Source organism: Gobius niger, assembly GCF_951799975.1.
Source record: "Gobius niger genome assembly, chromosome: 11".
NCBI lineage: Eukaryota > Metazoa > Chordata > Actinopteri > Gobiiformes > Gobiidae > Gobius > Gobius niger.
In genome coordinates this window covers 2,220,534-2,363,817 of record NC_136862.1, presented here as the reverse complement: position 1 = coordinate 2,363,817, position 143,284 = coordinate 2,220,534, and the positions used below count along the sequence as shown (strand labels likewise).

At 41.1% G+C, this 143,284-nt stretch overlaps 9 protein-coding genes across 13 annotated transcripts; 1 reads left to right on the top strand and 8 right to left on the bottom strand.

Annotated features, from left to right (window-relative positions):
* Positions 1–23,192: 23,192 nt before the first annotated feature.
* Positions 23,193–51,880, bottom strand: LOC306969894 (uncharacterized protein). Of its 4 annotated transcripts, XR_013793357.1 has the most exons (3): positions 51,764–51,856; positions 46,106–46,309; positions 43,393–43,520 (listed from the first exon to the last, which is right to left on the bottom strand). XR_013793357.1 is itself a non-coding variant. In XM_079565677.1 (2 exons), the coding sequence occupies exons 1-2, from the start codon at positions 51,792–51,794 to the stop codon at positions 23,247–23,249; spliced, it is 1,128 nt and encodes a 375-aa protein (XP_079421803.1). In that variant the 5' UTR covers positions 51,795–51,880; the 3' UTR covers positions 23,193–23,246. The 4 variants fall into 4 exon arrangements, 3 of the variants coding, with proteins under 3 accessions (XP_079421803.1, XP_079421802.1, XP_079421801.1); XM_079565677.1 differs by lacking the exons at positions 43,393–43,520; positions 46,106–46,309 and adding an exon at positions 23,193–24,343 and having other exon boundaries at positions 51,764–51,880; XM_079565676.1 differs by lacking the exons at positions 43,393–43,520; positions 46,106–46,309; positions 51,764–51,856 and adding exons at positions 23,193–24,343; positions 30,460–30,530.
* LOC306970643 (uncharacterized protein) lies at positions 31,880–35,444 on the bottom strand (the record flags this gene model as incomplete). Its single annotated transcript, XM_079566672.1, has 3 exons — positions 31,880–33,021; positions 34,707–34,744; positions 35,407–35,444. The coding sequence occupies 3 exons, from the start codon at positions 35,442–35,444 to the stop codon at positions 31,880–31,882; spliced, it is 1,218 nt and encodes a 405-aa protein (XP_079422798.1).
* LOC306970642 (uncharacterized protein) lies at positions 36,875–39,595 on the top strand (the record flags this gene model as incomplete). Its single annotated transcript, XM_079566671.1, has 2 exons — positions 36,875–36,923; positions 38,232–39,595. The coding sequence occupies 2 exons, from the start codon at positions 36,875–36,877 to the stop codon at positions 39,593–39,595; spliced, it is 1,413 nt and encodes a 470-aa protein (XP_079422797.1).
* Positions 51,881–60,260: 8,380 nt separating the features above from the next.
* On the bottom strand, positions 60,261–81,720 carry LOC306969893 (uncharacterized protein). 2 transcript variants are annotated; one of them, XM_079565673.1, is made up of 3 exons: positions 81,624–81,720; positions 65,529–65,732; positions 60,261–61,200 (listed from the first exon to the last, which is right to left on the bottom strand). In XM_079565673.1, exons 1-3 carry the CDS (start codon positions 81,652–81,654, stop codon positions 60,269–60,271), a joined length of 1,167 nt encoding a protein of 388 aa, XP_079421799.1. In that variant the 5' UTR covers positions 81,655–81,720; the 3' UTR covers positions 60,261–60,268. The 2 variants fall into 2 exon arrangements, with proteins under 2 accessions (XP_079421799.1, XP_079421800.1); XM_079565674.1 differs by lacking the exons at positions 65,529–65,732; positions 81,624–81,720 and adding an exon at positions 78,599–78,724 and having other exon boundaries at positions 60,261–61,392.
* On the bottom strand, positions 76,313–89,110 carry LOC306969874 (uncharacterized protein). Its single transcript, XM_079565650.1, has 3 exons — positions 88,989–89,110; positions 87,591–88,232; positions 76,313–77,132 (listed from the first exon to the last, which is right to left on the bottom strand). The coding sequence occupies exons 1-3, from the start codon at positions 89,017–89,019 to the stop codon at positions 76,318–76,320; spliced, it is 1,488 nt and encodes a 495-aa protein (XP_079421776.1). The 5' UTR covers positions 89,020–89,110; the 3' UTR covers positions 76,313–76,317.
* A 532-nt stretch (positions 89,111–89,642) lies between these two features.
* Positions 89,643–103,150, bottom strand: LOC306970641 (uncharacterized protein; the record flags this gene model as incomplete). Its single annotated transcript, XM_079566670.1, has 3 exons — positions 102,995–103,150; positions 90,781–91,122; positions 89,643–89,653 (listed from the first exon to the last, which is right to left on the bottom strand). The coding sequence occupies exons 1-3, from the start codon at positions 103,053–103,055 to the stop codon at positions 89,643–89,645; spliced, it is 414 nt and encodes a 137-aa protein (XP_079422796.1). The 5' UTR covers positions 103,056–103,150.
* Positions 103,151–110,584: 7,434 nt separating this feature from the next.
* On the bottom strand, positions 110,585–120,748 carry LOC306970639 (uncharacterized protein; the record flags this gene model as incomplete). The annotated part of the gene is made up of 5 exons (XM_079566654.1): positions 110,585–111,294; positions 113,121–114,164; positions 115,218–116,396; positions 117,190–117,227; positions 120,708–120,748. 5 exons carry the CDS (start codon positions 120,746–120,748, stop codon positions 110,585–110,587), a joined length of 3,012 nt encoding a protein of 1,003 aa, XP_079422780.1.
* Positions 120,749–123,422: 2,674 nt separating this feature from the next.
* On the bottom strand, positions 123,423–127,052 carry LOC306970638 (uncharacterized protein). The gene is made up of 4 exons (XM_079566653.1): positions 126,891–127,052; positions 125,344–125,381; positions 124,995–125,024; positions 123,423–124,847 (listed from the first exon to the last, which is right to left on the bottom strand). The coding sequence occupies exons 1-4, from the start codon at positions 126,950–126,952 to the stop codon at positions 123,562–123,564; spliced, it is 1,416 nt and encodes a 471-aa protein (XP_079422779.1). The 5' UTR covers positions 126,953–127,052; the 3' UTR covers positions 123,423–123,561.
* An 8,691-nt stretch (positions 127,053–135,743) lies between these two features.
* On the bottom strand, positions 135,744–142,002 carry LOC306970637 (uncharacterized protein; the record flags this gene model as incomplete). Its single annotated transcript, XM_079566652.1, has 4 exons — positions 141,953–142,002; positions 138,752–138,789; positions 137,857–138,355; positions 135,744–136,467 (listed from the first exon to the last, which is right to left on the bottom strand). Exons 1-4 carry the CDS (start codon positions 141,985–141,987, stop codon positions 135,744–135,746), a joined length of 1,296 nt encoding a protein of 431 aa, XP_079422778.1. The 5' UTR covers positions 141,988–142,002.
* Positions 142,003–143,284: the final 1,282 nt, after the last annotated feature.

The following is a 143,284-nucleotide window of genomic DNA, read 5'->3' as shown; positions in this document are numbered from 1 at the left end:
GTTGCACAATCACAAGCTAAAGAACGATGGCCATTATACTCCACCTTGTTTCAAACGAAGACACGCAGATTAGCAAAGTTGGGTTCTGAAACACCCGTGCGTGCCTTACAATAGCGATAACTTTTAGGCGGTTGCGTTTGGGGAATACAACAACATTGCGCGACGACGACTTACCTTACCCGTCCACTCAGTGCGTTCTCTATCGTATATTCCGGGAGATAAGAGAAACTCCGCTCCGAACAGCGGCAGGACCCTGGTGCCTCACCGTCTCCAGCCCACGCTAGCGGCTACAGCCGCGCCCACGCTAGGCTAGCGGCCTACCTAGCATCGAAGCCTGAATGAAGCTAACAGTGCACTTCAACTTCTAACCTCGCATACGCCAACAGCCTCAAAAACACGGGTCGCCAAATATCATAAAACACGTCTAAACCTTGGCCCCGGACAAATGAGGCTTAGTGACTAGTCCATTGAAATCTTAAAGACATGTATGTAAAAAAAAAAAAATCGTACAACTTGCACTCGTAACTCCAGCATTTACACAGGCATTGTAAAACTTACCGTTCTCCTTTGCCTTGTTGCAGCAGTTGACAACACGACTGTAACTGAAAAAAAAAGTGATAGACTATTAAATTAAATGCTGTTCTTGTTCGGGACCAGACATTTCGACAAAAAAATAAAAACTCAACTCAAAATATCCATAATGTTTCTGTGAACAAATGTTAATTACTAACTAAGACTTCGTGTCGGTATCTCTGTCTAAATTTTCCAAAAAACATTGAATATGAGCAAAGAAATCTTACCGTAGCGACAAGAAAAATGGCGACTGCAGAAAACAGTTTGCGCCTTCACGAGGCTTGGGTCTCCTCCTCCACGGAAATGAAGGGTGTGGTCAAGTTTAACACTAGCAGTGCAAGACCCGTTTAACAATGAAAATCAACACCAACACTCACACTACAAGTGTCACTTTTAATAAATTAAGTGTTTAATTAACTCTAGATAGTGCAAAATACAACCTACACCGGAAAATTAACACCGGCAGATTTGCTGTGTAGACACAGCTTTGTCACTGGCCGCAACAGCTCAGAGGTTTTGGTCCTGACTTTGACTTGACGGACGAGACCTTTTCTGTCGGGAAAAGTCTCTACCACTCTTCCAAGTGGCCATGAGTTTCTGGGTGAACTCTCATCCACGATCATCACTATATCTCCCACGTGAAGATTTCTTCCAGTTGTGGACCACCTCTGGCGTTCCTGTAGCTGTGTGAGGTATTCTTTACACCAGCGCTTCCAGAAGATATCTGCCAGGTACTGGACTTGTTTCCATCTTCTCCTGGCATATTGTTCCTCCTTATTGAAAACACCAGGGGGCAACAATGGTTTAGTTTTGAGCAAAAGCAAGTGATTAGGCGTTAGGGCCTCCAAATCATGCAAATCTGAAGAAGCTCTTGTAATAGGTCTGCTGTTAATGACCGCTTCTGCTTCACATAACAGCGTATGTAAGCCTTCTTCTTCCAAAACTTGCTCTTTCAATGTCACATTCAGTATCTTTCTTACAGAGCGTATCAGTCGTTCCCAGCAGCCACCATGGTGCGAGCCTGCTGGTGGGTTGAAATGCCATGCAACCCCCTTTTGTTGCAGATTTTTTGCAATTTGGCTGCTGTTCCATTGCTGAATAGCTTGCTTCAACTCCGCATCCGCTGCTTTCAGATTGGTGCCATTGTCAGAGTACATCTCCTTCACTTGTCCTCGTCTTGCAGCAAACCTCCTTATTGCATTAAGACATGCATCCGTGTCCAACGAAGATGCAACTTCCAGGTGGACAGCTCTCACAGCAAGACATGTGAAGATGACTCCATATCTTTTTACTTGAGCTCTTCCTCTTCGCACCAGGAAAGGACCAAAGTAATCCATCCCAACTCTGGTAAAAGGCGGATCGTCAGGTAGCAGCCTACATTCAGGTAAGTCAGCCATTAATTGTTTCCCAGTAGAGCCATGGAGCCTTCTGCAGACAATGCATTTTGAGAGCAACTTCCGGATAGCTCCACCAGCTCCAGAAATCCAAAACTTCTCTCTTAATTTAGCCAACATGTGATTTCTGCCTGCATGAGCTGTAACTTCATGAACGTTTCTCAACACAAGAGAGGCAACATGTGACTGCTTCGGTAGAATAACTGGCTGCTTGAGTTCAGCTGGCATGGCTGATCGACTCAATCTTCCACCCACTCTCATCACTCCGTCTTGAAACACTGGACTTAATTTGTGTAGTGGGCTACTTCTCTTGACTCTGTTGTGTTCCTTTAATGTCATTATGTCCTCTTGAAAGTACTGCATTTGGAAATATTTCACAATTTCTGTTTCAGCTTCATCCAAATCAGCATAAGTCAAATCAACTCCTTTGAATTTTGATTTCACATCCATCATTTTGTGATCATTATTTGAAGTCAACATTTCCTTTCTTTTCATCCTCAGCTCCATCAACAGCGTTTTCAGCTTGAGAAACCAAGCAACAGCTCGCTTCAACTTGATCCAGGAAGAAAAATGAAGCATTAACTTGCCTGTCGCATTGCTGAGTTGTACCTGAACCGCGTGTATTTGAGCCACTCTCTTCACCTCCAGGTCTTCACAAACCAAAACTGTGGGATCTGGATTCGTGGGCCACAGATCAGGTGACTGGAGAATAAAGTTCGGTCCAGACAGCCAATTTTCACTCTGCAGGAAGGTCTCTGCCGTGAGCCCTCTGGAGGCACAATCTGCAGGGTTAGAGATGGAATTCACATACCTCCACTGACACGGTTGTGAGTGCTGCAGAATGGCTGTAACACGGTTTGCCACAAAGGTTTTGAATCTTGACGTTTCACTGTTCAAGTACTTAATGACTGCTGTACTGTCAGACCAAAATACTGAGTCTTTTAGCTCCAACTCCAGCTCCTTTCTCAACAGCGTGTCCATCTTCACTGCAACTGTAGCAGCTGTGAGCTCCAACCTTGGGATAGTGGGCGTTTTCAGAGGTGCGACTCTGGCTCTGGCCATCAGCAGAGTGGACTGTGCATCACCAGTGTCATTGTGCAGCACCAGGTAGCTTGTCGTGCCATAAGCATCTTCACTCGCATCAGCAAAATGGTGAAGCTGTGCAGAGACTGGTTTACCAAAGTGCTTAGTTTTGATGCATCTGGCCACTCCAAATCCTTCCAGCAGCTTGAGGCCAGAAAGCCACTTTTTCCAACTTTTGATGATGTTATCTGGTAGCTCTTCATCCCAGGAATATTTCAGACGACATAACTCCTGAAGAAGTCTCTTCGCTGGTAAAATGACAGGAGCGAGCAAACCCAGTGGATCAAAAATGGAACTAACCAGGGAAAGCAATCCTCTTCTGGTGTGCGGACGCTCTTTGAGATTGATTTTGAACTTGAACTGATCCATTTCAGCACACCACTGTATTCCCAGAGCTCTCTCCACTGGTAGGTAATCTTTGTCCAAATCCAAATCTTGAAATCCAGTAGCTCGTTCATTTACTGGTATTGTATTGAGCAGTGTTCGGCTGTTACTGGACCACTTTGTCAGCTTGAAGCCTCCTTTTGCTAGCATTTCCGTCAGAGCAGCAGCAAGTAAAACAGCACTGTCTTCATCCTTGACAGACTTAATACAGTCATCCACATAAAAGTTCTTGAAGACTGTTTTTGTTGCTTCTTGGCCGAACTCAGCTCCAAAATCAGTTGCACATTTTTGCATTGCGAAAGTAGCTACACTTGGTGATGACGTAGCTCCAAAAATGTGTACCAACATCTTGTGATCCACCAGCTCTTTACTGTAATCGCCATGAGGCCACCAGAGAAATCTGAGGAGGTCTGTATCACCATCACTCACTCGTACTTGATAAAACATGGCCTCCACATCAGCCATCATGGCAACAATCTCCTGACGAAATCTCAAAAGCACTCCAACTAATGAGCTTGTCAGATCTGGTCCTTGCAGTAGTTCTTGATTCAGAGATGTTCCTTGAAAACTGGCTCCAGAATCAAAGACAACGCGCAGCTTTTGTTTAACAGGATGTCTGACTCCGTGATGAGGTAAGTACCATTTTCGACCAGCAGATGTTGCATTTTCAGCGTTTGTTATCTCCTCTGCATAGCCTTTCTCCAAAATGTTGTCCATAAATGCCACATATTCCTTGTAGTAGCTGTCATCTTTGGAAAATCTTCTCTTTAGATTCAGTGCACGTTGCTCTGCTACTGATCTATTTTTTGGCATTTGCAGAAATTCATTTTTGATTGGGAGACAAACACTGTAATGTCCATTTTTCAGTTCTGCAGATCGAGACACCATGGAAATAAACTGATGGTCATCCTTTGACATCTCAAGCTCCTCAGTTTGTCCAGCATCAGGAAAGTCCTGTTTAAACTGAAGCTGCCACAACTCATCCAACCTGGCAACTGAAATCCTGTTTACAGTCACTTTAGTCCATGCATCATCCTGTTTGGTCTCTCCTCCACCTCGCAGCGGCCCGTTTATTGTCCAGCCTAGTATTGTCCTCACAGCGTATGGTCCGTTATCCACACTTTTTACCACTTGAAGTGGTTCCATAGCTTTGGGTACATTTGCTCCGATGAGCAATCCAATGTTGGCTTGGATAACAGGGATTTTCACTTCTTTCAGGTGGGACCAATTATTCACATCTTCTTGGCGAGGGATGTTCTCTTTGCTTACTGGAATCGACCTTTGTGAGTAAACTTCAGACAACTGGATGAAGTGCTCACTATCCAAACTGCTGATTTCCAGTCCGTTCACAATACAAGTGTTCACAACAGATTCTCTTCCCATTGTCCTGAGCAAAATACTTGTGTTATGTCCATTCATATTCAGTTCATTTATCAGTGACTCTGTGGCAAAAGTAGCTGTGCTTCCTGGATCCAGAAATGCATAGGTATTTACTACTTTAGTCCCTTTCACAGCTTTCACACACACCGGTACAATAGAGAGTGTGCAGTCTTCTTTACCGGCCCCTGTGTGACGATGAGTCTCCATAGTCTGTACCAGAGCACTTGACACCGTTTGCTGCTCATGGTTTTCATTTGTAGATTCTTTTGGTTTAAAATTCATGTGCAGCAAAGTTGGGTGTGGTCCTGAACACTCTTGACAAGTTGCCTTTTCTTTACAGCTATTGCCCATATGTCCGTGTTTCAAACAAGCAAAACATAAACCTCTGCGTCTCAAAAAGTCAATTTTTTCTTTGTGCGACTTGGCTTTGAGCTTCCTACAGACAGCAAGACTGTGATGCTCTCCTTTACAGTAAGCACAAGGTTTAGCGTTTGCATCCACAGGTATGTATGACACTTTCTGATTTTGTGATGTATCATCTTTGTTTTCCACCAAGGAAGAAACAACTGCTGTGCTGAAGACTTTCTTGGACTTTGGTGGATCTTGGACCCTTGATTTTGATCTTTGGTGGAAGGGTACAAAGTCACTATTTGTTTCTTTTATGCTTCCATAAAGTGGATGTACCATGTATTTGGCTTGTTTTGTAATAAAATCGACAAAATCCTTAAATTTGACTCTTCTTTTTGTTCTTTCTTGTAAGTCACATGCACATTTCCTCCAAGTTTCTTTAAGTTTGTAAGGAACTTTGCTTACCAGCAACTTGATGTTTGTAGTGTTGTCCAAATCTTCCAGGTAAGTGATATCTGACATGGCATTGAAGCATCCAGTGAGAAACAGCGCAAAAGAGTGTAGTGCAGCGCCATCTTCTGACCTAATTGTTGGCCAGTCCATTATTTCTTTCATATAGGCATCTGCAATTTTAAAATCGTCTCCAAAAAACTCTTTTAGCAAAGTCTTTGCCTTAGTATATCCAGCGGTCGGCTCCATATGAATGCAGCTTTTTACCAGTTCATGTGGTTGACCACTGGTGTATTGCAAAAGAAACTGCAATCGGTCGCATGCATCACTTGTGCGGCCCTCAATGCTGTGTTCAATAGATCTGATGAAGGTCTGAAATTGAAGTGGGTCACCGCTAAACGTTGAAATTTTTATTTCAGGAAGTAGAGTAGCCTTGTGATTTTTCACCAAATAGTCAGTAACACTGGCCTGTTGATTTATGGCTTTGCACAAGCTGTCAAAGGCTGGCCCGTCAGCTAGTTCCAGGTTGAGGGCTGTTGAGGCTCTTGGTGGCATGACTGTTGGCAGTAGTGTCTTGTTTCTAGGATTGGGTGCTGATGAAACATTAGGTGCTGGCCAAACATGCCGAGATGAAAATTGGGATACAGGTGGTAGTTCTCTGTGCATGTTGTTCATTTCTGATCCAGCAGATGGCAGCGGCTGTTGCCTTTCCAATGGTTGCGCCTCTGAATAATCAATGTCCAATACATCTCCATCAGCATCGTTGTTCACACCACCATCACCATCCTCATTATCACCGCCATCACTGCTAAAGTCAGAACGAGCCTGGACGCACTGTGAGCTGTATTTTTGCAACACCTCCATTTTAGCCTCCGACTCAGCCAATGCGGTTTGAATGTCATGCATTTCTTTCTTTGCTTTAATTTCCGCCTCAAGTCGTTTTTGATGCGTCTCGAACTCCACGGCTCTCAGCTTTTCTTGTGCCATTACTTCAGCTTGTTCTTTTTCGATAGCCAGCTTTTCCTGTAGCGCAGCAGCTTTAACTTGTAATGACGCGCGTTCCAGCTCTGCCTTTATCCTGATGGAAGATGTTGAACTACGGCTTCCATGAGATGAGCCCGAACGCCGACTTTGCGCTCCGCTCCTTGTTGACTTATTGTCCACTTGGTCAGCGCGTAAAGATCTGACCTCGACCACGGGCGCTGGTGCAGGTGCCTCTGCGCCAAGCACACCCACCGCCGCTTGCTCAGTTTGTGCCGTAGGTTTCAAAACATTCTTCATCCAGTTCTCACATTTCCAAAAATAGTCATTTATGTGCTTGTTTTTAGGGTCAAACCACGTATTTTGATCCTCCACATAATCCTCTTCGGACATATAGTTCTTAAGCCCCGCATTTATTTCACAGAACTCTTGATGCAAACTGTGATAATCCACACGTACTTTGTTTTTGACAACATCTGCATTTTCATCCGTTTTCATTAATTCATCAAGGTGATTAATCATTCTTGATATTTGAGACAACTTTTGTTTGCGTGCTTTTAGGTACCTTGTTTTGTAGTCCTCCATAGCCCGCTCGGTTAACTTTATTGTCCGTTTTTCTCCAATTTGCTCCAGATCTTCCGACATTTTGATCGTTCTTTTTCCACAATAATAATCCACAAATTAGGAAGGAACGAATAATCCACAGAAATGTCCAGAATATCCACGAAAACGGCTTTTATCCAAGGTATTCACTCGTGCGTAATAGCCGCGCCACGGCGTGGTCCAGGTTAGCAGCAGCAAACAAAGAGAGGCTAGTGCTTCGGCGTTTTCGTCTTCAATCACCGTTTTGGCACAAAAGTTCATGATCCACTTGTACTCATCTGATTGTCGGGTATTTCCACTGTCCAGTAGTCCATTTGGAGCAAGTTTTTAGACTAAATGTAGGTTCTAAAATTATATGAAGCCAGCATGACTCGCTGCGCCCTTAGCATGTCGTAAAGTAATCCAGTAATCCAAAACGTCGTCAATAATAAAATCCATGGAGTCAAGAAGTGCAGTTAAAAACTCTTTAGTGAGAAAAAACATACATTACATGACAGACTGACAGGGGATTACAAAAAAGGGGTAGCAGTGGTCTAAAAACTGTTTGGCTCCATTCTGTGCCATCCCCACCAATGCGACACTGTGCGGCGTCATGATATAGCGACACCTATAGCCTAACCAAACAAAATATGAAAAAAAATCAATTACCAAATACCAAAATGAAGAAAAGTAAATAAACCAAAATAACCATAAAGTTACCAAACAAAATAATTATGTCTTAAACTCATTGAAACTATTTACAGAACAAAACATAATTTAGGCTCCTACAGTTGGTATGAAGTAGGCCTATGCATGAAGTCTTTTTGTTGTTTTTTTGTTTTTTTGTTTTTGTGCATGAAGTCATTATGGCTTACATTGTTAGGAATGACGTAGTCTGCAACCTACAGAGGAAAAAACAAAACAAACAAAGCACAACAAAACCTAAACTCAATCAATGAGTCCGGTGTGTTTTAAAAATTCAAACATATGTGATATTACTCTATGATCTGACGTTTTAGATCAAATGTCTTTTAAGATAAACCTTTCCATACCCCACTGTCCTCAGTTTTCCTTTTCATTTAACTTTTACTCGCTGTCCTTTACCAAATCTTAAGCTATTGCTTCATTTCTGTGGGACCTGCTCATTTTTAATGGGAAGAGACAAGGGCGTAGGTTTGGTGTTACTATTGGTGGGGACACTTTACCCCCCCTCAAAAAAAAATCAAAAATTTAAATGAATAAAAAAGCTTTTTTTCACTAAGATAATGCCTCTAGACTTGTCAAACATCGGCACATAGGCATATCAATATGACTCTTTCGTGTAGTTTTGTTTTTATTAGTGAAAATCAGTCTCTAAACTCCCCGTGTTCTGATCGTTGTTGAGTGAAACATCCGACATAAATAAACTAGAAACATCGCGTGTTTCCGTCGGACACGTAAATGCGTCTCACGTAAGGCTTCATAAAGAGACAGAAGCTCCGTTGTAACCCGAAAATATGCATTTCTCCGCGAATATTTGACCGATCAACGCGAAACAAAAAGGGTTGTGATGGCGATCGTCCTCCCCCAGGCCTAAAGTGCCACATCTGAGTCAAGTCTTTGTGAAAGATCACACAATGTGAAGGAAGTTGGTGGGGACAACTTAGCCATCCTGAAATATTGATGGGGACATGTCCACACCAGTCCTTCAGGAAGTTACGCCCTTGGGAAGAGATAACGGACAGGAAGGATAGCCTCTGGCTGACTGTCCAGGCGGAAAGCACGTGGGGTCACTGTGCATAGAGCCCATTAAGACATCAATTTATAAGAGGCCTAATTTTTGTTGCGCGATTGCTGTGTCACCAATTAACCACAGAGCTGTTAAACAAATAGAATAGAGATTTTTTTTTATTTTTTTTGCTGCTTCACTGTGCAATTGCAAGGCCGGGTAGCAGCACCCCCTTGCAGGCTGGTGGCCCTCAAGCCAGCAGCCCTTCTGTGCTCCTCCAGAATGGACCTATGGCCAGTCCGCCCCTGGGTCATTATGACGCAAGATTGATTCAATAAAAAATAAAACGTGTAGTTCTATTCTCAATACTTCAACAGCATTGAGTTGTTCAAAGGTTACCAGTTAAAAAGCTTTTAAACAAATACTGAGTCACAAATAGCCTAAATCTATTGTTAACACCAAGATGCAGGAAATTTAACAGTTTTTTTTTCTTTTTCATCACTTTTCCTTGTGTTTTTGTCGCTCTTTTGTTGCTTTTGTTTTTTTGTTTTTTTTTACTTTTTGCTCCATTTTCATCCTCGTTTTGTCACTTATTTCCCCCCAGAATCATTTAGATTTGGGTAATGCCAAAACTGGAGAACATTTTTCTCGGTTCAGGTTCTTCTCCTAATTAGAATGACATAGCAGTATTTCTCCAGGCAAAATGAATATATTTTTATAAAATAAGCCTTCATTGTTTATGGAAAAAGACATAATTTGATTAATGTCAGAAAAGTAGTAACGAAAAGCCAGAGTAAATGTAATATTTCTTTGCATCAGACGTTCAAACAGAGCGCTACCCGGAAGTAGCGTGATGACATCATCACCTAGCAAACTGAGGTTTCCATGGTGACCATAGTGTTTTGATGCGTTCATGTTAAATAGAACTTCTGGTCTCTATCTGTTCGGTGGTGCGATGGCCGAGCGGATAGCGCAGGTCCCTCGACCTCATGTCGCATCACCGGGGACGGCGCTGCCCATAGCCATGTCTACTACACGGAGGTCAACATGGCGTGTCGCTCGCTAGACACGTTGTGGTGCCTCCGTGGAGGAAGCAGGTCGTCTCTTTTCTTTAGCGGCCTGTTTTGTGGAAAACACGCCGACTCTAAGGTCTCGGGTTCGAGCCCGGGAAGGGGTCATTATGACACGAGATTGATTCAATAAAAAATAGAACATGTAGTTCTATTCTCAACTACTTCAACAGCATTAAGTTGTTCAAAGGTTACCAGTTAAAACGCTTTTAAACAAATACTGAGTCACAAATAGCCTAAATCTATTGTTAACATCAGGATGCAAGAAATTCAACATTTTTTTAAAAACAAAACAAAAAAAACATTGAATCGAGTTTGAAATTCACAGGCAGAAAAAGACCTCAAACCTCTTGTGGATGGCGACTTGTTGAGCACTAGATGGTATGAAGTATGCATGAAGTCTGTTTGTTTTTTTGTTTTTGTGCATGAAGTCATTATGGCTTACATTGTTAGGAATGACGTAGTCTGCAACCTACAGAGGAAAAAACAAAACAAACAAAGCACAACAAAACCTAAACTCAATCAATGAGTCCGGTGTGTTTTAAAAATTCAAACATATGTGATATTACTCTATGATCTGACGTTTTAGATCAAATGTCTTTTAAGATAAACCTTTCCATACCCCACTGTCCTCAGTTTTCCTTTTCATTTCACTTTTACTCGCTGTCCTTTACCAAATCTTAAGCTATTGCTTCATTTCTGTGGGACCTGCTCATTTTTAATGGGAAGAGACAAGGGCGTAGGTTTGGTGTTACTATTGGTGGGGACACTTTACCCCCCCTCAAAAAAAAATCAAAAATTTAAATGAATAAAAAAGCTTTTTTTCACTAAGATAATGCCTCTAGACTTGTCAAACATCGGCACATAGGCATATTAATATGACTCTTTCGTGTAGTTTTGTTTTTATTAGTGAAAATCAGTCTCTAAACTCCCCGTGTTCTGATCGTTGTTGAGTGAAACATCCGACATAAATAAACTAGAAACATCGCGTGTTTCCGTCGGACACGTAAATGCGTCTCACGTAAGGCTTCATAAAGAGACAAGCTCCGTTATAACCTGAAAATATGCATTTCTCCGCGAATATTTGACCGATCAACGCGAAACAAAAAGGGTTGTGATGGCGATCGTCCTCTCCCAAGCCTAAAGTGCCACATCTGAGTCAAGTCTTTGTGAAAGATCACACAATGTGAAGGAAGTTGGTGGGGACAACTTAGCCATCCTGAAATATTGATGGGGACATGTCCACACCAGTCCTTCAGGAAGTTACGCCCTTGGGAAGAGATAACGGACAGGAAGGATAGCCTCTGGCTGACTGTCCAGGCGGAAAGCACGTGGGGTCACTGTGCATAGAGCCCATTTAGACATCAATTTATAATAGGCCTAATTTTTGTTGCGCGATTGCTGTGTCACCAATTAACCACAGAGCTGTTAAACAAATAGAATAGATTTTTTTTTTTTCTTGCTGCTTCACTGTGCAATTGCAAGGCCGGGTAGCAGCACCCCCTTGCAGGCTGGTGGCCCTCAAGCCAGCAGCCCTTCTGTGCTCCTCCAGAATGGACCTATGGCCAGTCCGCCCCTGGGTCATTATGACGCAAGATTGATTCAATAAAAAATAAAACGTGTAGTTCTATTCTCAATACTTCAACAGCATTGAGTTGTTCAAAGGTTACCAGTTAAAAAGCTTTTAAACAAATACTGAGTCACAAATAGCCTAAATCTATTGTTAACACCAAGATGCAGGAAATTTAACAGTTTTTTTTTCTTTTTCATCACTTTTCATTGTGTTTTTGTCGCTCTTTTGTTGCTTTTGTTTTTTTTGTTTTTTTTTTACTTTTTGCTCCATTTTCATCCTCGTTTTGTCACTTATTTCCCCCCAGAATCATTTAGATTTGGGTAATGCCAAAACTGGAGAACATTTTTCTCGGTTCAGGTTCTTCTCTTAATTAGAATGACATAGCAGTATTTCTCCAGGCAAAATGAATATATTTTTATAAAATAAGCCTTCATTGTTTATGGAAAAAGACATAATTTGATTAATGTCAGAAAAGTAGTAACGAAAAGCCAGAGTAAATGTAATATTTCTTTGCATCAGACGTTCAAACAGAGCGCTACCCGGAAGTAGCGTGATGACATCATCACCTAGCAAACTGAGGTTTCCATGGTGACCATAGTGTTTTGATGCGTTCATGTTAAATAGAACTTCTAGTCTCTATTTGTTCGGTGGTGCGATGGCCGAGCGGATAGCGCAGGTCCCTCGACCTCATGTCGCATCACCGGGGACGGCGCTGCCCATAGCCATGTCTACTACACGGAGGTCAACATGGCGTGTCGCTCGCTAGACACGTTGTGGTGCCTCCGTGGAGGAAGCAGGTCGTCTCTTTTCTTTAGCGGCCTGTTTTGTGGAAAACACGCCGACTCTAAGGTCTCGGGTTCGAGCCCGGGAAGAGGTCATTATGACACGAGATTGATTCAATAAAAAATAGAACATGTAGTTCTATTCTCAACTACTTCAACAGCATTAAGTTGTTCAAAGGTTACCAGTTAAAACGCTTTTAAACAAATACTGAGTCACAAATAGCCTAAATCTATTGTTAACATCAGGATGCAAGAATCAACATTTTTTTTAAAACAAAAAAACAACAACATTGAATCGAGTTTGAAATTCACAGGCAGAAAAAGACCTCAAACCTCTTGTGGATGGCGACTTGTTGAGCACTAGATGGTATGAAGTATGCATGAAGTCTGTTTGTTGTTGTTTTTTTGTTTTTGTGCATGAAGTCATTATGGCTTACATTGTTAGGAATGACGTAGTCTGCAACCTACAGAGGAAAAAACAAAACAAACAAAGCACAACAAAACCTAAACTCAATCAATGAGTCCGGTGTGTTTTAAAAATTCAAACATATGTGATATTACTCTATGATCTGACGTTTTAGATCAAATGTCTTTTAAGATAAACCTTTCCACACCCCACTGTCCTCAGTTTTCCTTTTCATTTAACTTTTACTCGCTGTCCTTTACCAAATCTTAAGCTATTGCTTCATTTCTGTGGGACCTGCCAATTTTTAATGGGAAGAGACAAGGGCGTAGGTTTGGTGTTACTATTGGTGGGGACACTTTACCCCCCCCCCCCCTAAAAAAAAACTCAAAATTTAAATGAATAAAAAAGCTTTTTTTCACTAAGATAATGCCTCTAGACTTGTCAAACATCGGCACATAGGCATATTAATATGACTCTTTCGTGTAGTTTTGTTTTTATTAGTGAAAATCAGTCTCTAAACTCCCCGTGTTCTGATCGTTGTTGAGTGAAACATCCGACATAAATAAACTAGAAACATCGCGTGTTTCCGTCGGACACGTAAATGCGTCTCACGTAAGGCTTCATAAAGAGACAAGCTCCGTTGTAACCCGAAAATATGCATTTCTCCGCGAATATTTGACCGATCAACGCGAAACAAAAAGTGTTGTGATGGCGATCGTCCTCTCCCAAGCCTAAAGTGCCACATCTGAGTCAAGTCTTTGTGAAAGATCACACAATGTGAAGGAAGTTGGTGGGGACAACTTAGCCATCCTGAAATATTGATGGGGACATGTCCACACCAGTCCTTCAGGAAGTTACGCCCTTGGGAAGAGATAACGGACAGGAAGGATAGCCTCTGGCTGACTGTCCAGGCGGAAAGCACGCGGGGTCACTGTGCATAGAGCCCATTTAGACATCAATTTATAAGAGGCCTAATTTTTGTTGCGCGATTGCTGTGTCACCAATTAACCACAGAGCTGTTAAACAAATAGAATAGAGATTTTTTTTTTTTTTTTGGCTGCTTCACTGTGCAATTGCAAGGCCGGGTAGCAGCACCCCCTTGCAGGCTGGTGGCCCTCAAGCCAGCAGCCCTTCTGTGCTCCTCCAGAATGGACCTATGGCCAGTCCGCCCCTGGGTCATTATGACGCAAGATTGATTCAATAAAAAATAAAATGTGTAGTTCTATTCTCAATACTTCAACAGCATTGAGTTGTTCAAAGGTTACCAGTTAAAACGCTTTTAAACAAATACTGAGTCACAAATAGCCTAAATCTATTGTTAACACCAAGATGCAGGAAATTTAACAGTTTTTTTTTCTTTTTCATCACTTTTCATTGTGTTTTTGTCGCTCTTTTGTTGCTTTTTTTTTTATTTTATTTTTTTTACTTTTTGCTCCATTTTCATCCTCGTTTTGTCACTTATTTCCCCCCAGAATCATTTAGATTTGGGTAATGCCAAAACTGGAGAACATTTTTCTCGGTTCAGGTTCTTCTCTTAATTAGAATGACATAGCAGTATTTCTCCAGGCAAAATGAATATATTTTTTTATAAAATAAGCCTTCATTGTTTATGGAAAAAGACATAATTTGATTAATGTCAGAAAAGTAGTAACGAAAAGCCAGAGTAAATGTAATATTTCTTTGCATCAGACGTTCAAACAGAGCGCTACCCGGAAGTAGCGTAATGACATCATCACCTAGCAAACTGAGGTTTCCATGGTGACCATAGTGTTTTGATGCGTTCATGTTAAATAGAACTTCTGGTCTCTATTTGTTCGGTGGTGCGATGGCCGAGCGGATAGCGCAGGTCCCTCGACCTCATGTCGCACCACCGGGGACGGCGCTGCCCATAGCCATGTCTACTACACGGAGGTCAACATGGCGTGTCGCTCGCTAGACACGTTGTGGAGCCTCCGTGGAGGAAGCAGGTCGTCTCTTTTCTTTAGCGGCCTGTTTTGTGGAAAACACGCCGACTCTAAGGTCTCGGGTTCGAGCCCGGGAAGGGGTCATTATGACACGAGATTGATTCAATAAAAAATAGAACATGTAGTTCTATTCTCAACTACTTCAACAGCATTAAGTTGTTCAAAGGTTACCAGTTAAAACGCTTTTAAACAAATACTGAGTCACAAATAGCCTAAATCTATTGTTAACATCAGGATGCAAGAAATTCAACATTTTTTTAAAAACAAAACAAAAAAAACATTGAATCGAGTTTGAAATTCACAGGCAGAAAAAGACCTCAAACCTCTTGTGGATGGCGACTTGTTGAGCACTAGATGGTATGAAGTATGCATGAAGTCTTTTTGTTTTTGTGCATGAAGTCATTATGGCTTACATTGTTAGGAATGACGTAGTCTGCAACCTACAGAGGAAAAAACAAAACAAACAAAGCACAACAAAACCTAAACTCAATCAATGAGTCCGGTGTGTTTTAAAAATTCAAACATATGTGATATTACTCTATGATCTGACGTTTTAGATCAAATGTCTTTTAAGATAAACCTTTCCACACCCCACTGTCCTCAGTTTTCCTTTTCATTTCACTTTTACTCGCTGTCCTTTACCAAATCTTAAGCTATTGCTTCATTTCTGTGGGACCTGCTAATTTTTAATGGGAAGAGACAAGGGCGTAGGTTTGGTGTTACTATTGGTGGGGACACTTTACCCCCCCTCAAAAAAAAATCAAAAATTTAAATGAATAAAAAAGCTTTTTTTCACTAAGATAATGCCTCTAGACTTGTCAAACATCGGCACATAGGCATATTAATATGACTCTTTCGTGTAGTTTTGTTTTTATTAGTGAAAATCAGTCTCTAAACTCCCCGTGTTCTGATCGTTGTTGAGTGAAACATCCGACATAAATAAACTAGAAACATGGCGTGTTTCCGTCGGACACGTAAATGCGTCTCATGTAAGGCTTCATAAAGAGACAAGCTCCGTTGTAACCCGAAAATATGCATTTCTCCGCGAATATTTGACCGATCAACGCGAAACAAAAAGTGTTGTGATGGCGATCGTCCTCTCCCAAGACTAAAGTGCCACATCTGAGTCAAGTCTTAGTGAAAGATCACACAATGTGAAGGAAGTTGGAGGGGACAACTTAGCCATCCTGAAATATTGATGGGGACATGTCCACACAGTCCTTCAGGAAGTTACGCCCTTGGGAAGAGATAACGGACAGGAAGGATAGCCTCTGGCTGACTGTCCAGGCGGAAAGCACGCGGGGTCACTGTGCATAGAGCCCATTTAGACATCAATTTATAATAGGCCTAATTTTTGTTGCGCGATTGCTGTGTCACCAATTAACCACAGAGCTGTTAAACAAATAGAATAGAGATTTTTTTTTTTTTTTTGGCTGCTTCACTGTGCAATTGCAAGGCCGGGTAGCAGCACCCCCTTGCAGGCTGGTGGCCCTCAAGCCAGCAGCCCTTCTGTGCTCCTCCAGAATGGACCTATGGCCAGTCCGCCCCTGGGTCATTATGACGCAAGATTGATTCAATAAAAAATAAAACGTGTAGTTCTATTCTCAATACTTCAACAGCATTGAGTTGTTCAAAGGTTACCAGTTAAAACGCTTTTAAACAAATACTGAGTCACAAATAGCCTAAATCTATTGTTAACACCAAGATGCAGGAAATTTAACAGTTTTTTTTTCTTTTTCATCACTTTTCATTGTGTTTTTGTCGCTCTTTTGTTGCTTTTTTTTTTATTTTATTTTTTTAACTTTTTGCTCCATTTTCATCCTCGTTTTGTCACTTATTTCCCCCCAGAATCATTTAGATTTGGGTAATGCCAAAACTGGAGAACATTTTTCTCGGTTCAGGTTCTTCTCTTAATTAGAATGACATAGCAGTATTTCTCCAGGCAAAATGAATATATTTTTTTATAAAATAAGCCTTCATTGTTTATGGAAAAAGACATAATTTGATTAATGTCAGAAAAGTAGTAACGAAAAACCAGAGTAAATGTAATATTTCTTTGCATCAGACGTTCAAACAGAGCGCTACCCGGAAGTAGCGTGATGACATCATCACCTAGCAAACTGAGGTTTCCATGGTGACCATAGTGTTTTGATGCGTTCATGTTAAATAGAACTTCTGGTCTCTATTTGTTCGGTGGTGCGATGGCCGAGCGGATAGCGCAGGTCCCTCGACCTCATGTCGCATCACCGGGGACGGCGCTGCCCATAGCCATGTCTACTACACGGAGGTCAACATGGCGTGTCGCTCGCTAGACACGCTGTGGTGCCTCCGTGGAGGAAGCAGGTCGTCTCTTTTCTTTAGCGGCCTGTTTTGTGGAAAACGCGCCGACTCTAAGGTCTCGGGTTCGAGCCCGGGAAGGGGTCATTATGACACGAGATTGATTCAATAAAAAATAGAACATGTAGTTCTATTCTCAACTACTTCAACAGCATTAAGTTGTTCAAAGGTTACCAGTTAAAACGCTTTTAAACAAATACTGAGTCACAAATAGCCTAAATCTATTGTTAACATCAGGATGCAAGAAATTCAACATTTTTTTAAAAACAAAACAAAAAAAACATTGAATCGAGTTTGAAATTCACAGGCAGAAAAAGACCTCAAACCTCTTGTGGATGGCGACTTGTTGAGCACTAGATGGTATGACGTATGCATGAAGTCTGTTTGTTTTTGTGCATGAAGTCATTATGGCTTACATTGTTAGGAATGACGTAGTCTGCAACCTACAGAGGAAAAAACAAAACAAACAAAGCACAACAAAACCTAAACTCAATCAATGAGTCCGGTGTGTTTTAAAAATTCAAACATATGTGACATTACTCTATGATCTGACGTTTTAGATCAAATGTCTTTTAAGATAAACCTTTCCACACCCCACTGTCCTCAGTTTTCCTTTTCATTTAACTTTTACTCGCTGTCCTTTACCAAATCTTAAGCTATTGCTTCATTTCTGTGGGACCTGCTAATTTTTAATGGGAAGAGACAAGGGCGTAGGTTTGGTGTTACTATTGGTGGGGACACTTTACCCCCCCTCAAAAAAAAATCAAAAATTTAAATGAATAAAAAAGCTTTTTTTCACTAAGATAATGCCTCTAGACTTGTCAAACATCGGCACATAGGCATATTAATATGACTCTTTCGTGTAGTTTTGTTTTTATTAGTGAAAATCAGTCTCTAAACTCCCCGTGTTCTGATCGTTGTTGAGTGAAACATCCGACATAAATAAACTAGAAACATCGCGTGTTTCCGTCGGACACGTAAATGCGTCTCACGTAAGGCTTCATAAAGAGACAAGCTCCGTTGTAACCCGAAAATATGCATTTCTCCGCGAATATTTGACCGATCAACGCGAAACAAAAAGTGTTGTGATGGCGATCGTCCTCCCCCAAGCCTAAAGTGCCACATCTGAGTCAAGTCTTTGTGAAAGATCACACAATGTGAAGGAAGTTGGTGGGGACAACTTGGCCATCCTGAAATATTGATGGGGACATGTCCACACCAGTCCTTCAGGAAGTTACGCCCTTGGGAAGAGATAACGGACAGGAAGGATAGCCTCTGGCTGACTGTCCAGGCGGAAAGCACGTGGGGTCACTGTGCATAGAGCCCATTAAGACATCAATTTATAATAGGCCTAATTTTTGTTGCGCGATTGCTGTGTCACCAATTAACCACAGAGCTGCTAAACAAATAGAATAGAGATTTTTTTTTTTTTTTTTGCTGCTTCACTGTGCAATTGCAAGGCCGGGTAGCAGCACCCCCTTGCAGGCTGGTGGCCCTCAAGCCAGCAGCCCTTCTGTGCTCCTCCAGAATGGACCTATGGCCAGTCCGCCCCTGGGTCATTATGACGCAAGATTGATTCAATAAAAAATAAAACGTGTAGTTCTATTCTCAATACTTCAACAGCATTGAGTTGTTCAACGGTTACCAGTTAAAAAGCTTTTAAACAAATACTGAGTCACAAATAGCCTAAATCTATTGTTAACACCAAGATGCAGGAAATTTAACAGTTTTTTTTTCTTTTTCATCACTTTTCATTGTGTTTTTGTCGCTCTTTTGTTGCTTTTGTTTTTTTGTTTTTTTTTACTTTTTGCTCCATTTTCATCCTCGTTTTGTCACTTATTTCCCCCCAGAATCATTTAGATTTGGGTAATGCCAAAACTGGAGAACATTTTTCTCGGTTCAGGTTCTTCTCTTAATTAGAATGACATAGCAGTATTTCTCCAGGCAAAATGAATATATTTTTATAAAATAAGCCTTCATTGTTTATGGAAAAAGACATAATTTGATTAATGTCAGAAAAGTAGTAATGAAAAACCAGAGTAAATGTAATATTTCTTTGCATCAGACGTTCAAACAGAGCGCTACCCGGAAGTAGCGTGATGACATCATCACCTAGCAAACTGAGGTTTCCATGGTGACCATAGTGTTTTGATGCGTTCATGTTAAATAGAACTTCTGGTCTCTATTTGTTCGGTGGTGCGATGGCCGAGCGGATAGCGCAGGTCCCTCGACCTCATGTCGCATCACCGGGGACGGCGCTGCCCATAGCCATGTCTACTACACGGAGGTCAACATGGCGTGTCGCTCGCTAGACACGCTGTGGAGCCTCCGTGGAGGAAGCAGGTCGTCTCTTTTCTTTAGCGGCCTGTTTTGTGGAAAACACGCCGACTCTAAGGTCTCGGGTTCGAGCCCGGGAAGGGGTCATTATGACGCGAGATTGATTCAATAAAAAATAGAACATGTAGTTCTATTCTCAACTACTTCAACAGCATTAAGTTGTTCAAAGGTTACCAGTTAAAACGCTTTTAAACAAATACTGAGTCACAAATAGCCTAAATCTATTGTTAACATCAGGATGCAAGAAATTCAACATTTTTTTAAAAACAAAACAAAAAAAACATTGAATCGAGTTTGAAATTCACAGGCAGAAAAAGACCTCAAACCTCTTGTGGATGGCGACTTGTTGAGCACTAGATGGTATGAAGTATGCATGAAGTCTGTTTGTTGTTGTTTTTTTGTTTTTGTGCATGAAGTCATTATGGCTTACATTGTTAGGAATGACGTAGTCTGCAACCTACAGAGGAAAAAACAAAACAAACAAAGCACAACAAAACCTAAACTCAATCAATGAGTCCGGTGTGTTTTAAAAATTCAAACATATGTGATATTACTCTATGATCTGACGTTTTAGATCAAATGTCTTTTAAGATAAACCTTTCCATACCCCACTGTCCTCAGTTTTCCTTTTCATTTCACTTTTACTCGCTGTCCTTTACCAAATCTTAAGCTATTGCTTCATTTCTGTGGGACCTGCTAATTTTTAATGGGAAGAGACAAGGGCGTAGGTTTGGTGTTACTATTGGTGGGGACACTTTACCCCCCTCAAAAAAAAATCAAAAATTTAAATGAATAAAAAAGCTTTTTTTCACTAAGATAATGCCTCTAGACTTGTCAAACATCGGCACATAGGCATATTAATATGACTCTTTCGTGTAGTTTTGTTTTTATTAGTGAAAATCAGTCTCTAAACTCCCCGTGTTCTGATCGTTGTTGAGTGAAACATCCGACATAAATAAACTAGAAACATCGCGTGTTTCCGTCGGACACGTAAATGCGTCTCACGTCAGGCTTCATAAAGAGACAAGCTCCGTTGTAACCCGAAAATATGCATTTCTCCGCGAATATTTGACCAATCAACGCGAAACAAAAAGTGTTGTGATGGCGATCGTCCTCCCCCAAGCCTAAAGTGCCACATCTGAGTCAAGTCTTTGTGAAAGATCACACAATGTGAAGGAAGTTGGTGGGGACAACTTAGCCATCCTGAAATATTGATGGGGACATGTCCACACCAGTCCTTCAGGAAGTTACGCCCTTGTCCAGGCGTGATCCTCCGTGTGTGAGTTTGACTGCTGAGTTTGGGCGTCACAGGAGGATTTAACGGCGTCGTTCAGCTCCTGATGCAGCGACACAGACCATGATTATCAAGACAAACAAAGTACATAAATCAGAACTCAAACCCACTACTTTTCACATATTCTCCAAAAAACACAAAATGGGAAAGCCCATAATAACAACAAGATAATTAAAATACTGCATCATTAAATGTCTGCCCAAATTATGGCATTTCTTATATTTTCATGGTACTAGCAGAACCATTTGTTCCTGAGAACACTAATTATTATTTTTTTCTTCTTCTTCTTGGTTTTTTACCCACATCTCTCTGGGTCCCAGTCTTTGGGGAGGCGGTGAAACCTGTACCGCCTCTCACAGACGCACGCGCTCCTCACCTGAGGCGCGTGTTCCAAACACTGCACTTGGAGCCACAAGTTTAACTTCCTCTGGTTGTTTGTACAACCGCGGACAGCGCAGCATGTCCCGGATCTGCGAAATCTTTAAAAATCCTCCTCAAATGTTACTAAACACCTCTGTGGGAAATCAAACCCCATGAACCAAACCCACCCCGCCATGGCCCGGGGCAACTTCTGGTGTCACACCGGAAATTGTACCCATAATCATTTCACATCAGCATCTTAACCTCTTAACTCCCGCCTGAACCGAGAGGATCTTTTTCCTCACGTCATCAGATTTTTTTTTTCTTCATTTTTTTGTTCATTCGTCCATTTTATATCACATTTTTTGTTATTTTTAGTCAATTTTTTGTAATTTTTTTGTCACATTTTTGTATTTTTTTTGGTCAATTTTTTTTATCAAATTTTGGGCATTTTTTGTCACATTTTTGTCATTTTTTCGTCAATTTTTTGTCAATTTCTTATGACATTTTTGTGACTTTTTTGCCACTTTTTCATCCATTTTTCGTTTTTTTTTTGTCAATGTTTTTTCACTGTTTTGTCACATTTCCATCGTTGTTTTCGTCTCAGTTTTGTTGCTATTTTCACATCTTTTTTCCAGAAGCTTTTGGACTGGGGTAAAGCCAAACTGGAGAAAAAGTGCTCGGTTCAGGTGGGAGTTAAGAGGTTAAAATACACTGGAGTAGGACTTGGCTGGTAACCGAGTGCATTTTCTCCTGTTCAGCTTTACCCAAATCTAAAAGCTTCTCGGCTGCCTGTGGCTTACAGCCTGAGGCCAGAGTGACGCCAGAGTGATTTGAAAGCTAAGTCCGACAAACGTTTTGACTTTTTGTTGCATTGTCACCGCGTTTGTCACATTTTTGTCTCTTTTTTGTTGCTTTGCTCATCGCTTTTTAGAAGTGTTTTTGTCGCATTTTTGTCTTTGATGCTTTTTCTTTTGAAGGAGCTTTTAGATTTGGGTAAAGCCAAACTGGAGAAAATGTGCTCGATTAAGGCGGGGTTAAGTTTACTCCATCAACACGTCCTCAGGCGGAGCCACTTTCGCTTTATGTGGGAAAACAGTTGAAAAAGAAAGATTTTCATTCTCCTTTCACGGCCAAGAGATTCATAAATTCATCATAAAAACTCTGCAGAGCAAAACTGCACCATAAAAATATATCAAATAAATATATACAATAATATACAAAACACTAGAGTTTGTATAAGTTCAACATTATGCTTTTACCTCTTCAGCAGGAAGAGTAGCCACATGTTGTACTCAAGTAAAAGTAGTTATTATTATCCAGGTAGATGATTCAAAAACATAAAGCAAAACATCTGGTTCATACGGGTCATGAGTATCTTCAACCTCTTACCACCCGCTTAAACCAAATGCATTCTGTCCTCTTTGGCCATTATATAGGCCTGTGTAACACCTCACCACCTTTTCTATGTTTTTTTTTTCTTTCTTTTTTTTTTCCATTTTTGTTGAGATTTTGTCACATTTTTGTTGAATTTTTGTCACGTTTGTTGCGTTTACATCCTTGTTTTCTTTTCATTTTTTGTGGCTATTTTTGTGTGCTTTTTTCCAAAGAAGCTTTTTGATTAGGGTAAAGCCAAACTGTTGCCTTCACGGGTCATTTAGACCCGCTGTCATGTTCCGGGCATTTGGATGCAAGGTGACACAAGGGGGCGCCCTTCCAACCTTCTCAGTGTAAATGTGAGTTGACTTTCTTCAGAGTGAGACTTAAAGGTCAGACCCCATGAGTGACAGTAACATGACGCTAAATACAGAGAGCTCTTTGTTTCCAGTAAAAAGGCTGAGGCCTCATTGCTCTTCAGTCACAGACTGAGAAGTGAAGAAGGAAGTCATGGAGCTTCTACTTTAGACAGAACTTCAGACTTCTGCTGCAGGTAAGAGTCATGTCATATTCTGAAACTCAAATATGTAGTAAAAACATAATATATGGAAAATTATTATTACAACTACAAAAAGAAAAATAGTTGAAAATCATGTATCTAATCTAATAAATTTACTCTCATTCTAAAAAAAAAAACCTCAAACAAACCCTAACCATTTGTAAGGCAACACGAGGGTTAAGAGGTTAACTGTTTGATTTACTTGAAGACTGAAGGCAGAGGTAACTGTGATATTTAAGTCATAATAAGAAGTAATTGAGGAATAAAGAAAAGACTCAGATGTGTTTTCAAAGCAGCCACTCCTTTAATCACGTTCCTCCGTGTGGGTCTCCATGTGTCGATGTAAGTAGCGCTTATCTGTATATCCTTTCCCACAAACAGAACATCTGAACGGCTTCTCGCCCGTGTGAACTCTCATGTGTATTTTTAAATTGGCGTTTTGTGGGAAACGCTTGGCGCAGACTGAGCAGCTGACGGGTTTCTCGCCCGTGTGGGTCCTCATGTGAGCGGCCATGTTGGATTTCTGGGTGAAATCCTTGGCACAAACGGAACACGTGAACGGCTTCTCCTTCGTGTGAGTCTTCGTGTGTTCCTTCAGGACTCTCCGACACTTGAAGCTCTTCGGACACAGAGCGCAGAGAAACGGCCTCTCCTCGGTGTGGGTTCTCATGTGTCGACTTAAAGCGTGATTAACTGTGAACCGTTTAGAACACACCGAGCATGAGAACGGCTTCTCGCCTCTGTGCAGTTTCATGTGTGTTCTCAAGTGAGCTCTTTGTATAAAATCCTTGGTACAAAGCGAACATTTGAAGGGTCTCTCTCCCGTGTGAGTCCTCATGTGTATTTTTAGAAGACGAGTTTCTGTGAAAGGTTTTGCACAGATTAGACATTTGGGCGCGTGAGTCAGCTGGTGGATCTTTAACCTGGCGCTGTGAGGAAACACTTTCCCACAGTCTGAACATTTGTGATCTTTGCTCTGTGGAGTCCCGTCTGGATTATCTTCCATCTGTCTCTTACTCCTGACAGACGTCTTTGAGGGAGGGTTGAATTCCCAGCTCGACTCTGAATCAGAGCTGCGACATTCTTCTCCACTTCCAGACTCCGCCCTGTTCTCCTCAGGGTGAGTCTGTGGAGTCCAGTCTGCAGAGTCGTCAGTGTCAGAAGAACTCTCTCCATGTTCTTCACTCTCTGGATGTTTGTCTGAACCTGCTCCATCAGCGTCCTCTCTGGTCTCCTCTTTCACTGTCTGATGAAGGAGAGAAGACTCTGGCTCCTCCTCTTCACTCTTCACACACACAGGGATCAGAGGGAACTCTTCTGGCTCTGCTTTGACGTCCACCTCCTCTGGTTCTTCTTTCTTGAAGTGAAGGACTGAACTGTTGTCTTGGAAAATCTGATCACCTGAAATGATCATAGAAGAGATTGTACAGAGTCAGCGCAAAAGTTTGGACTAAGACATTAATAATCTAAAGCACATTTTTGAAAGTCCAACAATTACAATGGCAAGTCTTTTCCAGACAGATTTCATTTTATTGAGAACCATTAGCTCTGCCTGAGGTCTCGGAGCACTGCCATTACTTCATTCTCTTTAATGTCATAACAATTTTTAACAATGGAAAATCAGTCTGACGCCACTGCTATGCTCAAAAACAAAACATAATATCAATAGCGTCTTAACCCCCACCGTAACCGAGTGCATTTCCTCCAGTCAGACACGACATGGTTGCCTGGTTTGGCTCTTACTGTCCTGTGTAAAACCAAAATTGAGAGATTGGTTCGAAATGCCATGAGGGAAGAGTTTCCTTCTTTAACCTCTTAACTCCCACCTGAACGGATCCCATTTTCTCCAGTTTGGCTTTACCCTAATCAAAAAGCTTCTTGGGAAAAAACAGCCACAACAAATGAGAAGAAAACAAGGAAGGAAAATTCAACAAAAAAGTGACAAAAATTCAACAAAAAAGTGACAAAAATTCAACAAAAAATTGACAAAAATTCAACAAAAAAGTGACAAAAATTCAACAAAAATGTGACCAAAGAAAAAAAACATACAAAAGGTGACTCTACACAGCAACAATGCAAAGAAAAAGATCAGTTTTGTGGGTCTTAGCTTTCAAATGAGGCGTTACACAGGTAAGTAAGAGGTTAAAAACACTCTTTGAATACTCGGTCCTGGAACCTTCTCATGTGTCTCTAAGTGTTTTAATCCTGTATCGGTTGTGGTTGTGGCCTTAATGTGAATTGAATTTGAACGTATTTTATTTAAATTTGTCCTCTGCATTTAACCCATCCTTCGATGCCGCTGGGGCGACCCGTAAGGAGCAGTGGTCGACGGCAGCGCCGCGCCCGGAGACCCATCTCCATGATGTGGAGCCAGGCTGATGGTCAGAATCACCTGGCTGGAGGATTCACCTATTGCACATGTTTTTAGTGGTAGGGGAAACCGGAGTACCCGGAGGAAACCTACTCAGACACGGAGAGAACATGCAAACTCCACACAGAAAGGCCCCGTCCAGGTGGGAATCGAACCCGGGACCTTCTAGCTGTGAAGCGGAGGCGCTAACCGCTGCGTTACCGTGCCGGTTAGAGCCTCCGCTAACCATAATTTTTTTGTTGGGTATTCAACTCATTCTTGTAACTTTTTCGTAATTTTTTTGTCATTTTTTGTCAATTTTTTGGTCAAATTTTTATCACATTTTTATCACATTTTGGTCAAATTTTTTATCACATTTTTCATAATTTTTTGTCACATTTTTGTCATTTTGTATCAAATTTGTATCAAATTTTTTGTCACATTTTTCGTCACTTTTTTGTCAATGTTTTCTCACTTTTTTGTCACATTTCCATCATTGTTTTCGTCTCAGTTTTGTTGCTATTTTCACAGCTTTTTTCCAGAAGCTTTTGGACTGAAAAATGTGCTCGGTCCAGGTGGGAGTTAGGGGGTTAAACTATGATTGTGCCCCAGATAACCGGCCCACAGGCTGGATGTGAATGAGAAGCGACCTTTTCAAACTACTACATTCGTGCGGAGGTGACCGGATTTGCCGCAGATCGTGTTTCCGTAAACAATCGTGCAGTCACAGTAATTATCAGACCGTACTTTGCGCCGCCTCCGCAGATTCCCACAGCTCCTGCTCTTCCTTCAGCTTCACCCGGGCCATGTTTCAGAGACTCTGTCCGCTCTGAGGCGAAGCTTTGGGGGCACGAGGGTCGGTTCTGTCCAGCGCTAACGCCGCACGGCAGCCATGTTTGTTTACCTTCTTCTTCTTCTCCGTCCTGAGTGTCCTCTCACACACACTATCGCCCCCTAGTGCTCAAGTTCAGCTAACACGTTTTATTCATTCACACTTTTTCCATACGTTTTCATCCTCTGTTTTGTCACTGGTTTCATCGTGAAGCTTTTAGATTTGGGTAAAGCCAAACTGGAGAAATGTTCTCAGTTAGAGCAACAAAAAACGTGCCGGAAAAGCAACCACACATTTAAAACTAGCGGTTGACAGTTGCTAACTGGTAGCATGCTAACGTCTTGAGCAGCTTAAACACTGCCAGGATCCTCAGCGTCTCAACCACTTTGGACGTCATTCACGTCATCACGGCGCCGCCACGTGGTTCCATTTCACCTGAACCACTCGCCCCGTTTGGCTCATTTACGAAGGAAACACCTGTGGATCCTGCGCTGCCTCGGAGAGCTGAAATTACCCATGATGCACTGCAACATTTTTTTTTTTTCCTTTTCTCGCAAAACTTTATTATTTTGAACTCACTTTAAAAAAGTTTTTTGAAAAAAAAAAGTTCCCCATAGGCTCATGACCCACTTTTGAGTCCCAACCCACCAGTTGAGAATCACTGCTTTACATTATATATGACCAAGTGGGATGTTCTGCAGGACATTTAAAAAACCAGCAGGGGGCAGGTGTGAGGGCTGGCCAGCAGGGGGCAGGTGTGAAACAGAGACCTCTCTTTAATCGAGGCAAACTTGAAATCATTTGTACTTTTATGACTGTTCAGAAAACAGAAAATATTCAGCATAGTTTTTTTTAATTAATAAATATATAAACAAAATAAAGACTTTTTTTAAAGGCAACAAATAATCGTTTGAATAATCGTGATTTCAATTATGACAAAAGTAATCAGGATTTTTATTTTTTCAATAATCGAGCAGCCCTACTTTAACAGGTATTTGATCCCTTTTTTGCATAATAATATTTCTCAAAATCATATTGGGGGCCAGAGGTTCTGTGCTGGAGGGCCGGATTTGGCCCCCGGGCCTGACATTGCCTACCCCTGGCTTAAGAGGTAAAAAGACTGTACACAATGGTTTTCCCACACTGATCATGTGACCTGTGGCTCCTCCGTGTGGGTTCTCCTGTGCCGGCGGAGGGTTCTCTTGTCTCGATATTCCTTTCCACAAACTCCACATCTGTGTTTCTCGCCCGTGTGACGCCTCAGGTGCTCGTTTAAATTAGAACTTTGCTTAAAACTCTTGGCACAAACGGAGCATCTGAACGGCTTCTCTCCGGTGTGAACTCTCATGTGCACCTTTAAATACGTGCTGTGTGAAAAACCTTGGGCACAGACGGAACAGCTGACGGGTTTCTCTCCGGTGTGAAACCTCATGTGTCCTTTTAAATTGGAGTTCTTTCTGAAACCCTTCGCACAAACGGAGCACGTGAAGGGTTTCTCCTCCGCGTGAGTCTTCGTGTGTTCTTTGAGGACACTTCGACACTTAAAGCTCTTCGGACACAGAGCGCAGACAAACGGCCTCTCCTCGGCGTGGGTTCTCATGTGCTGATTTAAAGCGTTAACAATCGTAAACTGCTTTGAACAAACTGCACATCTGAACGGTTTCTCGCCTCTGTGCAGCTTCATGTGTCGTTTTAAAATGGCCTTTTGTGTAAAACCTTTAGCACAGAGTGAACATGTGAAGGGCCTCTCCCCCGTGTGGGTCCTCAGGTGCACCTTCAGAACACACGCTTTGGTAAAAGGTTTTGCACAAACTGGACATTTGAGCGTGTGAATCAGCTGATGTTTCTTTAACCTGGCGCTGTGTGGAAACACCTTCCCACAGTCTGAACATCTGTGCTCTCTGTTCTGTCCAGTCCCGTCTGGATCATCTTCAATCTGTCGTTTGCTCCTCACAGACGTCTTAGTGGGAGGGTTGAACTCCCAGCTCGATTCTGAATCAGAGCTGCAACATTCTTCTCCACTTCCCGCCCTGTTCTCCTCAGGGTGAGTCTGTGGAGCTGAAGGAGTCCAGTCTGCAGAGTCGTCAGTGTCGTCAGAACTCTCTCCATGTTCTTCCCTCTCTGGATGTTTGTCTGAACCTGCTCCATCAGCGTCCTCTCTGGTCTCCTCTTTCACTGCCTGATGAAGGAGAGAAGACTCTGGGTCCTCCTCTTCACTCTTCACACACACAGGGATCAGAGGGAACTCTTCTGGCTCTGCTTTGACGTCCACTTCCTCTGGTTCTTCTTTCTTGAAGTGAAGGACTGGACTGGTGTCTTCAAAAATCTGGTCACCTGAAATGATGAAAGCAAAGATTGTACAGAGTCAGTGCCAAAGTTTGGACCAACTATTTATTTAGTCCTTAAAGGAACAGGCCTCCGTTTTTCCACACTGAGATATGTTCTTACCTTAGCTTTGACGAGTTCTTTAGGACCTGTCTGATCTTCAGTCACGTAAACACAGCGCGGAAGGCGTTAGCATTTAGCCTCTCCCTCTCTCCTCTATAGCTCCAAAACAGGTCAAGATAGAAGCTACCAAGCTCTTCCACGTTTTCCCTATTTAAATATGGTTCAATGGTACAATTAAACAATGTGGATTTTCTAAGCGGATAAAAGGGGGGACTATGTTGTAAGGAGTAATAATATCAGGAGTAGTTCGAAATCCGCGCAGTATTATCTTCACTTTACTGTGCGGACGTCGAGCCCCTCCTGGTTAGGGAGGGACACAGCTAATTTCTTTCGATACCGGTACTTTAATGATACTTAGTTTTCGGTCCCGATACCTGAACGATACTTTTTCCGATACTTAATTATTTGTCATTTGTCTCTTTGTTTGAGATGAACTTTCCTTCAACGACAAAAGGGCAGAAAAAAACCTTCCACGTCTCTTATTGTTTCCCCCTCTAAATTTCCCTTTTTTCTTCTTCTAATTTTCAAAAAAAAATCTAATTTTCCCCAATTTTAATTTGTTTTCCTTTTTTTTCCTCCACGTTATTCCCTTATTTACTTTTGATTCCCCAAAATTTTCCCAAATTTGACCCAATTTTTCCCACTATTTGCATTTTTTTTACTTTCACTTTTACATTTGGACGACCAACAGCATCAACACTTGAATATAAAGATTTAATTTCGGTACCGGCTTTCGATACTTTTATTTTTTCGATACCTAAACTTTATTTTTCGATACCGTACTTGTATTGTTTAACGGTGCCCAGCCCTACTCCTGGTGGTATTACGACTTACAATATAGTTCCCCCTTTTATCCACTTAGAAAATCCACATTGTTTAATTTTGTGTAGTTATACTTTGTAGTGGAACACTTCACGTAACCATATTTAAATAGGGAAAACGTGGAAGAGCTTGGTAGCTTCTATCTCCACCTGGTTTGGAGCCATAGAGGAGAGAGGGAGAGGCTAAATGCTAACGCCGTCTGCGCTGTGTTTACGTGACTGAAGGCACGGGGGAAGATCAGACAGGTACACATGAACTCGTCATATCTCAGTATGTATAAACGGTGGCCTGTTCCTTTAAGACCATGTCTAAAGGATGAAGCACATTATTGCATAAGATTCCAAAGGCAAGTCTATCAGTCTTTTTCAGACACGTGATTAGCAGCTGGACCTCGCCACGTATGACAGGTCACGTGACGCCGGTCCATCACACAGCAGTGGTTCTCAGCGGGTCTGTCCAGGGGCGGACTGGCCATGTGTCCATTCTGGAAGAGCACAGAAGGGCCACTGGCTCCAGGGCCACTGGTTTGGCCTCTCAATTTTCTCCTTAACCTCCAATCTTACGCCTTAACCGAGCTTTGCCCAAATCTAAAAGCTCAAAAGAAAAGCGCCAAAATAGCGACGAGAACTTGGATAAACACGGGACAAAAATGTGCTGCAAAAACAACAAAAATATGACATAAACATGACAAAAAACAACATAAACATGACAAAAAAACAACAACAAAAAAGAGACAAAAACACAGCAAAAAAAAGCAACACAAAAGCCACAAAAAAGTGATAAAACACAATGACAAAGCCACAAAAGTAATGAAAAAACAACAAAATCATGACAAAAAGTTGCAATCACTCTTGTAGGTCTTAGCTTTCAAATGAGGCGTTACACTGTTGCTTTCCAGTACAGGAGCTTTTAGATTTGGGTAATGTCAATATGCATTTGTGCTGTGTGCATTTACGCTAATTCGGGCCACACTGGTCAGAGTCCAGGGCCGTTTCAAGTCTCAGTCCGCCCCTGGGTCTGTCTATTGTGCAGCCACAATATTCATTCTTTTGAAATGAACTGTACTTTGCTGGACTCCCGCGCGCTCCCACAGCCTCTGCTCCTCTTTCAGCTCCACGTGGACCATCTTTCACTGGAAGACTTCAGCTGAAGCTCCTCATGGATGCAGGTCGATGCAGGTCTACTCGAGGCTGGCACAACATGGCAGCCATGTTTGTTTATGCTCGTCTTCTTCTTCTCTCCGCTGCTCATACACGCCAACATCTCCCTCTAGTGTCAGGCGCTGCAATAACACAATAACTGCTTTGTCTTTTTAATGATTTATTTGGCAAAAATCATCAGAATATAAGCATATAAAGTACAAAATTAGTATTTCTTTACTTCAAACTTAACATCCCGACCTTTACTTAGTTCAGTTATAAAGGTTTTAACCCCTTAACTCCCGCCTGAACCGAGCACATTTTCTCCAGTTTGGCTTTACCCCAATCCAAAAGCTTCTGGAAAAAAGGTGTGGAAATAGCGACAGAACTGAGATGAAAACAATGATGGAAAAGTGGCAAAAAATGTGACAAAAAATGTGACAAAAAAATGACAAAAATGTGACAAAAAATAACAAAAAAATGACAAAAATGTGACAAAAAATAACAAAAAAATGACAAAAATATGACAAAAAAAGACAAAAAATGTGACTAAAAATGTGACAAAAAAATGTGACAAAAAATAAAATAAAAAAGACAAAAATGTGACAAAAAATGTGACAAAAAATAACCAAAAATGTGACAAAAAATAACAAAAAAAGACACAAAATGTGACAAAAAATGTGATAAAAATTTGACCAAAAAATGACAAAAATGTGACAAAAAATAACAAAAAAATGTGACAAAAAATAACAAAAAACGACAAAAATGTGACAAAAAATAACAAAAAAATGACAAAAATATGACAAAAAAAGACAAAAAATGTGACTAAAAATGTGACAAAAAATAACCAAAAATGTGACAAAAAATAACAAAAAAAGACACAAAATGTGACAAAAAATGTGATAAAAATGTGATAAAAATTTGACAAAAAAATTACAAAAATTTGACAAAAAATAACAAAAAACGACAAAAATGTGACAAAAAAATGACAAAAATGTGACAAAAAAATGACAAAAATGTGACAAAAAATTACAAACAAATTACAAAAAATGACACAAAAGAACAACAAAAATGACAAAAAATTGATTAAAAAAAAGACAAAAAAGTTGCAAAAATGAGTTGAAACCCCCCCCCCCCAAAAATGATGGAAAAAAATGTGATGACGTGAGGAAAAAGATCCATTCAGATGAGTTTTGTAGATCTTAGCTTTCAAATGAGGCGTTACGAATGGCCTACAGGATTTGGGTAAAGCTGACCTGGAGTTAAGAGGTTAAACAAAAACAATACATAAACAAACATGTGTTCAACATTTGTTTTGCTCAGTCGACTCTCCCCAGTGAGAACCTTTAAAATAACATCTGCTGCCCAAGCTGCTCCTCAGGCGGCTCCTCAGGCGGCTCCTCAGGTGGCTCCTCAGGCGGCTCCTCAGGCGGCTCCTCAGGCTCAGGTGGCTCCTCATGTTGCTCCTCTGTGTGTGACTTCATGTGTCGATTGAAGCACTGCTTGTGGCTGAAATCCTTCCCGCAGACGGAGCATTTGAACGGCCTCTCCCCCGTGTGGGACCTCATGTGAGTGTTCAAATGCCCCGCGCGGGAGAAGGTCTTCGCGCACACCGAGCACGTGAACGGCCTCTCCCCCGTGTGGGTCAGCATGTGCTTGTCCAAATACTGCTTGTAGCTGAAATCCTTGGCACAAACCGAGCACCTGAACGGCTTCTCCCCCGTGTGCAGCTTCATGTGTATGTTTAAACTCCCCACCTGGGTGAAAGCGTTCGAACAGACTGGACATTTGAACGGCTTCTCCCCCGTGTGAGTGTTCATGTGGTCTTTCAGGTGATGCTTCAGCGTAAAACATCTCCCGCAGACCGAACACTTGAACGGCTTCTCTCCCGTGTGGGTTTTCACGTGGTCGTCGAGGATGTGCTTTTGGGTGAAGCATTTCTCGCAGACCGAACACTTGAAGGGTTTCTCCCCCGTGTGAAGCTTCAGGTGTCGGTTCAGCCACTGCTTCAGAGCAAAACCTTTCTCACAGAACGGACACTCGAAGGGTCTGGCGTCCGTGTGCAGACTCATGTGTTGCTTTAAATACCTCATCTGGGAGAAGCTCTTGGCACAGGCGGGACATTTGAACGTTTTCTCCGCCGTGTGAGTCTGCTCGTGGGTTTTTAAGATGGTGCTGGTGCCGAATCTCTTCCCGCAGTGAGGGCACGGGTGGCGCTTGGCCGTGGCCCCGGCGTGGGCCCCGCCCGCGCTGACACGGGCCGGTCCCTGCAGCTGTTCGTCCGCCTCAGAATCCCCTCCATGTTTGTCTGAACCTCCTTCCTCGCTGGTCTCCTCCTTCACGGTCTGATGAAGGAGGGAAGACTCCGGCTCCTCCTCTTCACTCTTCACACACACCTGGATCGGTGAGAGCTCGGGCGGCTCCGCTTTGATTTCCACCTCCTCTGGTTCTTCTTTAAACAGACCGGTTTCCCCGTGACTCTGGGCTCCTGCGAGGAACAAAGAAAACCACGCTGATCAAACTGACAGACTCACCGTTGTTTTCATGTTTCTTTCCCGTTCACGAAATGCCATAACCAGTCATTACTTATGAATCCCTGTCACCATTCTGTTGATTTACATCATTCTTTAACCCCTTAACTCCCACCTGAACCGAGCACATTTTCTTCAGTTTGGCTTTACCCCAGTCCAAAAGCTTCTGGAAACAAGCTGTGAAAATAGCAACAAAACTGAGACGAAAACAATGATGGAAATGTGACAAAAAAGTGAGAAAACATTGACAAAAAAGGGACGAAAAATTGATGAAAAAGAGGCAAAAATGTGACCAAAAAATTATAAAAATGTGATAAAATGTGACAAAAATTTGACCAAAATTTGACCAAAAAATTGATAAAAAATTGACGGAAAAAAGACCAAAAAAATGACATAAATGTGACAAAAAAACGACAAAAAATTTATGAAAAATTGATGAAAAATTTACAAAAAATGACAAAAATGTGACAAAAAAAATGACAAAAAAGTTACAAAAATGAGTTGAATACCCAACAAAAAAATGATGGAAAAAAAATCTGATGACGTGAGGAAAAAGATCCTTTCGGTTCAGGCGGGAGTTAAGAGGTTAAGTATTGCATTTCTTTATATTTTTATAATATACATATATATGTGCATACATACATAGACATATATACACACACATATACATACATCACTGGTGCATATTATTTAACTATTTTCACCATCACCTGAACAACAATGATGATGATAGCATTCTCCAAAATATCATGTTTCTACTTGCTGTCATTCCCATTGCAATAGTGATTTATGTATTTTATGTATTTATTTAGTGGTTTTTGATTGTTTGCCTTATTTTGTGAGGTGCATTAAAAAGCCAGGGTGTAATGTGGCCCGTTGGTTGAGGGCAGTAGCCCCCCATCAGCTGCCCTAACCGGGTTGTTCATGTGAGCAGTTTAGTAACCTATACTGGTGCTTTAACCCCTTAACTCCCACCTGAACCGAGCACATTTTCTCCAGTTTGGCTTTACCCCAATCCAAAAGCTTCTGGAAAAAAGCTGTGAAAATAGCAACAAAACTGAGACGAAAACAATGATGGAAATGTGACGACAAGTGACGAAAAATTGATGAAAAAGTGGCAAAAATGTCACAAGATATTGACTAAAAATTTACTAAAAAATAACAAAAAAGTGACAAAAAATGATAAAAAATGTCAAAAATTTGATTAAAATTGACGAAAAAATGACAAAAATTTGATGAAAAAAATGTGACAAAAAATTTACTAAAAAAATAACAAAAAAGTGACAAAAAATGTGACAAAAAATGCAAAAAATGTGACAAAAAATGTGACAAAAAAATGACACAAATTTTATAAAAAATTTACGAAAAAATGACAAATATGTGACAAAAAAGTTACAAAAATGAGTTGATACCCAAAAAATGGCGTGAGGAAAAAGATCCACTCGGTTCAGGCGGGAGTTAAGAGGTTAAAAGACAAGGTTGATGAACCTGTTGAAAAGGGGGGAGCCCTCACACTGGCCCATCTCTCGCCTGCCCTAATAATATGTTGTTTAATAATGGTCCAAAAGCAATAACAGCATTTAGGTTTCGCTTTCTGCTGTTCAGTTCAGTGAAGCCTGAGCTGCTGAGGTCACGGTCGTACCTGTGTGGCCCGGCTCCTTTTCCAACTCCCGGAACAAACTGGCAGAAAATAACAGAGAAAGGACAGTCATTAGTTTGATGAGGCTTAATTATAGACCTGGTGCCTCGACAGTGGTGTTTTATGTTTTATAATTTGAAATTGAGAATAGTAACAATGAAACACAGGCATTAGAGTTACTGAAGAAAATGATAAAACAAACAAAAAAGAACTACAGAGGAGAAAGTAAAGTAACTCAAGTACAGATACTTCATTACAATTTTACTCAAGTAGACGTAAAAAACACTGAATGATAAATCTACTCCAAGAACAACAACGTCTCCAAAAAGTTACTCAAGTACATGTATTTGGGTAAATGTAACGGAGTACTACCCGCCTCTATGTAATGACGTCACCTGTACAACCTTTACAGCAGCTGCTAATGTTGTAATGGACACAAGACGCACAGTAATAAAGTTATGAAAGTATTTCCCGTGTTTTCAAGAGTTTGGGGAAACATCTGGACCAGAACTTATCGGTCTCGTGCTTTTAAACTTTTACATGTGTCGGAGTCTACAGAGATTCTGGAAGGAGTTTTACTTCCAGGACCAGGAGGAGCTTCTCCTGTTCAGTTCTAGTTCAGGCTCATGATCACGCGTTTACAAAACACATGAAAACAAACCAGGCTCTTCAAAACAGACACATCATCTTTTTAAATCCTCACCTGAGCTTCTGTCCCTGTTCCAGCTCCACCTGGGCCATGTTTCAGTGTCTCCGTCCCGTCCAGAGGCTCCAGGGTCAGTCCCGTCCAGAGGCTCCAGAGTCAGTCCCGTCCAGAGGCTCCAGGGTCCCGTCCAGAGGCTCCAGGGTCAGTCCCGTCCAGAGGCTCCAGGGTCCCGTCCAGAGGCTCCAGAGTCAGTCCCGTCCAGAGGCTCCAGAGTCAGTCCCGTCCAGAGGCTCCAGGGTCCCGTCCAGAGGCTCCAGAGTCAGTCCCGTCCAGAGGCTCCAGGGTCAGTCCCGTCCAGAGGCTCCAGAGTCAGTCCCGTCCAGAGGCTCCAGGGTCAGTCCCGTCCAGAGGCTCCAGAGTCAGTCCCGTCCAGAGGCTCCAGAGTCAGCCTGTTCCGCACTAACGCCTCACGTCAGCCATGTTTCTTTGTGCCGTCTCTGCTCACACTTACACGCGTGCTGCCCTCTGCTGCTCAGGAAACGCAATTACACCGTAGAGTCGCCAAAACATTCACTCAAGTAAAAGTCACGTTACATTGAAATAATTTGAGTCACGTAAGTAAAAAGTAGTGACCCAAATATGTACTCAAGTAAAAGTAATAAAGTACTTGGAGAAAATGTTTCTTGCCCATGTAATTCTCGTGTTGTCCACACGAGGGCAGCAGATGCGCACAGTGGCCGCACCACAGCGACATGAGGCCCAGGACAGTGAAGCGATGCTTTATTATTTATTATTTGGCGTTAAGATTTTTATTACAGTTGTGACATAAATTACCATGAACAAAACTTTCTGTGAAAATCCTAATATTTCTGGAAACAAAACAAAAATAAATTAACCTCTTAAATCCCGCCTGAACCGAGAGGATCTTTTTCCTCACGTCATCACATTTTTTTTCCATAATTATTTTGTTGGGTATTCAACTCATTTTTGTAACTTTTTTATCACATTTTTGTCAATTTTTGTCAAATTTTTGTCAAATTTTTATCACATTTTTGTCATTTTTTTGTCATTTTTTTGTCACATTTTTGTCACATTTTTTGTCACATTTCCATCATTGTTTTCGTCTCAGCTTAGTAAAGTGAAGATTACTGCGCAGATTTCCCATCTGGAGCCAAGACTCCCCTGTAAAAGAAATTCTTCATCTCAGTGGGACTTTCCTCCTGGTTAAATAAAGGTCAAATAAATACAAAATAAATATTTAAACCATTTGCAAATATCGTAATAATCGTAATATATATCGTATATCGTAATAAGCCAAAAATAATTTAATGATATAATTTGAAAAATCTCATTATATTGAACAATGTAGATTAAAAATCTGGTGAGTTATTGTGTTATAGAACCCCCTGTGCGCTAGAGGGCAGTGTGGGCGTGTCTGCGCAGAGAAGAAGAACAAAACGTAAACAAACATGGCCGCCGTGTGGCGTTAGCTCCGAACAGAACCGACCCTCAGAGCCTCTGAAACATGGCCCAGGTGAAGCTGGAGCTGGGGGGGCCCGCGGGGGTGAAGCGAGGTACTGAGCGCATTTAAAATAATCATTTTAGCTTCATAATTGTTGACAAATCCAATGATGTAGGCACTCATTTACTCATTTGAAAAACAAAACAAAAAAACAATGTGAGCCACAATCACAAGATTCAAAGAAGTTCTTCTGTTTTCAAAAATATTTAGATGTTGCTATTGTTTGTTGTCGACAATCGTCAGTCACTGTATAATTATTATGTGTGAGAAACATCTCTGATTCTTTCACTGACTTGCTAAAATAGGTGAACACAATGGCGAGGGCTCTGTCATGCTAATGCTAATGCTAATAGGGTTGACACTGAGCCCAGGACAGATCAATAAGCAGGAAATGAGCAGTGATAAAGTGAGACTAATGAGTTAGGTCATAATAGGACTTAGAACTACAAAGATGTTTACCTACAGGTGAGAGTAGCAGTTAAAGGGCGGTAATATGCATCTGTAAAAACTCTGATGGCGGCCATTTTAGGGATAGGTTTGCCTGAGTCCTCCTAGGAACGCCCCCATCTCCTGGAGACGCCTCCGAGCTTTCGTCACCAGCCGAGTAACCAACCACTGCCCCTCAGCAGAACCCCCTCCCCACTGATGCCACAGACAGCGTGTGGAGGGGGCGTGTCTAAAAGGCTCAGAGGTTCTTAAAGAGACAGAGGCCTATTTCAAGACATTCGCTACAGCCATTTTGAGAGAGACATTTTATACAAGGCAGTTATTCTAATTTACTGCATTTACAGACCAACAGAAGGTTTGTCATCATTGTAGAGTGATATAGACTGGTGCTATGTGACTGAAAAAAGCAGAACACCCCCTCTTTAATAGAGGGGAGGGACTGAGCCAAGCTGAACTCCTCCCTGTGGTCTTTATCTGGGCTGCGGGCTGAGCTGAACCTTAGTGCACTGACGAAGCCTTTTGGATGAAGAGGCGAAACATTTGACACTTTAACTGCAGAGTACAGACGATGACTCAGGAAACCTTCACTGTAAAACTGTTGTATCTATGTCACTTCCTGTAAGTGTCCAAAAAGGAAGTGAAACTACACATATGCACTTCAGATATTGATGTTTTCTAGAGAGAAATGACTGCAGGAGCATCTGAGCTCCTAATGGGTGCAAATAGCAACTCTCGTTATTAGAATACATTGTGAGGACACTAAAACTGAGAGTGCAGGTGTTTTAAAATGTGGCTGCACCTTTTGCACTCCTGTAGATCCGGGCCTGTAGACCATGGATGTGGTGGTGAGCGAGTGAAGGAGGAAAGAAAGTTTTTCACCTGATTTATTACAATCTCTTCTATTTCATTTTAGGAGACAACAGTTCAGGCCTTCATTTCAAGAAAGAAGAACCAGAGGAAGTGGACGTCAAAGCAGAGCCAGAAGAGTTCCCTCTGATCCCTGTGTGTGTGAAGAGTGAAGAGGAGGAGCCAGAGTCTTCTCTCCTTCATCAGACAGTGAAAGAGGAGACCAGAGAGGACGCTGATGGAGCAGGTTCAGACAAACATCCAGAGAGTGAAGAACATGGAGAGAGTTCTGACGACACTGACGACTCTGCAGACTGGACTCCACAGACTCACCCTGAGGAGAACAGGGCGGGAAGTGGAGAAGAATGTCGCAGCTCGGATTCAGAATGGAGCTGGGAATTCAACCCTCCCACTAAGACCACTGCCAAGAGCAAAAGAAAGATGGAAGATCATCCAAACTGGACTCCTGCAGCTGATGAGAGCGACGCTAAAGCTGAGGGCCGAACATGCTCCCATTGTGGAAAGGGATTTAGAACCGTCTCCAAATTAAAAGCTCACAAACAGACTCACACAGGGGAGAAACCGTTCAGATGTTCAGTCTGTGGAAAAGGTTTTACACAAAAACCTGATCGAGAACGACACATGAGAACTCACACAGGGGAGAAACCGTTCAAGTGTTCCGTCTGTGGAAAAGGTTTTACGCAAAAGAATTATCAGAAAATACACATGAAGTGTCACACAGGAGAGAAACCGTTCAAATGTTCAGTCTGTGAAAAACGGTTTATACAGAAATGTTATCTGAAAACACACATGAAGTGTCACACCGGAGAGAAACCGTTCAAATGTGCAGACTGTGAGAAATGCTTCATACACAAAAAATATCTAGACGGACACATGAAAACTCACACAGGAGAGAGACCTTTCAAATGCTCAGTCTGTGGAAAGTGTTTTACGCATAAACATGGTCTAAAAGTGCACACGACGACTCACACGGGGGAGAAACCCTTCACATGTTCAGTCTGTTCAAAGGGTTTTAGAACAAAACAGAATCTAAATCTACACATGAAGACTCACACGGGAGAGAGACCGTTCAAATGTTCCGTCTGTGGAAAAGGTTTTACGCATAAACATGGTCTAAAAGTGCACACGAGGGCTCACATCGAGGAGAAACCGTTCAGATGTTCAGTTTGTTTAAGAGGTTTTACACAAAAGCTCGATCTAGAGCGACACGTGAGGACTCACACGGGGGAGAAGCCGTTCAAATGTTTAGTTTGTTTGAAGAGTTTTACTCAAAAATCTGTTTTAGAACGACACATGAGAACGCACACAGGGGAGAAACTATTCACGTGTTCAGTTTGTTATAAAAGTTTTACGACAAAACAGAATCTAAACCTGCACATGACGACTCACACAGGAGAGAAACCCGGCTAAGTAACATAACCAGCAATTAATATGAGCTGCTCAGCTGTGGCTATGAAAAGAAAAGCAGGTTTTCGTTATTTACTTATAATCTGTATGAAGTTTTGAGTTGAATTTGTTTAAAGAGGGGGTATTCTGCTTTTGTCAGCCCCATAGCACCAGTCTATATCACACTACAATGATGACAAACCTTCTGTTGGTCTGTAAATGCAGTAAATTAGAATAACTGCCTTGTATAAAATGTCTCTCAAAATGGCTGTAGTGAATGTCTTGAAATAGGCCTCTGTCTCTTTAACCCCTTAACTCCCACCTGAACCGAGCACATTTTCTCCAGTTTGGCTTTACCCCAATCTAAAAGCTTCTGGAAAAAAGCTGTGAAAAGAGCAACAAAACTGAGACGAAAACAATGATGGAAATGTGACAAAAAAGTGGCAAAAATGTCACAAGAAATTGACAAAAAATTGACGAAAAAATGACTAAAAATGTGACAAAAAATGACAAAAATTTGATTAAAAAAAGGACAAAAAAAGGACAAAAATGAGATAAAAATTTGACAAAAAATTACAAAAAATTAACAAAAAAGTGGCAAAAATGTCACAAAAAATTACCAAACAAAACAAAAATATGACAAAAAATTACCAAAAGTTGACAAAAAAGTTACAAAAATGAGTTGAATACCCAACAAAAAAAATTATGAAAAAAAAAAAAAAAAGATCCTCTCGGTTCAGGCGGGAGTTAAGAACCTCTGAGCCTTTAGACACGCCCCCTCCACACGCTGTCTGTGGCATCAGTGGGGAGGGGGTTCTGCTGAGGAGCAGTGGTTGGTTACTCGGCTGGTGACCAAAGCTCGGAGGCGTCTCCAGGAGGTGGGGGCGTTCCTAGGAGGACTCAGGCAAACCTATCCCTAAAATGGCCGCCATCAGAGTTTTTACAGATTACTCAGAAATACGTGAATGTGCCAAGGCAACACTTCAGGCATGTTTTTAATGAGGGAGTGACAGAATAACATGATGTAAGCTTGAAAAAGTCTATTTTGCATAATACCGCCTCTTTAAATATTTATATACACAGTACATATGTCTCACTCAGAATGGCATTTGTTTTAGAATGTGAATTGAATGTAAAAATAAATAAACGTCTTACATACAGTTCACACCCAATTCCCATCGTTTCTGTTGTTTCTGTTTCCATGAATTTTAGGCTTCACGGTGGCACAGTGGTTAGCACTCGGGCCTCACCGCTAGAAGGTCCTGGGTTTGATTCCCACTTGGACGGGTTCTTCCGTGTGGAGTTTGCATGTTCTCCCCTTGTCGCCGTAGGTTTCCTCCGGGTACTGTGGTTTTCCGTACCGCTAAAAACATGCACAATAGGTTCCCCTCTGGGACCAGGACTCTGTTAAAGAGAGTCACAATTATTTAGGCCAAAGTAATCGTGACCTATCGGCGGAAACAACAGCTATTTCATTACAAAAAACAGAGAGGAAGCATTGAGGCTCCTTTTCCTTCCTAACTGACAGCCCGATTCGGACGCTTCTTGTCATGGCAGACACTGACGCACATCCGGTTTGGGTTTAGATTTCTCACTCGTTTAATATAATAGATCCGGATGTACCCAAAAAGCATAAACAAACATGGCCGCCGCGTTAGCTCCGAACAGAACCGACTCTCGGAGCCTCGAAGCCTCGCATTAAAACGGACACAGCCCTGAAACTTTTTTTTATTTTTATTGAAACTTGTATGTTACCAAATAAACTGAACAATATGTACAAAACCAACATAGAAAAAAAAGTCGGGCTTTTCACATATAACTCATATTCATCAGGCAAGTGAGGACATTTTTCATGGGGGAGAACGATGTTGTTGATTAGTAAAGGCAGGTGCAGAGTGAAAAAACAGGTGTTCAGTAGATTTAGTTTCTACAGAAAGAATGAGAATCAGTTTTATTAAATCTGTGCTGAACAAATTTGTTGGATGGATGAATTCCACTGATGGTTTTAACCTCTTAACTCCCGCCTGAACCGAGAGGATCTTTTTCCTCACGTCATCACATTTTTTTCCCATCATTTTTTTGTTGGGTTTTCAACTCATTTTTGTAACTTTTTGGTCATTTTTTTGGTCATTTTTTTGTCGTTTTTTGGTCCCATTTTTATCACATTTTTGTAATTTTTCGTAAATGTTTTAATCAAATTTTTGTCATTTTTTTTCTCATATTTTTGTCATTTTTTCATCAATTTTTTGTAATTTTTTTGTCACATTTTTTCGTCATTTTTTAATCAAATTTGTCATTTTTTTTCTCACATATTTGTCATTTTTTTTGGTCAATTTTTTGTCATTTTTTGTCACATTTTTATCAATTTTTTGTCATTTTTCGTCCATTTTTTTCTCACATTTTTTTCTCACATTTTTGTCATTTTTTTTAGATTTTTTGTCACATTTTAAAAAAATTCATCACTTTTTAATCAAATTTTTGTGATTTTTTGTCAAATTTTTGTTAATTTCTTGTGACATTTTTGAGATTTTTTTGCCACTTTATCATCAATTTTTCGTCACTTTTTTGTCACATTTCCATCATTGTTTTCGTCTCAGTTTTGTTGCTATTTTCACAGCTTTTTTCCAGAAGCTTTTGGATTGGGGTAAAGCCAAACTGGAGAAAATGTGCTCGGTTCAGGCGGGAGTTAAGAGGTTAAAGTGCAGAAAAAACTGGGTGAATAATGTTTTCAATCCTTAAGATTAGGTCTGAGAAAATGTCGACTTTGATCAAAAACAACAACGTTGACTTAGTGTGGAAAAAGGCGATATTAAAATCGAGTCATGCAAAGGCTGCAAATACATTATCGCTGCTCTCGAGTGTGGTGAAAGGTCAAAGGTCATCTCATTTCAGGACCTCAGGCATCACAACGATCACCCAGTTTCCCAGTGGAAAATACGAGATAAAGCGTTCATGTGCAATTTTCAACTTGGCAAGTGGCATTTCTATAATTACGAGACATGAAGGCAGCATTAAAACTTGTCTGATCTGCTGAATGGCTTCTGTCCTGCGTGAGTCCTCATGTGGCGAAAGAGCTGTTGTTTTTCTATAAAGCCTTTCTCACAGACTGAACACTTGAACGGTTTCTTTCCTGCGTGAGTCCTCATGTGTCGGTTTACATTGCGTTTCTGTGCAAAACATTTTTCGCAGACTGAACATTTGAACGGTTTCCCCGCAGTGCGAGTCCTCGTGTGCGTTTTTAGATCATCTTTATTTGTACGGAAGTATTCACTGACTGAGCACATGAATGGTGCCTCTCCTGCGTGAGTCCTCATGTGTTTAACTAGGTTTTGTTTGTGTATAAAACATTTATCACAGACTGTGCATTTGAACGGTTTCTCTCCACTGTGAACTCTCATATGAAAGTTTAAACTCCTTTTTTCAGCAAAACTCTTTGAACAAACTGGACATTTGAACGGCTTCTCTCCTGAGTGACTCCTCATGTGTCGTTTTAGATCAGGTTTCACTGTAAAACCTTTCTCACAAACTGAACATTTGAACGGTTTCTCTCCAGTGTGACGTCTCATGTGATTTTGTAGATTATGTTTTTGTGTAAAACCTTTTTGACAGAGTGAACATTTGTACGGTTTCTCTCCTGTGTGACTCCTCATGTGTCGTGTTAGAACAGATTTTCCTGTAAAACCTTTCCTACAGACTGAACATTTGAACGGTGTCTCTCCTGTGTGAGTCCGTTCATGAATTCTCAAGTAATAGATGGTTCCAAATCCCCTTCCACAGTGGGAACATGTGAACTTGGCTCCAGCGTCGTGAGTCCTGTGAGCTGGTCCTTGCAGCTGTTTGTTCTCCTCAGGGTGAGTCTGTGGAGTGGGCCTTTCAGCTGAAGGAGTCCAGTCTGCAGAGTCGTCAGTGTCAGAAGAACTCTCTCCATGTTCTTCACTCTCTGAACCTGCTCCATCAGCGTCCTCTCTGGTCTCCTCTTTCACTGTCTGATGAAGGAGAGAAGACTCTGGCTCCTCCTCTTCACTCTTCACACACACAGGGATCAGAGGGAACTCTTCTGGCTCTGCTTTTACGTCCACTTCCTCTGGTTCTTCTTTCTTGAACTGGACTGAACTGTCGTCTTGGAAAATCTGGACACCTGAAATGATCAGAGAAAAGATTGTTTTAAATCAGGTCAAAATGTTAGAACTTACGACAAATTTTCAAAAGTGGAAATGTATTTATTTCTATAATCCGGGAACAGGTCGTGTCTTATTCTGTGCATTGTTCCTGACCTAAAAACTCACAGTATGGCGCACAAAGACGGGGATGAGGGTGTCGTTCTTAGAATTTAAGCAAATATTTATCTCAACACAAAACATCAACGTAAGAATAAATTCAACTCTTCATCAAACAAATTGTCATTGCAGAGACTAGAATAAAACAGAAAGACAGAGTTATACAGTGACTGTGTGATCGTTGGCGGAAGCATTTGTCGACCACAAACACAACTACGCACGCGCAGTGACAATTCATCGAACTGTATGGATGAGCTTTTAACGCTTGTCATTATAATTATTGTAAACGATGGTAAAATAACGTTTTATCACCTAAATGCTGATGTGTGTTTCAGTGTTTGTATAATTTGCAGTAAAGTGAAGATTACTGCACGGATTTCGAACTAGTACTATAATACTGGTATTATTACGCCTTACAATATAGTCCCCCCTTTTATCCGCTTAGAAAATCCACATTGCTTAATTGTGTGTAATTATACTTTGTAGTGGAACACTTCACGTAACCATATTTAAATAGGGAAAACGTGGAAGAGCTTGGTAGCTTCTATCTTGACCTGTTTTGGAGCTATAGAGGAGAGAGGGAGGGGCTAAATGCTAACGCCGTCTGCGCTGTGTTTACGTGACTGAAGATCAGACAGGTCCTAAAGAACTCGTCAAAGCTCAGGTAAGAACATATCTCAGTGTGGAAAAACGGTGGCCTGTTCCTTTAAGGCGGAGCTACATCTAGCTAGGCTAACTGTTAGCATGTTCAAACATGCCTATATCTGTAGCCATTTGCGCAGCCAGAATTATTATTTATAAATGCGCAGTACCTTTCTCCTCCTCCTGCTTCACCTGGGCCATGTTTCAGAGGCTCTGAGGGTCGGCTCTGTTCGGAGCTAAAGCCACACGGCAGCCATGTTTGTTTATGTTTAGTGTCTTCTTCTCTCTGCTCATACACGCTCACACTGCCCTCTAGCGCTCAGGGTTTCTATAACACAATAACACACTCGACTCTTTCTGCCTTTTATTTGGCCAATATCATTAAATTCTGAGCATAGAAAATACAGTGGTTTATTCAGTGAGAAATAAATGTCCAAACCAAATGCAGAAAGACAATTTCTTTAACCCAGTTGACCCGAGACAAGAACTTTTCACAGTCTGATCGGTTTGACCCATTCGGTCCGTGTTTTCCTCACATCTGTGTAGTTGATGTAAAATGCTTTTCTTGAATCATCTTTCTCCTGTGCACGACTTACAAGTGTTTAAACTGTTCAAAGTGGATAAACTGCTGATCAGGGTAAATGAAAGAATGAACTCTCTGTTGCGTGAGTCTTCATGTGTAGGTTTAGATTTCGTTTTTCTATAAAACTCCTTTCACAGACTGAGCATTTGAACGGTTTCTCTCCCGTGTGAGTCCTCATGTGTCGAATTAGATGCTCTTTCTGTATAAAACTTTTTTCACAGACTGAGCATCTGAATGGTTTCTGTCCTGTGTGAGTCGTCATGTGTCGGTTGAGATTGCGTTTCTGTGCAAAGCATTTTTCGCAGACTAAGCATTTGAACGTTTTCTCCCCTGTGTGAATCTTCATGTGCGCTTTAAGATCGTGTTTGTTTGTAGAAATCTTTCCACACAGTGAGCATTTCAAAGGTTTCTCTCCTGTGTGAGTTCTAACGTGTCGATTTAGATGTTGCTTTAGTATAAAACTTTTATCGCAGACGGAACATTGAAACGGTTTCTCTCCTGTGTGAGTTGCCACGTGTCGATCTAAATATTGTTTTTCTGTAAAACTTTTCTCACAAACTGGACATTTGAACGGTTTCTCGCCTGAATGAGTCCTCATGTGGCGGTTCAACTTCTGTTTTTGTCTAAAACTTTTCTCACAAACTGAACACTGGAACGGTTTCTCTCCAGTGTGAACTCTTATGTGTTTGTTTAAATTCCCCTTTTCAGTGAAACCCTTTGAACAAATTGGACATTCGTGTGGTCTCTCCCCTGTGTGAGTTCTCATGTGTGTTTTTAGATCTAATTTTTTTCTAAAACCTTTTCCACAAACTGAACATTTGTGCGGTTTCTCTCCGGTGTGAGTCCGTTCATGAATTCTGAATTTGGAGTTGGATCTAAATCCCTTTCCACAGTGAGAACATGTGAACTTGGCTCCAGCGTCGTGAGTCCTGTGAGCTGGTCCTTGCAGCTGTTTGTTCTCCTCAGGGTGAGTCTGTGGAGTCCAGTCTGCAGAGTCGTCAGTGTCAGAAGAACTCTCTCCATGTTCTTCACTCTCTGAACCTGCTCCATCAGCGTCCTCTCTGGTCTCCTCTTTCACTGTCTGATGAAGGAGAGAAGACTCTGGCTCCTCCTCTTCACTCTTCACACACACAGTTATCACTGAGAACTCTTCTGGCTCTGCCTTGACGTCCACTTCCTCTGGTTCTTCTTTAATGAAGCTCAGGACTGAACTGCTGTCTTCAAAAACATGGACACCTGAAATGATCAGAGAAAAGATTGCACTGAATCAGAAAGAGTTGGAATTTAGGACTAACTCTCTTTCCTCCTTTAGTGCAGACGACCATTGTAGCCGCCTCGCTGAGTAATGAAGCGCACAAGTGGATGTGTTTGCCGTCTTTATTCTCCATAGGATACACAATACCACCGTAAGAGCTAAAAACAAACATATGTCAGTGTTCAGTTCAACCAATTCAATAAACATAATCATCAAACAAATCAAAGTCACCTTTCATCCCCCTTTCAGCCAGGAGCTAAGAGTAAGTTAGAACCATATGACGCCTTCCACCCGCCATGTCAACATACCGTAAATGCTCTAATACAGGCCGGGGCCTTTATTTACTCAAGGGCATCTAGGACCAGGCCTTTATTGGAACCAGGCCACAATTAGAGACAGGCCTTTATTTCTATTTGAGCAAAACGGACGACCAGGAAAATGAAGAAAAACGAGATTTGTGTCCATTTGCACCTAAAATATTAGGTTCATTTATTAATTAACATTTCAAACCCTCTCCCAGCGGCTGGAACATTGACGCCTTTTATTTTGTCGGGACAACAGGAAGTGTTTCGTTGCTGTTAGCGGAGCTTTGACATCAGTGTCACTGCAGGTTTCTGTTTCGTTTTTACCTTGGACCGGATTATTTGTTGTTATCTTGTGTAAAAGGCGAGTTTAGACGGAGCGTTTGTGTTTGTGATCGATCATGAGACTGACCCGAGAGAAGACGAGACGCTCGCGCTGATGGGAGGAGTTATTTTGAGGCGTGGGACTGACCTGCACACGGAGCAGCTGGACGTGCTTTGAAGACGCGATGGAGACTTTATTAAAACCCTGGAGGGTCACACAACATTTGCTGTTTCCAAATATGGTCACAGGAGGTTTGAAAAGTGGCTAAATCTGTGTCAAAGTTATGCTGGGATCAGCGAATATTTCTACAGCTATAGTTTCTAATAAAAGCCCCGGCCTGTTTTAGGGACCGGCTTTAATTTGCCTCCGCCAGCCGAACCCGGCCCCTGTCAGAGACCCGGCCCCTGATGGAATACAGGCCAGTATTAGAGAATTTACAGTATACACACAAAAAAACACTTCATACCATGATTACCGACATGTGCAGGAAACACTTCAAATTAAAACAATCCGTTACAGCCATGTCCATGTAAGTGTAACATCAACCTGTCCAGGGCCTGGGTTGGAAGAAACATATATAACCTGGAACATGTCATAAGTAAACTCATAGTATGGAGCACAAAGACGAGTTTACACAGCAAAACAAACAGACACAAATATGGATGGTGTCGTTCATAGAATTTGGGCAAATATTTCTCTCAACTCAAAACATCAATATAAGAATAAATGGAACTCATCACCAAACATATTGCAATGGCAGAGATTTCTCTTTATTGTATTTAATGTCTGTCAAAATTATTATTATAAACGATCATGAAATATATTTTCTATCAACTGAATCCTGATGTGTGATGAAAACAGTGGAGTTTAAGTGTTTATATTTATGGTCTCGGGACGAGAAGCGGAGCTACACCAGCTAGGCTAACTGTTAGCACGTTCAAATAATATGCCTATATTTGGATTTGTGGAGCCAGAATTATTATTTCCAAATGCGCAGTACCTTTCTCCTCCTGCAGCTTCACCTGGGCCATGTTTCAGAGGCTCTGAGGGTCGGTTCTGTTCGGAGCTAACGCCACACGGCAGCCATGTTTGTTTATGTTTAGTGTCTTCTTCTCTCTGCTCATACACGCTCACACTGCCCTCTAGCGCTCAGGGGTTTCCATAACACAATACACTCGACTCTTTCTGCCTTTTATTTGGCCAATATCATTACATTCTCGGCATAGAAAATACAGTGGTTTATGCAGTAAGAAATAAATGTCCAAACCAAATGCAGCCCAAGACCAGCTGACCCGGGGCACGAACTTTTCACATGGCCCCCCACCCCCGGCCCTTCCACTGGCAGCTGTTTTCCACAGTCTAATATTAGTTTCATAGATGATATTTTTGGGCCCATCCCACAATTGGACACCACTGTTCTCTCACCACTCTCTTCATTTGGTCCTGGTTTAAAGGACACTTCATTCACTCATCATTTCATAAACTGTAGGCGACTGAGCCTCAGGCCTAGGCTGTATCTGACTTCTGGTCCCTGACTCACAGTTTGTGAACGGAAGATTGAAATATGCTGAAACTGCAGCTGACGGGTATTTTCATTTCATTTCATTTATTTATTCATTTGAGCAGAAAAAGTATGGCAACATTTTACAGAAAGAAAAAATACAAAACAAGACTTTGTGCTCAAAAGGAGTAGGAAGAAGTTCAAAGAACTTATAGTAAACCTGCCCCTTATCTCTCCCTCAAGTCATCATCACATAAACTTTCCGCTTTACTCATGCAGGAAACCGATGCCTGAGTCTGTGCTTACATGTTGATATAAATCGTTTATGATCGTACAAAATGTCAAAGAATTTCATCATTTACAGTTACCAAAAAATAAAAATAAAGGATTTATCATTTACAGTCGTAAATAAATAAATACACCATATGGTACATAAGAGTTATACCAAGGCACATCTCTCTTTTGTTCTGATCCTACAAAAATATATATAATATCGCTCAGCCCTGCTATACCAACTATACCCAAATGTACAAGCTCCGTATAACCATGTAGAAATAGAAACTATCTGTCCATAGTCTTTCACTTAAGACTGACAGGGAAAGGGAAAGAAAAAAGACATGAATACATCCTTATATGTAACGTCCATGAACATATTGGAAACATGTGTTTTGTCCATTGTCATGTAAACTTGAACTAACAAACTGACCTCACTTTGAGTTCACACAAAATGATTTCCAAACGCACAAAAACTTACTGTTGTCAATGCAAAATAATGCTTTAGGGTCTAAACTTTCTTTATATTTTGATATTCATATCCAGGCAAATACACACAAAAACGCAAGTGTGTGCCTGTCTCACAATGTAATAGTAATTATGATACTTCGCTAGCATACTTTTTAAAGATAATGTCTTTACATGTTCTTTTAAAGTCTCCGAGTGTTTTGCTCCGTTTGGGTCAAAGCTTCTTCTTCTATTTAGTCTGAATCTGATGATCTTCAAGCCCTAAACAGAACTGTGGGTATGAAAATAGAAGTTACCGCTGTGCTGCTGTCACTCAGACCCGCTGTGATCAATCCCTTCAATCCCTACAACCACTTTTCTCACTTCTATCGGACAAACTACTGTTTTGAACTGTCCTGTGTTAGACTCTGACTCTGCTGTCTGTGAAGAGTGAGTTTATTAGAAATCAGCCAAATGAAAGGTTCGAATGGTTTCTCCCTGTGTGAGATCTCATGTGTCGAATCAGAAGTTGTTTTTTTCTGAAACATTTCTCACAGACTGAACATTTGAATGAATTCTCTCTTGTGTGAGTTTTCATGTGTAGGTTTAGATGATGCTTCTGCACAAAACACTTGTCGCATGCCACACATTTGAACGGTTTCTCTCCCGTGTGAGTCCTCATGTGTACTTTCAGATTATGTTCTTGTGTGAAACCTTTATCACAGACTGAACATTTGTAAAGTTTCTCCCCTGTGTGAGTTCTCATGTGTGGAATTAGACTTTGTTTTTGTGTTAAACCTTTTAGACAGACTGGACATTTGTACGGTTTCTCTCCTGTGTGAGTCCGTTCGTGAGCTTTTAATTTGGTGATTGTTCCAAATCCCTTTCCACACTGGGAGCATGTGTGTAATTTGAGTCCAGTGTTGCTCTCATCAGCGGCAGGAGTCCAGTTTGGATAATCTTCCATCTTTCTTTTGCTCTTGACAGTGGTCTTTGTGGGAGGGTTGAATTCCCAGCTCCACTCTGAGTCAGAGCTGCAACATTCTTCTCCACTTCCCGCCCTGTTCTCCTCAGGGTGAGTCTGTGGAGTCCAGTCTGCAGAGTTGTCAGTGTCAGAAGAACTCTCTCCATGTTCTTCCCTCTCTGGATGTTTGTCTGAACCTGCTCCATCAGCGTCCTCTCTGGTCTCCTCTTTCACTGTCTGATGAAGGAGAGAAGACTCTGGCTCCTCCTCTTCACTCTTCACACACACAGGGATCAGAGGGAACTCTTCTGGCTCTGCTTTGACGTCCACTTCCTCTGGTTCTTCTTTCTTGAAGTGAAGGATTGAACTGTTGTCTTGGAAAATCTGGACGCCTGAAATGATCAGAGAAAATATTGCATTAAATCAGGTCAAGATGCAAAAATTCAGATGTTATCCAGATTTTTTCCTTCCAAATTCTAATTGAGGCTCTCAACCCATAATCTTCTCCTTTATTTAGATGTTTGTTCTGTCAGCTCTCCTTTATCATGCACTGCTCTGGGTTAACGTGATGCTGCAAAGTGGTTTCTCTGTCTCATCAGCCGAGAACGCGACACTGATTAATCATTTTGCTGTTTCAAATGTACTGTTGGTTTTGATGGATGGGTAAATGGGAGAATCGCCAACATGTCCGACTTCGGAAAAGTGACGTCACGGGCAAACACACGATAGCTTTAAATGCCTGTCATTTACACATCACAAAAATTGTAATAAGAATATTCGTGCTTTATTCCAGAAAGAGCTTGTATCTACTCCCCATGTTGTATCATATTGGACCGAATTTGTAGGTAATATTTCATGGGAAAATATATGGACACTTCCCAACAAATTTCTGATAACAAACAAAGTAAAAGAGGTTTCGTACAAAATCATCCATAAATATTATCCAGTTAATTATTTTATGACTAAATTCAAAAGGGACATTGATGTGAACTGCTCTTTTTGTGGAGATCATCCAGAGACAATACAACGTTTTTACCCCAAGAAATTGGACGTCATCTACACAAGGACTTTCCATTGAAATGGGAAAACGTTATTTTTTGTTTCTTCAGAAAGCAAAAGAATGAAGACGTCTATTTTGTTATTAATTTACTCATCCTTTTGTCCAAATTTTATATTCACAAATGTAAATATTCTAAGCAGAAACCCAACTTTACGCATTTTTTTAGTGATACTCTGTCATATATCAAGATTTTGGGAGGTTCTGATAACAAAAAGGCTCTAAAAACTATCAGTATTTGCTCGAAATACAATATATTTGTAACTGAATAATTGTATTGTACAATTCTGTTACCCCCTGGTTTACTCTGTACTCTGTATATTCATATACTTTTCAATAAAAAAAGAAGAAAAAAACGCCTGTCTTAATATGAACGATCGTAAAACTAAAGTTTCATCACCTAAATGCTGATGTGTGATGAATACAATGGAGTTTGTTTCAGTGTTTATATAATTTAAGGCGGAGCTACATCTAGCTAGGCTAACTGTTAGCATGTTCAAATATGCCTATAGTTGGATTTGTCGGCAATTGTGGAGCAAGAATTATTGTTTCTAAATGCGCAGTACCTTTCTCCTCCTCCAGCTTCACCTGGGCCATGTTTCAGAGGCTCTGCCCTCTTTAAAGAGAAGCTTTGAGGCTCTGAGGGTCGGCTCTGTTCGAGCTAACGCCACACGGCAGCCATGTTTGTTTATGTTTAGTTCTTCTTCTTTCTGCTCGTAGCGCTCACACTGCCCTCTAGCGCTCAAGGTTTCTGTAACACAATAACACACTCGACTCTTTCTGCGTTTTTATTTGGCCAATATCATTCAATTCTCAGCATAGAAAATACAGTGGTTTATTCAGTACAAAATGAAGATCCAAACCAAGTGCAGAAAGACACTTTCTTTATCCCACGGCCGGTTGGCTTTCCTTGAATCATCTTTCTCCTGTGCACGACTTAAGAAGTGTTTGTATAAACTGCTAATCAGGTAAAACGCTTTGCACGAACTGGACATTCGAACACTTTCTCCTGATGTGAGTCTTCATGTGTGCTTGAAGAACTTGTTTTTGTGCAAACCTTTTTTCACAGACTGAGCATTTGAACGGTTTCTCCCCCGTGTGAGTTTTCATGTGTAGGTTTAGTTGGGATTTCTGTACAAAACATTTTTCACAGACTGAACATTTGAACGGTTTCTCGCCTGTGTGAGTTTTCATGTGCACGTTTAGATTTTGTTTTTGTCTAAAACATGTTTCACAGACTGAACACTGGAACGGTTTCTCTCCAGTGTGAACTCTTATGTGTGTGTTTAAGCGACTGTTGTCAATAAAACCCTTTGAACAAACTGGACATCTGTAAGGTCTCTCCCCTGTGTGAGTTCTCATGTGTAGTCTTAGATCATTTGAAAAACCTTTATCACAAACTGGGCAATTGAAGGGTTTCTCTCCGGTGTGAGTATTCATATGTCGGTCTAGATTTTGTTTTTGTATAAAACCTTTTCCACAGACTGAACATTTGAACGGTTTCTCTCCGGTGTGAGTCCGTTCATGAATTCTTAATTTGGTGTTGGATCTAAATCCCTTTCCACAGTGAGAACATGTGAACTTGGCTCCAGCGTCGTGAGTCCTGTGATCTGGTCCTTGCAGCTGTTTGTTCTCCTCAGGGTGAGTCTGTGGAGTGGGCCTTTCAGCTGCAGGAGTCCAGTCTGCAGAGTCGTCAGTGTCGTCAGAACTCTCTCCATGTTCTTCGCTCTCTGGATGTTTGTCTGAACCTGCTCCATCAGCGTTCTCTCTGGTCTCCTCTTTCACTGTCTGATGAAGGAGAGAAGACTCTGGCTCCTCCTCTTCACTCTTCACACACACAGGGATCAGAGGGAACTCTTCTGGCTCTGCTTTGACGTCCACTTCCTCTGGTTCTTCTTTCTTGAAGTGAAGGATTGAACTGTTGTCTTGGAAAATCTGGACACCTGAAATGATCATAGAAAATATTGCATTAAATCAGGTCAAGATGCAAAAATTCAGATGAAATCCAGATTTTTTCATTCCAAATTCTAATTGAGGCTCTCAACCCATAATCTTCTCCTTTATTTAGATGTTTGTTCTGTCAGCTCTCCTTTATCATGCACTGCTCTGGGTTAACGTGATGCTGCAGGAGTTTCTCTGTCTCATCATTAATCATGTTGCTGTTTCAAACTTGGCGGTTCTGTTGGTTTTGATAGATGGGTATATGGGAGCATCGCCAACATGGCCGACTCCGGAAAAGTGACGTCACTATAGCTTTAACCTGTTAACTCCCACCTGAACGGATCCCATTTTCTCCAGTTTGGCTTTACCCTAATCAAAAAGCCTCTTGGGGAAAAACACCAAAATAGCCACAAAAAAATAAAAGAAAATAAGGATGTAAACGCAACAAAAATGTGACAAAAATTCAACAAAAATGTGACAAAAATTCAACAAAAATGTGACAAAAAATATACATACATACATATATATATATAAAAAAGGTGACACAACACAGCAACAACGTGAGGAAAAAGATCAGTTTTGTGGGTCTTAGCTTTAAAATGAGGTGTTACACAGGCCTATATAATGGCCAAAGAGGACAGAATGCAGTTGGTTCAGGCGGGTGGTAAGAGGTTAAACGCCTGTAGCTACAATAAATATGAACGATCGTAAAATAAAGTTTTATCACCTGAATGCTGATGTGTGATGAAAAAAAAGGAGTCTGTTTCAGTGTTTGTATAATTTAAGGCGGAGCTACATCTAGCTAGGCTAACTGTTAGCATGTTTGAATATGCCTTGATATTTAGTTTTATCGACAATTGTGGAGCCAGAATTATTATTTCCAAATGCGCAGTACCTTTCTCCTCCTCCAGCTTCACCTGGGCCATGTTTCAGAGGCTCTGCGCTCTTTAAAGAGAAGCTTTGAGGCTCTGAGGGTCGGCTCTGTTCGGGGCTAACGCCAAACTTTTTCTTCTTCGTCTTGTTTTACGGCGGTTGGCAACCAGCTTAAAGGAGCATTACCGCCTCCTACTGTTCCGGAGTATGGGTCAGCCAATGAACTTACACACTACAGCCGCTGTCTAACGCCACACGGCAGCCATGTTTGTTTATGTTTTGTTCTTCTTCTCTCTGCTCGTAACGCTCACACTGCCCTCTAGCGCTCAGGGTTTCTGTAACACAACACACTCGACTCTTTCTGCCTTTTTATTTGGCCAATATCATTCAATTCTCAGCATAGAAAATACAGTGGTTTATTCAGTACAAAATGAACATCCAAACCAAGTGCAGAAAGACACTTTCTTTATCCCACGGCCGGTTGGCTTTCCTTGAATCATCTTTCTCCTGTGCACGACTTAGTGTTTGTATAAACTGCTAATCAGGTAAAACGCTTTGCACGAACTGGACATTCGAACACTTTCTCCTGATGTGAGTCTTCATGTGTCCTTGAAGAACTTGTTTTTGTGCAAACCTTTTCTCACAGACTGAGCATTTGAACGGTTTCTCTCCCGTGTGAGTTCTCATGTGTAGGTTTAGTTGGGATTTCTGCACAAAACATTTTTCGCATGCCCCACATTTGAACGGTTTCTCTCCTGTGTGAGTTCTCACGTGCACTTTTAGATTAGGTTTTTGTGTGAAACGTTTATCACAGACTGAACATTTGTAGAGTTTCTCCCCTGTGTGAGTTCTCATGTGTAGAATTAGAACATTGTTGTGTGTAAAACCTTTTAAACAGACTGAACATTTGTATAGTTTCTCTCCTGTGTGAGTCCTCGTGTGGAGATTTAGATTTGTTTTATGTTTAAAACCTTTTCCACAGACTGAGCATTTGAATGGTCTCTCTCCTGTGTGAGTTTTCATGTGTCGGTTTAGATACTTTTTGTGCATAAAACATTTCTCACAGTCTGAACATTTGTATAGTTTCTCTCCTGTATGAGTTCTCATGTGTGTTTTTAGATTTTGTTTTCGTGTCAAACCTTTTCCACAGACTGGACATTTGTATAGTTTCTCTCCTATATGAGTTTTCATGTGTGTTTTTAGATTTTCTTTTTGTCTCAAACCTTCTCCACAGACAGGACATTTGCATTGTTTCTCTCGTGTGTGACTCCGGTCGTGAGCTTTTAATTTGGTGATGGTTTCAAATCCCTTTCCACACTGGGAACACGTGTGTAGTTTGGTGTCAGTGTTGCTCTCATCAGCTGCAGGAGTCCAGTTTGGATAATCTTCCATCTTTCTTTTACTCTTGGCAGACGTCTTTGTGGGAGGGTTGAATTCCCAGCTCGACTCTGAATCAGAGCTGCGACATTCTTCTCCACTTCCCGCCCTGTTCTCCTCAGGGTGAGGCTGTGGAGTCCAGTCTGCAGAGTCGTCAGTGTCGTCAGAACTCTCTCCATGTTCTTCGCTCTCTGGATGTTTGTCTGAAGCTGCTCCATCAGCGTCCTCTCTGGTCTCCTCTTTCACCGTCTGATGAAGGGGAGAAGACTCTGGCTCCTCCTCTTCACTCTTCACACACACAGGGATCAGAGGGAACTCTTCTGGCTCTGCTTTGACGTCAACTTCCTCTGGTTCTTCTGTCTTGAAGTGAAGGACTGAACTGTTGTCTTGGAAAATCTGATCACCTGAAATGATCATAGAAAATATTGCATTAAATCAGGTCAAAACGTTAGAACTTACGACAAACTTTCTTTCCTCATTTCATGCAGACGACCATGTCCATGTTAGTATAACATGAACCTGTCCAGGAACTGCAGCTGGAAATGTACTTATTTCTATAACCTGAACCACGTCATGTCTTCTTTTGTGCATTGTTCCTGAGTTATAAACTCATAGTATGGAGCCCAAGGACGACTTTACAAAGCAAAACATGAATACAAATTAGAAGGGTGTAGGTAGAATTTAGGCAAATATTAATCTCAACACAAACATCAACCATGTACACACACATTATTGTTATACAGTAACTGTGTGATCGTTGGCGGAAACACGATTGTCGACAACAAACACAACTACGCATGCGCATTGACAATTCATCGGACTCTACAGCTTTAAATGTTTGTCATTACAATTATGAACGATCGTAAAATAAAGTTATCACCTAAATGCTGATGTGTGATGAATACAATGGAGTTTGTTCCAGTGTTTATATCATTTAAGGCGGAGCTACATCTAGCTAGGCTAACTGTTAGCATGTTCAAATATGCCTATAATTCGATATGTCGACAACTGTGCAGACAGAATTATGATTTCCAAATGCGCAGTACCTTTCTCCTCCTCCAGCTTCACCTGGGCCATGTTTCAGAGGCTCTGCCCTCTTTAAAGAGAAGCTTTGAGGCTCTGAGGGTCGGTTCTGTTCGGAGCTAACGCCACACGGCAGCCATGTTTGTTTATGTTTTGTCTTCTTCGCTCTGCTCATACACGCTCACACTGCCCTCTAGCGCTCAGGGGGTTCGGTAACACAATAACACAATATCACACTCTACTCTTTCTGTGTTTTTATTTGGCCAACATCATTACATTCTGAGCATATAAAATACAGTGGTTTATACAGTAAGAAATACATTTCCAAACCAATTGCAGAAAGACACTTTCTTTATCCCACGGCCAGGGCAGTGGAAAGCCTTGGCAGGGCCCGGGACAGGAACCTTTCACATGGCCCCCGACCCTTCCAGTGGCAACTGTTTTCCACAGCATAATACTCGTTTCATAGATGATATTTTTGGGCCAATCCCACAATTTGACACCACTGCTCCCTTATCCCTCTCTCTCCCCAGTGCGAGTCCTCGTGTGCGCTTTTAGATCATGTTTATTTGTACAAATGTTTTCACAGACTGAGCATTTGAACGGTTTCTCCCTGTGTGAGTCCTCATGTGTAGGTTTAGATGGGATTTCTGTACAAAACACTTGTCGCATGCCACACATTTGAATGGTTTCTCTCCTGTGTGAGTCCTCATGTGCACTTTCAGATTAGGTTCTTGTGTAAAACCTTTATCACAGACTGAACATCTGTATAAGTTCTCCCCTGTGTGAGTTCTCATGTGCACAATTAGACTTTGTTTTTGTGTTAAACCTTTTAAACAGACTGGACATTTGTATGGTTTATGTCGTTTGTGAGTCCTCATGTGTTGTATTAGATCTGGTTTCTGTATAAAACCTTTTCCACAGACTGAACATTCGAATGGTCTCTCTCCTGAATGAGTTTTCATATGTCGGTCTCGAGAGTTTTTATGTATAAAACCCCTATCACAGACTGAACATTCGAATGGTCTCTCTCCTGAATGAGTTTTCATATGTCGATCTCGATAGTTTTCATGAATAAAACCCCGATCACAGACTGAACATCTGTGTAGTTTCTCCCCTGTGTGAGTTCTCATGTGTGTTTTTAGATTTTGCTTTTGTCTCAAACCTTTTCCACAGACTTGACATTTGTACGGTTTCTCTCCTTTATGAGTCCGTTCGTGAGCTCGTAACATGGTGATGGTTTCAAATTCCTTTCCACAGTGGAAACACGTGCATGACTTGGTGTCAGAGTCGCTCTCATCAGCTGCAGGAGTCCAGTTTGGATAATCTTCCATCTTTCTTTTGCTCTTGGCAGTGGTCTTTGTGGGAGGGTTGAATTCCCAGCTCCACTCGGAATCAGAGCTGCGACATTCTTCTCCACTTCCCGCCCTGTTCTCCTCAGGGTGAGTCTGTGGAGTCCAGTCTGCAGAGTCGTCAGTGTCAGAACTCTCTCCATGTTCTTCGCTCTCTGGATGTTTGTCTGAACCTGCTCCATCAGCGTCCTCTCTGGTCTCCTCTTTCACTGTCTGATGAAGGAGAGAAGACTCTGGCTCCTCCTCTTCACTCTTCACACACACAGGTAGTGGGAAGTCTGGTGGCTCTGCTTTGATGTCCACTTCCTCTGGTTCTTCTTTAATGAACTGAAGGACTGAACTGTTGGCTTTGAAAATCTGGACACCTGAAATAATCATAGCAAATACTGTATTAAATCAGGTCAAAACGTCTCATTGAATACAGATCACCATGTCCTGACCTATAAACTCACAGTATGGCGCACAAAAACGACTACACAAAGAAAAAAAGAAACGGAAAAAAAATAGAAGGGTGTCGTTCACAGAATTTAGGCAAATATTGATCTCAACAAAAAACATCAATGTAAGAATAAACTTAACTGTTCACATATTATCATTGCAGAGACTAGAATTAAAAAAAAACAACGATATATTTCTCATACAACATAGTTATACAGTGACTGTGTGATCGTTGACGGAAGCACGATTGTCGACAACAAACACAACTACGCATGCGCAGTGACAATTCATTGGATTTTAACGTTGGCCATTACAATTATTATGAACAATCGTAAAGTAAAGCTGTATTTCCTGAGTGCTGATGTGTGATGAACACAATGGAGTCATTTTAAGTGTTTATATTCATGGTCTCGGCCGAGAGGCGGAACTACATTCAGCCAGGCTAACTGTTAGCATGTTCAAATACACCTATGTTTGGGTTTCGTCGACAATTATGGAGCCAGAATTATTATTTCCAAATGCGCAGTACCTTTCTCCCCCTCTCGTTTCACCTGGGCCATGTTTCAGAGGCTCTGCCCTGATTAAAGAGAAGCTTTGAGGCTCTGAGGGTCGGCTCTGCTCGGAGCTAACGCCACACGGCGGCCATGTTTGTTTCTGCTTTTGCTCTTCTTCGCTCTGCTCATACACGCTCACACTGCCCTCTAGCGCTCAGGTGTTGCTATAACGCAATAACACACTCGACTCAATATCGAAACAACTTGTTTTTAATCAAGTAATATTATATCAGTTTTAAATCAGGTGAACTTTTATCACATTCCCTTTTATCAAATAATGTTTGTTACTTCCACCCTTTAGAATAGAATAGAATAGAATAGAACTGTTGACATCATCTGGAGGCAGGAAGTGATCAAGAGAAATAAGATTAAACTAAAACTAGCGATTATAAGTGTAAAACTACAACTAAATAATGTGGTCTTGTTGTGGCTTAAGGTGCCAGACCAAGAGGAATGAAATTTGAGAAGATAAAATAAGGTTTATTTAATATTTCCTAAAACAGTTAAACATTTGTTTATCGTTACCATGACAACAGGATAGGAATAGATAGATAGGAATCTAACTTCCTGCAAAGCCCGGAATGTTTACAAACAATTAAAGGGTCTATAGAATATAATATATCATATCATATCATATGATATCATATGATATCATATCATATCATATCATATAATTAATCTAATCTAATCTAATCTAATCTAATCTAATAGAATAGAATAAACTTTATTGTCTACCATGCACAATGATGGCAGAAATTTGCCTTTGGCTCGCTCATACATTCTAATACATTTGCCCAGCAATGTCCATTATAAAATCAGTTCATTATAAAATCAGTTCATTATAAAATCAGTTCACTGCAGACACAGCAGCAGCAGCAGGTTCACTTCATTAAGGAAAGGAAAAAGGAACAGACTGACTGAACGACATTAATACTTACAACTTGTTCAGCTCCTTGATGGCAAAGGGAACAAAAGAATTCCTGTTACATTTTTTCTTGGCACAAGGAAGTCTGTGTCTCTGCCCTGATGGAAGGAGCTCAAAGTGACGGGACAATCTGTGTCTGTCATCTGTGATCTTAATACAGACACGACGCACTGCTTTACTGTAATGCTGAGGTAAACTGGTTTGTTCTTGGCCTGTTAATTCAACAGAGGTCAACAAACAGCTGCAACACTCTCCAGGCTTTTCTTTTGTGTGTTTGATTAAGCATCGGCACCAGATCTATTTTCTTTAGGTTTCATTTTTGAGAGGCGGGATGTGTTTGACATATTTTAGATGTGTTTAACTATGCTAATTTCAATGCTATTTTCTAAGCTAGCAATTTGTTGTTCATATGCAAATGTGCTCGTTATAGTTATAAGTATTGTTACAGTTTCACAATGGTTTAGTAAACTCAACTGAACGTCTTCCGAAGTGTGTGAAGTTTCCAGATCTGTGTTTAGCTGTTTAGGCCATTTACTACTATCAAGGTCTTTCTCTTCTGGATGAGTTTCCTGTGGAGTTCGACGGTGCTTAAGCCGAGCATTTGAGCGGTTTCTCCCCTGTGTGAGTTCTCATGTGTCGGCTTAGTTTGGGTTTCTGCACAAAACATTTCCCGCAGACTAAACATTTGAACGGTTTCTCCCCAGTGTGAGCCTTCATGTGCACTTTCAGATTATGTACGAGTGTGAAACCTTTCTCACAGATCAAACATTTGTACAGTTTCTCCCCTGTGTGAGTTTTCATGTGTCGATCCAGATTTTGCTTTTGTGTAAAACTTTTATCACAAACTGAACAGTTGTGCGGTTTCTCTCCCGTGTGAGTCCTCGTGTGGAGTTTTAGATCACGATTTTGTGTAAAACATTTTCCACAGACGGAGCATTTGAACGGCTTCTCTCCTGTGTGAGTCCGTTCGTGAATTCTTAATTTGGAGATTGTGGCAAATCCCTTTCCACAGTGGGAACATTGGAACGGTTTCCCTCCAGTGTGAACTTTTATGTGTTTGTTTAAATTCCCGTTGTCAATAAAACCCTTTGAACAGACTGGACATCTGTAAGGTCTCTCCCCTGTGTGACTTCTCATGTGTATTTTTAGATCAAGATCTTTAGTAAAACCTTTATCACAGACTGAACAATTGAAGGGTTTCTCTCCGGTGTGAGTATTCATATGTCGGTCTAGATTCTGTTTTTGTGTAAAACCTTTTCCACAAACTGAACATATGTGCGGTTTCTCTCCTGTGTGAGTCCGTTCATGAATTCTTAATTTGGAGATTGTGGCAAATCCCTTTCCACAGTGAGAACATGTGAACTTGGCTCCAGCGTCGTGAGTCCTGTGAGCTGGTCCTTGCAGCTGTTTGTTCTCCTCAGGGTGAGTGTGTGGAGTGGGCCTTTCAGCTGAAGGAGTCCAGTCTGCAGAGTCGTCAGTGTCAGAAGAACTCTCTCCATGTTCTTCACTCTCTGAACCTGCTCCATCAGCGTCCTCTCTGGTCTCCTCTTTCACTGTCTGATGAAGGAGAGAAGACTCTGGCTCCTCCTCTTCACTCTTCACACACACAGTTATCACTGAGAACTCTTCTGGCTCTGCTTTGACGTCCACTTCCTCTGGTTCTTCTTGCTTAAAGTGAAGGACTGAACTGTCGTCTTGGAAAATCTGGTCTCCTGAAATGAAATAGAAGAGATTGTAATAAATCAGAGAAAAAAGTTAGGATTGAATTTCTTTCTTTCCTCCTTTACTCGCTCACGACAACATCAATATGTAAAGTGCACACGACACATTAACGCAACTACTATACTGAAGATTTTTGCTAAAAATGTTAAGGAGGTTGATTTAGTTTATCACTTCCTTTTTCCTCCACTGACAGGAAGTGACATAGATAGAGGCAAACAGTTCGTGTGATGATTGGCCGCTCCAGTCCAGACGCCTTGTTCGCGCAGGAGCATCAGACGTGTCAGACGGCAAAAACTCCCACCTGAACCGAGAGGATCTTTTTCCTCACGTCATCAGATTTTTTCCCATCATTTTTTTGTTGGGTATTCAACTTATTTTTGTAACTTTTTTGTCAAATTTTTATCACATTTTTGTCATTTTTTGTCACATTTTTTTGTCACAATTTTGTCATTTTTTCCTCTTTTTCATCAATTTTTCGTCACTTTTTTGTCAATGTTTTCTCACTTTTTTGTCACATTTCCATCATTGTTTTCGTCTCAGTTTTGTTGCTATTTTCACAGCTTTTTTCCAGAAGCTTTTGGATTGGGGTAAAGCCAAACTGGAGAAAATGTGCTCGGTTCAGGTGGGAGTTAAGGGGTTAAACTGTTGGTGTGCAATAAAATATGTCAATGGGAAATGAGTGTTAAGTTGCCCGATATCATTTATTTATTTGATTGTTTTTTAAACCAAAAGATGTTCCTTTTGTTTAACATCTGTCATTTTGAATCAGACTGGAAAGAGTCTTTTATTGTATACATCGATTCACATTTTATCTAATTTAGGTGAATTGTTAAATCCCTATAAAAAACTCATATTCTCAAAAGCATTACATCATGCCATATGCACTTTAAACATTATTTGCCCCCCCTTTTTTTTTTTTTTCAGAGACAAGAATATTTTTTCTAACAACAATTGCGTCCGCCTACTTTTTTGGCAAGAATAAGAGATTGTAGAAAACAGCTTCTTAGAATTCCGATTGGAACTTCTGATTGTGGCCCTGAAAACGGACTCAGAGGCTCGTCGTGAGTGGGATATTATCTTAATGAGTACACGGATGCCGAGATAGTACCTTGTTTCACCTCCGCGCGCTCCCACAGCTCCTCCAGCTTCACCTGGGCCATGTTTCAGAGGCTCCGAGGGTCGCTTCTGTTCGGAGCTAAGGCCACACGGCAGCCATGTTTGTTTATGTTTGTCGTCTTCTTCTCTCTGCTCACACGCGCTCACACCGCCCTCTAGTGCTCAGGAGGTGCTATAACACAATCCCTCAGACAGCTCTACGTTCGGGTTCGTAGATGTGCGAGAAACTACAAAAAAAAACTCTTTAAAACCACAATCGATATTTCTGAAACTCAACAGAGAGTGACTGAACAGACTTATTTCTCAGGCCCATGAGCCAAACATGCTGAACCTACTGCTATAAAAGTAATATTTACCAAAATCTGTACTTCCGGTTTAACGGAGATCAATGCTAACGGCGCTACGCTAACCCCGGAAGTACCGACTTTAGTAAATAATACTTTTTTAGCAGTAGGTGCGGCATTTTTGGCTACTGAGTCTGGGAAATACGTATGCTCAGTCACTCTCTGTTGAGTTTCAGAAATATTGATTGTGGTATTGAAGAGTTTTTAATGTTTTTTTCCCCTCGCATATTAGCCGATAAGCTAGGACCCGGGAAAGGAAGTCGTGACGTCACACTTAACAAAAAGCCCGCCTGATTATTTCTTTTCTAACAATGAAAGAGGAAAACACTAAATTAAAACGCTGGTTGAGGAACAAACTCATCCCCATTTTTCCTGACATGTTTGTAGCATCCTCGTTCTTCACAGGGACATGATTATAGGCACATTTCACTCCTGCAGGATCATCACTTACACAAAAATGCAACAAACCTTTCCTGCAAATTCATGAAATGGATACAAATGCTTTATGAATAGATCTACAGTGTTTTTCCCCACTAATGTCTGAGTTTACAATATACTAAAGGAAGACAGAACACAATTCATTCCATAAATAGAAAGAAAAAACAAGTCTTGCTCCTTTAAGCTTAGTAAAATAAAGTGGTTATGCTACAAAATGAATGCCGAAACGAAATACAGAAAGACGGCCACGGCAAACAAAACATCCAACACTTTCAACTGCCTGAACTTCTTAGTTCAGCTACAAAGTTAAAAACAGGTAGAGTTTCCACCGCAGACATGACTCTTCATATTAGATATGCAGCAGTGACGGGTGAACCTCTGCTCTGTGTCGTTTGTGCTGTTTGTATTATGCAAAATTGACATTTTCAAGCTTTCCATCATGTTATTCTGTCACTCCCTCATTAAAAACATGGCTGAAGTGTTGCCTTGGCACATTCACGTATTTGTGAGTAATCTGTAAAAACTCTGATGGCGGCCATTTTAGGGATAGGTTTGCCTGAGTCCTCCTAGGAACGCCCCCACCTCCTGGAGACGCCTCCGAGCTTTCGTCACCAGCCGAGTAACCAACCACTGCTCCTCAGCAGAACCCCCTCCCCACTGATGCCACAGACAGCGTGTGGAGGGGGCGTGTCGGAAAGGCTCAGAGGTTCTTAAAGAGACAGAGGCCTATTTCAAGACATTCACTACAGCCATTTTGAGAGAGACATTTTATACAAGGCAGTTATTCTAATTTACTGCATTTACAGACCAACAGAAGGTTTGGTCATCATTGTAGTGTGATATAGACTGGTGCAATGGGACTGAAAAAAGAATAACACCCCCTCTTTAAGGAGCCGCGGGACACAGCGGAAACTCTGAGAGGCAGTCTCTGTTTAATCCTGGCAGACAATAAAATAAAAAAATACAAGTGTTTGCAAGTACAACGTCCAGCTCAAACTAAAGGGGAGAAACAACGGACAGTGTTAGCATCTCCCCGCATTTCTTCACACGAATAAATGAAAACTGATTTGATGAAGCCAAAAGAACAACATCATCTGTAAACAGCAGAGATGAGATGCTGAGGTTCCCACACGGGACGCCCTCTGGCCCCTGGCTGTTTCAGGCCGTTTCTCCTGCGTGCACCCTCATGTGTCGCTTCATATCGTGTTTTTTGGTAAAACATTTATCACAGACCAAACATTTCATTAGCTTCTCTCCAGTGTGAACCCTCATATGTAGGTTTAAACTCCCCTTTTCAATAAAACTCTTTGGACAAACTGTACATATGAATGGTTTCTCGCCTGTGTGAGTTCTCATGTGCACGATTAAACTTGGCTTTAGCATAAAACATTTTTCACAGACTGAACATTGGAACGGTTTCTCCCCAGTGTGATGTCTTGCATTGTGTTTCTTTAAATTCCCCTTAACAGCAAAACCCTTTGAACAAACTGGACATTTGTACGGTTTCTCCCCTGTGTGAGTTCTCGTGTGTATTTTTAGATCATCTTTTTTTGTAAAACCTTTTTCACAAACTGGACAAGTGAATGGTTTCTCTCCGGTGTGACTGACCATGTGTCGGTCAAGATTTTGCTTTTTTATAAAACATTTTTCACAGACTGAACATTTGAACGGTTTCTCGCCTGTGTGAGTTTTCATGTGCACGTTTAGACTTTGTTTTTGTCTAAAACATGTTTCACAGACTGAACACTGGAACGGTTTCTCTCCAGTGTGAACTCTTATGTGTGTGTTTAAGCTCCTGTTGTCAGCAAAACCCTTTGAACAAACTGGACATCTGAAAGGTCTCTCCCCTGTGTGACTTCTCATGTGTAGTTTTAGATCATTTGAAAAACCTTTATCGCAAACTGAACAATTGAAGGGTTTCTCTCCGGTGTGAGTATTCATATGTCGGTCTAGATTTTGTTTTTGTGTAAAACCTTTTCCACAGACTGAACATTTGAACGGTTTCTCTCCCGTGTGAGTCCGTTCATGAATTCTTAATTTGGTGATGGATCTAAATCCCTTTCCACAGTGAGAACATGTGAACTTGGCTCCAGCGTCGTGAGTCCTGTGAGCTGGTCCTTGCAGCTGTTTGTTCTCCTCAGGGTGAGTCTGTGGAGTGGGCCTTTCAGCTGAAGGAGTCCAGTCTGCAGAGTCGTCAGTGTCGTCAGAACTCTCTCCATGTTCTTCACTCTCTGAACCTGCTCCATCAGCGTCCTCTCTGGTCTCCTCTTTCACTGTCTGATGAAGGAGAGAAGACTCTGGCTCCTCCTCTTCACTCTTCACACACACAGGGATCAGAGGGAACTCTCCTGGCTCTGCTTTGACGTCCACTTCCTCTGGTTCTTCTTTGCTGAAGTGAAGGACTGAACTGTCGTCTCCTAATATCTGGTCTCCTAAAACGAAATAGAAGAGATTGTAATATATCAGGTGAAAACGTTGGGATCAAATTTCTTTCCTCCTTTACTCGCTCACGACCTCATCCATAGTCTGTTTTGTTTAGTTTGTAGTTTAACTCTTTTTTTGGACACGGACAGAAAGTGACAGAGGCAAACAACACAGGAGATTATGGTGGACTTTCGAAGAGCGCGGGTCCAGCTCCTCTAACAATCAACGGTGCTGCAGTGGAGAAGGTGACCAGCACTAAAGTCCTGGATGAGCACATCACAGAGAAGCTCTCCTGGACCATGCAGACTACATCACTGGTCAAGAAAAGTCATCTCTACTTTCTCCACAAGTTAAGAAGAGCCAGAGTCCCAGCCTCTGTTTTGTGCAACTTCTACAGAGGGACTATAGAGCATCTGGAGCTCCATCACTGTGTGGCACGACACCAGCGCTGCCTCCTGCTGCCTCATTTGAAAGCTAAGACATACAAAACACATCAAAACCGATCTTTGTCCTCGCATTGTAACTTTTTAAACTTTTCTCATTGCATTTTCGTCACTTTTTCATAGATTTTTTTTTCCTCACATTTGCGTCTTTTTTGTTGGATTTTGACACGAGAAGCTTTCAGATTTGGGTAAAGCCAAACTGGAGAAAATGTGCTCTTTTAAGCGGTTAACCTCTTACCTCCCGCCTAAACCAAATGCATTCTGTCCTCTTTGGCTATAGGCCTGTGAAACACCTCATTTGAAAGCTAAGACCCACAAAACTGATCTTTTTCCTCACGTTGTTGCTCTTTGTGTCACCTTTTGTATGTTTTTTCTTTCTTTCTTTTTGTCACATTTTTGTTGAATTTTTTTGTGACTTTTTTGTTGATTTTTTGTCACATTTTTGTTAATTTTTTTGTCACATTTTTGTTGATTTTTTGTCACATTTTTGATGAATTTTTGTCACATTTTTGATGAATTTTTGTCACATTTTTGTTGAGTTTTTGTCACATTTTTGTCACATTTTTGTTGAATTTTTGTCACATTTTTGTTTCTTCTCATTTTTTGTGGCTGTTTTGGTGCTTTTTTCCCAAGAAGCTTTTTGATTAGGGTAAAGCCAAACTAGAGAAAATGGGATCCGTTCAGGTGGGAGTTAAGAGGTTAAAGAATGGGAGAAACTTCTCACTCAAAATAATTATACAGTGACTGAGAAAAAACAATATAAACAGGAAATATATTTTGAAAACAGAAGAACTGCTTAGAAACTGATTCAAACTTATGATTGTGGCTCTAATGTCAGACTCAGAGGCTGTGAGTGGGATGTTCTTTTTTTTAAAGTGAGTATATCATTGCCTAGATGATTGTGCAGCTTAAATATATCTTTTCAAATGCACAGTACCTCGCTTCACCTCCGCGCGCTCCCACTGCTCCTCCAGCTTCACCTGGGCCATGTTTCAGAGGCTCTGTCCGCTTTAAGGTGAAGCTTTGAGGCTCTGAGGGTCGGGGTCGGAGCTAACGCCGCACGGCAGCCATGTTTGTTTATGTTTAGTGTCTTCTTCTCTGCTCAGACGCGCCCACACTGCCCTCTAGCGCTCAGGGGTTTCTATAACACAATTACACGCTCGACTTTCTCACTCTTTCTGCCTTTTATTTGACTAATACACTGCTCATGAGGACTTCGAATATTATATTAAGTGTATTATTTTTATTACAAATATTTTTAGCTGCAAATATGAATAAAACACGTGTAGAAACGACACGTGGAAGGGATTTAAGATTCATTTGATTAACAACTTTTAGGCAGAAAATTGACTAGCTCTTCTTGTACAACACGGAGAGCTCCCTCAAGCGGACACAGGTGGAACTACAGGCTGTACTTTTAACAGACACTTTTTATTTTTTTATTAGTTCAACCTCGTTTTGGGCAGTTTAAAAAAATAATAATCATAACCTTAAATAGACAACAAACCAAGACACCAACCGATTGAAGAATGTATTTCACTTTTTACAGAATGAGATAATACAAATATAGATGTTCAGAAAAGATGTTCCATTCACTCATTCTTAGTCACATCATACATTGTCTAACGTGCTGGTCCAACACACACAAATCAACTACAAAACCGCTGGAATCATTATACAAACAAGCACTGAAAGTCCTTGATAAAAAACCCTTTTCACCATTGTCACATTTTACAGAAACACAGGCTCTTAAGCTGGGACAATCTGAAGTTTCACCACATCTGTTCATATCTGTTAGCTCCACCTCCTATTTCCACATTCATCACTGTCCAGTCAAACCGAAGCACCAGAGGCACCACCAGAGGAGACTGCACTATCCCCTTGAGGAAATCTGCATTCAGTCAGACTGTTTTCTCCATCACTGGAACACAGCACCTTCATCAGTAAGAGGCTCCATCTTATCAGTCTTTTAAATCGAGTGCCAAAAAAAGTCTAGTTGAGACGCAAATCTGTGAACACTAAACGACTATTTGAGTGTGTGTATATAAGTTATGTGGTTTTCTTATTGATATGTCTGCTACACTGTTCCACTTTATATTGTATTTTACTGTAGTATGTGATTTTTTAATTACTCTTTTTAGGTTGCCTTATGAGATCTGGCAGGGGGACGACCGGTGAAAACTAGCCTTTTGGCTAATTCGGGTACATTTACATTGTCCTAATGTTCATTAATGTACATTGTCCCACTTAAAACTAAATAAATAAGTAGTCAGGCTAACGTATTAGCATGATTTATCCAAATCAGGTTGTACAGACACAGGGGCGGACTCTGACCAGCCTGGCCCAAATTAGCGTAACTGTGCACTTCCACAAATACATATTTTAACCTCTGACCCCCCGCCTTAACACTAACGAGTGCATTTTCCCCAGTTCGGCTTTTTATTATTATGTTTTTGATCGGTATCAGCAAAAAGAGCGGATTGTAGAAACAGAAGCAAAATCATTCATATAAATAATAAATAATAATGGTCCCAAAATTGAACCTTGTGGTGCACCATACTCCACGGAATTCCTTTTAGATTCATGTTTTTTTTTTATACTGGGCTTTACCCAAATCTAAAAGCTTCTCGACTGGAGAGCAACAATGTAACGCAGGGGTTGGCAACGTCAGGCCCGGCCCAAGAGAATTTTGAAGAAACATTTATGCATAAATCAGAGACCAAATAAAAGGACTCTAAAATGTGGAAAATACTGTCGATATTTTCACATTTCCCAGCAAAACACCCCATTAGGTCATATATCAGGGGCAAAACTTATATTTGTAGAGATAAAGTGGCGTTACTTTGGGCCCTTGGTGTTTTGGAAATGAAGAAAATCGTCCCTCCATGACACAAACTTGCCCACCCCTGATGTAGCACCTCATTTGAAAGCTAAGACCTACAAAAGTGACGGAAACCTTTTTTTTTTCGCCACATTTTTGTTGTTTTTTTAATCATTTTTTGTTGTGTTTTTCTCACGTTTTTCTCGACTTTTCATCCTCTTTTTGTCGCTATTTTGATGCTTTTCTTTTGAGCTTTTAGATTTGGGTAAAGCTCGGTTGAGGCGGGACCGGTGGCCCCTCTGTGCTCCTCCAGAATGAACACATGGCCAGTCCGCCCCTGCACAGACACTTGAACTACGTCTCTCCTGCGTGAACCCTCATGTGTCGCTTCACATCATGTTTCTTGGTAAAACCTTTATCACAGACCAAACACCTGAAAGGCTTCTCTCCAGTGTGAACCCTCATATGCAGGTTTAAATTCCCCTTTTCAGCAAAACCCTTTGAACAAACCGAACACCTGAACGGTTTCTCTCCTGTGTGACTTCTCATGTGTCGTTTCAGATCATGTTTCAGGGCAAAACCTTTCTCACAAACTGCACATCTGAACGGTTTCTCGCCGGTGTGAGTGCTCATGTGCAGGTTTAAAATCGGCTTTTGCATAAAACACTTTTCACAGACTGAACATTGGAACGGTTTCTCTCCAGTGTGAAGTCGTGTGTGTTTGATTAAATTCCCTTTTACGGTAAAACTCTTTGAACAAACTGAGCATTCGAACGGTCTCTCCCCCGTGTGGCTTCTCGTGTGTCGTTTTAGATCATGCTTTAACGTAAAACCTTTATCACAGACTGAACATTTGAACGGTTTCTCCCCTGTGTGAGTCCTCATGTGCAGGGTTAGATTTTGCTTTTGTCTAAAACACTTTTCACAGATTGAACATTGGAACGGTTTCTCTCCAGTGTGAACTCTTATGTGTTTGTTTAAATTCCCCTTTTCAGTAAAACTCTTTGAACAAGTGGAACATCTGTAAGGTCTCTCCCCTGTGTGACTTCTCATGTGTATTTTTAGATCAGGTTTTTTAGTAAAACCTTTGTCACAAACTGAACAATTGAAGGGTTTCTCTCCGGTGTGAGTATTCATATGTCGGTCTAGATTTTGTTTTTGTATAAATCCTTTTCCACAGACTGAACATTTGTGCGGCTTCTCTCCTGTGTGAGTCCGTTCATGGATTCTTAATTTGGAGTTGGATCCGAATCCCTTTCCACAGTGAGAACATGTGAACTTGGCTCCAGCGTCGTGGGTCCTGTGAGCTGGTCCTTGCAGCTGTTTGTTCTCCTCAGGGTGAGTCTGTGGAGTCCAGTCTGCAGAGTCGTCAGTGTCGTCAGAACTCTCTCCATGTTCTTCGCTCTCTGGATGTTTGTCTGAACCTGCTCCATCAGCGTCCTCTCTGGGCTCCTCTTTCACTGTCTGATGAAGGAGAGAAGACTCTGGCTCCTCCTCTTCACTCTTCACACACACAGGGATCAGAGGGAACTCTTCTGGCTCTGCTTTGACGTCCACTTCCTCTGGTTCTTCTTTGCTGAAGTGAAGGACTGAACTGTTGTCTCCTAAAATGAAATAGAAGAGATTGTAATATATCAGGTGAAAAAGTTGGGATCAAATTTCTTTCCTCCGTAACTCGCTCACGACCTAATCCATGGTCTACAGGCCCGGATCTACAGGAGTAAGATGGTAAGAAGCACAAACACGAGTTTATGAAGCAGAAGAAAACCATTTACAATACAAATACTATTTAAAGCCACACCGCGTAGAATTTTACCCAATAAATAAAATTGAAATACAAGCATTTATTTTATGACAGATATTTTCACCATTGAAAAATACCTCATAAATGTACAAACAAACATTGATGAGGCTCAACCCCTCCTAAGATATGACTGTAAACTTTACCAGGAGTGGGTACGTCTCCAGCTCGTTTCCATGGAGATGTGACGAAAGGCAGTACAATTTGAGATATAAACAGGTTAGGTTCTCATCCAAATACATTCTTCTATTACACGCTGCAGTAACAGCATTTTCTGTGTTGAGCTGGTCGTTAGGAACATCTTTTGTTTTGCCGGCAACAGTATAGTCCAAAATGTTACGCAGTGTGCCTTTAAACAAAAGTTAATAACTTCTTCAACAAGGCATGTTCTGCTTCAGGTGTATTTGTTTAAACATGGATGGGTGTTAAACGTAGAATTTAGGCAAATATTTCTCTCAAGACGTCAATATTTAAAGTGCACACGACACATTCACACAAGTATATTTAAGATTTAGCTACATTTTCCCCCCAGCTTTCCCTGTTCTTCTTCTACAGAGGGACTACAGAGAGCATCCTGACCATCACTGTGGTTCTTCTACAGAGGGACTATAGAGAGCATCCTGACCATCACTGTGGTTCTTCTACAGAGGGACTATAGAGAGCATCCTGACCATCACTGTGGTTCTTCTACAGAGGGACTATAGAGAGCATCCTGACCATCACTGTGAGGTTCTTCTACAGAGGGACTATAGAGAGCATCCTGACCATCACTGTGAGGTTCTTCTACAGAGGGACTATAGAGAGCATCCTGACCATCACTGTGAGGTTCTTCTACAGAGGGACTATAGAGAGCATCCTGACCATCACTGTGGTTCTTCTACAGAGAGACTACAGAGAACATCCTGACCATCACTGTGTGGTTCTTCTACAGAGGGACTATAGAGAGCACCCTGACCATCACTGTGTGGTTCTTCTACAGAGGGACTATAGAAAGCATCCTGACCATCACTGTGGTTCTTCTACAGAGGGACTATAGAGAGCATCCTGACCATCACTGTGGTTCTTCTACAGAGGGACTATAGAAAGCATCCTGACCATCACTGTGGTTCTTCTACAGAGAGACTATAGAAAGCATCCTGACCATCACTGTGGTTCTTCTACAGAGAGACTATAGAAAGCATCCTGACCATCACTGTGTGGTTCTTCTACAGAGGGACTATAGAGAGCATCCTGACCATCACTGTGGTTCTTCTACAGAGGGACTATAGAGAGCATCCTGACCATCACTGTGGTTCTTCTACAGAGGGACTATAGAAAGCATCCTGACCATCACTGTGGTTCTTCTACAGAGGGACTATAGAGAACATCCTGACCATCACTGTGGTTCTTCTACAGAGGGACTATAGAGAGCATCCTGACCATCACTGTGGTTCTTCTACAGAGAGACTACAGAGAACATCCTGACCATCACTGTGTGGTTCTTCTACAGAGGGACTACAGAGAACATCCTGACCATCACTGTGGTTCTTCTACAGAGAGGCTACAGAGAACATCCTGACCATCACTGTGTGGTTCTTCTACAGAGGGACTATAGAGAACATCCTGACCATCACTGTGGTTCTTCTACAGAGAGACTATAGAGAGCATCCTGACCATCACTGTGTGGTTCTTCTACAGAGGGACTATAGAGAACATCCTGACCATCACTGTGGTTCTTCTACAGAGAGACTACAGAGAGCATCCTGACCATCACTGTGTGGTTCTTCTACAGAGGGACTATAGAGAGCACCCTGAACATCACTGTGTGGTTCTTCTACAGAGAGACTATAGAGAGCATCCTGACCATCACTGTGTGGTTCTTCTACAGAGGGACTATAGAGAGCATCCTGACCATCACTGTGTGGTTCTTCTACAGAGGGACTATAGAGCACCCTGAACATCACTGTGGTTCTTCTACAGAGGGACTATAGAGCATCTGGAGCTCCATCACTGTGTGGCACGACACCAGCGCTGCCTCCTGCCGCCTCATTTGAAAGCTACAAAACACATCAAAACCGATCTTTCGAGATTTTTTTTCCTCACATTTTTTTGTTGGATTTTCCTCTTTATTGTCGTCTCATTATTGTTGCAATTTTGACGCGAGAAGCTTTCAGATTTGGGTAAAGCCAAACCGGAGAAAATGTGCTCCTTTAAACGGTTAACCTCTTACCACCCGCCTAAACCAAATGCATTCTGTCCTCTTTGGCCATTATATAGGCCTGTGTAACACCTCATTTGAAAGCTAAGACCCACAAAACTGATCTTTTTCCTTACGTTGTTGCTGTGTTGTGTCACCTTTTGTATGTTTTTTCTTTCTTTCTTTTTTTCCATTTTTGTCACATTTTTGTTGAGTTTTTGTCACATTTTTGTTGATTTTTTGTCACATTTTTGATGAATTTTTGTCACATTTTTGTTGATTTTTTTGTCACATTTTTGTTGATTTTTTTGTCACATTTTTGATGAATTTTTGTCACATTTGTGATGAATTTTTGTCACATTTTTGTTGAGTTTTTGTCACTTTTTTGTTGCGTTTACATCCTTGTTTTCTTCTCATTTTTTGTGGCTGTTTTGGTGCTTTTGTCCCAAGAAGCTTTTTGATTAGGGTAAAGCCAAACTAGAGAAAATGGGATCCGTTCAGGTGGGAGTTAAGAGGTTAAAGAATGGGAGAAACTTCTCACTCAAAATAATTATACAGTGACTGAGAAAAAACAATTCAAACAGGAAATATATTTTGAAAACCGAGGAACTGATTGTGCAGCTTAAATATATCTTTTCAAACGCACAGTACCTCGCTTCACCTCCGCGCGCTCCCACTGCTCCTCCAGCTTCACCTGGGCCATGTTTCAGAGGCTCTGTCCGCTTTAAGGAGAAGCTTTGAGGCTCTGAGGGTCGGAGTCGGAGCTAACGCCGCGCGGCAGCCATGTTTGTTTATGTTTAGTGTCTTCTTCTCTGCTCAGACGCGCTCACACCGCCCTCTAGCGCTCAGGGGTTTCTACAACACAATTACACGCTCGACTTTCTCACTCTTTCTGCCTTTTATTTGACTAATACATTGCTCATGAGGACTTCAAATATTATATTAAGTGTATTATTTTTATTACAAATATATATCATTTGATTTAGGCAGAAAATTGACTAGCTTTTCTTGTACAACACAGAGCGGACACAGGTGGAACTACAGGCTGTACTTTAAACATGCACTTTTTATTTTTTTTCATTAGTTCAACCTCGTTTTGGGCAGTTTAAAAAAAAAAAAATTAATAACCTTAAATGGACAACAAACCAAGACACCAACCGATTGAAGAATGTATTTCACTTTTTACAGAATGAGATAATACAAATATAGATGTTCAGAAAAGATGTTCTTCCATTCACTCATTCTTAGTCACATCATATATTGTCTAACGTGCTGGTCCAACACACACAAATCAACTATAAAACCGCTGGAATCATTATGCAAACAAGCACTGAAAGTCCTTGATAAAAAACCCTTACGTTTTCACCATTGTCACATTTTACAGAAACACAGGCTCTTAAGCCGGGACAATCTACTGAGGTTTCACCACATCTGTTCAGTTTACAAAATTTTGCACAATTTAGCTCCACCTCCTATTTCCACATTCATCACTGTCAGTCAAATCGAAGCACCAGAGGCACCACCAGAGGAGACAGCACTATCCCCTTGAGGAAATCTGCATCAGTCAGCATGTTTTCTCCTTCTCTGGAACACAGTACCTTCATCAGTAAGAGAGGCTCTTATCAGTCTTTTAAATTGAGTCCCAAAAAATGGCTAGTTGAGACGCAAATCTGTGAACACTAAACGACTATTTGAGTGTGTGTATATAAGTTATGTGGTTTTCTTATAGGTGGCGTTCACGATTTAGAATGTGATTGTGATGATGTCATAATGTCAGATGGAGGGCAGGGCCAAAGCAACTCTATGGGAGAAATGCAGTTTTTGGAAGAAATCTCCAAAACGAAAATTGAGAAATGTTTTTCCTCTTCAGTATTTGATCGTGATCGGATTCACAAACCTGTGATATTATTTTTTTGTCTGAAAGTCCTTTCTATTGGACAACATCACGCTCATGTTTTCGCATATTGTCACCACTTTTTGACATTTTTAGAGATAATAATTGGACATTAGTTCATATGAGCCGACAGAGGAGACAATGAACTTTGTGACAGTTTTTGTTTCATGTGGATTCCTCCAGTCACGACTGAGATATGAGCCAAAAAACAAAGACATAAAAATATGCATTTTGTCAGTTACCACAGTTACCATAGTTACCGTCAGCTGACCTCCACCTCAATGTTAAACTATAGGCTCTTTAGAATGTTGTGATGTCACGTGAACGCTACCTATTGATATGTCTGCTACACTGTTCCATTTTATATTGTATTTTACTGTAGTATGTGATAGTATGTGTATGCCTTATGAGATCTGGCAGGGGGACGACCGGTGAAAACTAGCCTTTGGGCTAATTCGGGTACATTTACATTGTCCTAATGTTCATTAATGTACATTGTCCCACTAAAAACTAAATAAATAAATAGTCAGGTTAACCCATTAGCATGATTTATCCAAATCAGGTTGTACAGACACAGGGGCGGACTCTGACCAGCCTGGCCCAAATTAGCTTAATTGTGACACTTCCACAAATACATATTTTAACCTCTGACCCCCCGCCTTAACATGAACGAGCGCATTTTCCCCAGTTCGGCTTTTTATTATTATGTTTTTGATCAGTATCATCAGCAAAAAGAGCGGGAAAGGTGGTCGTAGAAACAGAAGCAAAATCATTAATATAAATAATAAATAATAATGGTCCCAAAACTGAACCTTGTGGTGCACCATACTCCACGGAATTCCTTTTTGATTCATGTTTTTTATACTGGGCTTTACCCAAATCTAAAAGCTTCTCGACTGGAGAGCAACAATGTAACGTAGGGGTAGGCAACGTCAGCATAAAACCTTTGGCCCCAAGAGAATTTTGAAGAAACATTTATTCATAAATCAGAGAACAAATGAAAGGACTCTAAAATGTGGAAAATACTGTCAATATTTTCACATTTCCCAGCAAAACACCCCATTAGGTCATATATCAGGGGCAAAACTTATATTTGTAGAGAAAAAGTGCGTTACTTTGGGCCCTTGGTGTTTTGGAAATGAAGAAAATCCGCCCTCCATGACACAAACTTGCCTACCCCTGATGTAGCGCCTCATTTGAAAGCTAAGACTTACAAAAGTGACGGAAACTTTTTTTTTTCCGCCAGATTTTTGTCATATTTTTGTTGTTTTTTTAATCATTTTTTGGTGTTTTTCTCATTTTTTTGTCGACTTTTCATCCTCTTTTTCTCGCTATTTTGATGCTTTTCTTTTTTAGCTTTTAGATTTGGGTAAAGCTCGGTTGAGGCGGGACCGGTGGCCCCTCTGTGCTCTTCCAGAATGGACACATGGCCAGTCCGCCCCTGCACAAACATTTGAACTACGTCTCTCCTGCGTGAACCCTCATGTGTCGCTTCACATCATGTTTCTTGGTAAAACATTTATCACAGACCAAACACCTGAAAGGTTTCTCTCCAGTGTGAACCCTCATATGTAGGTTTAAATTCCCCTTTTCAGCAAAACCCTTTGAACAAACCGAACACCTGAACGGTTTCTCTCCTGTGTGACTCCTCATGTGTCGTTTAAGATCGTGTTTCAGGGCAAAACCTTTCTCACAAACTGAACATCTGAACGGTTTCTCGCCGGTGTGAGTGCTCATGTGCAGGTTTAAAATCGGCTTTTGCATAAAACATCTCTCACAGACTGGACATTGGAACGGTTTCTCTCCAGTGTGAAGTCGTGTGTGTTTGATTAAATTCCCTTTTACGGTAAAACTCTTCGAACAAACTGAGCATTCGAACGGTCTCTCCCCCGTGTGGCTTCTCGTGTGTCGTTTTAGATCATGCTTTAGCGTAAAACCTTTATCACAAACGGAGCATTTGAACGGTTTCTCGCCCGTGTGAGTCCTCATGTGCAGGGTTAGATTCTGTTTTTGTCTAAAACACTTCTCACAGATTGAACACTGGAACGGCTTCTCTCCAGTGTGAACTCTTATGTGTTTGTTTAAATTCCCCTTTTCAGTAAAACTCTTTGAACAAGTTGAACATCTGTATGGTCTCTCCCCTGTGTGACTTCTCATGTGTATTTTTAGATCAGGTTTTTTAGTAAAACCTTTGTCACAGACTGAACAATTGAAGGGTTTCTCTCCGGTGTGAGTATTCATATGTCGGTCTAGATTTTGTTTTTGTATAAAACCTTTTCCACAGACTGAACATTTGAACGGTTTCTCTCCTGTGTGAGTCCGTTCATGGATTCTTAATTTGGAGTTGGATCCGAATCCCTTTCCACAGTGGGAACATGTGAACTTGGCTCCAGCGTCGTGAGTCCTGTGAGCTGGTCCTTGCAGCTGTTTGTTCTCCTCAGGGTGAGTCTGTGGAGTCCAGTCTGCAGAGTCGTCAGTGTCGTCAGAACTCTCTCCATGTTCTTCACTCTCTGAACCTGCTCCATCAGCGTCCTCTCTGGTCTCCTCTTTCACTGCCTGATGAAGGAGAGAAGACTCTGGCTCCTCCTCTTCACTCTTCACACACACAGGGATCAGAGGGAACTCTTCTGGCTCTGCTTTGACGTCCACTTCCTCTGGTTCTTCTTTGCTGAACTGAAGGACTGAACTGTCGTCTTGGAAATGGACTCCTATAATGATCAGATAAGACGTTTCAACTTAGGACCAACTTTCTCTCTTTTAGATAAATAAAATAAAACCCATAGTGTGGAGCGAGAACGAGTTTACAAAGCAATATATATAATTTGATAGGTGTCAATCTGTCAATCAATCAATTATTCTGTTTTGTTTTTAACCCCTTAACTCCCACCTGAACCGAGCACATTTTCTCCAGTTTGGCTTTACCCCAATCCAAAAGCTTCTGGAAAAAAGGTGTGAAACTGAGACGAAAATAATGATGAAGATGTGACAAAAAATGTGACAAAAAATTGATTAAAAAATGACAAAAAATGTGACAAAAAATGACAAAAAATGTGACAAAAAATGACAAAAAATTTGACAAAAAAAGACAAAAAAAATGTGACAAAAAATGTGACAAAAAAATGACAAAAAATTGATTTTTTAAAAATGACCAAAAATGACCAAAAATGTGACAAAAAATGTGACAAAAAAAGACAAAAAAATGACAAAAAAAGACAAAAAATGTGACAAAAAAATTATTTTAAAAAATGACAAAAAAAGTTACAAAAATGAGTTGAACCCCCCATCCCCCCAAAAAAGATGGAAAAAAAATCTGATGACGTGAGGAAAAAGATCCATTTAGATCCATTTTAGGTCTTCACATTCAAATGAGGTGTTACACTGGCCTACAGGATTTGGGTAAAGCTGAACTGGAGAAAATGTTCTCGGTTCAGGCGGGAGTTAAGAGGTTTAAAGAGGTGGGAAAAAAGATCGTTGGCGGAAGCACAATTCTCGACAACACAACTACGCATGCGCATTGATATTTAATTGGACTTGCTGGCTTTTATAACAATTATTATAAACGACCGTGAAATAAACTGTTCTCACCTAAATGTGTGATGAATACAATGGAGTTTGTTTCAGTGTTGATATAATTTAAGGCGGAGCTACATCTAGCTAGGCTAACCGTTAGCATGTTCAAATATGCCTATATCTGTAGCCATTTGCGCAGCCAGAATTATTATTTCCAAAAGCGCAGTACCTTTCTCCTCCTCCAGCTTCACCTGGGCCATGTTTCAGAGGCTCTGCCCTCTTTAAAGAGAAGCTTTGAGGCTCTGAGGGGCGGCTCTGTTCGGGGCTAACGCCACACGGCGGCCATGTTTGTTTATGTTTTGTTCTTCTTCTCTCTGCTCGTAACACTCACACTGCCCTCTAGCGCTCAGGGGTTTTCATAAGGCTTCTTCTTCTTTTTTTGGAATTTTATGGCGGCTGGCATCCGTCTATGATCCACACGGTGCATCCAGAGGGGCCACTGGACCGGTGGCACTAAGGCCACCGGTCCCACCTCAACCGAGCTTTACCCAAATCTGAAAGCTAAAAAGAAAAGCATCAAAATAGCGAGAAAAAGAGGATGAAAAGTTAACAAAAACATGAGAAAAACACGGACAAAAAATGATAGAAAAAATATTTTTTTAAAACAACAAAAATATGACAAAAATGTGGCGACGTGACGAAAAGTTTCCATCACTTTTGTAGGTCTTAGCTTTCAAATGAGGCGTTACATTGTTGCTCTCCAGTCGAGAAGCTTTTAGATTTGGGTAAAGCCCAGTATAAAAAAAACATGAATCTAAAAGGAATTCCGTGGAGTCTGGTGTGCCACAAGGTTCAATTTTGGGACCGTTATTATTTATTATTTATATGAATGATTTTGCTTCTGTTTCTACGACCGCCTTTCCCGCTCTTTTTGCTGATGATGCCGATCAAAATATAATAGTAAAAAGCCGAACTGGGGAAAATGTACTCGTTAATGTTAAGGCGGGGGGTAAGAGGTAAAAATATGTATTTGTGGAAGTCACACTTGCGCTAATTTGGGCCAGGCTGGTCAGGGTCCAGGGCTGTCAGTCCCAGTCCGCCCCTGGGTGCATCTGCCGCCTACCGGACTTGTGAGTGGTCTCCAGCTACACACAGTACTAACCATATTTAAATAGGGAAAACGTGGAAGAGCTTGGTAGCTTCTATCTTGACCAGTTTTGGAGCTATAGTGGAGAGAGGGAGAGGCTAAATGCTAACGCCGTCTGCGCTGTGTTTACGTGACTGAAGGCACGGGGGAATATCAGACAGGTCCTAAAGAACTCGTCAAAGCTCAGGTAAGAAGCTCAGTTTTCCAGTGTTGTGCTTTACTTTGGGCTAATAATCAGCGGTTTCGGCCCTCGATCTATTTCCAATAAAGAAAATCGGCCTCCTCCAAGAAAATTTGCCCACCCCTGGGTTATGCAGTACAACATGAAATGTCCAAACCAAATGGAGAAAGAAAATTTCTTTAATCCAAGGCAAACGTTCAGAACTTGTTCAGTTATGAGGCTTAAAACAGGCAGAATTCTCACTTTATACATGACCCTTTTTCATCCTTTTCACATCACATGTCCAGCAGGAGCAGATTCTCTATAGAAACCTAAGTGAACCCCATCAAATGTGTTTAACGTGGCTTTGTTTTACGCAGCAGGGACTCGAGCAACATGTTCTAAAATAAGACCCACTGCGTCTGAACTATGTCTCTCCTGTGCAAAGCTTCTTGTGTTTGTATAAACTACTGTCCCAGGTAAAAAGCTTTGCACAAACCGGACACTTGAACGGCTTCTCCCCCGTGTGAGCCCTCATGTGCACTTTCAGGTTACACATGTCTCGATAACGGTTCGCACAGTTCGAACAGCTGAATGGTTTCTCTCCTGTGTGACTTCTCATGTGGACGTTTAGAAGGTGCTTCATTACAAAACCTTTTCCACAGACGGAGCATCTGAACGGTTTCTCCCCCGTGTGAGTCCTCATGTGCACTTTCAGACAGTGTTTCTGAGTACAACTCTTTTCACACATTGAACATTTGAAAGGTTTCTCTCCTGTGTGAGTTCTCATGTGGACGTTTAGATGTTGTTTTTGTATGAAACATTTTTCACACACTGAGCATCTGTACGGTTTGTCCCCAGTGTGAGTTCTCGCGTGTATTTTTAGATCGTGATTTCTTGTAAAACCTTTTTCACAAACTGAACATGTTAATGGTTTCTCTCCTGTGTGAGTTCTCATGTGGACGTTTAGATGGGGTTTCTGTACAAAACATTTTTCGCAGACTGAACATCTGTATGGTTTGTCCCCAGTGTGAGCCCGAATGTGCACTTTTAGATCATGTTTTTGTACAAAGCTTTTTTCACAGACTGAGCATTCGAAGGGTTTCTCTCCAGTGTGTGTTCTCATGTGTCGGTCTAGATTTTGTTTTTGTCTAAAACCTTTTTCACAGACTGGACATCTGTATGGTTTCTCTCCTGTGTGAGTCCATTCGCGAGTTTTTAATTTGGAGTTGGATCCAAATCCCTTTCCATTCTGAGAACATGTGAACTTGGCTCCAGCGTCATGAGTCCTGTGATCTGGTCCTTGCAGCTGTTTGTTCTCCTCAGGGTGAGTCTGTGGAGTCCAGTCTGCAGAGTCGTCAGTGTCGTCAGAACTCTCTCCATGTTCTTCGCTCTCTGGATGTTTGTCTGAACCTGCTCCGTCAGCGTCCTCTCTGGTCTCCTCTTTCACTGTCTGATGAAGGAGAGAAGACTCTGGCTCCTCCTCTTCACTCTTCACACACACAGGGATCAGAGGGAACTCTTCTGGCTCTGCTTTGACGTCCACTTCCTCTGGTTCTTCTTTCTTGAACTGGACTGAACTGTTGTCGTGGAAAATCTGGACGCCTGAAATGATCAGAGAAAAGATTGTTTTAAATCAGGTGAAAACGTTAGAACTTAAGACAAACTTTCTTTCCTCATTTCATGCAGACGACCATGTCCATGTAAGTATAACATCAACCTGTCCAGGAACTGCAGGTGGAATTTTTAACGTTTGTCATAATAATTGTTATAAACGATCGTGAAATAAACGTGTAAATGCTGATGGGTGATGAACACAATGCGCTGTGTTTCAGTATAGCAGAGCTACACATATAGCTCGGCTAACCGTTAGCATGTTCAAATATGCCTATAGTTGGATTTGTCGACAATTGTTCAACAGCAATTATTATTTCAAAGACACAGTACCTTTCTCCTCCTCCAGCTTCACCTGGGCCATGTTTCAATGGTTCTGTTCGAATTTAAAACACCCGAGTGTCGCTTCTGTTCGGAGCCATGTTTGTTTCTGCTTTGTGTCTTCTTCTCTCTGCTCACACGCGCTCACACTGCCCCCTAGCGCTCAGGGGTTTCTATAACACAATACCTTTTAATTAGCGAATATCAATAGAATCCTTATCATGGGGGAAAAAGGTGTTTTGTAATTTTTTGTCAAATTGTTATTACATTTTTGTCTTTTTTTTTTGTCACATTTGGTCACATTTTTGTGACATTTCCATCATTGTTTTCGTCTCAGTTTTGTTGCTATTTTCACAACTTTTTTCCAGAAGCAGATTCAGGTGGGAGTTATTAAATAATAAAAAATCCCTCTGAAACAATCTTCCAAATCTTGATCTTCAAAATGTGAAGTCTTTAGGTCCGACTGACGTGGACATAGTGTCGCCACAATGACAGAAAAATTGAAATTGCGTTGTCCCATATATTTAAACATGTTATTGTGAAGATTAGGTATATTTTCTGAGACCAATTTGGCCAAAAAAAATGAAAAAATTGAGTTTTGCCTGTAGTGTCTCCCCTTAAAAAAACAACTAACTACGGCAGGTCACGTGGCAAAGTGCTTCCGGTTTAATCAAATATTATTTACATGTTTTACATTATCAAAGGAATAAATATTGCTACTTACAATGAAGCACAACCAAACACAAGTACAAAAACAAATGGATGGATGTGAAGTGTTTACATCTGAACCTTCTCCCCAGTGTGAGTCTTCGTGTGGACTCTAAGAACATGTTTATGTGCAAAACATTTCTCACAGACTGAGCATATGAATGGTTTCTCCCCTGTGTGAGTCCTCATGTGTAGGTTCAGTTGTGATTTCTGCACAAAACATTTCTCGCAGACTAAACATTTGAACGGCTTGTCCCCGATGTGAGCCCTCAGGTGCACTTTCAGATTATATTCCTGTGTGAACCCTTTCCCACAGAATGAACATTTGTAAACTTTCTCCCCTGTGTGAGTCTTCATGTGTGCTTTTAGATCACGTTTATTCGTACAAACGTGTTCGCAGACTGAGCATCTGAGCGGTTTCTCTCCCGCGTGAGTCCTCATGTGTCGGATCAGATGTTGTTTTTGTATGAAACCCTTTTCGCAGACCGAGCAGTTGTACGGTTTCTCCGCTGCGTGAGAGTTCATGTGGACTTTAAGAACGTATTTCTGCGCAAAACCTTTGTCGCAGACTGAGCATTTGAACGGTTTCTCCCCTGTGTGAGTTCTCGTGTGCAGGTTTAGTTGGGATTTCTGTACAAAACACTTCTCGCAGACTGAACACCTGAACGGCTTCTCCCCGGAGTGAGCCCTCGTGTGCACTTTCAGATTATGCTCTTGTGTGAAGCGTTTTTCACAGATGGAGCATTTGAACGGCTTCTCTTGCGTGTGAGTCCTCATGTGTAGGTTCAGATGGGGTTTCTGTGCAAAACGTTTTCCACAGACTGAACATATGTACGGCTTCTCCCCAGTGTGAGTCCTCATGTGCACTTCTAGATCGTGCTTTTGTGTCACACTTTTCTCACAGAATGAACATTTGTAAAGCTTCTCCCCAGTGTGAGTCCTCATGTGTGTTTTTAGATCAGGTTTATTTGCACAAGTGTTGTCACAGACTGAGCATTTGAACAGTTTCTCTCCAGTGTGAGTCCTCATGTGTCGAATTAGATGTTGTTTCTGTATAAAACCCTTTTCACAGACTGAACATTTATATGGTTTCTCCCTCGTGTGAGTCTTCATGTGGACTTTAAGAACGTATTTCTGCGCAAAGCATTTTTCACAGACTGAGCATTTGAACGGTTTCTCCCCTGTGTGAGTTCTCATGTGCGAGTTCAAATGGCATTTCTGTACAAAACGTTTCTCGCAGACTAAACATTTGAATGGTCGTTCGTGAGTTCTTGTGTCTGAAATGGTTCCAAGTCTCGTTCCATACTGAGAGTCTGGTCCTTGCAGCTGTTTGTTCTCCTCAGGGTGAGTCTGTGGAGTCCAGTCTGCAGAGTCGTCAGTGTCAGAAGAACTCTCTCCATGTTCTTCACTCTCTGGATGTTTGTCTGAACCTGCTCCGTCAGCGTCCTCTCTGGTCTCCTCTTTCACTGTCTGATGAAGGAGAGAAGACTCTGGCTCCTCCTCTTCACTCTTCACACACACGGTTATCACTGAGAACTCTTCTGGCTCTGCTTTGACGTCCACTTCCTCCGGTTCTTCTTTCTGGAGAATCTGGAAACCTGAAATGATCATAGAAAAGATTGTATTAAATCAGGTGAAACAGTTCGAACTCACCATGTCATTACATTTTATAATGAGTTTTCAACAAAGCGACTCGTATTTGGCTTTGACTTAACATTTCATTTCACAGCTCTCACTTTGCGGAGAGAATATCGGGATATAACTTTAGGCAAATATTTCTCTCAACACAAAACATCAATATAAGAATAAATGGTTGTTTTTAAGAGTTTTTTATAACATTACAACAGAGTTCAGGATTGTGATGTCAGATATGGAATTATTGTTCATCATTATTTGTTGCTTAAAGGGGGGGTATTATGCAAAATCAACTTTTTCAAGCTTTCCATCATGTTATTCTGTCACTCCCTCATTAAAAACATGGCTGAAGTGTTGCCTTGGCACATTCACGTATTTCTGAGTAATCTGTAAAAACTCTGATGGCGGCCATTTTAGGGATAGGTTTGCCTGAGTCCTCCTAGGAACGCCCCCACCTCCTGGAGACGCCTCCGAGCTTTCGTCACCAGCCGAGTAACCAACCACTGCTCCTCAGCAGAACCCCCTCCCCACTGATGCCACAGACAGCGTGTGGAGGGGGCGTGTCTGAAGGCTCAGAGGTTCTTAAAGAGACAGAGGCCTATTTCAAGACATTCACTACAGCCATTTTGAGAGAGACATTTTATACAAGGCAGTTATTCTAATTTACTGCATTTACAGACCAACAGAAGGTTTGTCATCAGTGTGATATAGACTGGTGCTGTGTGACTGAAAAAAGCAGAATACCCCCTCTTTAAACAGATGCTAACAGACACAAACATGGTGGATCTCCATGGTAACAGTGGATTTTCTGCATGTAGATCATTACTGTTTCAGCTTGTTCTGTCCTTCAGTGACTAAACAAACTGGACGGTGGAGCATTACCCGACTCACAGGGAACTTTTAATTAACAGTTGCCTCAAACATACGGCAGACACATTTCTCCAGGTGCGTGTCACACTGTAATCTGTCCGGGTAGGAACAAAACATAAATAAACAATTCCTATTGCTACATCTCTTTTCTTTAAAAAAAGAAAGTATTCTTCAGAAAATATAAACATTTCACTTGTGGTTGCTACTATTCAAAAATCTAAATATGCATTTTCCAAGTGCTACTTAACTAAGCATATTTAGGGCAAACAAATATAACCTTAGGTTTCTTTCACAGTATATAACTTTTGTTAATATTGCATCCTTAGTTACTGAACAATGTAAACATTAGCTTATTTTCAGAACATAAGCATATTTATCTTACTCAACCACTTACTTTTCCCACTTACAAAAGAATAATAGATATTTTTCACACAACAGTGCCATACAGTGACTGTGCGATCGTTGGCGGAAGCACGATTGTCGACAACAAACACAACTACGCATGCGCAGACTTTCCGGCTTTAAACGTTTGTTATAACAATTATTATAAATGATCATGAAATAAAGTCTTTTCACCTACATTCTGATGTGTGGTGCATAAAATGGAGTTTGTTTCAGTGTTTATATTATATATAATTTACGGTCTCGGCCGAGAGGCAGCGCTACATCTAGCTAAGCTAACCGTTAGCATGTTCAAATATGCCTATATTTGGATTTGTCGACAATTGTGGAGCCAGAATTATTATTTGCAAATGCACAGTACCTTTGTCCTCCTCCAGCTTCACCTGGGCCATGTTTCAGAGGCTCTGCCCTCTTTAAAGAGAAGCTTTGCGGCTCGAGGGTCGGTTCTGTTCGGGGCTACACACGGCGGCCATGTTTGTTTACTGCACGAGTAGAACGTGTTTTATCTGCTCAGACACTTCACTCTAGTGTTTCAAACACAATAACGCACTCGACTCTTTCTGCCTTTTATTTGGCCAATATGACACAAACACAGGAGTTATGCAGCACAAACTGAATGTCCAAACCAAATGGAGAAACTTTCTTTAATCCAAGGTTTTTGTTCTGATGTACAGAATTCCCTTACAAGACACAACTTCATATTTTACTGACCTTTGATAAAACCACCTTTACATCAGATGGAACATTTGAAATACATTTAATTATAATACCAGCAAAAATGTATATCCACAGAATGAAAGTGATAAAATGAAAATCTATTTGGCCTCTCTTGAGAAAATGAATGTAAATAAGAAGCTAAACCAAATCCATCAACCTTCTTGAATACAATCTTATTGTTGTGAATTAGCAGAACCATCTGTTTTTGTTGTTTTGTGTTCAGTGATTTTTTTAAATAATAATAAAATAACTGATAAATGAGACTTGAACTGATAAAAAACTACTGTGACTTGATATCACCATTTGTAAAGTCATAAAAAAAAACGTTATCAAAATATCATGTTTTATTTGATTTGATCAATGAGTCATTTGGCATAAGTCTATGAGACGTACTTTTATCACAGCTCCTTCTTGCCACTTAGACCCATCAGTCCATGGCGTCCGTTTGATACACTGGTGCTTAGTTAACCACGAGCTGAGGATGTGGAAGGTTTCTCTCTGGTGTGTCCACGTGTTCTTTTCAAACACACAGGGCTCCGTTTGTTTGTTTGTTTGTTTGTTTACTTCATTGTCCCCATAGGGAAATTTGTCCCCTGCATTTGGCCCCTCCTTGGATGCCACTGGGCCTATAAGCAGCAGCGCCCGGGGACCCGTCTCCATGATGTGGAGCCAGGCTGATGGTCAGAATCACCTGGCTGGAGGATTCACCTATTGTACATGTTTTAGTGGCAGGGGAAACCTACGCAGACACGGGGAGAACATGCAAGCACCACACGGAAAGGCCCCGTCCTGGTGGTGGGAATCGAACCTGGGACCTTCTCGCTGTTTTGTCGGTGTAGTTGCGTTTTTTTTATTATTATTTTTTACTTTTTGTTTATTGACAAGTCAGAACAACAAGTTACAAGTTTTTCCCCTCCTCCCCAACAAAAAACAAACAAAAACAAAACAAAAACATTAACACCCCCGAAAAAATAAGAAAAAATTATAAGAAAAAATTATAAGAAAAAATTATAAGAAAAAATTATAAGAAAAAATTATAAATAAAATAAAATGTATTTATTTAGTTGTGTTTTTTTAATGAAACATTTGTCTGGTTTCTCCTCAGTGTCAGTAAGATTCATGTGTTTTTAGAATATGTTCATGCGAAAAAATGTATTTCACAGACTCAACATTTCTCCCCTGTGTGAATTCTCATGTGTCGTGTTAGATCGTGTTTTCGTCTGAAATACTTTCCACAGACTGAACATTTTGATGGTTTCTCTCCTGTGTGAGTTTTCATGTGCACGTTTAGATTTTCCTTTTTTATAAAACATTTTCCACAGACTGAACAAGGGAACGGTTTCTCGCCTGTGTGAATTTTCATGTGCACGTTTAGATTTTGTTTTCGCCTAAAACATTTCTCACAGACTGAACACTGGAACGGTTTCTCTCCGGTGTGAACTTGTGTGTGTGTGTTTAAGGTCCCGTTGGTGGTAAAACCCTTTGAACAAACTGGACATCTGTAAGGTCTCTCTCCTGTGTGACTTCTCATGTGTATTTTTAGACCATTTTTTTGTGTAAAACGTTTCTCACAGACTGAACATTTTAACGGTTTCTCTCCTGTGTGAGTTCTCGTGTGTCGTGTTAGATCAGCTTTTAGTGCAAAACCTTTTTCACAGACTGAACAATTGAAGGGTTTCTCTCCGGTGTGAGTCTTCATATGTCGGTCTAGATTATGTTTTTGTGTAAAACCTTTTCCGCAGACTGAACATTTGTGCGGTTTCTTCCCTGTGTGGGTCTTCATGTGGACTCTAAGAACATTTTTTTGTCCAAAACGTTTTTCACAGACTGAGCATTTGAACGGTTTCTCCCCCGTGTGAGTTCTCATGTGTGAGTTTAGTTGACATTTCTGTACAAATCTTTTTTCGCAGACTAAACATTTGAATGGTCTCTCTCCTCCATGTTCGTGAGTTCTTATCTTTGAAATGTTTCCAAGTCTCTTTCCATACTGAGAGCACGTGCGGTGAGTCTGTGGAGTGGGCCTTTCAGCTGCAGGAGTCCAGTCTGCAGAGTCGTCAGTGTCAGAAGAACTCTCTCCATGTTCTTCACTCTCTGAACCTGCTCCATCAGCGTCCTCTCTGGTCTCCTCTTTCACTGTCTGATGAAGGAGAGAAGACTCTGGCTCCTCCTCTTCACTCTTCACACACACAGGGATCAGAGGGAACTCTTCTGGCTCTGCTTTGACGTCCACTTCCTCTGGTTCTTCTTTCTTGAACTGGACTGAACTGTTGTCTTGGAAAATCTGGACGCCTGAAATGATCAGAGAAAAGATTGTTTTAAATCAGGTGAAACAGTTAGAGCACGCGACAAACTTTCTTTCCTCATTTAATGCAGACGACCATGTCCATGTAAGTACAACATCAACTCTGGCCATACCCTTGTATTGGCGACTACAGGGTTCAGGGCTGTGACGTCACATTGCATCATGGGATGAGCAGCAATAATAAACTAATGGGGATTTTTTTTTAAAGTTGACATAACAGTGCGTTAGATGCATTTACCAGCAGTGACTCAGCTGCTAAAAAGTTATTCCACGCCTTTTTTCTCCACTTTTTATACTGTTACACATGTTAGTCTATGGAAAATAGATGCTAACAGACACAAACATGGCGGATCTCCATGGTAACCGTGTATTTTCCAAAACTCTATCTCTGCATGTCGATTATTACAAAAGAATAGGAGTTATTTCTCACACAAGAGTTATACAGTGACTGTGCGATCGTTGGCGGAAGCGCGATTGTTGACAATAAACACAACTACGCATGCGCAGACTTTCCGACTTTTAACGTTTGTCAAAACAATTATTATAAACGATCGTAAAACAAACTTGTATCACCTAAATGCTGATGGGTGATAAATACAAGTGTTTATTTATATATTTATGGTCTCGGACGCGAGGCGGAGCTACATCTAGCTAGGCTAACCGTTAGCATGTTCAAATATGCCTAGATTTGGATTTCGTCGACAACTGTGGAGCCAGAATTATTATTTCCAAATGCGCAGTACCTTTGTCCTCCTCCAGCTTCACCCGGGCCATGTTTCAGAGGCTCTGTCCTCTTTAAAGAGAAGCTCTGAGGCTCCGAGGGTCGGTTCTGTTCGGAGCTAACGCCACACGGCGGCCATGTTTGTTTATGTTTTTGGTCTTCTTCACTTCATGGGCTGTTTCCCAGGATCCTCGGCGTCTCGACCACTTCGGACGTCATTCGCGTCATCACGGCGCCGCCAAGTGGTTCCATTTCACCTGGACCACTCGCAGCTCGACTCCTCCGTTTGGCTCATTTACGAAGGAAACAGCAGTGGATCCTCCGCTGCCTCGGAGAGCTGAAATTACCCATGATGCACTGCAGCATAGTTTCTTTTTTCTTTTCTCGCAAAACTTTATTAGTTTGAACTCACTTTAAAAAAGTTTTGTTCCACATAAACAGTTTCCTGGCCTCTGTTATTTATAAAACAGTTGTTTTAATGAGCATAGATTGACACGTGACCTGACGCAGCCGCTCGCTCCGGAGGCCGTTCCATTTGAGCTCAAAGGCGGCGGAGAGAGGACACTCTGGAGGAGCCGCCACCGAGGACGTCAACGAAGTGGCCAAACGGAGGACGGATCCTCGCAATTGAGAAACAGCCAGCGACGCTCACAAACTCTCGCGACTTCTTAACCTCTTAACTCCCGCCTGAACCGAGAGGATCTTTTTCCTCACGTCATCAGATTTTTTCCCATCATTTTTTTGTTGGGTATTCAACTCATTTTTGTAACTTTTATAGTTATTTTTTTGTCAAATTTTTGTTATTTTATTTGTCAAATTTTTATCACATTTTTATTATTTTTTTGTCATTTTTTTTAATCAAATCTTTGTCATTTTGTCACATTTGTCATTTTTTCTTCAATTTTTTTTGTCAATTTCTTGTGACATTTGTTCCACTTTTTCATCAATTTTTCATCACTTTTTTGTCACATTTCCATCATTGTTTTCGTCTCAGTTTTGTTGCTATTTTCTCAGCTTTTTTCCAGAAGCTTTTGGATTGGGGTAAAGCCAAACTGGAGAAAATGTGCTCGGCTCAGGTGGGAGTTAAGGGGTTAATCCAAAATGTATTTCTTCAACATCATTATATTCTAAGCATAAAAAAACTGCTGTGGTTTTACAACACAAAATGAATATCCCAAACCAAATGCAAGGAAAACAACAAAACAGCCAGAAGACCAGAACTTACGACTGTACTTTGAGATCAGTTATAAAAAACTAGTAAAATGATCGATGTATACGCGTAGTGGCTTTGCTTCTCTTATCATAATTAAATGTATTCAGCAAAATTGTTTCAAAATTCGGAAAAAAACTTGTGTCCAAATGGGGAATTCCAGGTAAAAAGCTTTGAACTGTCTCTTCCCAGTGTGAGCCCTATGTGTCATTTTAAACTACACAAACTGTATCTGTAAAACTGTTGGCACAGACTGAACAACTGAATGATTTCTCTCCAGCGTGAGTATTCATATGTCTGTCCAGAATCTGTTTCTGTATAAAACACTTTTCACAGACTGAGCATTTGAACGGTTTCTCTCCCGTGTGAGTCCTCATGTGCACGTCGAGATTTTGCTTCTGCGTAAAACCTTTCTCACAGACCGGACATTTGAACGGTTTCTCTCCCGTGTGACTTTTCATGTGTCGGTTTAGGTTTTGCTTTTGTGTAAAATCTTTTCCACAGACTGAACATCTGTAGGGTTTCTCTCCCGTGTGAGTCCTTTCGTGGGTTCTTAATTTGGAGATGGATCCAAATCCCTTTCCACAGTGGGAGCATGTGCGACGTTTGGCTCCAGCGTCGTGAGTCCTGTGAGCTGGTCCTTGCAGCTGTTTGTTCTCCTCAGGGTGAGTCTGTGGAGTCCAGTCTGCAGAGTCGTCAGTGTCGTCAGAACTCTCTCCGTGTTCTTCACTCTCTGGATGTTTGTCTGAACCTGCTCCATCAGCGTCCTCTCTGGTCTCCTCTTTCACTGTCTGATGAAGGAGAGAAGACTCTGGCTCCTCCTCTTCACTCTTCACACACACGGTTATCACTGAGAACTCTTCTGGCTCTGCTTTGACGTCCACTTCCTCTGGTTCTTCTTTGCTGAAGCGAAGGACTGGACTGTTGTCTTCAAAAATCAGGACACCTAAAAAAAATCAGAGAAAAGATTGAATCAGGTGAAACTGTAACTTTCCTCCTCCTCAATGTAAGTATAACAAAGCTAAAGAACAAAGCTAGAAAATCTATCTCCACACATAAAGTTATATACACAGTGACTGCACGACCGATGATGGAAGCACGAGGAAAACAACAAAGCATCACCCAAAATGCGGATACGTGTTGAATACAGTGGCCTTTGACGTCATGCTAGGTGCCAGGCTAACCGTTAGCATGTCCGAATAGTTTCAAACAGAAGAACTTCTCAGAATACTGACTCAGACCTCAGACTCAGAGGGTAGCTTTGAGTGGAATGTCATATTATTATTTTCAAATGAGCACGCGCATGCCTAGATATTTGGGTTTGTCGACAATAGTGCAGCTAATATATATTATTTTCAAACGCTCAGTACCTCGCTTCACCTCCGCGGGCTCCCACTGCTCCTCCAGCTTCACTTGGGCCATGTTTCAGAGGCTCTGAGGGTCGGTTCTGCTCGGAGCTAACGCCACACGGCGGCCATGTTTGTTTACGCTTTTCTTCTTCTTCTCTGCTCATACACGCTCACACCGCCCTCTAGTGCTCAGGAGTTGTTACAGTACTGTCATCTTAATTTATTTGTACCCGTCGCACTGGGATTTTTTTAATTTTTTGATAGTATTATTACTGAAGTCAATATCCACTGAATAGTGATGTTACTGCAAAACCATAGACATAATTAATAGCAGGTGTTGCACTACTGACCTCATGTGGTTTGAAGTTGTACATCAGGGGTAGGCAACGTCAGGCCCGGGGCCCAATTCCGACCCTCCAGCACAGAACCTCTGGCCCCCAAGATGATTTGGAGAAATATTATTATGCCAATAAGAGATCAAATACCTGTTAAAGGAACAGGCCACCGCTTTTACACACTGAGATATGTTCTTACCTGAGCTTTGACGAGTTCTTTAGGACCTGTCTGATCTTCACCCGTGCCTTCAGTCACGTAAACACAGCGCAGACGGCGTTAGCATTTAGCCTCTCCCTCTCTCCTCTATAGCTCCAAAACAGGTCAAGATAGAAGCTTCCAAGCTCTTCCACATTTTCCCTATTTAAAGGAATAGGCCACCGTTTTTACATACTGAGATATGTTCTAACCTAACCTTAGTCGAGTTAATATATCCCCGTCTGGTCTTTGTCCGTGCGCTCTGCCAGGCAAACGGAGCACATACGCAGCCTCTCCCACATGTCATATAGCTCCGAAAAAGCTCACGATAGAAGCTACCAAGCTCTTCCACGTGTTCCCTATTTAAATAAAGTTACATGAAGTGTTTTCATACGAAGTATATTTACACAGAAATGTAACATGTGGATTTTATAAGCAAATAAAAAGGGGGACTATATTGTGAGGCGTAATGATACGAGGAGCACAGCGTCCGCGCAGTAACTCCTCGTATCATTACGCCTCACAATATAGTCCCCCTTTTTATTTGCTTATAAAATCGACACGTTACATTTCTGTGTAAATATACTTTGCATGAAAACACTTCACGTAACTTTATTTAAATAGGGAACACGTGGAAGAGCTTGGTAGCTTCTATCGTGAGCTTTTTTGGAGCTATGTGACATGTGGGAGAGGCTGCGTATGTGTGAGCGCACGGACAAAGACCAGACGGGGATATATTAACACGTCTAAAGTGAGGTAAGAACATATTTTAGTATGTAAAAACGGTGGCCTGTTCCTTTAAATATGGTTACGTGAAGTGTTCCACTACAAAGTATAATTACACAAAATTAAACAATGTGGATTTTCTAAGCGGATAAAAGGGGAACTATATTGTAAGGCGTAATAATACCAGGAGTAGTTCGAAATCCGTGCAGTAAAGTGAAGATTACTGCGCAGATTTCCTAAAGAACTCGTCAAAGCTAAGGTAAGAACATATCTCAGTATGTAAAAACGGTGGCCTCGTCCTTTAAAGTACTCTAAAAATGCAAGAAATAGTGTCAGTATTTTAAATATGTCCTGTCACTTGGTCATATATAAAGTTATACAGTGATTCTCTACTGGTGGGTTGGGACCCAAAAGTGGGTCATGGAACCAATTTTTAGTGGGTCACGAGTCTATAGGGAACTTTTATTCAATATTTTCCATCTGAAACTGCATGGAAACACTGACTGTGTCTGCTATAATGAATGTTATTGGGTTGTTTTGATCATAATTTCAGTCTTAATGGGAAAGCTACTGCTGGTTCAACAAAAACTTGTGTGGAAAGACTGGCTGTGTCTGTGTGGGTGCTGTCCTGTGTGGGTGCTGTCCTGTGTGGGTGCTGTCCTGTGGGTGCTGTCCTGTGTGGGTGCTGTCCTGTGGGTGCTGTCCTGTGTGGGTGCTGTCCTGTGGGTGCTGTCCTGTGGGTGCTGTCCTGTGTGGGTGCTGTCCTGTGACTGCTGTCCTGTGGGTGCTGTCCTGTGTGGGTGCTGTCCTGTGGGTGCTGTCCTGTGGGTGCTGTCCTGTGTGGGTGCTGTCCTGTGGGTGCTGTCCTGTGGGTGCTGTCCTGTGTGGGTGCTGTCCTGTGGGTGCTGTCCTGTGTGGGTGCTGTCCTGTGGGTGCTGTCCTGTGGGTGCTGTCCTGTGTGGGTGCTGTCCTGTGGGTGCCCAGGTGGAGGTGTGGTGTCTCTGCCGCGCCTCCTATGGGGACCCTTGTGTCGGCACCCGGGCGTAGGTGTGTGTGTGTATTGTGACAACTGTATATATTGGGAGGGTTTGACGGGCGATAATGTTTTTAATGTCTTTTTTAAATGTCAAAGCACTTTGCGATGCACCTGTGTATGAAAAGCGCTCTATAAATAAAGATTGATTGATTGATTGATTGATTGATTGATTGATTGATTGATTGAAAGTGCAATATTTTAAATGATATATGACAAATTACAGTTTTTTTTGGATCCTCTGCTTGTCATACGAGGGTAATGGCGGATCCCACCTGAGAACCACTCAAGTAAAACATTGACATTTGCTGAAACAGTTCAGATGTAGGTGCAGTGGTAGAACGGGGATTGTATTTCTGCCACTTTAGCTGCCTGGGCTTTAGCTTGTGCTTGACAAGCTCAACAAGGTGAGTAATGAAAAGACTGTCCGGAGACTTAGATATGATTGTTTTTGTTTACTTGAGGGTGTTGGAGATCATTTCCTTACAGAATCCACAATTCCACAGCAACACGAGGCACAGAACACAGTCAAAGCTATAGAGTTCGGGAAATTCCACAGTTACCATGGAGATCCGCCATCTTTGCAGCTGTTAGCGCACATTTCCATGGACTAACATGAGCTAAAACAGTGGGAAAAGTGGAAAAAATAACCGTGGAGCTGCTGAGTTACTGCTGGTAAATCCATCTAACTCACTGTGGTGTCCAAGTGTTTTAATGTGAACATTACTCCAGTATTTTAACTTTTAAAATCTCCATTAGTTTACAATTGTTGCTAAATCCATAATGCTTAGCGATATGATGCCACATTCCCGAACTCTATTAGTCCTTAAAGGAACAGGCCACCGTTTTTCCATACTGAGATATGTTCTTACCTTAGCTTTGACGAGTTCTTTAGGACCTGTCTGATCTTCAGTCACGTAAACACAGCGCAGACGGCGTTAGCATTTAGCCTCTCCCTCTCTCCTCTATAGCTCCAAAACAGGTCAAGATAGAAGTTACCAAGCTCTTCCACGTTTTCCCTATTTAAATATGGTTACGTGAAGTGTTCCACTACAAAGTATAATTACACACAATTAAACAATGTGGATTTTCTAAGCGGATAAAAGGGGGAACTATATTGTAAGGCGTAATAATACCAGGAGTAGTTTGGCATCCGCACAGTAAAGTGAAGATTACTGCGCGGATTATCTTGACCTGTTTTGGAGCTATAGAGGAGAGAGGCTAAATGCTAACGCCGTCTGCGCTGTGTTTACGTGACTGAAGGCACGGGGGAAGATCAGACAGGTCCTAAAGAACTCGTCAAAGCTCAGGTAAGAACATATCTCAGGATGTAAAAACAGTGGCCTGTTCCTTTAAGTCCAGGTAGCTTCCACTGATCCACAGCTTCCCCACCTGGCTCCACCTTCAAGACACACCACAATACTTTCCTCCAAATTAACCAAAATACATACAATTTCATAAATAAATGCCATATTATAAGCAAAACTGTGACTAAATACAGTGACTAAACATTAGTTGTAGCGTTATCTGTACAAACTAAACACTTTGGGAGCAGTTATAGATATTATTACAACTGTAAGCATATAAAAATAAAGTGGTTAAGCAGAGTGACCAAGCCAAATACAGAAAGACACTTTTGTTAACCTATATCAGGGGTCGGCAACGTCAGGCCCGGGGGCCAAATCCGGCCCTCCAGCACAGAACCTCTGGCCCTCAAGGTGATTTTGAGAAACATTATGACACAAATCAGAAAGTACTTAAACATTTTTAGGGTTAAATGGGAGAAATACTGTCAATATTATGCACAACTCTGGCATTTGTAGAAAGTGCACTGGGAAAATAATTATAATTTTAAGGAAGAAACGACAGAAACCTACTTGAATTACGAGATTCAATCTACAGTTTGAGTAGATTTGGTCTTCGATCAGATAAAACATCTTATCACCAATGGAACAAGTCATTATTCTCTTAACAGATTATATTGTTTAATTTCAAGTGAAAAACAAATCTTTTTAAAAGTAAAAGTTCATTTGTCTGATTTCAAAGTGGGTTTTTTGCTTGTTCCATTGGCATCAGCCTTTGTATCTTTATCTTAGATTAGTCCAAACAGACTCAAATTCAACATAAAGAATCTTTATTCAAGCAATTTTAGTCATTTATCTCATTTAAGATGGTCATTTTTCCAGTGTAGTGCTTTTACTTTGGCCTAAAATTGGTGGCTCGGCCCTCGGTCTTTTTACAATGACAAAAATTGGCCTCCGTTAAGAGAACTTGCCGACCCCTGCACTACAGTAAACAACAAAACATCCAGATCTGTTAACTGCCTGCATATTTTGGTTCAGTTGTGACGTTTGAAACAGGCAGAATGTCCACTTAACGTGTTAACATCATCACATGTGTTCAACATGTGCAGCAGAACTGAACATCAGAGCAGTTTAAGCAAATCTTCATCCCGGATCATCTCTCTCCTGTGCACGACCTCTTGTGTTTGTATAAGCTGGTGTCCCAGGTAAAAAGCTTGGCACAGAGCGGACATTTGTACGGTTTCTCCCCCGCGTGAGTCCTCATGTGCACCTTCAGACCACACATGTCTGTGAAGCTGTTGGCACAGACTGAACATCTGAATGATTTCTCCGCCGTGTGATTTCTCATGTGTAGATCGAGATTTGGCTTTTGGATAAAACCTTTTTCGCAGATTAAACATTTGAAAGGTTTCTCTCCTGTGTGAGTTTTCATGTGTTTGTCGAGAATTTGTTTTTGCACAAAGCATCGTTCACAGACTGAGCATTTGAACGGTTTCTCTCCTGTGTGAGCTCTCATGTGTATGTCCAGACTTTGCTTTTTTGTATAATCTTTTTCACAGACTGAACATTTGAAAGGTTTCTCCCCTGTATGAGTCCTCACATGTCTGTTCAGAATTTGTTTTTGTGTAAAACATTTGCCACAGACTGAACACTGGTACGGCTTTTCTCCTGTGTGAGTCCTTGTGTGTTTTATTAGATCATTATTTTGTTTAAAGCCCTTTTCACAGACTGAACATTTGAAAGGTTTCTCTCCTGTGTGACACTGAATGTGTATTTTTAGGCAATGTTTTTGTGTAAAACCTTTTTCACAAAATGAACATCTGAATGGTGTCTTCTCTGTGTGATTTTTCATATGTCGGAACAAGCTTTGTTTATGTTTAAAACATTTTTTACAGGCTGAGCATCTGAATGGTTTCTCTCCTGTGTGACTTTTCATGTGCACTTTCAGATGTTGTTTTTGTATAAAACTCTTTTCACAGACTGAGCACTTGTAGAGCTTCTCCCTCGTGTGACTCCTCATGTGGACTTTCAGAACATATTTTTTTGTAAAACCTTTTTCACAGACCGAGCATTTGAATGTTTTTTCTCCTGTGTGAGTCCGCTGGTGAGTCTGTGGAGTGGGCCTCTCAGCTGAAGGAGTCCAGTCTGCAGAGTCGTCAGTGTCGTCAGAACTCTCTCCATGTTCTTCACTCTCTGGATGTTTGTCTGAACCTGCTCCATCAGCGTCCTCTCTGGTCTCCTCTTTCACTGTCTGATGAAGGAGAGAAGACTCTGGCTCCTCCTCTTCACTCTTCACACACACACACAGTGGGAAGTCTAGCGGCTCTGCTTTGACGTCCACTTCGTCCGGTTCTTCTTCGCTAAAGTAAAGGACTGAACTGTTGCCTTGGAAAACCTGGATACCTGAATGAGGAAAGAAAAGATTGTATTAAATCAGGTCAGATCTTAGGAACTTTCTTTCCTCCTTTAATACAGCGGTGTGTATGTGTAGGAAACGTGTGAGGCAAGTGCAGAGCTCATGTTTGGCAATGTCTAATGACAATGTTCGAGGGGGAAATCATGGAGGATTTACAGACTCCTCCTCCCCAGTTCTGATGAAGCATGTTCCTTAAAAAGGCATAAGGGCGGGATCTTCCCAGCAGCTCCAATGCTCACAGTCGGGCCCTCATTAGTGCGAGATTTCGAAACTTTCTCTTACGAAAACCAGCCGAGTTTCTTAAATTGTGACTAACTCACAGGAGGGAAGTTCAAAAAGGCTTTGAAGTTGTTTTTAAACATGTCTAAAGTGCAATGCATTCCTATGTGGAGTCGTCATCACAAAGCCAGCACCTTAGAGCAGCGGCATCCTGACCCACCCACAGAAATAAACAAATAAATAACTGCATAAATAAATACATCTATAAACTCACCAGAATTTTCAATTAATAAATTAAATAATTGAAAATTGATTACATTTTATTTTTCCGTGGGCGGGACAGTAGTGCAGTGGTTAGTAGGGCTGAGACAAAATATTATACTTTCTTGTACTTATACTTGTAGTTGGAGGCATTTTTTATCAAACACTCTTTTTCCTCCAGTTACAGTTTTTGCTACATTCTCTGTTAATGAACTTTTCAATCTAAACACTTTATAAACTTTGAACACGTGACTTTTTACACATTTGAACATATCACTTATAATTACTAACTGTATCGCCGTACGTATCGGATCAGCCTCTGGGTATCGTGATCTGTATCGGATCGTAACAGCCCTAGTGGTTAGCACTCGTGCTTCACAGCTAGAAGGTCTCGGGTTCGATTCCCACCAGGACAAGGCCTTTCTGTGTAGGTTTCCTCCGGGTACTGCGGTTTCCCCTACCACTAAAACATGTACAATAGGACAGGATGAATGAGAGTGTGATTGAGAGTGTGCATGGGGGACGACAGGTGGAAATGAGCCCAAGGACCACAATCCGGTGTGGCTTGTTTACATGCATGAGACCCATGTATGTTCATTAACCGCTAAACCCCTGCCATAAAGTGCATTTTCTCCAGTTCAGCTGTACCCAAATCTAAAAGCTTCTTGCTGACAGCCTATGGCCAGTGCAATGCCTCATTTGAAAGCTAAGACACACAAAACTGATGTAAATGGATCTTTTTTCCATCCATACATCCATCCATTCATCCCTCTGGTCCTCCACACATATCGACAAACCTACTGAGCAAACTCTGCTTCTTCAGATCAGTTCTGGGGTAAATGCTCCCCTCCTGAGGCTTCTCCAGGGAAACACAGCGCTCGGCTCTGGGATAAACAGTCTGAGGCCTCCTCCTCCTCCAGCCCATCCCCAAAGCGGACTCTGAAATGTTCTTATAGCTTATGACCACGGCCGAGAGGTGGCGCTACGTCTGGCTCGGCTAACCGTTAGCATGTTCGAATATTTAGCAAACAGAAAAACCTTTTAATACTGATGCAAACTTATGAATCAGGATCCTCGAGCCTCTGAGGCTAGCAGCTGTGAGGGAGGCATTATTTATTTATTTTTCCTTCTCAAACGAGTGCAGTGACGCAGCGAGAATCATTGTTTTAAAAGGCACAGTACCTCCCTTCACCTCCTCCTCCTCCTCCCACAGCTCCTGCGCCTCCACCTCCTCCACCTGGGACATGTTTCTCCAGAGTCAGTTCTGTTCGGAGCTAACGCCCACGTCAGCCACGGTTTCTAAGTCTTCTTCTTCTTCTCTGCTCATACACGCGCGCACCGCCCTCTAGTGCTCACGGTTTGCTATTACACAATAAATCACTAAATGCTGCCTTAACCTCCGCCTGAACCGAGAGGATCTTTTTCCTCACGTTATCAGATTTTTTCCATCATTTTTTTTGTTGGGTTTTCAACTCGTTTTTGTAACTTTTTTGTCATTTTTTTTGTCATTTTTTCTCACATTTTTGTAACTTTTTTGTCATTTTTTTGTCATTTTTTCTCACATTTTGTAATTTTTTTGTCACATTTTTGTCATTTTTTGTCACATTTTGGTCAAATTTTTTGTCATTTTTTGTCACATTTTTGTCATTTTTTCACATTTTTGTCATTTTTTGTCACATTTTTGTCATTTTTTGTCACATTTTTGTCATTTTTTTGTCACATTTTTGTCATTTTTTTGTCACATTTTTGTCATTTTTTGTCACATTTTTGTCATTATTTTGTCACATTTTTGTCATTTTTTTGGTCAAATTTTAATCACATTTTTGTCATTTTTTTGGTCACATTTTTTTTCATTTTTTGGTCACATTTTGGTCAATTTTTTTGTCATTTTTTGTCACATTTTTGTCATTTTTTTGTCACATTTTTGTCATTTTTTCACATTTTTGTCATTATTTTGTCACATTTTTGTCATTTTTTGTCACATTTTTGTTATTTTTTTTGTCACATTTTTGTCATTTTTTTGTCACATTTTTGTCTTTTTTTTTGGTCAATTTCTTGTGACATTTTTGCCACTTTTTCATCAATGTTTTCTCACTTTCTTGTCACATTTCCATCATTGTTTTCATCTCAGTTTTGTTGCTATTTTCACAGCTTTTTTCCAGAAGCTTTTGATTTGGGGTAAAACCAAACAGGAGAAAATGCTCGCGGTTCAGGCGAGAGTTAAGGGGTTAAAGATGATCCTTTCCAGTTGACAGGTGGATTTATTTATTCATGTACAAATACAAACACGGTACGTTTTGCCTACATTGTCAAAGTTAGAAGCAAAAAAACTAAACATTCTTCCAGTGGGCTGAGTTTAAAGAAGCGTTTATGAATAAAATGCTTGACTTCATTCATCATTAACCTCCTTCACCGTCTGGGCAGATGTTATTGCACTGATGTTATTGCACGACTTCACATGTTTGTGTAAACTGCTGGTCCAGGAGAAACGCTTCGCGCAAACCGGACACGTGAAGGGCTTCTCCCCCGTGTGAGACCTCGTGTGAACTTTCATATCGTGCTTTTGTTTGAACGTTTTCTCGCAGAGTGGACACGTGAAGGGCTTCTCCCCCGTGTGAGTCCTCATGTGAAGGTTCAGGTTCCCCTTCACAGTAAAACCCTTTGAACAGACGGAGCACTCGAAGGGCCTCTCCCCCGTGTGGCTCCTCATGTGCACCTTCAGACTGTTCATTTCTCTGAAACGTTTGGCGCAGACTGAACACCTGAACGGCCTCTCTCCGGTGTGAATCCTCATGTGTCGCCGTAGATCGTTTTTCAGTGCAAAGTCTTTCTCGCAGATCATGCACTCGAATGGTCTTTTGAACGGTTTCTCCCCCGTGTGAGTTCTCATGTGTGCGTTGAGATCGCGCCTCAGTCCGAAACACTTCTCACAGTCTGAACACTTGTACGGCTTCTCCCCCGTGTGAGTCGTCACGTGTTTCTTCAGATCGTTGTTGTGTGTGAAACCTTTCCGGCAGAACGAACACGTGAACGGCTTCTCCCCCGTGTGCGTCCTCATGTGCAAGTCTAAATTGGACTTTTGCGTAAACCCTCTTTTACAGACGGAGCATTCGAACGGCTTCTCCCCGGTGTGAGTCCTCATGTGTCGGTCTCGATTCGGCTTCTGCGTGAAACGTATCTCGCAGACGGAACATTCGTACGGCTTCTCTCCCGTGTGGCTCCTCACGTGCCGCTTCAGATCTCGTTTTTGCGTAAAACCTTTTTCACAGGCGGAACATTTGAACGCTTTCCCTCCCGTGTGAGTCCGAACGTGAGCTCTTAATTCGGCGATGCTTCCGAATCCCTGTTCACACGTGCTGCACTCGGCTTTAGCGTCGCTCCCGTCAGCTGCAGGAGTCCAGCTGAGGTAATTTTCCATCTTTCGCTTGCTCCTGGCAGACGTCTTAGTGGGGGGGTTGAACTCCCAGCTCCACTCTGAATCCGAGCTGCGACATTCTTCTCCACTTCCCGCCCTGTTCTCCTCAGGGTGAGTCTGTGGAGCTGAAGGAGTCCAGTCTGCAGAGTCGTCAGTGTCGTCAGAACTCTCTCCATGTTCTTCACTCTCTGAACCTGCTCCATCAGCGTCCTCTCTGGTCTCCTCTTTCACTGTCTGATGAAGGAGAGAAGACTCTGGCTCCTCCTCTTCACTCTTCACACACACAGGGATCAGAGGGAACTCTTCTGGCTCTGCTTTGACGTCCACTTCCTCTGGTTCTTCTTTCTTGACGTGAAGGACTGAACTCTTGTCTTGGAAAATCTGATCACCTGAAATGATCATAAAAGAGATTGTATTGAATCAGATGAAACAGTTACAGTGAATGAAAACAAGCTCTAGTCTTTCTCTATGAGCTTAAAGGGGGGGGGGGGGGGTTTCAAGCTTTACATCATGTTATTCTGTCATTCCCTCATTAAAAACATGCCTGAAGTGTTGCCTTGGCACATTCACGTATTTCTGAGTAATCTGTAAAAACTCTGATGGCGGCCATTTTAGGGATAGGTTTGCCTGAGTCCTCCTAGGAACGCCCCCACCTCCTGGAGACGCCTCCGAGCTTTGGTCACCAGCCGAGTAACCAACCACTGCTCCTCAGCAGAACCCCCTCCCCACTGATGCCACAGACAGCGTGTGGAGGGGGCGTGTCTAAAGGCTCAGAGGTTCTTAAAGAGACAGAGGCCTATTTCAACACATTCACTACAGCCATTTTGAGAGAGACATTTTATACAAGGCAGTTATTCTGATTTACTGCATTTACAGACCAGCAGAAGGTTTGTCATCATTGTAGTGTGATATAGACTGGTGCTATGGGACTGAAAAAAGCAGAATACCCCCTCTTTAACTCAGTGCATTTTCTCCAGTTCAGCTTTACCCAAATCTAAAAGTTTCTTTGTGAGACCGACGAAACTGATCTTTTCCCTTGCATTCCTTACCTGGTGTCGTCACTTTTTTTTTGCGTTCACTTTCATCTCAGTTTTGCCACTTTTTTGTTGCATTTTAATCGTGTTGTCATTTTTGTTTTGCTCTTTTGTGGGGGTTTTTTTTTCTTGCTTTTGTCGCTATTTTAAAGATTTTAGATTTGGGTGAAGCCAAATCAGACATAATCTGCTCGGTTCAGGTGGGGGTTAAGAGGTTTATAGCATTCAGAACAGTTATTTAACGTTCACACATTTATCTTCCATTCATTGGTTGCGAATGGGACGTAAAATGAGTTTAAGTCCAGCAGAAAATATGTAAAGCTAAGGCTAGGCTAACCGTTAGCATGCTCGAATATTTAGAAAACAGAATAACTTTTAATAATACCGATTCAAACGTAAGATTGTGCCTCTAAAAACAGACTCAGAGGCTGGTTGTGAGTGGGATTATTTTTTTAGTACATGGATGAAAAGATACTTGGGGTTTGTTGCTATTAGTGCAGCTATAATATTGATAGTAAAATGATCAGTACCTTGTTTCATCTCCGCGGGCTCCCACAGCTCCTGCTCCTCCTCCAGCTTCACCTCCGCCATGTTTCAGAGGCTCCAACGCTTTAAAAGTGAAGTTTGGGGGGAAAGAAAGTCGGTTTTGTTCGAAGCTAACGCCAAACGGCAGCCATGTTTGTTTATGCTTTATGCGCGCGCACACCGCCCTCTAGCGCTCAGGGGCGGCTATAACAATAACACCTCTTAACCTCTTACTACCCGCCAAAACCAAATGCATTCTCTCCTCTTTGCCATTGTCACTTTTTATTTCCCTTATGTGTTATTGTCACTTTTTTATTACTTTTTTGCTGCTCTTTTGTCACTTTTTTGCTGAATTTTTTGTCTTTTTTTTGCTGGATTATTGGCATTTTTTTGTTGGATTTTTTGTCTTTTTTTGTTGGATTTTTTGTCTTTTTTTGCTAGATTATTGTCACTTTTTTGTTGAGTTTTTGACATTTTTGTCGCTTTTTAGTGCTTTTTTGTTGTGTTTACATCCTCATTTTCTTTTTTTATCGCTGTTTTGAAGAAGCTTTTAGATTTGGAGAACTTGGAGAACAGGAGAGAACATGTTCAGGTGGGAGTTAAGAGGTTAACCGAGCACATTTCCCCAGTTTCACTCACATCTAAAGCTTCTCGACTGGAGCTCACAGCCTACAGGCCAGTGTCAGACGCCTCATTTGAAAGCTAAGTTTGTGTTTAGTCGTTTCAGTGCGATTTTTTTAATACATTCTTTGCATTTTTGCCACATTTTTGTCATGTTTTCATTGCTTTCTTCGTCACCTTTTACCGCATTTTTATTGTTTTTTGCCTAAATTATCTTTGCATTATTGCCACGTTTTCAGGGCTTTTTTGTCACGTTTTTGTTGCATTTTTTTTTATTTATTTAACTGTGATCCAGACACCAAAATGTGACCCAAACAAAATGAAAACGTGATGAAAACACGATCAGAAAGAACGAAGGCGTGACAAGCATAATGATGAAGCTTAGATTAGTTTAGTAGGTTTTAGCTTTCAACTGCGGCGCATCACTGGCCTATGGGCTCTGAGCTCCAGTCGAGAAGCGTTTAGATTTGGGTAAAGCCGGGGTCAACTTCTTAACTCCCACCTGAACGGACCCCACTTTCTCCAGTTTGGCTTTACCCTAATCGAAAAGCTCCCTGAGGAAAAAAGGACCAAAACAGCCACAAAAAATGAGAAGAAAACAAGGATGTAAACGCAACAAAAAAAATGACAAAAATTCAACAAAAAAGTGACAAAAAATATGACAAAAATTCAACAAAAATTCAACAAAAAGTGACAAAAATTCAACAAAAATGTGACAAAAATTCAACAAAAAATGACAAAAAAATCAACCAAAAAGTGACAAAAATTCAACAAAAATTCAACAAAAATGAAAAAAAAAAAGAAAGAAAAAAAAAACATACAAAAGGTGACACAACACAGCAACAGCGCGAGGAAAAAGATCAGTTTTGTGGGTCTTAGCTTTCAAATGAGGTGTTACACAGCCGTAAGAGGACAGAATGCATTTGGTTTAGGCAGGTGGTAAGAGGTTAAGGGGTTAATCCACATTTATCTGTCCAGTATCATCAGGATTTGAAGCATAAACATACAGCGGTTATGCAGTACAAAATAAATGTCCAAACCAAATGCAGACACTTTCTTTACCCCACGGAAAACAACACACTCAGTACTTGTACTTTTTAGTTCAGTTATGAGATTACTAAAGGACAGGATTTGGTGAAATATTTGACCAGAGCCTGTTATTTCTGCGACAGAGCTGTAGCAGCATCAGTCACAGTACTAGTTTCAAATCGCAGTGATTCATGATCGACACTTTCCGAGTCAGTAATAATTAACCAGAGCTGTTTATTAAGAGTTGTTTATTCAACACATTCTGACGTCTGTGCATTTGCTCAGATTATTTTTGTTGGTAATTGTCGGAGTGTATATTGTACGATGTAATTTCCTGGTTGTTCCTCCGCTGGGTGAAGGTTCAGGTTGTCCTGACGCAGGAAGAGCAGTTGAAGTTCTGTTCCGAATTGCAAAAGGTTCCTCAAGGTCGACCTCATGACGTCGGCCTCAAAGGTTAAAGAGGGGGTATTTTGCTTTTTTCAGTCCCATAGCACCAGTCTATATCACACTACAATGATGAGCAAACCTTCTGTTGGTCTGTAAATGCAGTAAATTAGAATAACTGCCTTGTATAAAATTGCTCTCTCAAAATGGCTGTAGTGAATGTCTTGAAATAGGCCTCTGTCTCTTTAAAGGGGGGTATTATGCAAAATGGACTTTTTCAAGCTTTCCATCATGTTATTCTGTCACTCCCTCATTAAAAACATGGCTGAAGTGTTGCCTTGGCACATTCACGTATTTCTGAGTAATCTGTAAAAACTCTGATGGCGGCCATTTTAGGGATAGGTTTGCCTGAGTCCTCCTAGGAACGCCCCCACCTCCTGGAGACGCCTCCGAGCTTTCGTCACCAGCCGAGTAACCAACCACTGCTCCTCAGCAGAACCCCCTCCCCACTGATGCCACAGACAGCGTGTGGAGGGGGCGTGTCTAAAGGCTCAGAGGTTCTTAAAGAGACAGAGGCCTATTTCAAGACATTCACTACAGCCATTTTGAGAGAGACATTTTATACAAGGCAGTTATTCTAATTTACTGCATTTACAGACCAACAGAAGGTTTGTCATCATTGTAGTGTGATATAGACTGGTGCTATGGGACTGAAAAAAGCAGAATACCCCCTCTTTAAGGAAAAGGAGAAAGGAGGAGGAGCCATCTTTCTTCTTCTTCTCCATAGACACAGCCCTCGCAGTTTCACACAGCAGACTCTATAAAACAGAGGTCTCCAAACTTACTCCATCACAGGCCACATGCGGAGGACGCAGAGTTTTAACCCGTGCCCACAGCTTTGTTAAACTATCGAACCCACAATAAAAGTCTAGTTTTGAGGTTAATAATGACCATCTCTGGTGATTTGTTTAGCGAAAAGCCAAAAGGCCATAACCTCTGTCTGAGCCTGGGCTGCACTTCCTTCACCTCTGCTCTAAAAAGCGACGTGTTTAGAATGAAACCCACGGCACAAACTGAACATCAGAACAGCTTCTCTCCTAAGTGGATTTTCATGTGTTGCTGTAAAAGACAATTCCTTAAAAAAAAGTCCGAACAAACGGGACATCGGAACGACCTCGCTCCCGTGTGCGACTTCATGTGCGTCTTCAAGCGGCTCATCCAGGTGAAGCACATTCCGCAGATGGAGCACTTGAACGGTTTCTCCCCCGTGTGAGTTTTCATGTGGTCATTTAGACGATGTTTCAGCGGAAAGCGTTTTTCACAGACGGAGCATTTGAACGGTTTCTCCCCCGTGTGAATCCGTTCGTGAGCTTTTAGTTTGGTGATTGTCGTGAAGCTCTCTCCACAGTGAGAGCAGGTGCCGTGCTTGGCTGAGGTTCCCGCGTGTTTCTTCTGAGCTGGAGGTGGTTCTTTAACATCAGAGGGATTTTGTGGAGTGGGGTTTTCAGCGACGCGAGTCCAGGCTTCGAAGACGTGAGTGCCAGAAGAATTCTCTCCATGTGCTTCACTCTCTGGGTGTTTCTCAGAGCGTTCTCCTGCGTCCTCCTCTCTGGTCTCCTCTTTCACTGTCTGATGAAGGAGAGAAGACTCTGGCTCCTCCTCTTCACTCTTCACACACACATGGATCAGAGGGAACTCGAGCGGCTCTGCTTTGATTTCCACTTCCTCTGGTTCTTCTTTGCTGAAGCGAAGGACTGGACTGTTGTCTTCGAAAATATGGACGCCTGAAATGATCAGAGAAAAGATTATTTGAAAGCTAAGACCAACAAAACTAGTGTGACAAAAATTCAACAAAAAATGTGACAAAAATTCAACAAAAATGTGACAAAAATTCAACAAAAATGTGACAAAAAATTCAACAAAAAAGTGACAAAAATTCAACAACAATGTGACAAAAATTCAACAAAAATTCAACAAAAATGTGACAAAAAATTCAACAAAAAAGTGACAAAAATTCAACAAAAATGTGACAAAAAATTCAACAAAAAAGTGACAAAAATTCAACAAAAATGTGACAAAAAATTCAACAAAAAAGTGACAAAAATTCAACAAAAATGTGACAAAAAATTCAACAAAAAAGTGACAAAAATTCAACAAAAATGTGACAAAAAATTCAACAAAAATGTGACCAAAATTTACCAAAATGTGACAAAAATTTACCAAAAAGTGACAAAAATTCACCAAAAATTAAACAAAAATGTGACCAAAATTAAACAAAAAAGTGACAAAAATTCAACAAAAAAGTGACAAAAATTTAACAAAAAAGTGACAAAAATTTAACAAAAAGTGACAAAAATTCAACAAAAATGTGACAAAAATTCAACTAAAAATTCAACAAAAATGTGACAATAATTCAACAAAAAAGTGACAAAAATTCAACAAAAATGTGACAAAAAATTCAACAAAAATGTGACAAAAATTCAACAAAAATTCAACAAAAATGTGACAAAAAATTCAACAAAAAAGTGACAAAAATTCAACAAAAAAGTGACAAAAATTCAACAAAAATTCAACAAAAATGTGACAAAAATTCAACAAAAATGTGACCAAAATTTACCAAAATGTGACAAAAATTTACCAAAAAGTGACAAAAATTCACCAAAAATTAAACAAAAATGTGACCAAAATTAAACAAAAAAGTGACAAAAATTCAACAAAAAAGTGACAAAAATTTAACAAAAAAGTGACAAAAATTTAACAAAAAGTGACAAAAATTCAACAAAAATGTGACAAAAATTCAACTAAAAATTCAACAAAAATGTGACAATAATTCAACAAAAATGTGACAAAAATTCAACAAAAATGTGACAAAAATTCAACTAAAAGTGACAAAAATTCAACAAAAATTCAACAAAAAATTCAACAAAAAAGTGACAAAAATTCAACAAAAATGTGACAAAAAAATTCAACAAAAATGTGACAAAAATTCAACAAAAATTCAACAAAAATGTGACAAAAAATTCAACAAAAAAGTGACAAAAATTCAACAAAAATGTGACAAAAAATTCAACAAAAAAGTGACAAAAATTCAACAAAAATTCAACAAAAATGTGACAAAAATTCAACAAAAAAGTGACAAAAATTCAACAAAAATTCAACAAATATGTGACAAAAATTCAACTAAAAATGTGACAAAAAGTGACAAAAACTCAACAAAAAATGTGACAAAAATTGAACAAAAAGTGACAAAAAATCAACAAAAATTCAACAAAAAATCAACAAAAATTCAACAAAAATGTGACAAAAATTCAACAAAAATTCAGCAAAACTAATCTGAATTTCTTTGTGTCATTTTCTCACATTTTTGTCACATTTTTTGTTGCCTTATATTCTTTTTTTATTGCTTTTGTTGCTTTTCCGGCACGTTCTTGACGCTCTTTTGTCACTTTTTTATTGCGTTTTCAACCTCGTCTTTGGCGCCAAGAAGCTTTTCGATTTGGGTAAAGCCAAACTGGAGAAAATGCGCTCGGTAGATGCGGGGGGTCAGAGGTTAAGACTCGGCGCCACAGCATCTGGCTAGGCTAACAGTTAGCATGGTGGAATCTTATAAAAACGGAACTCCTGTTTAGAAAACGGACTGAACGTGACGGTGCCTCAACAACAGACTCACAGGTCAACGTGAAAGAGCGAGTTTCTTTCTTTCACATTAGTATATTTATGTAATTACATTTCGCCAACAGTTTGTGCAGCCACAATATAATAACAATAATAATGAAATATCCAGTACTTTGCTCAGGCTCCCACAGCTTGTGCTTCGCCTTCAGCTTCATCTTCGCCATGTCTCAGAGTCTCAGAGTTTTAGTGTTTTTTAGGGCGAAGCTTTGAGGATCTGAAGAATCTGTTTTGTTCAGCGCTAAAGCCACACGGCCGCCATGTTTGTTTACGCTTCTTCTTTCCTCATTCCGGCAAACACCGCCCTCTGGTGCTCAGGGGGCGCAATGACAAGAGCCATTTCTCTTACATTGTGGTGACACTATCTCCACATCAGCAGCTCCCACAGACTTCAAACTTTCTGAGACTTTTTGTCTAAGTCCTAACCTGATTCATTGAGTTTTGAATTTAAAAAAAACCAAAGCGAAGTATATATACATATATTTTTTTTTACAGATTTTCCCAATAAAAAAAAACATCTTATTTTAACCTCTTAACTCCCATCTGAACCGAGAGGATCTTTTTCCTCACGTTATCAGATTTTTTTTCCATCCGTTTTTTGTTGGGTATTCAACTCACTAATGTAACTTTTTTGGTCATTTTTTGTTGCATTTTTGTCATTTTTTTGTCCATTTTATCACATTTTTGTAATTTTTTGTAATTTTTTTTGATCACCTTTTGTCATATTTTTGTCATTTTTTGATCACATTTTTATCAATTTTTTGCCATTTTTTCGTTAATTTTTCGTCAATTTTTTTGCCATTTTTTCATCACATTTTCGTCATTTTTTGTCAATTTTTTTCACATTTTTTTCATTTTTTGTCACATTTTTGTCAATTTCGTGTGACATTTTTGCCATTTTTTCATACATTTTTCGTCACTTTTTGTCAATGTTTTCTCACTTTTTTGTCACATTTCCATCATTGTTTTTGTCTCAGTTTTGTTGCTATTTTCACACTTTTTTTCCAGAAGCTTTTGGATTGGGGTAAAGCCAAACTGGGGAAAATGTGCTCGGTTCAGGTGGGAGTTAAGGGGTTAACAAGATCCAAAATCCCCACGGAAAAAGTAACAAATATTACAAAATTAAACCATACATTTAAACCAGGCTCCGTCTAATGTTGATTTTGTCGATGAATAAAAACTCCCTGTTCACCTGCAGTGTCTCACCTTAAAGCACAAATGACAGGTTTGAATCCTTTTTGTAATTATTACTTTAATTTCAGTGAAGCAGCAAATTAAAGAACATTTGAGTATAAAAGTTATTTTAATTTTGAAGTTGGTGACAATAGACGTTTGACTCATTCATTTGAAATTATTTCCTCTATGTCATTCTGCAGTTAAATAGTAGAAAAAAAGAGGCGTCTTATGTACAATAAGTATGAGCAAAAATCTTAAGGGGCGGAGTTATAACAATAAGGAAATAAGAATAAATAAAAATAGGTGAAGCTAAAAGCGACCGAGCTCTTCCGCGGGCACAAAGACCAGACAGGTACGGATCAACTTATCTAAGCTCAGGTAAGATCTCACATGGAAAACTGTGAACTATTACTTTAAATTGAACTTTCCATCCCCATAGAAACGCATAGTGAAGCCTATAGGTATGTTTTGTCCCTTTCATGGCATTTCTATCATTTCTGTGGTTTCTTTATCATTAACATAATTATCAGAGGAAGTTTCGTGGAATCATCACAATAACAAAGTCAGAAACACCACTGGTTCATTCAGTCTCTGACGCCCAACACCAGTTTGTTTATAAAGGAAGCAGCGACTCAAATACCTTTTAAAAACCTCTGAGTTTCCAAAGGTCTGTGTGAAATACTTTATTATGTATACTTTACATTTCACAGCCTTTATACTTTGACTTTCTCTCCCGAGTGGATGATCATGTGTCGTGTCAGATTCCGCTTACAGGTGAAATCCTTCCTGCAGACTGAACATCTGAATGGTCTCTCCCCCGTGTGCGCCCTCACGTGCCTTTTTAAATTGCTCATTTGGGTGAAGTCCAAAGCGCAGAACGGGCAGGTGAAGGGCCTCTCCCCGGTGTGAGTCCTCAGGTGCGGCTTCAGAGCACCCGCCTGTGCAAAACCCTTGGCACAGACGGGGCATTTGAACGGGCCGTCTTTCCTTTCAGGTTTCACGGGTTCGTTCGAATCGCTCCCTCGAGCAAACGCCAAATAATCCTCCATCTGCCTCCTGCTCCGGGCGGAGGTCGTGGAGGGAGGGTCGAACTCCCAGCTCCGCTCTGAATCCGAGCTGCAGCGTTCTTCTTCTTCTCCGCTTCCCGCCTTTTCCCTCTCAAAGTGAGTCCAGTCTGCGGAGTCGTCAGTGTCGTCAGAACTCTCTCCATGTTCTTCACTCTCTGGATGTTTGTCTGAACCTGCTCCATCAGCGTCCTCTCTGGTCTCCTCTTTCACTGTCTGATGAAGGAGAGAAGACTCTGGCTCCTCCTCTTCACTCTTCACACACACAGGGACCAGAGGGAACTCTTCTGGCTCTGCTTTGACGTCCACTTCCTCTGGTTCTTCTTTCAGGGGACCAGCTTCACTTTGACTCTGAACACCTGCGAGGATCAGAGAAAACACTACATTAGATCGTGCTCGAGGTGGTCACACATTTGCAGAGTTAAAGTGATAGTCTGTAAGTTTGCAAAGTGAGGATAGAATGACATTTGAAAGTAAACAATCAAATTCCTCCCCTCTTTAACATACAAATTATTAATATATAAAAAAAACAATAATAATGAGATTTTCTGAAAATATTGTGAATAAAGTGAAAAAAAAAATCTCCCTGGTGCAGATCAGATCGGTCGACCTCTATGATTGAAACCTTTACTATAATAATCAATGTTGAACTATAGGCGATTTGAGAGTGAAAAAAAACCCGAAACATCAAATTAAATGGCTTAAAATTAGGGATGCACCGATACCGATACCAGTGTCGGGTATCGGCCCGATACCTCATACTCGTACTCATTCATGAGGTCCCGATACCAGAAACCGATACCATTTGACGTGTGGCCAGCGCAGCTACGAGGCGCAGCTACGAGGCGCAGCTACGAGGCACAGCTCTCAGCTGAGGAGAGAAGAAGCAACAAACTGGAGAATTGTTTAGTGTAAACACAATAATCCACATAGAGCTGACTTTATTACAGACTGCGCTCTCTAAACCAGAGTCTGAGCTGGATTTAACCAGAGCTTAATGTTCGTGCTGCAGCGTCTGCAGTGTTTACAACATACAGGCTAACGATGCTAACTTGCGGCTAACAGCTTGGGCCATTCTGACGCCGTTTTAAGCTCAGGGGTTTATTCATCTGAAAAACTAACCCAGCGACTAAAAAGTCCTCAGAAAATCCAAATTAAAGACATACAGCATGTTTATATTGAGGGAAAATGAGCTGCAGCAGAACAATGAAAACGCTGTAGCTTCTCGCTAAGTTACTACAAACACACGAGAAAATCTACAGGAGCTGAAGTAAAGCAGTACTAAGTAACGTGTTTACCTTAATAAACCCTCCCCGTAGTCCCTGTGGGGGTGATACAAGTGTTTATGGGATGATTGGAGGGTCTTTCATCGCCCCCTGGTGTCTCTGACCAGAAAACCATGTTTGCAACTTGACTGCCACCGGTGCGGAGAAAGCAATACACACTAATGGAATCACGAAGAAGAAGCTAACATGCTAACAGGCAAAGCTAACTGCGGGCTAACGTCACTTTAAACAGTATTTACAGCAAAGTTTGAGTGAAAAAAAATACTTCCATTGTATAATTGGATGCACAGTGACCCTCTCTCCCTTCACCTTTCCTGTCAGCGTAGTATTTACTTCAAGACAATTAATAAGTTAAAAAATCGTAACTTGCTACGACACCTGCAGTTGCGCTTATGGCCTCTAGGGGGAAGAGTTACTTAGTACTGCTTTAAGAAACATCTCAATACTATTGTTAAATAAAAACACATAAATGAATAAAGCTCAGGCATTGAGGAGCTTTAGGACATGGGCTTTTCTGTCTATGATGGACAGAGACATAAAAATATAACATTATATTGAATGAAAATAAAAATAAATAAATAAATGGCATCAGCACAATTCTAATATAACTGCTCTTAAATGTGTCGCCGACTTTACTTAAGGAAATGTACATGAGTAAATTTACTAATTACAAACCAATCTGTGAGAAAAGTAAGAATGAAGAAAATGCCTCGTACTCGTATCGGTATTCGGTATCGGCGAGTACTTAAATCCAAGTACTCGTATCGGTTTTAGATGAAGCGGTATCGGTGCCTCCCTACTTAAAATATCAGTATCAGATACAAAAATCCACATCAGTCGAGCCCGACTTCATGCTAAACTATTTTAATGTATTTTTGAGCAGCCGAATGGTTCCTCACCCGCGTGCGTGCGCATGTGCCGCTTCAGGGAGCTCTTCTGTGGGAAACCCCGCTCACAAACCGGAGACTCTCGTCGCTCCTCGGCCTGAGGCTCCGCGTGAAGCTCCAGCTGCTCCTCCTCCTCCACCGCCGCGTCCTTCCCGCTGATCGTGTGCGTCCTCTCGTGGCGCTTCAGATTACTGTGAACTCGGAAATCCTTCTGACACACGGAGCACCTGAAGGGCCTCTCCCCCGTGTGGGTCCTCTCGTGCCGCTTGAGGTCGCCCAGTGATCGCACCTCCTTCCCACAAAAGGAACATTTGAACGGCTTCTCCCCCGTGTGGGTCATCATGTGCTGCTTCAAACCCCCGATGACGGTGAAGTCCTTCGTGCAGAGCGGACATTTGAACGGTCTCTCCCCCGTGTGGGTCCTCATGTGCACTCTCAGAATACACATTTCTGGAAACTCCTTTGAACAAACTGCACATGTGAAGGGCCTCTCCCCCGTGTGGGTCCTCAGGTGCACCTTCAGAACACACACGTCTGTAAAATCCTTCGCACAAACCGGACATTTGAGCGTGTGAATCAGCTGATGCTTCCTTAACCTGGCGCTGTGTGGAAACACTTTCCCACAGTCTGGACATTTGTGCTCTCTGTTCTGTCCAGTCCCGTCCGGATTATCTTCCATCTGTCTCTTACTCCTCACAGACGTCTTAGTGGGAGGGTTGAACTCCCAGCTCCACTCTGAATCCGAGCTGCAGCGTTCCTCAGCTCTGTCCGCCCTGTTCTCCTCAGGGTGAGTCTGTGGAGTCCAGTCTGCAGAGTCGTCAGTGTCGTCAGAACTCTCTCCATGTTCTTCACTCTCTGGATGTTTGTCTGAACCTGCTCCATCAGCGTCCTCTCTGGTCTCCTCTTTCACTGTCTGATGAAGGAGAGAAGACTCTGGCTCCTCCTCTTCACTCTTCACACACACAGGGATCAGAGGGAACTCTTCTGGCTCTGCTTTGACGTCCACTTCCTCTGGTTCTTCTTTCAAGGGACCAGCTTCACTTTGACTCTGGACACCTGCGAGGATCAGAGAAAACACTACGTTACATCGTGCTCGAGGTGGTCAAAGTACTAGATTTCATTACTTGAAAGTATTATAGTATTTGCTACAGAAAATATTAGTATTCAAAGTAGTAAAGTCAGTTTTAAAGGAACTGTTTTTCCACACTGAGATATGTTCTTACCTGAGCTTAGACGAGTTGATGTGTATCTGTCTGAACAGATCTCAGTGTGGAAAACCGGGGCCTGTTTCTTTAAATATAGACTATTTGAGAGATTGAAAAAAAAACATCAAATTAAATTACTTAACCCCTTAACTCCCACCTGAACCAAGCACATTTTCTCCAGTTTGGCTTTACCCCAATCCAAAAGCTTCTGGAAAAAAGGTGAGAAAATAGCGACAGAACTGAGACGAAAACAATAATGGAAATGTGACAAAAAAGTGAGAAAACATTGACAAAAATTTGACAAAAAAATGTGACAAAAAAATGACAAAAAACAAACAAAAAAGATGACAAAAAAGTGAGAAAAATGTGACAAAAAATTACAAAAAATGTATAAAAAATTAATAAAAAATGGACAAAAAAATTACAAAAATGTGACAAAAAAATGGATAAAAAATTGACGAAAAAATGGATAAAAAATTGATGAAAAAATGACAGAAATGTGACAAAAAATCTCAAAAGATGTGACAAAAAATGACCAAAAAATGACCAAAATTTGATTAACAATTGACGAAAAAATGACAAAAATGGACACAAAAAATGATAAAAATTTGACAAATTTTTGACAAAAAAATTACAAAAATGTGACAAAAAATGGACCAAAATAAAAGGTGACAAAAAACTACAAAAAAGTTACAAAAATGAGTTGAACACCCAACAAAAAAATGATGGAAAAATAATCTGATGACGTGAGGAAAAAGATCCTCTCGGTTCAGGCGGGAGTTAAGAGGTTAAAATATCGGACAACCCCGTTCATATCAGTATTTGCCGCAAAAATAAATATCACTCTGGCCCTACTTGATTCTAAATTATTCCACAAACACCGACCAGCCGAATGGTTCCTCACCCGCGTGCGTGCGCATGTGTCGCTTCAGGGAGCTCTTCTGTGGGAAACCCCGCTCACACACCGAACACCTGAACGGCCTCTCCCCCGTGTGGCTCCTCATGTGGATCCTCAGGTTACTGCTTTGCGAATAGCTCTTGGAACAGACGCGACACACGAACGGCCTCTCCTCGACCTGAGTCTCCAGCTGCTCCTCCTCCTCCTCCGCGTCCCTCCCTCTGATCGAGTGCCTCCTCTCGTGGCGCTTCAGATCGCTCTGCACTCGGAAATCCCTCTGACACACGGCGCACCTGAAGGGCTTCTCCCCCGTGTGGGTCCTCTCGTGCTGCTTGAGGTCGCCCAGCGATCGCACCTCCTTCCCGCAAAACGAACACTTGAACGGCTTCTCCCCGGTGTGGGTCATCATGTGCTGCTTCAGAGCCCCGTTAACGGTGAAGTCCTTCGCGCAGAGCGGACATTTGAACGGCTTCTCCCCCGTGTGGGTGCTCGTGTGCAGACGTAGCTTGTTGCTCGTCCTGAAATCCACGGCGCAAACGTCACATTTGAACACCCTCTTTCCCGCGTGAGTCCTCATGTGCTGCTTCAGATTCCCCTTTACAGCGAAACCCTTTGAACAGACGGCACATGTGAAGGGCCTCTCCCCCGTGTGAGTCCTCAGGTGCACCTTCAGAACACACACTTCTGTAAAATCCTTCGCACAAACCGGACATTTGAGCGTGTGAATCAGCTGATGTTTCCTTAACCTGGCGCTGTGAGGAAACACTTTCCCACAGTCTGGACATCTGTGCTCTCTGTTCTGTCCAGTCCCGTCCGGATTATCTTCCATCTGTCGTTTACTCCTCACAGACGTCTTCATGGGGGGGTTGAATTCCCAGCTCGACTCTGAATCCGAGCTGCGACATTCTTCTCCACTTCCCGCCCTGTTCTCCTCAGGGTGAGTCTGTGGAGCTGAAGGAGTCCAGTCTGCAGAGTCGTCAGTGTCGTCAGAACTCTCTCCATGTTCTTCGCTCTCCGGGTGTTTGTCTGAACCTGCTCCTCCATCGCTCTCCTCGTCTTCACCTTCGCTCTTCACGATAACACGGACGTGCGGAGGCTCCTCGTCGCTCTCGGATTTGACTCCCACGTCCTCTGGTTCCTCTTTAATGTCGACACCTGAGCTGGCGTCTCCTGGACTCTGGACGCCTGCAGGACACACGACCAAAAGATCAGCTTTAAATGTCCTTGATCATCATCGCCTCTAAACCAGAGCCTCTCACGCTATAAATACATAGGTTACACTTTAGTATTTAATCGTTTCAGGAATACATTTGGACCAAGCAAGGTCTTAATATGGTCTAAATGCCTTGGGTTAAAAGCTTGCTGAACTTTGACCTCTTAACCCACACCTGAACCGAGCACATGTTTTCCAGCATTACCCAAATCTAAAAGCTTCTTTAAAGAGGGGGTATTATGCTTTCTTCAGTCCCATAGCACCAGTCTATATCACAGTCTATATCACACTACAATGATGACAAACCTTCTGTTGGTCTGTAAATGCAGTAAATTAGAATAACTGCCTTGTATAAAATGTCTCTCTCAAAATGGCTGTAGTGAATGTCTTGAAATAGGCCTCTGTCTCTTTAAGAACCTCTGAGCCTTTAGACACGCCCCCTCCACACGCTGTCTGTGGCATCAGTGGGGAGGGGGTTCTGCTGAGGAGCAGTGGTTGGTTACTCGGCTCGGAGGCGTCTCCAGGAGGTGGGGGCGTTCCTAGGAGGACTCAGGCAAACCTATCCCTAAAATGGCCGCCATCAGTTTTTACAGATTACTCAGAAATACGTGAATGTGCCAAGGCAACACTTCAGCCATGTTTTTAATGAGGGAGTGACAGAATAACATGATGTAAAGCTTGAAAAAGTCAATTTAGCATAACACCCCCTCTTTAAATAATAAATACATTTGTCCAGTCTCCTCCTCCTCCTCATCAGCGTCTTACCTCCGCTCTCCGCCTCCCGTTTCATCTCCCCGACCAGACTGGAAGAAAACAGAAAAGAACATTTAAAATTAAAAGGTTTCTGCATCGGTTTCACTGTATTCGCTAAATAGATTCATCTACGAAAGAAGCAGTGAAGCTTAAACTGTCGACTGGGCTCAGCTACAGCGCGGTGGCGCTCGTGCCTCACAGCTCAAAGGTCCCAGGTTTTATTCCCACCTGGACGGGGCCTTTCTGTGTGGAGTTTGCATGTTCTCTCCGTGTCTGAGTAGGTTTCCTCCGGGTACTCCGGTTTCCCCTGCCACTAAAACATGTGCAATAGGTGAATCCTCCAGCCAGGTGATTCTGACCATCAGCCTGGCTCCACATCATGGAGATGGGTCCCCGGGCGCGGCACTGCCGTTGACCACTGCTCCTCACGGGTCGCCCCAGCGGCATCGAAGGATGGGTTAAATGCAGAGGACAAATTTCCCTATGGGGACAATAAAGTTAACAAACAAAACAAAACAATCCCCCCCCCCTTATGTTTATGTTGTTGGCGGAGAGGACATACCTGTGACTATACCTGTGTGCGCCCATGGGCTCCGCCGCACCCATGGGGCTGGGTCCCATGGGTGTGCACAAAAGGTTCTCTGTATGAGGTAGAACTATGTATGTATTCGATGCCCTATATCAGGGGTGGGCAACGTCAGGCCCGGGGGCCAAATCCGGCCCTCCAGCACAGAACCTCTGGCCCTCAAGGTGATTTTGAGAAACATAATGAGACAAATCAGAAAGTACTTTAACATTTTTAGGGTTAAATGGGAGAAACACTGTCAATATCATGCACAACTCTGGCATTTGTAGAAAGAGCACTGGAAAAATAATTATAATTTTAAGGAAGAAATGACAGAAACCTACTTGAATTACCTGATTCAATCTAAGTTTTGAGTAGATTTGGTCTTAGATCAGATAAAACATCTTATCACCAATGGAACAAGTCATTATTCTCTTAACAGATTATATTGTATAATTTCAAGGTAGAAGTTCATCTGTCTGATTTCAAAGTGGATTTCATGCTTGTTCCATTGACATTTGTATCTTTATCTTAGATTAGTCCAAACAGACTCAAATTCAACATAAAGAATCTTTATTCAAGCAATTTTAAGTCATTTATCTCATTTAAGATGGTCATTTTTCCAGTGTAGTGCTTTTACTTTGGCCTAAAACTGGCGGCTTCGGCCCTCGGTCTTTTTACAATGAATAAAATTGGCCTCCGTTAAGAAAACTTGCCTAACCCTGCCCTATATTCTTGTAGACACCCTTACTTTGCACCTGTATGCGATAATGTGCTATATATATATATATATATATATATATTTTAATTTTTTTTTTTTTTCTTTTTTATTGTAATTGAACCTCTGTAAAGGAATTGTTTTTTTATGCCTCGGAAGAAAGAAAAAATACTGTATAGGTGGCGTTCACAATTTAGAATGTGATTTAATTTCCTCTTCAGTGTTTGATGATGGATCCTCAAGCCTCGGGGTCGTTTCTGTTGGACGGTATCCGGTCATGTTTCCGCACGTTGTCACCACTGTGACGTTTTTCTGAGAGGATATTGGATGTTGGTTCATGTGCGCTGACGGAGGAGATGGTGAACTTTGTGGCGGTCTTTGTTTCATGTGGATTCCTCCGGGAGTGACTGAGATGTGAGCAAAAAACAAAACAAAAACTACTCTCCCCTCTTTGGAACGCGGTGATGTCACATGAACGCAACCTATTGGAATGCCTATGTAAACTCATTTTCGGCATATGGCCTGTTTTCTTTTTTGAAATTAGAGAAAGCTACAAAAAAAAAATCTGTGAACCAGCCCAGGGATCTGCAGCATGTTCTAGACGGTTAGTGCTAGATCGTCTGCTCCGGAGGGACAGTCTGCTGTGAAAACGTGAGATATCATGACACAAATGAAGGTTAGGGCCAGGGAAATGGTTTAACCTCTTAACTCCCGCCTGAACCGAGAGGATCTTTTTCCTCACGTTATCACTTTTTTTTTGTTGGGTGTTCAACTCATTTTTGTAATTTTTTTGTCATTTTTTATCACATTTTTGCCATTTTTTCGTCACTTTTTCGTCACATTTTTTATCAATTTTTTGTCACATTTTTCGTCAATTTTTTATCACATTTTTGTCATTTTTTCGTCCATTTTTCGTCCATTTTTTGTCACATTTTTTGTCACATTTTTGCCATTTTTTCGTCACTTTTTTGTCACATTTTTAATCAATTTTCTGTCACATTTTTGTCATTTTTATCACATTTTTAATAAATTTTTTGTCACATTTTTCGCCAATTTTTTGTCACATTTTTTGTCACTTTTTCGTCATTTTTATCACATTTTTGTCATTTTTTTCGTCCATTTTTCATCAATTTTTCATCACATTTTTCGTCACATTTTTTGTCACTTTTTTGTATTTTTTTGTCATTTTTATCACATTTTTGTCATTTTTTCGTCATTTTTCGTCCATTTTTTGTCACATTTTTGCCATTTTTTCATCCATTTTTTCATCCATTTTTTGTCACATTTTTGCCATTTTTTCGTCACTTTTTTGTCACATTTTTAATCCATTTTTTGTCACATTTTTTGTCACATTTTTTGTCACTTTTTTGTCATTTTTATCACATTTTTCGTCCATTTTTAATCAATTTTTTGTCACATTTTTCGTCATTTTTTGTCATTTTTATCACATTTTTTCCATTTTTTCGTCACTTTTTTGTCACATTTTTAATCAATTTTTTGTCAATTTTGTGTCACATTTTTTGTCACATTTTTCGTCCATTTTTTGTCACATTTTTGCCATTTTTCGTCACTTTTTTGTCACATTTTTAATCCATTTTTTGTCACTTTTTTGTCATTTTTATCACATTTTTGTCATTTTTTCGTCCATTTTTAATCAATTTTTTGTCACATTTTTCGTCATTTTTTGTCACATTTTTTGTCATTTTTATCACATTTTTTCGTCACTTTTTTGTCACATTTTTAATCAATTTTTTGTCAATTTTTTGTCACATTTTTTGTCACATGTGTCATTTTTTTCGTCACTTTTTTCGTCCATTTTTAATCAATTTTTTGTCACATTTTTCGTCCATTTTTGTCACATTTTTTGTCACTTTTTTGTATTTTTTTGTCATTTTTATCACATTTTTGTCAATGTTTTCGTCACTTTTTTGTCACATTTCCATCATTGTTTTGTCGCTATTTTCACAGCTTTTTTCCAGAAGCTTTTGGACTGGGGGTAAAGCCAAACTGGAGAAAATGTGCTCGGTTCAGGTGGGAGTTAAGGGGTTAACTTTAAGGATTAGGATTATTTGTATTTTTAGACAAACCAACTCATAGATCTATACAAACTAACAGCAGACCGTCCCTCCGGAGCAGACGATCCAGCACTCACCGTTCTAGACACTGGACAGGAAATGCTCACCGGTAAAAGCGGTGATTGAAGTAAATAAACCAGGTCTAAACGAGGACAGTCCGGTGTAAACTCACCCGTGTTCCTCCTCCTCCACCTCCTCCTTCACCTCCGCCATGTTCCAGCCGCTCTGTCCCGCTTTAAGGCGAAGCTTTTGGGGGAAAAGTGTCGGTTCTGTTCGGAGCTAACGCCGCGCGGCCGCCATGTTTGTTTACGCTCTTCTTCTTCGTCTCTTCCGGCTCTCTGCTCCATCGCGCGCTGCTCTGCCCCCTACTGCCCACGAGAGCTTCACTTTTCTTGAGGATTTCATCATAATAGTAAACAAACTGTCTTATCTCCTCGAAATAACCACTCGAACATTATTATATTTATGTTTATGCCAAAAAATCCAACAGCGACATGATTAGTATCGGATGGACATTAACACACAAGAGTAAATATAGTAAAAACCTTTAAAAAAGTGAGTGTAAAACAGGACGAACATGAACATAGATTATAGAAAGAAGTTTGTAATAATGAATAAATAGACTATTAAAATACTAGAGCTAATATTTACAGTGAATCAGCAATGAAAGAAGGATTTAGTGTCTTTGAATTGAAGTTTTCACCCGAACAAAACAGAAAAAAGTTGAATATTTTACTTCCCGATCAGAAAATCATCGACTCACAAAACCGTCTTTTCGCTGGAAGAAAAAAAAAGCACTTCAGTCGATTGTTTCACCAAAGTAATGATTAGAAAACATGAAAAAAAGAAGGCGATCCGGTGCTATTTTATTTTGAAAACGTACGAGACAGTTTATCGAGCGTTACTGTCTGTCTGGGGTGTGTGTGGGGTGTATGGGGGGGGGGGGGGGGGGGGGTGCAGGCGCTCGCTCCACAGTGTGATGGAAAGATTGAAAGATTTTACGTCATATTTTTATCAATGAATGCTTTTGAGGAAAGTGATTCAAGTGAATGGGCTGTATATGCACAGTGACCCCACGTGTTTCCGCCTGGACAGTAAACCAGACGCTGTCCTTCCTGTCCGTTATCTCTACCCATTAAACATGAGCAGGTCCCACAGAAATGAAGCAATACTAAGACTTGGTAAAGGAGAGCGAGTAAAAGTTCAGATGTGACGGAGCAGGAAGAAAATGTTACATGAGACGTAACGACTTCACTGGAGGAAACTCCGTGTTCATAACGGTGGATGTTTTTGTCTTGAGGCTAACGCGGCTAACGCGGCTAACGCGGCTAACCTCGGAACCTGAGGTCCTCTGGCCATAACCTGTTGATGGTTCCACGAACGCACTTTAAAACCCGGGGAGACCGCTCCTTCAAAGCCGTCGCGCCCCGACTTTGGAATAAACTTCCTCTTGACTTGCGCTCATTGGAGTCAGCAGCTTCTTTCAAAAAGCACCTAAAAACCATCTGTTTGAGAAAGCATTCGAGTCCGGCTGATGAAACACTGACACCACTTGTATAATGATTACTGAATTCTGAACTTTGAATTATTGCAATGAATATGCTGTTTTATAATTATGTTTTAACACTGTGAAGCGCTTTGTGACTGTGAAAGGCGCTATACAAATAAAGTTTACTTACTTACTGGCTAACGCGGCTAACGCGGCTAACGCGGCTAACGCAAAAGAAAAAATAAAACTAGCGCAAAGTTTTGAACGAGCGCAAAAAAGAATCGTCCTGTTAATAGTTTAAATAATATTGACTTGTTTACATGTTATATTATCATTTTCAACACTAGCCTTTAGCTCTAAGATAAAGCTCCGCCCCTTTACGAGCGCTGGAGTTTCCTTTAGGGCAGATTCACTGTGAACATGATGTTTGTAACACGTTGCTGTGACTCCATCAGTCACTCTGTCCATAACCAGATCCTGAGCTTCTCTTTATTTGTTTGGGACCTGCTAATTGTGAATGTAAACGACCGCTGACAGGAAGTCCAGCGTCTGTGACTGTCCAGGAAGACGTCACGTGGGGAAACTGTGCATAAGCCTATAAAGGATTATCTTATCGGAAGTGCATTCACGATTTTATCCTGTGCACTTCCTGTCCTGACAGTGGAGAGTGAGAGCAGAGCCTGTGGTGGAGGCGACCTCACAGCATAATTATATATAAATATTGCGCCTGATTAAACGTGCTCCGCGTGAGGCCTAAGCTGTGAGTCTTAAGCGCACTTTAACGTTGGCGACAGCAGCAGCAGGACTTTTGCTTCCATGTGTTTAATCTACAAAGCTGCTCTGGCCTTTTTAAAGGGGGGGTATTCTGCAAAATGGTCTTTTTCAAGCTTTCCATCATGTTATTCTGTCATTCCCTCATTAAAAACATGGCTGAAGTGTTGCCTTGGCACATTCACATATTTCTGAGTAACCTGTAAAAACTCTGATGGCGGCCATTTTAGGGATAGGTTTGCCTGAGTCCTCCTAGGAACGCCCCCACCTCCTGGAGACGCCTCCGAGCCGAGTGACCAACCACTGCTCCTCAGCAGAACCCCCTCCCCACTGATGCCACAGACAGCGTGTGGAGGGGGCGTGTCTAAAGGCTCAGAGGTTCTTAAAGAGACAGAGGCCGATTTCAAGACATTCACTACAGCCATTTTGAGAGAGACATTTTATACAAGGCAGTTATTCTAATTTACTGCATTTACAGACCAACAGAAGGTTTGCTCATCATTGTAGTGTGATATAGACTGGTGCTATGGGACTGAAAAAAGCAGAACACCCCCTCTTTAAAGTCACAAACTCTCAGATTAGCTGTGATACACAAACACATCACTTTAGTAGCGCTAACTGCTCTCTTTGCCTTTTCAGATTCGACAAATAAATAAAACTCATAAAACGCTCTTTCAGATGTAAATGATAAGTTCTCAGTTGATCTCTGCCCTTTCAGAGCTTCTGCTTCACCCACAGGGGGCGCTAACCTCCTCCTCAGTGTCGTCTATGGACTGGTAGAGCAGCCGAATGGTCTCTCCCCGGTGTGGGTGTTCATGTGCTTCTTCAGCTCGCCTTTCTCTGCGAAACTCTCCGTGCAGAAGGGGCAGCTGAAGCACCGCTCCTCCGGGTGAAACATCACGTGCCTCTTCAGGTCCCCTTTCTCCGAGAAGGTCTTGGTGCAGAAGGGGCAGCGGAAGGGCCTCTCCCCCGTGTGCGTGCTCATGTGCCGCTTCAGCCCGCTCAGCCGCGTGAACTCCTTCCCGCAGGCCTGGCACCTGCAGGTCTTCTCGCCCGTGTGGATCCGCATGTGGCGCTTCACGTCGCTGCGCCGCGTGAAGTTCTTCCCGCAGACCGAGCACTTGAAGGGCTTGTCGTCGGCGTGGAACAGCACGTGCTGCTCCAGGCCGCTCTGCCGCGAGAACGCCGCGCCGCAGTCCGAGCAGCGGAACGGCTTCTCGTCCGTGTGGATCTTCATGTGGCGCTTGACGTCGCTCTTCCGCCGGAAATCCTTCTCGCAGACCGAGCACTTGAACGGCTTCTCGTCCGTGTGCGTGGTCATGTGCTCCTTCAGCGAATCCTCGATGGCGAACTCCTTTGCGCAGACCAAGCAGCTGAAGGGTTTCTCCCCGTTGTGCATCCTCATGTGCTTCCTGAGGCTGCTGCTCTGCTTGTACCTCTTGGAGCACAGCGGGCAGCCGAACGGCGTGTCCTCCGTGTGGGTCCGCATGTGCTCCTCCAGCACGTTCTCCGTGGTGAAGTCTTTCTCGCAGATGGAGCAGCAGAACGGCCTTTCCCCCGTGTGGATCCGCATGTGAATCCTCAGGTTGTGGCCGTGCGTGTAGCTCTTGGAGCAGAACGAGCAGACGAAAGGCCTCACCCCCGTGTGGATCCGCAGGTGCACCTTCAGGGAGCTCTTTTCCGTGAAGCCCTTGGAGCAGACCGTGCACCTGAAGGGCTTCTCCCCGGTGTGGGTCTTCATGTGTCGGGTTAAGAAGGCCCTGTAGGGGAACTCTTTGCCGCAGTGGGAGCAGATGTGGCGCTTGGCCGGAGCCTCCGCGTCGCTCCCGTCCCCGGTGTTCCCGAGGGCCGGCCCCCGCCCCCGCGACGCCGAAAGAGTCCAGTCCTCGGAGTCGTCGGTGTCGGAGGAACGCTCGCTCTGCTCTTCGCTCTCCGGAGGTTTGTCTGAACCGGCTCCGTCGCTGTCCTCGTCTTCATCCTCACTCTTCACGACCACGCGGACGTACGGACAGTCCTCGCGGAGCTCCGGTTTGATCCTCACTTCCTCCGGTTTGATCCTCACTTCCTCCGGTTTGATCCTCACTTCCTCCGGTTTGATCCTCACTTCCTCCGGTTTGATCCTCACTTCCTCCGGTTTGATCCTCACTTCCTCCGGTTTGATCCTCACTTCCTCCGGTTTGATCCTCACTTCCTCCGGCTCTTCTTTCATGTGGAACAGACTCTGGAAACCTGCGAGATCAAGAACAATCACAAACAGTCCTTCATCTTTTCTCCTCTCGTCCCTAAGTTCTTTCTAATAGACTAGTACTAAATAGGACATAAATAGGCTTGTGGTGAACAGGGAAAACAATTTAATTTAAAGATATCATTTTTAAACTCCTGCTGTGGATCACTGACATAAATATGAGGGGGAAATGTATTGCAAGTTTTCTGTCATGTTATGTTTTCATTAAAAAATTAGGGATTCTATCTAAAAATTCCTGATTCTCATAAAATAAACCTGGTAAAGTCCTTGTATCGTCCGGTCACGAGAGCAGCAGTGTCTCACCTCCGCCGTCCGGCTCCTCCTTGAACTCCCCGACCAAACTGGAACAACAGACAAAGATATAAAGGCTGCACATACACAGGATTATAGACGAGGCAATTGGGAATAATGGTTAAAAATATCGGTGGTGTTTGCCTCTTTAAATGTGAGCATTATTTAATAACAAGAATCGATTAAAAACTATTAACAAACTGCAATAACTAATCTGGAAACAAGCAAACGCTTCTTAACCCCTTAACTCCCGCCTGAACCGAGCACATTTTCTCCAGTTTGGCTTTACCCCAGTCCAAAAGCTTCAGGAAAAAAGCTGTGAAAATAGCAACAAAACTGAGACGAAAACAATGATGGAAATGTGACAAAAAAGTGAGAACATTGACAAAAAAGTGATGAAAAATTGATGAAAAAGTGGCAAAAATGTCACAAAAATGTCACAAGAAATTGACAAAAAAATGACAAAAATTGATTTAAAAAAATGACAAAAATTTGATTAAAAAAATTACAAAAATGTGACAAAATGTAACAAAAATGTGACAAAAATATGACAAAAAAATGACCAAAAATGGATTTAAAAAATGACAAAAATGTGACAAAAAATGACAAAAATGTGACAAAAAATGACAAAAATGTGATTAAAAATGACAAAAAATTTGTTAAAAAAATGACAAATATGTGACAAAATGTAACAAAAATGTGATTAAAAAAATGACAAAAATGTGACAAAAAATTGATTAAAAAATGACAAAAATGTGACAAAAAAATGACAAAAAATTGATTAAAAAAATGACAAAAATATGACAAAAAATGTGACAAAAAAATGACAAAAATTTGACGAAAAAATGACAAAAAAGTTACAAAAATGAGTTGAATACCCAACAAAAAAATGGAGAAAAAAATCTGATGACGTGAGGAAAAAGATCCTCTCGGTTCAGGCGGGAGTTAAGAGGTTAATATGTGTTACTTTATTTCATGTATTTGTGTATTTGTGTGAACGACAACATTTACAGCCAAGGTTAACTTTCAGATAATATTTCAAGTAAAGTAATTCAGATGTTTTTACTTTAGGTGTGACTAAAGATTTCAGCTTTCTGCTTAAATCATGAAAGTGATGCATCATGTGACCATCATGAAGAGAAACTGGGTGATGTTCATTTGTGACCAAAGGCAGGAAACAAGAAACCTTCCATTAAAGATTAAAACATGGACATGCGGATTGTGCGAGGGCCCAGAAAGAGCTCTGAGCGGCCCGATCTGGACCGTGGGCCACATGTTGGTGATCACAAGGCGACGCGCAGAAGAATAACGAAAAGGATGCGATAAATACAAAACAGAGGGAAGTTGATTCGACATTAAAACATAACTGGTTCGCTGTTTGTTATTTCTCTTTACGTTCTTTAAATGTTTTGTTTCTGTCTTGTTGACTTCGGTCTAATTATGCCTTAACATTTATTAATGAGGTGTTTTCGGTCCCGGGAGTCTTTGGGTGGAGTGATTTTATTCCCAGGACGCTCCTTTGTGCGGGTCAGAGGCTTCAGTATCAGCTCTAAACTCACCTGTGGTCTTCATCCTTCACCTCCTTCACCTCCTGCTCCTCCTCCAGCTTCACCTCCGCCATGTTTCAGACCCTCCGGCCGCTTTAAGGCGAAGCTTTGGGGGGAAAAGGTCGGTTCTGTTCGGAGCTAACGCCGCACGGCCGCCATGTTTGTTTACGCTTCACTTCTTCTCCCGCCCCGTCACGCGCACCGCCGCCCCCTAGTGTAGACACGCGACAGGACAGTGACAAAGAGAAGAAAATAAGAACAACGTGGGGAAAAAATACGATTAAAAACAAAACAAAAAATAAATACAAAATACAAAAAATACGGAAAAATTACCGAAAAGCGAAAAATAAATAATTAAAAAAAAGACCAAAAAAAAGACCAAAAAAAAGGAAAAGGAAAAAAATGACAAAAGAAATGACAAAAAGCGACAAAAATACCACGAAAAAAGTGAACTTGGATCAGTTTTGTGTAAAGTTCAACTGGGCTCGGTTGAGAGAAAACACTTGATCATCAGTATTTCTTGAAAATTCTATTAATAACTAGAATGGCTAGCTGCGCCATTGCGATTGACTGCGGAAATGTGGGAAGCGAATGCAGAAATTGCATAAACTCTTCAAATTGCATAATGAAATTTGCATAAACTGGTAAAATGCATAAAATGTCATGTTGCATAAACTGTATAAACTGCATAAACTGGTAAAATGCATGAATGGGTTAATTTGCATAAACTCTTTAAAATTCATAAATCCTAAATGGCATAAACTCTTAAGCTGCATAAACGCTTTAAATGCATAAAGTGGTTACTTTGCATAAATTGTTAATGTTGCATAAACTTTTATATTCCATAAACTGGTCAAACTGTTGAAATGGCCTCAGTGCTTGATTGGCAGAAGCACAAATGGCTGAAAGACCTGGAGTTTCCCCATTGGCTGGATTCCCACATACACACCAATGCAAACATTTCAAACTCTTGTATAAAAAAACTGGAAAACTGCAGGAGGACATTTTTTTCTCAAAACCCACAAGTTGCAGAAGCTGAACATGCACAAAGTGCAGAAATTGCATAAAAGGCAGAAAAAAGTGCAGAAAAGCCTGGATTTGCGGCAGCTCCATTATAAGTCAATGGGAAAAATCTCCGACATTTTGGCCGATTGCGGAAAAACCGTAAGTTGCAGAAGTCCCAAAAGTAACAGCACCTTCTCCTCAACATGAGGAACGTTTTGATGCATAACTTGCATAAATTGCACAAAGCATGAAGGTGCTGAAAGCTGGAGAAAATCGGGAAAAAGATGGAAGAGGAATAATAATGAAGAACATGAAAACCAATAATTGACTGCGGAAGAATTCCGCAGTCAATCAATAATACAAAATAATACATTGAGCTTCACATGGGAATTACAAGAAAAAATAGCAGAAGAAATGTAGGGAAAATACTTTTTTTTCTTTAACAGATTTATTGATAATGACAGTTTGTACAAAAACGTGCAATGACACAAAAGTGGAGCCTTCAGGCTGATAAGACTTGGCGTTTTCTCCCTCCTCGGTTCTGCGTAGGTGGGCGTCCGCGGCGAGCACGTCCCCTGGTGCGGCGAGGGGACGAGGTCTCTGTGGGAGGAGCCAACGCGGAGCCTCGTGGTGAAGGGGGCGGAGCTGGAGGGAATTGTGACGCGGCTATTTGCTGCAGTGAGTCAGCGATGCGACTCAGCGGATCCAACAGTCGCTCCACGCTGTCGCCCAGTCGCTCCGCACAGCGCTGGAGACCCCCCAGCTTCTGCTGCAGCATCGCGAAACCATCACGCTGCTGCTGGAGGAACTGACCCTCCACACGCTGCTGCACCTCCTCCTCATCCCGCTGCTTCTGGAGGAACTGACCCTCCTCCTCATCCCGCTGTGGGGAGGAAGGACGTGGTCGTCTCACCTCCTCCACACGCTGCTGCACCTGCTCATCCCGCTGCTGCTGTAGGAAGTGCATCTTCTCATCACGCTGCTGCTGGAGGAACTGCACCTTCTCATCCCGCTGCTGCTGGAGGAACTGCACCTTCTCATCCCGCTGCTGCTGCTGGAGGAACTGCACCTCCTCATCATGTTGTGCGGAGGAAGGACGTGGTCGCCTCACCTCCTCCCCTGTCCGCTGCTTCTCCGATGGCTGCCATTCCACTGTTACCTCCTCCGACCTCTGTCTGGTGGACCTTTCCTCAGAATCTGCTGCCATCTTAGCTGCCAAAGACACACATGTACTGTAGTTCATGTGTTTATTCGGACAGGCCCGGGGCTGAGTATCTTTGCCACAACAATTATTTAAAATACAAATGACTTTTTTTCTCCGATTAGGCTTAAGAGAAGGTCTACCTGAACCATCTAAACCATCCTCATCACCTCAGCCACTCAGATGGTGAGTGTGTCTCAGTTTAAAAGAATATATTCCACATATTTCCTTTTCTATGATCGTTCCCATTAAATATATATTGATACGAAAACATTTTCACATGTACTGGAATCATTTTATGTACATTTTCATGCCAAATTCTGCGTTTGTACTGAAGGCTCATTCATACTTCATAAAGATCCAAGAACTAATTTTCCCTTTAAACCAAGAGAATGTCTTTAGTTAGAAGATGTTTCCAGCTCGCTGTGTAAAACAAAGTTCCTGCTTATGAACCTTTAGTCTGCACTACATGGTTATTAGTGTCCCGCCAACAGCGCAGTCATTTGACGGAGCCAGTGTGCGTGTTCATGGTGTGTTTCCATCCAAAACCTCAAACTCCAGAACATCCAGAACTCCGCTGCCCGCCTCCTCACGCACACTCGCTCCCCTGAACACATCACCCCTGTCCTTCAGAACCTCCACTGGCTCCCCGTCCCTCAACACATCCAGTTCAAGGTCCTCCTCATCACTTTCAAAGCCCTCCATAATCTGTCCCCTCCAGACCTCACCGACCTCCTCCACCATCACACTCCATCTCGCTCCCTCCGCTCCTCCAACCTCCTGTCCCCCCCCCTGTAAGACCAAGCGCCGAACCTGGGGAGACAGAGCCTTCTCCATCACCGCCCCCACCCTCTGGAACTCACTGCCCCAACCGCTCCATGACCACTCTGACCTCCCCACCTTCAAGAGAGAACTCAAAACCCACCTCTTTAAAAAGGCTTTTAACCTCTTAACTCCCGCCTGAACCGAGAGGATCTTTTTCCTCACGTCAGCAGATTTTTATTCCATCATTTTTTTGCCCTTTTTTCATCCATTTTTTTGTATCAAATTTTTGTAATTTTTTTGGCACATTTTTGTAATTTTTTGTCACATTTTGTCACATTGTTGTTACATTTTGGCACATTTTTGTAATTTTTTTGTAATTTTTTTTGTAATTGTTTTTGTAATTTTTGTTGTAATTTTTTTTGTAATTTTTTTTGTAATTTTTTTTTTAATTTTTTTGTACATTTTTGTCATTTTTTGTCACATTTTTGTCATTTTTTTGGTCATTTTTTCGTCAATTTTTTAATCAAATTTAAGTCATTTTTTCTCACATTTTGTCACATTTTTGTCACATTTGTCGTCATTTTTTTTGTCATTTTTTGTCATTTTTTTGTAATATTTTTTGTCACATTTTTTTCATTTTTGTCAATTTCTTGTGACATTTTTGCCACTTTTTCATCAACGTTTTCTCACTTTTTTTGTCACATTTCCATCATTGTTTTCATCTCAGTTTTGTTGCTATTTCCCAGAAGCTTTTGGATTGGGGTAAAGCCAAACTGGAGAAAATGTGCTCGGTTCAGGTGGGAGTTAAGGGGTTCATGTCCAGTAACTGCCTCTATTATGAATGTGCTGTTTCTCTGTGAAGCGTCTTTGAGTGTCATTTACCTGCGGTGCCCGCCTGAACCCCAGCAAAGCTCTGGACGCTGGCGATGGTGAGCGTGGAGTAGGCGGCGTCTTCGGCCGGCGCGAAGTCGCTGGTGACCACCCTGTTCGGATTGTTCCGCCGTCGGACATCATTGTACCGCTTTCGACACTGCAGAGGCTTCCTTTTGACGCCGGAAGAAGAAGACACGAGCGCCGCCACCTCCGCCCACGCCTGCTTCACCTGGTAATGATGACAAGACACTTGAACAGAGTCGGGGACCATTAAACGACACCAGTAACGTGTTCAAAGTATAGAAAAAGACATATTTCGATCAAAGATTTGATGCTGTTGGTCCAGGGACAGCATTAAAGGAAGTGACAAATTTAAAAGAAACAGTATTTTATTGAATAAATTATTGTGCTGTTTTCCAAAACACTGTAAAAATACCATTTTAAATGACTTGAATTAAGACATTTTACATTGAATTTGAGTAGGTTTGAATTCATCTAACTATGGCACTTTTCCGCCGGATGCATCGAGACCCTCGTGAGGATTTCAGCTGCATCAGAACAGGTCTCAGATGTTTATTAGTTTGCCATCTTTTGTAAACTTCTGTCACAAAGCTAAAGAGTTGGGGGTGAGGCGGGTGGGGGAGGTGTGGAGCGTGTCTGCTTCTGCGGGGGCAAAGTTAGCTCGCTGTTTGCTAGCGATGCAATGTGGGAATTCAACTTTTCTGTTGCAGCAAAATGGAGGAGCTGAGGGCAGATTTAAAATCATATTTTTTCCCAGTGAACAGTATCATTAAAGCTACTCTAAGTGATCCCGTTTTGCCAGTCTGGCACCGATGCATTACCAATAAGCGCCTCTAGACGCGGGTGAGCCTCATAAATGTTTGTTTGTACATTTATGAGGTATTTTTCAATGATGAAAATATGTGTCATAAAATAAATGCTTGTATTTCAATTGTATTATTGGGTAAAAATTCTACGTGGTGTGGCTTTAAGGCAGCTTTAAAGTACCGGTATCAAAAACATGACGGTCCCAGCCCCACATCTGACTTCGAACACGACGTCGTCACATCCAGGGCCTGTGAAAGGTGATGTCATGTGTTAAATTAATAGATAGTTCTGTGCTTCACAAACTGGGCATTGCTTCGTTTCTGCTGTAACTAAAGAAAAACCACAGATGTAACATAAACAACAGAGAAAATGTGCATCTGTGATTCACTCACAGTCACGGAGCTACTGGAGCCGTAAATCATCTTCTTTCTCTTCTTGACCTCTTGAACCAGGACCAGCGTCTCCTTTTCACTGAACCGTCTGCTCCTGCATTTCCCCGGTAACGTCATGACATCGAGACTCCTCACTGTGGAGACACAGACTGCAGGATTAACTGTTTACTGACTGTTTATAATCGTGTGACTCGTCCAGCCTCCGCCGCTGCAGAGTCTTTACCTCCGTGTGGATCTGCTCTGAGCTCGCAGACCACACTGGAAGAGAACAGACAAGGCGATTAAAATATGAGAGAATCCTACAAACCAAACACCACTGAGCCCCGGAGGGTGAAAGTCGGCTCTGTTGGTCTTGTGATGGTTTGAGTCTTGGTTTATTATGGCGGCTGTGGATTAAAGATTACAAACTGCTGATGTTAAGTTGATGTTACAAAACACACAGTGGTTGAAAAGAAGAAGCTAAAACAGCTCTGTGGAGCAAACAGAGTCCTGTGTCCCCCTGTGTCAAACATAAGCAAGACATTGTGTAATTGGAGTTTTTTGCAGCTCAAAAATAGTAATTTTATTAAAAATGGCTTACACTTGTATAGCACTGCACGAGCTTCTTAAAGCACAGCAGCCATTTATAAAATAACAAAATACTGTAGTCACAGCTGCCCTGGGGTAGACTGACGGGGCAGGGAGGTCTCTAAGCTGCCCCATTAGCCAACACCGACTTATTCACACTCTATATTCCCTCAGGCAAGGTGAGTGAAGTGTCTTGCCCAAGGACACAACCACAGTCTGCACAAGTCTAACTCTAAACTCTTCCCAAACATGTATCCCTGTCCCTCTGACAAATACACACATTCCTCAAAGTAAATGGACAAAGTTCAAATGATAAACATACAAAACAGAAACATTAGACTAGACTTAATAACAAAGTTATACAAACTCCCGTTAAGACGCGGAGAGGCGCGCCGCACCTCTCGGTGGGGAGGCAGAATTGGCCATAACACCGGTTAGCATCTTCTTTCGTGCAGGAAACACAGACCTGTGGTTCTTCTCCGCGGGCTCCCACAGCTCCTGCTCCTCCTCCAGCTTCACCTCCAGCTTCACCTCCGCCATGTTGCAGAGGTTCTGTCCACAGAGGCAGGAAAGAGAAGCTTTTGTTCGAAGCTAACGCTACACGGCGGCCATGTTTGTTTACGCTGCCCTTCTTCTCCCTCTCGATCCACGGCTCGGTGACACACACCGCCCCCTGGCGAAAGGGACTGCTAGGCCTAATATTTATGTGTTACTACAGTATACTGTATTAGGATCAGCAGAAGCTGCTGACACAACAGTTAACAGTTATTACTAAAGGAACGACCAGGCAAGAGAATAAAACCACTAATATGATACAAATCTGTGTTATAAAAAACATAATATAATCTACAAATGACAGATTTCACTTTGGAACAGCAGATCATCACATTAATAATGTGAATTACTTTAAATACTGTCAAGTGATTTTCAGCAGAATAAAGTTTTTCAGAGCTGTTTGATTTGGTTTATTTATTTCAGCATTAAAGGCTGGGTTCGAAACTCGTGTAGGATTTGGTTTGAGCAGAAGTTCTGGTGCAGCTTCAGGGTTCACCAAACTATTCAAACATCAAATAAAAACAAAATGAATGAATAATAATGAGAGTTATGACAGGAATAATGCATTTCATTTATAACTTTATTTATAACTTGAGCAGTTTCAAAACTCACGTTGGTTTACGTATAAAGTAAACAGGGAAACATTTCTCAATAAATAAACAATAATGAGCTGTGATTTTAAAACAGAGCTGATTTGATCAAAAGCCCGACTGTAGCCTCATAATAACGGCTCACACTTGTGTTGTCGTCATGAGTCATTCACTCCACACTCGCAGGTGGTAGCGACTCTTGTAGCCACAGCTGCCCTGGCGCAGACTGACAACTCACCACGTGGCTCTAATGTGTTTATATCCTGATCTCTTGTTATTCCATTTCTGAACAATCTCTATTGTGACACAGTAAGTATTTATGAAAAGTAATATGTTTACCTTAAAATGTGTGTAAGGAAACAAAGGAGTGCGTAATAAAAATGCCTCTAATTTAAAATGTTGAAAGTATTGCGATACTTCCGATCCGATATTTTGTTGCCGTCCTAATTGGCTTGTTGCACGGTATGGCTATGCTAGTTCCTCTGACTTGAAGTTGTGAGTGCCAGTACTTCCTGTCTGTATTCTTTTACTGGAATAATAATCATAAAGTCTAAAGCAGTGGTTCTCAACCTAATTTGGGGGGTCGCCAGATCATTTAGATAAAATAGCCATATTTTCATTAGCAAATAATCTGGTATTTTATTGTAGCATGTGTTTGCTATTTTACCAGAGTGCCATTATTTGTTTGTAGTTTGATGAATTTCATTTTAGCCATTTTTTTCTTTTTTTTCTTTTTTAACTCCTCAACTCCCACCTGAACCGAGCACATTTTCTCCAGTTTGGCTTCACCCCAATCCAAAAGCTTCCGGAAAAAAGCTGAGACGAAAACAATGATGGAAATGGGACAAAGAAGTGATGCAAAAATTATGAAAAAGTGGCAAAAATGTCACAAAAATGTCACAAGAAATTGACAAAAAATGGACAAAAAATGACAAAAAATGGACCAAAAAATGACAAAAATGTGACAAAAATGTGACAAAAATGTGACAAAAATGTGACAAAAAAGTGAAAAAAATGTGACAAAAATGTGATAAAAAAGTGAAAAAAAATGTGACAAAAATGTGACAAAAAAGTGAAAAAAATGTGATAAAAATGTGACAAAAAAGTGAAAAAAATGTGACAAAAAAGTGACAATAATGTGATAAAAATGTGATAAAAAAGTGACAAAAATGTGACAAAAAAGTGACAAAAATGTGACAAAAATGTGACAAAAATGTGATAAAAATGTGACAAAAAAGTGAAAAAAGGACAAAAATGTGACAAAAAAGTGACAAAAATGTGACAAAAAAATGACAAAAATGTTACAAAGACGTTACAAAAATGTGATAAAAATTTGACAAAAAAATTACAATAATTTGACAAAAATGTACGAAAAAAATGACAGAAAAGTTACAAAAATGAGTTTAATGCCCAACAAAAAAATGATGGAAAAAAAATCTGATGACGTGAGGAAAAAGATCCTCTCGGTTCAGGCGGGAGTTAAGAGGTTAAGAACTAATCACTAGTGTGACCCGAGCGGGGGTCACGAATCCCTTTTACTGTTAAAATGGGGGTCGCGGCGCCAAAAGGTTGAGAACCAGTGGTCTAAAGATTACGTGGTGGGCAGTGAGTTCCTGGTAGACGATCATTTACTGTGTTCAAATCTTGATGTAACAAGTTCAGAGGAGACGCCTGTGATCATAAAAGATTGATGGTTTGTCTTGAAGCTAAAGGCTAACATGCTGTAAAAAAAACAATTAATAAAAGGCACTATTTCAAATTGAATAATGCATGAAATTAATGTTAGCCTTTAGCTTCAAGACAAACTCACTGATCCTTATAAACATAGACGTCTCCTCACACTGTACAGCAACTCGTTCACCTGCAGGAAGTGATCGTCTACCAGGAACTCACCGTCCACCACAGAATCTCTAGGAAATACCATGATTCGAACGGGTCTAAGCTCATCTTGGTGGAAATTAATACGAACAGGAAGTGCTAGCGCCCACAGCTTCAGCTCAGAGGAACTAGCGTAGCCACATTGCGCAACAAGCCAATTGTTGCTCAGAGGGATTTTAGAATAAACTAGCAATTTGTGAGGTTACAAAATTTACACTTGTTCATCTGTGTGCAGGGTCCCCGTCGTGTGCAGGGTCCCCGTCGTGTGCAGGGGCCCCGTCGTGTGCGTGCTCAGGTGTCTCCTCAGGCGGCTCTCGTGCTTGTAGCTCCTGCCGCAGAGCTCGCAGCTGAAGGCGACCTGCTCCCGGTGCGTCCTCATGTGCTGCTTCACTTTGGTCTTCTCCGTGAAGCCCCTGGCGCAGACCGGGCACTTGAAGGGCCGCTCCCCCGTGTGGCTCATCACGTGCGCCTTCAGGCTCTTGTCGTAGTTGAAAACCTTCTGGCAGATGGAGCAGCTGTAGGGCTTCTCCCCCGAGTGGATCCTCACGTGCACGTTCAGGGTGCTCCTCCGGTTGAAGTACTTGTGGCAGACCGGGCACCTGAAGGGCGTCACCCCGGTGTGGATCCCCATGTGCTGCGTGAGGCGCGCCTTGTCCGATAGCGCCTTGTCGCAGAAGGGGCATTTGAACGGCTTCTCGCCCGTGTGGTTGAGCATGTGCTGCTTCAGGTGGCTGCCCGATATGAAGTCCTTGGTGCACACGGAGCATTTAAACGGCTTCTCCTCCGTGTGGGTCCTCATGTGGATCTTTAGGATGCTCTTCTGGGTGAAGCCTTTGGAGCAGAGCGAGCAGAGGAACGGCCGGTCCCCCGTGTGCGTCTTCACGTGCAGGCTCAGCAGGTGCTCCGTGGAGAAGTCCTTCGAGCAAAACGAGCACCTGAAAGGAGGGCAGGGCAATTCATTCATCAAAACCTAAACAACCTCTCAGTGATCGCCAGGGGCTTTGACAGAAACAGTTTTTGGACTTTTGGTATTGGACCTCCCTTATCTCCTCTTCTTCCGCAGAATAAATAAAAATATGTAGCACAGTAAACATTTGGATACTCATATTTATTTGTTGAACTGTATTTTCTGCATCTGTGTTTTTATGCATTTAGAATTAAAGCTACAGCGCAAAGCTTTTAATTTCCACAACCCTCAAACGCCCCTACACTCCTACTTTATAAGAAACAACAGATTATAAACATGGATGAAGATAATCTGCTAGTGTGGGTTGGTTAGGGTGTGTTAGGGGGGCAGTGTGAGGTGAGGGGTGTGTAAGGGGGGTAGTGTGAGGTCCAACAACACGGAGCAGCCAAGTTCAGCTTTAATGCTTGTTTGGATCAATTCAATGCATTTTAATTTAACCTCTTAACTCCCGCCTGAACCGAGAGGATCTTTTTCCTCACATTATCAGATTTTTTTTCCATCATTTTTTTGTCGGGTATTCAACTCATTTTTGTAATTTTTTGGGTAATTTTTTTTATCAGTTTTTAGTAATTTTTTTTGTCATTTTTTAAAATCATTTTTTGTCACTTTTTTGTCATTTTTTTTGTCATTTTTTTGGTCATTTTTTTGTCACTTTTTTGTCATTTTTTTTGTCATTTTTTTGTCATTTTTTGTAATTTTTTTGTAATTTTTTTGTAATTTTTTGTCACATTTTTGTCATTTTTTTGTCATTTTTTGTCACATTTTTTGTCACATTTTTTGTCACATTTTTGTCATTTTTTGTCATTTTTTTGTCTTTTTTTTGGTCATTTTTTGTCGTTTGTTTGTCATATTTTTTGTAATTTTTTTGTAATTTTTTGTAATTTTTTTGTCACCTTTTTGTCACATTTTTGCCATTTTTTTGTCATTTTCTTTGTCATGTTTTTGTCACTTTTTTGTCTTTTTTTGTCTTTTTTTGTCATTTTTTTGTCATTTTTTTGTCATTTTTTTGTCATTTTTTGTCACATTTTTTTGTCTTTTTTTTGTCACATTTTGTTATTTTTTGGTCAATTTTGTGTCAATTTCTTGTGACATTTTTGTGACATTTTTGCCACTTTTTCAGCAATTTTTCAATTGTCAATATTTTCTCACTATTTTGTCACATTTCCATCATTGTTCCAGTTTTGTTGCTATTTTCTCACCTTTTTTCCAGAAGCTTTTGGATTGGGGTAAAGCCAAACTGGAGAAAATGTGCTCGGTTCAGGTGGGAGTTAAGGGGTTTCTTGAAGGTCTTATTTTCATGAAGAAGAAATAAATGAAATGGAAACTGGAGATGGTTCAGTCTCAGGTCCGGCCGTACCTGAACGGCTTCTCCTCGGCGTGCGTGTGCATGTGCGCCTTCAGGCTGTTGTCGTATTTGAAGCCCTTCCCGCAGACGGAGCAGCTGAACGGCTTCTCGCCCGTGTGGATTCTCGTGTGGATCTTCAGATTGTTCTTGGTGACGAAGTCCTTGGAGCAGACGTTGCACCTGAAGGGCCTCTCCCCCGTGTGCGTCCGGACGTGCTGCTTCAGGAGCGCCAGGTACTGAAACGCCTTCTGGCAGTGAGGGCAGGCGTGGCGCTTGGCCGGACCCTGCAGCTGTTCGTCCGCCTCGGAGCGGCGCTGAGGAGGATCCCCGCGCTCTTCTTCTTCTTCTCTCTCTGGGCGTTTGTCTTCATCGCTGACCTCCTCGTCTTCGCTCTTCACGGTGACGCGGACGTACGGACAGTCCGGGCGGCTCTCCGGGTCCACGCTCGTTTCCTCAGGCTCCACTTTGATGACGTGGAAAGGGGAAGCGGCGCCTCCTGGAGTCCAGACACCTGCAGGACACGAAGAGAAAAAAAGAGAGAAAAGAGTTTAGTTTCTACCTGTATCGAAAGCAGGCACCGAAAAAAAAATCTCTTTCGATCACAGTGTTGATTAGAGCGACAATATATCGATTTTCCGATATATCGCGATGTTTTGCGGAACGATACGATGACGTCATGCATATTAACCCCTTAACTCCCACCTGAACCGAGCACATTCTCTCCAGTTTGGCTTTACCCCAATCCAAAAGCTTCTGGAAACATGGTGAGAAAATAGCAACAAAACTGAGACAAAAACAATGATGAAGATGTGACGAAAAATGTGACAAAAGTGTGACAAAAAAATGACCAAAAAATGACAAAAAATGTGACAAAAAATGATACAATTCAAGTTCTTATTTGACTCACCTCTGCGGTCGGTCTCCTCTGTGAACTCCCCGAACCGACTGGAAGAGAACAACACAAACGACACAAATCAAAAGAGAAACAAACAAAGTATCTTAACCTCTTAACTCCCGCCTGAACCGAGAGGATCTTTTTCCTCACGTCATCAGATTTTATTCCATCATTTTTTTGTTGGGTATTCAACTCATTTTTGTCTTTTTTTTGTCTTTTTTTTTTTATCACATTTTTCCTCACATTTTGTCACATTTTTTCTCACATTTTGTCACATTTTTTTAATTTGTTTTGTCAATTTTTAATTTTTTTTTTGTCAATTTTTAATCAATTTTTTTGTCATTTTTTTGTCACATTTTTAATAAAATTTTTGTCATTTTTTTTATTATTTTTTGTCATTTTTTTGTCAATTTTTGTCACATTTTTAATCAATTTTTTGTCATTTTTTGTCACATTTTTGTCATTTTTTGTCACATTTTTTAATCAAATTTTTGTCATTTTTTTGTCAAATTTTTGTCATTTTTTTTGTCAATTTTTAATATTTTTTTTGGTCAATTTTTATCACATTTTTGGCATTTGTTCGTAAATTTTTCGTCACTTTTTTGTTACGTTTCCATCATTGTTTTCGTCTCAGTTTTGTTGCTATTTCCTCACCTTTTTTCCAGAAGCTTTTGGATTGGGGTAAAGCCAAACTGGAGAAAATGTGCTCGGTTCAGGTGGGAGTTAAGGGGTTAAAATATTTATCTTCAAAACTGTACATCTATATTTAGCCAAAGTGTAGCTTAAAAATGAGCTCGGCCGAACAACCAAAAGATAAAACATCGATGACCGGGAGTTGGCGTCGAGCAGAAAATAATTGTGAATAAATTGGTTGCAATCCTGTCTCTAACCCATTCTCACCTCCCTAAGGCAAGAGTCAAGAGAAAAGGAAGAAAGAGAAGAAGCAGTAGAAAATAAGTTTAGAAAGGAAAAGATTGGAAGAAAAAAGAAAAGAAGAAAAAAGATATAGTAGAGTTAAAAACAACAGAAATGCACTCACACATACATACCGTGAAGAAGGGAGGGAAAGAAGGAGGGGAAAAGAATGTGAAATGTGAAAAAAATGAAAAAAATGTGACAAAATGTGACAAAAAAATGACAAAAATGTGACAAAAAAATGACAAAAATGTGACAAAAAATGACAAAAATGTGACAAAAAAATGACAAAAATGTGACAAAAAAATGACAAAAATGTGACAAAAAAAATGACAAAAATGTGACAAAATGTGACAAAAAATGACAAAAAAAATAACAAAAATGTGACAAAATGTGACAAAAAATGACAAAAATGTGACAAAAAAATGACAAAAATGTGACAAAAAAATGACAAAAATGTGACAAAAAAATGACAAAAATGTGACAAAAAAATGACAAAAATGTGACAAAAAAATGACAAAAATGTGACAAAATGTGACAAAAAATGACAAAAATGTGACAAACAAATGACAAAAATGTGACAAAATGTGACAAAAAAATGACAAAAATGTGACAAAAAAATGACAAAAATGTGACAAAATGTGACAAAAATGTGACAAAAAAAATGACAAAAATGTGACAAAAAATATGTAATAAAAAACAATGTAAAAAAAAAAGAAAAAGAAAAAAAATGAATAAATAAAAGAGAGGGAAGTAAAAAAATAAATATATTTCTTGTATATGGTTGGTTGCTTGGAAAATGTGCAAATTTATAATATCGTGTTCATCTCACGTTTTTGTGACATTTTTGCCACTTTTTCAGCAATTTTTCAATTGTCAGTGTTTTCTCACTATTTTGTCACATTTCCATCATTGTTCCAGTTTTGTTGCTATTTTCTCACCTTTTTTCCAGAAGCTTTTGGATTGGGGTAAAGCCAAACTGGAGAAAATGTGCTCGGTTCAGGTGGGAGTTAAGGGGTTTCTTGAGGTCTTATGGATCTTATTTTCATGAAGAAAATAAGTCACAAAAATGTGACAAAAAAATGACAAAAATGTGACAAAAAAATGACAAAAATGTGACAAAAAAAATGACAAAAATGTGACAAAATGTGACAAAAAATGACAAAAATGTGACAAAAAAATGACAAAATGTGACAAAAAAACGACAAAAATGTGACAAAAAAATGACAAAAATTTGATAAAAAAATGACAAAAAATTTACAAAGAAATGACAAAAATTTGACTAAAAAATTGACCAAGAAATGACAAAAATGTGACAAAATGTGACAAAAAAAATGACAAAAATGTGACAAAAAAATGACAAAAATGTGACAAAAAAATGACAAAAAAATGACAAAAATGTGACAAAAAAATGACAAAATGTGACAAAAAAATGACAAAAATGTGACAAAAAAATGACAAAAATGTGACAAAAAAACCACAAAAATTTGATCAAAAAATGACAAAAAATTTGACTAAAAAATTGACCAAGAAATGACAAAAATGTGACAAAATGTGACAAAAAAACGACAAAAATTTGACAAAAAATTGATTTAAAAAATGACAAAAAAATGACAAAAAATTGATTAAAAAATGACAAAAAAACTTGACCAAAATTTGACCAAAAAAATTACAAAAATGTGACAAAAATGTAGATAATAATGATAAAAAAGTTCAAAAATTAAAACAAAAATATGTAATAAAAAACAATGTAAAAGAAAAAGAAAAAGAAAAGAAAGGAGAAAAAAGAGGGGGAAGTAAAAAAAATAATATATTTCTTATTTTTTTCAGACCAATATACTGTCCTCAAATCCTGCCTGTGTGGAAAAAAAAAATTGCTAATAAAAAAAAGTTGGTTGCTTGGAAAATGTGCAAATTTATAACATCGTGTTTATCTCCAACGTAAAAAAAATATGGACAAAATGTTGGGACAAACTGTAAAAAAAAGAGTTAAAAAAGAGAGAAGAATTTCCCCCATGAGCTGCGTCTTAACCTCCCCGAGTGACTTTTACGTAACAAACATGGACGGGAGCTGCTGATGTTGCGTAACGTGACGTCGCCCTGAAGAGAAGCAGAAATGAGCCAGCAGTTCAGAACAACGACGCAAATGCAGATTCTCTCCAGAACAACAAGAAAACGCGTCCAGAACGTGACTCCTCGTGCGTCTTGTAGAAACGTGGAGAAACGTGGATCAATGTGGTGAAGTCTCTGGAGCTGGAAGAGACCCGGATGTGGGGGATTTCTGCAGTAAAAACTCACCCGTGTTTCTCCTCCTGCTTCACCTGCGCCGCCATGTTTCAGCCGCTCTGTGACGCTTTAAGGCGAGGCTTTGGGGGAGAGAGTCGGAGCTAACGCCGCGCGGCAGCCATCACCATCATCATCACCACCATCATCATCATGATCATCATCATCATCATCACGCCTTCACAGTGTGCTGCCCTCTGCCGCCCTCTGCTGGCCATCTGTAACACATGTCTGATTATTCACAGATTCAATATTTCTCCACAGATTCATTGAGGAAAAAGTAATTTCAAGGCCATTTTCTCATAGTGCATCTTCTCTTTTCCCCAAAATGCTACATGTGTTTATTTGGGTTTAACTCAGCCTCTACAAGGGCTACATGGCTAATCTTGGTACCAAAATAATCTTTATCCTTGGGACTTTTTGTTTCAGTGAAAAATAATTGTAAAAAAAATTACAGTTTGTAAATAAAAAATAGTTTGAAACAGGAAAAATCAAAATTCCGCCTGAATGAAAAACACAAATTTGCACCGAAAACATGCTCTTTCTGTGTCTGTGCTGAAGCGAATAAGAACAGAAATGGAAAAAAATCAATATAATATGTGCAAATCCGGCCCTCCAGCACAGAACCTCTGGCCCCCAAGATGATTTTGAGAAATATTATTATGCAAATAAGATCAAATACCTGTTAAAGCACAGTAAAAATGTGAGAAATAGTGTCAGTGTTGTAGAAATGTCCTGACAGAACATCCCACATGGTCATTTTATATAATGTAAAATGGGGATTCTAGTAAATGAATTTCCCCCACGGGGACAATCAATTTTCTACTACTACTACTAATAAAAAATAGTTTGAAACAGGAAATATCAAAATTCCGCCTGAATGAAAAACACATATTTGCACCGAAAACATGCTCTTTCTGTGTCTGTGCTGAAGCGAATAAGAACAGAAATGGAAAAAAATCAATATAATGTGTGCTCCCTGTGGTCAACAAAACACCAGCAGGTCAAAACACTAAAGTTATACATGCTTTATAAAAAAAAAAAAAAGTCCAGGCGGAATCTAACTGTGCCAAATTGTGCCAAATTTAAAAAAAAATAAAAATACCATTTAATTTTTTTATTTTTACAGAAAAGTGTTTTAGCCATAGGGACATATCGGGTCACACAATTGTATTCCCCGTCTAAAAATGAACACCATTTTTTTCAAAAACATGACACAATAGCATTTACTTGTCACTGACCAAAATATGTACAATGAATTATGACAAATTGACATATTGTGGCTGTTTGAGGATCTGTTGATTTGAAATTGGATGAATGTGTTGCTGAGAGTCCACTGAACACGGA

Bases quoted from the DNA above. Each gene is read 5' to 3' on its own strand.
- LOC306969894 (XM_079565676.1), bottom strand. From the start codon at position 30,520: ATGGTCCACGTGGAGCTGAAAGAGGAGCAGAGGCTGTGGGAGCGCGCG. The intron at 24,344-30,459 runs GTACAGTTCATT...TGATCATTTCAG, and splicing joins GCGCGCGGGAGTCCAGCAAA to GTGATCAGATTTTCCAAGAC.
- LOC306969893 (XM_079565673.1), bottom strand. From the start codon at position 81,654: ATGGCCCAGGTGAAGCTGGAGGAGGAGAAAG. The intron at 65,733-81,623 runs GTACTGTGTCTT...ATTTCGTTTTAG, and splicing joins GAAGCTGGAGGAGGAGAAAG to GAGACCAGATATTAGGAGAC. The intron at 61,201-65,528 runs GTGAAGAACATG...ACGCTGATGGAG, and splicing joins TGATGGAGCAGGTTCAGAGA to CAGGTTCAGAGAGTGAAGAA.
- LOC306969874 (XM_079565650.1), bottom strand. From the start codon at position 89,019: ATGGCCCGGGTGAAGCTGGAGGAGGACAAAG. The intron at 88,233-88,988 runs GTACTGCGCATT...TGATCATTTCAG, and splicing joins GAAGCTGGAGGAGGACAAAG to GCGTCCAGATTTTCCAAGAC. The intron at 77,133-87,590 runs GTTTTGCACTAA...TCTGTGGAAAAG, and splicing joins TTGTTCAGTCTGTGAAAAAG to GTTTTATACAAAAACAAAAT.
- LOC306970638 (XM_079566653.1), bottom strand. From the start codon at position 126,952: ATGGCGGAGGTGAAGCTGGAGGAGGAGCAGGAGGTGAAGGAGGTGAAG. The intron at 125,382-126,890 runs GTGAGTTTAGAG...CTGTTGTTCCAG, and splicing joins GTGAAGGATGAAGACCACAG to TTTGGTCGGGGAGTTCAAGG. The intron at 124,848-124,994 runs AGCCGGAGGAAG...AAGTGAGGATCA, and splicing joins TCTGTTCCACATGAAAGAAG to AACCGGAGGAAGTGAGGATC.